The sequence below is a fragment of the Lepidochelys olivacea genome (assembly GCF_965140295.1).
Source record: "Lepidochelys olivacea isolate rLepOli2 genome assembly, chromosome: 3".
In the NCBI taxonomy this organism is placed as follows: Eukaryota; Metazoa; Chordata; order Testudines; family Cheloniidae; genus Lepidochelys; species Lepidochelys olivacea.
In genome coordinates, this window is record NC_140413.1 from 191,782,539 (window position 1) to 191,926,717 (window position 144,179).

General features: G+C 43.4%; 1 protein-coding gene and 1 long non-coding RNA gene across 4 annotated transcripts; both read right to left on the bottom strand.

Moving 5' to 3' along the window:
• Positions 1-715: 715 nt before the first annotated feature.
• On the bottom strand, positions 716-79,241 carry XPO1 (exportin 1). Of its 3 annotated transcripts, XM_084622330.1 has the most exons (26): positions 79,051-79,241; positions 78,492-78,515; positions 73,791-73,922; positions 66,763-66,864; positions 62,811-62,883; positions 50,657-50,718; positions 50,533-50,577; positions 50,208-50,389; positions 49,710-49,758; positions 49,505-49,624; positions 49,225-49,353; positions 35,463-35,621; positions 24,033-24,230; positions 23,181-23,319; positions 17,431-17,612; positions 16,054-16,210; positions 15,700-15,863; positions 13,613-13,747; positions 12,540-12,723; positions 10,820-10,926; positions 10,142-10,336; positions 4,352-4,520; positions 2,527-2,661; positions 2,265-2,424; positions 2,082-2,178; positions 716-1,153 (listed from the first exon to the last, which is right to left on the bottom strand). In XM_084622330.1, the coding sequence occupies exons 3-26, from the start codon at positions 73,914-73,916 to the stop codon at positions 1,007-1,009; spliced, it is 3,216 nt and encodes a 1,071-aa protein (XP_084478456.1). In that variant the 5' UTR covers positions 73,917-73,922; positions 78,492-78,515; positions 79,051-79,241; the 3' UTR covers positions 716-1,006. The 3 variants fall into 3 exon arrangements, with proteins under 3 accessions (XP_084478456.1, XP_084478455.1, XP_084478457.1); XM_084622329.1 differs by having other exon boundaries at positions 78,492-79,241; XM_084622331.1 differs by lacking the exons at positions 73,791-73,922; positions 78,492-78,515; positions 79,051-79,241 and adding an exon at positions 65,499-65,562.
• Positions 79,242-97,420: 18,179 nt separating this feature from the next.
• LOC311518095 lies at positions 97,421-104,667 on the bottom strand. The gene is made up of 3 exons (XR_014710893.1): positions 104,481-104,667; positions 98,337-98,450; positions 97,421-97,593 (listed from the first exon to the last, which is right to left on the bottom strand). It is a non-coding gene; the product is annotated as an uncharacterized lncRNA (long non-coding RNA).
• Between the last annotated feature and the right edge of the window lie 39,512 nt (positions 104,668-144,179).

The window sequence follows — 144,179 nt, forward strand, 5'->3', positions numbered from 1 at the left end:
TATCTAGCCTGATATTCATCTACCTCTTATGTGGTTCTTTTTCTATAGAGTCAAACATTGAAGTGATCACTGCATTTTTATCCAATAAAAGATAAGCCAAAAGAAGGAAAATAAATGTAAACCAATTTTATTTTGCTTTTAAGTAGTGTTCTTAAAGCACTACAGCATGGTAAACAATGTAAATTAGTATAAGTCATCTCAAAAGCCAGAGTTCTCTTTTTATGAGTTGTTAAAAAGATGCAGCCTATTCTAACAGGATAAATATTTTAACCATTTCACTTCGAGTTAATGAAGGCTCACAAATGAGCAACACTCCTCATTGAGGAAAACAAAAAGCTGTTGTCGACAAAGCGACAGCACACACACAAAAACAAAAGAACTGTGTAAAAATAACTAACTGTACTGTGTTCCCATAGTCTTTTGAAGTTGCTTTACAATGGGATGATATGCACATGATCTTGATGCAAACTTGTCATATTACTTGCAAATACATGTAGCCTAGCCTTACCGTTCAGTCCAAAAGCTGCTAACTGTTCAGGTAATGCAGCACTATACTCCTCTGCTTACCATCAACTCAATATGTTTTACTCATTACCTTTTCTTCTAGACTGCAGGGCAGGTTAGAAAGAAAATGATCCCCTCATTAAAAATTGGTACTCTTATAGGAAAAATGTGTAATTTTGCAATAGACTTAACAAGTTATGTTTTGCCTCTCTTTTCCCCTTAGCCACAAAATGGGCATGAAGTATTGGTTTTTTTTTTTTAAAATGCCTTAATTCTCAACTTCATGCAAATCTAAATAAAGATGACCAAAACAAAAGCTTAAACAATGGAAGGATATTTCACAGAAAATTTCTTATACAAAAAACACATAAGAAAAAGGGCCACTAGGTGACATTTTAATTTACAAATTGGCATCATTTTGGTCAATATCCAAGTGCTGTTTTCTTCTACCACAACAAAGCAGCTGTACAGAAAGAAAACTGCATAACTGGTTTTATGCATTTTAATCACACATTTCCTCAGGAATTTCATGTGGATTAAGGATGCCAGGGACAGACATCTGAAGCTTATGTTTCTCCTCCTGAGCCTGTCGAAGGGCTGTTTCTCTTTCTTCCAGGAATAAATCGGATGTGTCTTCACCTGCAAATTCCTACATAAAGAAGCAGTTTAGTTAGTTCAACGTAAGTGTTTTGAAATCCAAGAATAAAAAGTAAGAAGCTTCCAAAATCCAGACATTTTATACATAAATATGAAAAATCAATTTTTCACACTTGACTGTCAGAACCAGAATTTAAAAAAAAGTATTTTCTTATGCAACAGTTGTTGCCACTAAAACCTAAATCAGTATAAGGAATGTAGTAGCATCCTGCATAATATTTGCATTTTCACTAGCTGCTGCAGGTGGGGATACCAGCCTCAAGTTTTGAGTGGTCAGTTTTTTGGGTCCCATTGAAATGTAGGCATTATAACATCAAAATGTTAGAACTTGAATATACATTGTAATTCTATTTAGGATACTTTACTGAGGGACATTCCTTCCTTTAATTACCTCTTGAAGGCCAACTTATTTCTAAAAGGAAATAGAATGAAACCCTGACTCTAGGAGATCCCAACAAAGAAAAGTTTAGGGTTCTGAGGACTGAAATGCTTTTGTCTATCCCAGCTTACTGGGTTAAATATAATAGCCTGTGATACATAGGAGGATCAGCCTAGAAGATCTAATAATAGTCCCTTCTGGCCTTAAACTATGAAACTATTCCAAAACCAGGACTGCAATATGGCCTCTGTTTAAAAATGGGCTTACTACACATCTCCCAGTTTGGAAAGACTCACAGCTTCATAGAAATCCATAAGGTGCATCTATCCAGTCTCTCAGTCTAAGGCAACAGGCATTCCTCTGCACCCATACTGAGGTGGCCAATAGTCAAGACTGTGCCCTACAACTCTGGGACGGTGAAATATAAAAACATGATGACCTGTTTGTTGCATGACTTTTTATAAGTGATGAACCAGGCTCTTTAGTTTTGAATATCACATTCAACGGTCATTTAAAATTTACACTAACATTCCAAACATACCTTAATTTGGACCAGGAAATCCCTAAGGTGTTCCTTGAAGGCAGGAATATCCTGATTTAAACTGAAGAGTCCTGTTACAAATAGCTTAACCTGTGCACTAAGAGTAAAAATACTAATTAGTACATGGGAAACAAAAGAACCACACTCAATTTTTTTTTATTTTAACGGCCACAGCACACTTACTCTTGCAGATGAGGAAATGCAGATTTAAGAAGATTAGCGACATACTCCTGAATAAACATTTGGTTGTTCAATGGATTTCCAGGGTTTAAAGGTGTACTTATTTTTCCTTCTTCTACTAAATTGAACATGTACGCAAGAATTGATGCATGCATTGTCAGACCTGCATATGTAAAGCAGAAATGAAATTACTTGTTACTCAAAATAAATTCCTTTATTGTTTAATGATTGCTGTACTGTTTCCCTCAACCTCAAGCACTCTTACCAGCAGTATGTGAAGTATCTGTCACAACAGAAAAAATATGCTGCAGAATGTCACAGAAATAAGTCTGATAAAAACTCTGAGCAGCAGCCTCTTCTTGCGCAACATTCTGTAATAGAGTATAGAGTATCTGAAGACCTGAAAGAAAGCAAAAGGGTGAAGATGACCAAAATCCTTTACATTACTTTTCCTTTCCAGAAAAAATTGCATATAATCAAGAAGTTCAGATTTGTGCACAGAGAAGTCTGACCTAGACAGAATTATGAGAACCAATACTGAAAGATTTTTCAGGAATTTCTTCAAGCAGCTACCATATTTTTATGGATTTTACATTTCATTATGATTACTAAGTATCAAGACCTCAGGACTGTAAAACTCCTAAAAAAAAAAAAAGTTTGTTGGAATTTGCTGACATCTAAACGTTTTGCAGAAATGGTTAGATTTAGTCAAACTTCCAAAGAAATCCAGATTTCCTTCAGTTTGCCCGCCTGGCTTCTCCACAGTTCATCTGGTGGTCTGCTGAGACCAGGCTTCTAGGGTCCACAACTCTTGGGCAACTGCCAGGCACTTTCCTGGAGCCAGGGACCCCGTGGCTTCTAAGACTTCTGGGGCCAGGTAAATTCCTGACTCTGGGAGTTGAGTCCACAGGAGCCCTGGTTCCCAAGCTCCTCAGCAGACCACCAGGTGGGCTGTGGCCCAGCTGGCACTCTCAGGCTCCCCTTTAGTTCACCATATGGCTTGAAGGAGGGCTGGAAACCTCAGCTCCTGGAACTCTCAGAGCTGGCACTCCCTGGCTCCCTGTCAGTTGGGCTACCAAGATGCATCCAGGCTCCTCACATGGCAGGCTGCAGCAGAGCCTGGAACCTTGGAAGCCATGGCAGCTAAGACTGAAAATGACAGTTCTTGTCAGGTTCACTGCTGCCCTGAAAATTGACCAGATTCCTGTCATTTTCAATCCACAGCAGCTATGATTTTCGGAGTCCCTGGTTCCGCTGCAGCGACCAAGCAGACAGCTGGGGACCTCGGACAGCATATTTCATTTTGGAAACATCACATTTTGCTGTTCCAAAAGAAAACATTATAGGATTTCAGTTCTGCACATTTTTTCCAAGTTTTTGGCTTTTCATTCCGATTTGGGATGATAATAAAATGCCTGAAAATTAAGTAGTTTTTGCAGAACTGAAATTTGGTTTCCCAGTCAGCTCTACAACCAACCAACATCATTAACATTACAAAAATGGCAGACACCAAGCCCCCTCCACCACCACTGTTTGGCAACGATTTAGAGAACAATCTTATAGTTAGATACTTATTTAAAAAACAGACATCCTCATCAGACCTTGCCTCTATCTCTATACAACAGGCTGCATTGCCTACAATGGGAGAGAAGTCTAAGGCCTGTTACTCTGCCAGTGTATTTGAAGGTACTCAGATGGCCTGCTCCAGCATCTCCCCCTTCCTGAGGGACACCCTTCTAGTCCCAATATGGGTGCCTCCTATTGGGGTTTCCTTCTTGTTGAAGGCTGGGGAGATAGTGAGCTACAGGAAAGGAAAGGAAGCTAGAAAGGGGAGCAACAACAACAGGTACCCTCCCTGGCTGTAGGAGACAACTACATTCAAATATTTTAGCTTTATACACCTGGACAGACAGCAGAAGCCTGTGAAAATAATGACTAATGGAAAATATTGATACAATACAGCAATACCACCTCTGCAAATATATATTTCCCTAAGTTGACCTACTTATCACATACGCCCTCAAAATATAAAATTCAGACCAATTAACTATCTGTATTTTTAAACTTGAATATAGCCAAACTCTACTCACCTGTATCTGCAACATTTCTCATTGTGTGTTTGAAAGCCCAAATAATAGAATCCAAAACAAGTTTGAACTGTGCAGGTGGAATGGCCAGGAATGCTGGAAAGCAATGAGAATTTACTGCCTGGAGTAGCAAGAAAAAGTTTGTTCTATGTTCAGGATACTCTTCAAAGTCCTAAAAAGAGAAATACATAATGAAATTCCAAGTTCCTTTAGCAGCTATACGACACACCACCGGCTATCACCATAACAAAAATCTGATCCAGTAGCAGAAAGAGCAGCAGCTTTCCAACCCAGGACAGCCTTTTTCCTTATAAAAAATTATTATAAAAGGAAATATTAACAATTTCAGGCCAGCATGTGGACCCAATGCAATGCTTTTTGACTTAAAGTCTGATAATCTTATGTTCTGATGAGTTCATCAAACTGAATCATCATTCAAGCCGGAGTTCTACTGTAGTTAGCATGTAAGAACTGTGCAAGCCATTCACATACCACTTATATTTAACTGTTGTATAGAAACTTGAGTCAGACACTTCACAGCACAGAAAAGGGGCAGAATGGTTGCAGCAGAAGCGGGAAGGGTAGTTTCACAATATGCTTGCCTTAGAGCACCAGAAGCCCATTAGAGTCCCACCGTACAACCACTACTATTTTGTGAGGTTAGGTGTTTGGTGTAGCTACAAGTCAGTTACTTTACATAGCATGCTCCCTCCAAATCTGGTGGAAGCTACATTGTTCACTAGTACGCATGAAGGCCAGGGGAAGGGTGCAGGAGGAAGCCAATGGTAAATGCCATAGTACAGTAGCAGAGCAGACCCTTTTCCAAGGTGCTCTGGATTCTGCATGGATGGAACCTGATTACACTGATGCGCAGGCTCTACAGGGTTTGGAAACTGTACCCCCCTGCACACACACACTTCCTCCCATAAGATGAAACACAAGTTTCCCTGAATTTTTCTTCTTATTGCCTATCAGGATAGCAAGGGTGGAAAAAAGGGGACAGCCATTTAGACCTAATTGTTAACTCCAAACCACACAATCTTTTCCTGGATGCTTAGAGAAGTATGAAAACCATAAAGGAGACTAAAAGGACTTTGGACCAGTTTCTAAGAAGATGATAAACACAGTTATAATTTAAAAACATTTGGAGAAATGTTCAGGCAATAGTCTAGAAACAGATCTGGGTACAGGTCTGAGGACAGCATGAATCCAAAGTACGTTTCTCCTCTTTAAAAAAAAGCACTCTAATGTTTATAAGCTCCTAAATAAACAAGACACTTAGAAGCAGGTTAACAATTTGTCTCATACAATGAATTGCTGTATTTTCTCACAATGGGGTATCACTTTTCATGAAGATTCAAGGGCTATTCATTACAAAATTATGACTGGAGTCTTGTGCACCTGACAGCTGTAGGAAGAGCTGGGACAAAATTCCAGTTCTTTGAGTCTGAAAACCTTAGTTGCTTTTGGCAAGAAGTTTTCATTAGTAACGTAAGTCTGGTCACAATCCGCAAAGTAGAGGTAGCTTGATGTGTGGCTCAGAAACAGCACTAACTCTGGTGTTAATATTTTGGGAATTATTTCTGGCTATTTCTTCGTATACTACCTTTCTAATAGTACTTCTCACTTTGACACATGTCAAACATTATGAAATTATGTACATATCACTGCAGGTTATACCATAAGGATTTAATCACACAAGGTATTTTACCATATAACTGCTCTAAGGATAACTTAAGTTGTTTTTCTTAGCTTCCAAAAAGGAAGGACTAGTAAGTAGAAGTCTTAATATTCTTCAATTAAGAAGTCTTTGGAAGTTTAATGCAGTGGTTCCCAACTGTAATCTACAGGGACCTAAAAGGTCACAAGGCTGACTCCTACTAGCTTCCTGCTGTACAGACTTAAAAGCTCTTAATTGCAAGTTCCCTTTCAAAAAGCCAGGTCATTAATAAAAAATTTAAGTCTTGAGAGGCTAAAAACAAGACGCATAAATCCACATTAAGGCACCTATGTTCAAAAAAGTAAGCTCATTCAGCACTTAAAAATAAAAATCAATAGTTTCCTAATTTCTTTACTACATAAGCACTTGCTGCAATTGCTACAGGATTGTTACATAATTTCAAAAAGGAGGGGAGGTGGTCCACAAGACACTATTCAGATGTGGATCACTGTGAAAAAAATTGAGAACCCCAAAGTGTTGACATCTGGGGCTGGATTCACGAAAGCACTTACACCCTTAAGGCCCAGAATCAGGCCCCACCGATTCACAAAACCCCGGTTAATGGCCCCTGAACCCTGTAGGCACCTGAAATCATTTGGCACTTGAATTACTGCAGTAAATATTCCCTAGATGTCTATGTTTCTGTCTCTGAGCATGTGTTGTACAGCCCCATGCCAGAAGTCCAGATGCCTAAAGCCCAGAGCAGTGCACAAACTGGGAGAAAATAAGTGTTCCTCCACTTAGCTTGTCTCTGGGACCCGATCCAATAAGCGTGCTCAGACCAAACTTACTACCCTGAATCTTTATAGGCGAGCTTACACAAAAGCAGCCAGTAGTTGGGGAGAGGAGACCCTCCCTCATAACTTTTAGTTCACTGGTTAGGGTACTCACCTGAGATGTGAGAGACCACTGGTTCAAGCCACTCTCTCCCCACTGACAGGGAGAAAGGATTTTGAACAAGAATTGCCGCTTAAGTGAGTGATCTAGCCACTAGGCTGGGGTGGGCAAAATACGGTCCACGGGCTTTGGATCCGGCTCACGGGATTGCCACCCCTGTGGTGCCATGGGTCCCCCGCTGCTCCGGGAAGCGGCCAGCACCACGTCCCTGCAGCTCCTGGGGGAGGGAGGGCAGAGAGCGCCACGCACGGCTCTTGCCTGTGGGTACCTCCCCCAAAGCTCCCATTGGCCGGGAACTGGGAACCACAGCCAATGGGAGCTTCAGAGGAGGTACCCACAGGCAACAGCAGCACATGGAGCTCTCTGCTCCCCACCCCCATGAGCCACGGTTGCCGGCTGCTTCTCAGAGTGGAGCCTCCCTTGGCCCCAGTGGGTGCCGCTGCCACCCCGGAGCCGCTCCAGGTAAGTGGCACTGGGTCGGAGCCCGAACCACTCCTGCACCCCAACCCCCTGCCCTGAGCCTTCTGCGTGCACCAAGCACCCCCCCCTGCACCCCAACCCCCTTCACTGAGCCCCCTCGTACACCCCGCACCCCTCCTCTGCCCCAACCCCTTGCCCTGAGCCCTTCTTGTACTCCGCACCCCCTCCCACACCCCTTCCTGAACCCCAACCCCCTGCCCGAGCCCTACATTCATGGCCCTGCAAGCAATTTCCCCACCCAGATGTAGCCCTCGAGCCAAAAAGTTTGCCCACCCCTGCACTAGGCAATAAGGCATTCCAATATCAGGAGAGACTAAACAAGCCCCTATGACAGTGTTCCACTTGGAGCAGAAAAACTGGATCCTGAGTCTCCCTACACCTCACGAGTACTCCAATCACCAGGCTATAGACACACACATGCTTGCTCTCTCTGGCCCAACTATTCTTTTCTGTATTTACCCACAGTGCAACTGCTTCACCATTGGGCCGAAGAGAGGACAAATACAAGAATGACTCTGTAGACTGGTGCTTAGAACATTCACAGGAGGTAGGAGACTTAGCATCCAGTCCCCCGCTCCACAGGAGAGACTGAGGGAACATTCACATCAGAATATCTTATAGCCGAGTGACTACGGCACATATCTGAAAAGTGGCAGATGCCTGTTCAAATCCCTTCTTCCCCTCAGATGGTGATGGGAGGACTTGAACTGGGGATCTCCCAGATCTCAAGTGAGAAAAGTTGAGGGAGGCCCTCCCCTGCCTTACAAAAATCACATCAGCACCTAACACCAAGAGAGGGTTTGCAGCTGAGAATCCCAAGCAGAGGGAGGTGCCTCACCACAGCCTGGACCCAGGCACCTATCTCCAACAGGGGAGGGGCTAAGTACACATCCCTTAGCTTAACACCTCTCACTGGCTACCTTCGTAGGAAGAGCCTCCTGGCTTTTGTGAACACCATTCTGAAGGGCCTCTCTCTCCCATTCATTGTAAAGGGAGCCGAGGCACTAACTCCGGCTTTGTGAATACCAGTGATTTTCTAGGCACCTAAAAGTGATGTATGAGGACACTCAACATCATGCGTAAGGTAAGTCTATACAGCAGTGTAAGCCCGGGCTTGAACCCAGGCTCAAGTCTAACTCCCTCCTTGCACCCATACATCAATTGTGCTAACCTAGAGCTTGGACCTAGGATCCCAGGACCCCACAAGACTGGAGGGAGGACCTAGGGGCCAAGCCCTATTGCTTTCCTGTGTGCACGTAGCCCTGGCTTGACTTGGCTCCCAGAAGTCCTCTGGATGTGTCCCAGAGTTCCCAGAGACAGAGTAGGAGCACTGAAAGCATTACTGCATGGCTGAGCTTGCTTCCTGTTTCTGCTCTTCTCACAGCGGTGGCAGTTCCTGCTCTGGCTCCTCCTTGCTGCTGCGTGGAGCTTGCCCGGAGCAGGAAGCAAAGGTGACAGGCAGGAAGCAGCTTCTGGCTGCCAGGATGTTGGGGTTTAGCCCTCCCCTGGACGTGCTGAGCCAGCAGCTCTGCTGTCGCCCCTCCCTGCAGGGCAGCCACTTGGTCTGAGTCTGCTCTCTGTCCTTTGCTCCTGGACCTGCGTGTGCAGAGGTGCCCAAGCAGCATGCACTATGAGGGCAGCAAGTGGGAGCCAGACCAGAAAAATCCCCCCAGCCTCCCAGGGATCCCTTATCCCTGCCTCCCAGAATGTGGCAAGGACAGGAATAAGAGATCCCTGAGGGGTGCTGGAGCACACTGCACCCCAATTCCAGGGGATGCATTTCACCGCTCCGCAGCGAGCAACAGCCAGGATGGGGTGCATGAGTGATTTTCCTCTGAAACCTACATTTTATGTCATTTCAAAATAAACCAATCAACCAACTCCTTAATTGAACATACCATTTTAAAAATTAAGAATTACAAAGTTTCATTTTAATAGTTTGACAGTCATGCAGACTGATGTCCTAATTATCGTTTGAACAGGTGCACGTGGGCATTTTCCTGCCAATGTGACTCAACCTAGAGCTGGAGAGCCCAATTTTCAAACTAGATGGTAGTTCAGTATAAAGCCTTCTCAGACTGCAGTCATTCTACTGAGATAGCCACCAAAGGAGCTTATTATGCAGTTTAAGTATTCATGTGCTCCCTATGGGCACCTGATCTCATCAATAGCACCATCACAGCTGGGAAACAGGGTGGGAAGTAGAGTTTGCCCACAATGCACCACATTCCCAGCGCTAGAATTTTGACACAGGGTGGTGGGTGTGCTAGGCACTCTAGGATAGGGTCTGTGTCCTGCAACATGGGCACCAGAGCCCTAGGTTCAAGCACGGGTCAGAAAATTCTGAACGTAGGGTTAAAATGCAGTGTAGATGCTGAAGCCCATGGTTTCCTGACACACGTCAGCTGACGCAAGTCCCACTAACCCTAGGTTTACATTGCTGTATAGACATATCCTAAGTTTCTTTGTGAATATAGTACTTGGCTCCTATATTTGGGAAAATGCTGTAATATCACCCATCATGGTCCTTCTGTATAATCAACAGCAATAGCCAACACCCTAGCGGGCTTTGTGGAATGTTTGATTCTCCTCCCATTTCAGAGGAGAACTCTGCTTGGGATATCTTATTTGGTTGGTTTTATGTGATGTATTATGGAGACTATAGGTATCCAAACACAAAAGATTAATATACTTACCTTATTAATCATATTTAACGTGCATTCAAAAACAGCATCAAATATCTGAGGTATTTCAGCAGTAATGTGTCCCCCCAATTTATTTACAATGATAGCCATTGTACTGAGTACTTCAGGTTCTCTAGCAGCTGGAACGTTTCTCTGGTAATCAATGAGAACTGCATCCAGCAAAGGAGGAACAAAATTTTCAGCTACCTGGTAAAGAAAGCAGAACTTTGTTAGATATCTAAAAGACTGCCTATAATAATTGCATAATTAATGCTTTGTAGCAGAGTATGAGCTATTTTACATACCTACAAATAATTTAGGTCCTAAATGCATTTTTTAAAAGTAGCTTGCCAAATATATACATGCATATTTTTCATGTAAGCAGCAGTGACTTCTTTAGAATTACTTCTAATCATTGTTTTAGATTATTGATCATGTAGATCCAGATCTATTAAATCCTCTTGGCTATAGCTCATAAAATTGTTGCAATATCACTTAAATTATGTAACTCTCACTCGGCCTTGAGTCCTAGAGTATGTATTACGTATGTTTTATGGACCTCCTGAAAATGAGTTGCTATGACAAAAGCAGAGTGTCTTAATTATACTTTTGTTCTGCTGTAAAGATTGTAGATTTCTCCCAGAGTGTCTTATTTATGACTATTGCTTGTTACTTTAAAAATCCACTTACCATCTGCGGATCATTGGACCTGCTCACCCAACCAGAAATTAGTTTTAGAGTTTCCCTTTTTACTGTCCTCATACTTCTAATCAAAGGTTGTTTGGTAACCATTTCACCTGAAAAGTTTTAAATTTTATTACAACTCAGTTAAAAGGGTTTGTTGATACTTGAATATAAAGAAAACTGACTTTTTACACAGAAGTTTTATGTCAAGCTGCTGTCAATTCCACATTTCATTTAGCAGCTCATGCTCTTTGTACATGCCTATCCCATGCACCAAGTAGTCTCTCAATTGGGAAAATACTGCATCAGTTCTAATCTCCCTTCCCTTTCACTCAATGCCCCACATATTTTGGTCTCCTTCCTTTTGCTCTGTCCATGGCATATGATGTCACAAGAGCAAGTCAAAGGCATTACAAACGTGCAATATAACTGCTAATCTGCTACAGTATACTACCACTGGCAGACAGACATGCTCAAAACAGCCTCCAGCTGTGATTTTATTACATTACACATTCCAACCTATAAATACTATGAGACACACTGGCCCGTCATGTACATTCGCTCCTAAACAGTTAGTTGCCCTCTCCCCCTATCATCTGTTCAGAGATTGCAGGACCTCCACACTACCTACAACTGACTGGAGTGGGTCTTACTTTACAATCCTAGAGACACTTTGTCAGAGTCGTGTTAAATCCTGAGAGAGGTGCGATCCAAACTGTGGGATTACCCAGTAGTTGCAAATGCAGCACTGCACCCCTAAACTGCAGACAGAGCTTCAAGAACTACCTAGCAATAACTTCTGAACTTCATAACTACCCATTTCTAGGCATGGACAACTTCTGGCCTTTGGAGCTGCATAGAATCAAAGATATACTCTCTGGTAGGGAAGGCTTCACGTAGGTCAATTGTACAGCAACTCTATAAACATCAAGTACTGCAACTCTACTCTCACTATTCATCTGTGCAAGTTCTACCTGCATTATGTGATGAATATGTACGTTCCCAAAAAACAGCATGTGGGTAGTGCTGACTGGTACAGCAGAGATGGAAAAGCCTTTAATTGCTCCATTAGAACATCCTATGGCACACCAAAGGGAAAGCAAGACCTGTTCCTAAACTACTGCAACCGCCCTCCCCCACCCACCTCCTTTGAGAGAAAACACCTTATATGTAATATTTGTATTTTGTTTGACAAAAATGCTATCCAAGTGTTAATTTCTTTCCAGCAATAACTTTTGATTTATAAAGTCTTGGCCTTGAATTTCAGTACAGATCATTTATTAAGAAGACAAAATGCTCTTAGTTAACATCAAAATACTAGCTTAATATATTAGCACTTTTCAGACAGGATAACTGAAGAAAGAAAAGGGAGTTCTTGGCTCTGATTTAAAGAAACTACAGTAAGACACATTTCCAAGTGTGGGTTGGGGCTTTTATTACAAAATTTAGGATGAGTTTTCACTTCCACAGAAAAATATTTACTGTGTTTTACAACCCCACAATTCTTCTTATTCATAGTTTAACAGTATCATCTATTTTTCCATCAAGAGACAACAGAAGTTTATCTGACTATAAAGGCTAATAAGTCTCTCAATCTGAAAAGTCAATATAAAATTAAGTAAGCTATTTCTTACAATAAGCACTTTGTTATTTACTGATTAAAAGGTGGTAATAACAGTAGATAGTATTATTCCCATTTTGTTAGAAATAACATGGAAATGCTTACCATTAGCCTGAATAGCTGCAGAAATATTTTCACTTAGGCACTTGTACACATTCAGCATATCTAAATAAATTCTTCCAAGCTGAATCACAAAGGGGTGTCCAACTGCTTTACATGCTCTTACATTTGTTTTCAGAATGCTACCCAGCTGTTTAACTGTTTCAGGATCCTTTAGAATATCAACATTCTATTGAAGAATAGTAATTAAGTTAGTTTTGTTCAGTTAATGAGACTGAGCTTCTGGTAATTTTTTTATGAAATAAAAATTCAATCATTTCAAACATTTATCCCATCTATGTGTTAAGACTATCTCAATGCAGGAGACAGCCCCTATACTGTTGTTCTGACTCATGGCACTTAGTGATGCCAAGAGCAACAATGGGATGAAATTGGGATTACTTCAATATTGCTTTTCTGGAGAAGTACCACGTACATGAGCAGCAGTACAAGTATAACCCTAAAAGAAGGAAGAACATAAGGACAGAGGAATGGGAGAAAAGGCACACGAGAGGGCGAAAAAAAAAAAAAAAGTGAGGAGAAATAATGGTCCAATGGCAGTATAAGGTAGAGAACAAAGCTTGTTCTTGTCACAGCAGGGATCTGCAAAGAAAAATAGGTCTCTTACTTTCCTTCATAAAAGGGAGGATTTTTTTTCAGTGCATAGCTATTAGCAGTGGCTGGAGGAGAAGACAACTCTCCTACCTGGAGTAGTATTACAGTAAATGTGTGGGGCATGTGAGCAGGGGAAAAAAGAGTAGATCTCCTCTGAAGACACAAATTAAGCCCACAGACAGGTAAACACCATTTTATATTACTACAAGAAATATGCTGCTAAGTTCTTTAAAAGACTATGAAAAAAAGACACTTCCCTTTTGTTCCCTTCCCCATTTTCGCAATACTTCTACAATCATGCCAATTATCCTACTACCCAATGTTTGGCCAGGTACCGCCAGAATTAGTCCACACAATGCCAGATCAAGCACAAAAGTAAGCCTTATTAAAAATCTAACATTTAGCAGGCTCTCTCTAGCGGAGCATAAAATATTTAGAAGTTAACATTTCCATAGTGCTCTTACTTTTGTTGCCTGCTGAATTATGCTGTCCCACACTTGATTAGGGAGCAGCATGTATTTTTCGATCAAATGCTCCTGTACAGTTTGGTCAGTCTGTGCCCCAATCATGTATCCAACAGCTTCATAGAATGTATGCACCTGATTTGAATGAGAAACAAGTGAGATAGGAAGGAAAGTTTTCAGAGTTAAGACCTAATGTTAAAACAACACTTCTTTATGCAGCCATTCCTGTATCTCTAGTGGTACATGCACAATTTTTAAAAGTTGTTCATAAAGAGTTGAAGCAGAAAGTATGTTTTAACTGAATCTAAAAATATCCCCAATACACACTTCACAAAGATTCCACATTTTTAACCAAACATCAAAACTGACTATTTTTGGATGTTTGCTGGACTCGATTAAAACATTTTCAAACATCAGATTATTTCACAAGGTTTGTTTGCAGGTTCCCAGTTTTGTTTTTTTTTTTGAAAGAGCAAGGTTTATATCAAACTGGGGTATCAGGTGTGCAGCAGGGAGGAAGGACTGTTTTAACAAATCCTATGAGGTCCATCAAAGTAAGGTACCTGTCCTACTGACTTACTAGGCTATACGTTGCTGGGATAATAGTGCAGTGTACTGTAGGGGAAAATGGAGAAGGAATGGGGAAACAAATACTGAAACATTTAAAAACTGTTTAGATAGAATACTCAACATGGGTAAGAGTATTTTATTCAGTCCTTCTCCATGCACCCCATTTATCTCCCTCCTCTCCTTCCACTCCTTTGCACCGCCTTCATCTTCCTTTCACATTCTATCAGTCTGTCTTCCATCCTTATTCTGCACCCCTCACAGAGCCACAAATTGCAAGACGAAGCAGCTCATATTCATGCCAACTAACTCCTTTTTAGTACGTCTCCCTCCAGTTTCTTTTAGGGTACATTTGGAGGGTGATTAAAAAAATCACTTACAATGGGAAGCTAATTATATCTTTCAACTATGGAGTGGCTACCACCACTCCCTAAAGTCAGGGGTTTTGGCCCGAGGGCCACATCTGAGTGGTGAAATTGCATGCAGGGGCATGAATGTAGGGCTAGGGCAGGGGTGCGGGGTGCAGGAAGGGACTCAGGGCAAGGGGTAGGGATAGAGGAGGGGTATGGGGTGAAGCAGGGGGCTCAGGGCAGGGGCTTGAGGGGCAGGGTGCAGGAAGCGTTTGGGGTATGGGCTCTGCAGCAGCTCCAGGGTGGCAGCAGCATGCACTGGGGCCAGGAAAGGCTCCCTGCTTGCCTGTCCTGGCCCCATGCTGCTCCTGGAAGCGGCCAGTGGCATGTCCCTGCGGGAGGGGGGTGAGGGCTCTGCATGCTGCCCTCGCCTGTGGGTACCTCCCCTGAAGCTTCCATTGGCTGCGGTTCCGTGTTCTCCACGTGGAGCATTCTGCTCCCCCCACAGGGACATGGTGCTGGCTGTTTCCGGGAGCGGCACAGGGCCTGCTGCGCCATGGCGTTGGCAATCCCACGGGCTGGGTCCGGCCCGAAGTTTGCCCACCCCAAAATAGATCTTCCCCACATGCTAAGCCATTTTACGCACAGAGAAAATTGCAAGTATTATTGCTACACCATATATAGTAAGTTTGTGTTTGTCTCTAGTTTTATCAAACTATGGTTCCCACTTGGCATAATATGTACTGTTTGTTTTACCTGTATTCTTGAACTTTTCAGTAGTTGCATGTTGTTAGTGGCGATACTACTCTATGCCATGTTAAAACCATTAACTAATAAAAACAATTAGGTGGGGAATCTTAAAATGTTTATCCCAAAAATTATTCAACCAGAACTTAATTCTTGTTAAAGAAATAAATGGGAACCCATTAAACCCACTTAATCTCCTGGAGAGGACGAGGAACAAAGTCTGCTGAAGGGTGTTAACTAAACCCCCACACAATGACATAAGCATTCTTCTAGTGCCACAGGATTATGCCACAGGATTATACTAGCAAGACTAGGAAACTGAATTCAAATCCCCTAGAAAGCACCACCACCATTTCACCATGACTTTTAAATATTAGCCAGAGCCACTACATATCATTACTTAAATTGCTGTATTTAACATACCTGCTGTGGCTGAAGATCACAAATGATTGTATTAATATTGTTCAGGATCTCATCAATGAATGGCATGACTTCTCCCACTTGCACCTGAACAAAGTGTCGGCGGCATTTCTGTGCTATTTTTATGAAGGTATCACAAGCCATATCCTGGACACCATCATGGGTTTCTAAATTAAAATAGAATTGTGCGTGACTTTTATGCTCTTCACAAAAATTCTACACGTGTATATATACACACACACACACACACACACACACTCGATCAGCAGCTCCAACATGAAAGTAATATTTGAAAATTTAGATCCCCAAAAATTTAAGTGTTAGTGAGCAGAAAAGTGATGAAACAAACATATTTACCATGCATGAATTCAAATAGCTTGTTGACTACTGTCTTCAAAAATTTCCAGTGAGCTCTCAAAAACCGTGGATATTGACCTACTATATACATAATATTTGATGCAATAATAGCTTTGTTATCTTTCCCTCGCTTTTGTTCACAGAGTCCCAGAAGATCCTGCAAAGAAAAAACAACCTATACTTGTCTTCCTTTTCAAGTTTAATGTTTATATTTTCTTAGAACTGTGATGGGGCAAAATTTAAAGTACTATAATAACCCATGCTAAAACTGTAGTTTGGCAATACCTGACAAATACCCAAAAGATCACCAAATCAGGCTTCATAGTTGTTTCAATGCATTTGAACAATGTAGATTAAAGTTAGGATATTAGAAATACAGAGATTTACTAAAACTTTTTGGAAGGACAAGAAAGCAGTTTTCTACCCAGAAATTATTTAAATACACCTCATTAAGAGTTTTCAAACTGATTTTTTTTTAAAAGTAGCCTACAGTATAGTTTTGAGTAACATGAGTCAGTCTTCTTGTGAATTATAGGTTGTCTGAAAAACACAGAAAAAACCTCAAGCCAATCAACATGTAACATTAATCTCTGCTATGAATGTACTCATACCTGGTGTCACATGAACTTAAATTCACTTCAGGCATGGATATAAAAGTGTAAGCAATCCTCAGTGTTTTGTACCAAATGAAGGCAAGCACAAATTTCAAGTCTGCGAAATTTATTTAACAAAAACCAAGCAGTCTTAAGTTCTTCCTGTAGCACAAGGGACTGGCTACCTACTAGTCTTATATTGGTGAGTGTAAAATAAATGATAATTGAAAGAAATAATTTAATATGAATTACTGTGTGAATCTTTAAAACATGGTAAGAAATGCCTCTTTTCTAAGGAATCTTGAGTTTTTACCAAGCAGAGCCTCAGTTTTGACAAGTTTTCCACTCTGCCAAACATCTATTGATAAAACTAAACTTCTAATAAATCTAAAATGTATATAGTAAGAATGCTGTTCTCCCCTCACTGACCGTAGTAGAGAAAGGTACAACCTTAAAGGAAAGAGAAATGCATGATAAACTTAACTTCTTCTGAATTAACCCAGTGTAAAACTTATCTGGGCTAATTTCCTTTATAGGCATGATAGCCAAGGCTCCTTTTCACATAGGATATATTAAATTTTCGTAAAATTGACTAGTCAGTTTGCTTTTTTCTACAATGTAGTTCAAAAAAAACAAAAAACAAAAACAAAAAACAAAAAAAAAAACACGTGCATCAAATGTTAATATCTTCAAAGAAATTAAAAGAAATCGCCATTGCACTTTTTGAACCTACCAGCTGTTCTGGCGTGAATGTGAGGAACCCACTAGTTTTATGACATTATACCTTAATTACTGTAACAAGAAATCGTTTTTCATCCTCTTCATGCATTGCTCCACTGATTGACCCAATAGCCCAACACAGAGTATTCAAATTCTTCCACGACCATTCTGTTCCATTCACTTGATTGTGAAGTTTTTCTGTCATTATTCGTTCAGTATCTGCATAATCCAGATGTGTAAGATAAACTAAAAGAAACAATTACATTTTAACATATTACAAATCCACTTTTTAAGTAGCCACAGTACATTATGGAGGTGCTGGTCACAACTCCATTGCAGAGATTGAGTTCTATTTCATACATCTGTAGTTTTCATACAAAACATATGTTTTGTATGAAAACTACAGCATATCCTTCCTAAAGTTACAGTCCAGTGTGAATTTTGCAAGGATTTAAGTAAACGTTAGTTTAGGATTTAAAAATAATTAAAAACAGGGTCCTATAAAAATTTTACATCTATGTCAAGTTTTTTCTTTGTCCTAAACATAATGCAGATAACTATATAGAAAGTGTGAACTAACGTTAATTGAAATCTTGTTCATAAACTGTATGTGGAGAACTTAGACTGCTATTAAGCTAAATTACTAATAATGGTTGTATCTAATTGTTAAGATTATATAGGCTCCGGTAACCCATAAGTGAGGCCAATGTGATGTAAGTGGTAAATCAATCCATCCCCCTAGTTAGTTTGCATGCAATAATTCTATTGGTTGTAATGACTCAGTGCTATAATGGAGATGGAGTTCCCACTGGTAGATTACTTGATGCAACTGTCACTCTTCTTTAAAGAGTCTGTGGATGCATGCTACCTTGGGCCTCCCGATAAAAAGCCCTTCACAGCAGTGCTGCCTGAGCTCCAGTTGCACACAGGCACTTTGGGACTCAGAGACAGCTCTCCCAACCCTCAGTTTTACACAGCAATGCTCTCATTGACTGTCCTCTACATCAGTAAGTCAGTTGCAACTTGAAGGCCAGATTCACCAATATGCTTTGGCTGCTCTGTCCGCTCTAAACCCAGTTTAACTAGCTGGTGCACTCTGGCTACTTTGGTGAACCAGTAAATCTACAGTAAAAATAAAAAGTGACTTAAGGTTGACACATATCTTTACATTGTATTGCAGGGTAGCAATGTTTCTTGTTTAGTGTTCGTGTATGAAATTCTATTCTTTTTTTTTTTTTTTAAATAGAGATGAGGAATTTCCCTGAAACTAACTACATCAAGATGGAGTTAAGGTTGAGCATATGCATCAGTAACAAACGTAAAAAAAATTACAGGGATATGATGGTGGTCTCAAAACTAAGCACTAAGGCACCCAAGCAGCCTTAACTCTGCCTGTAACGTCAGGAGGGGGGAAAAAAAGGAAAAAGTGTTGATTAAACAAACAGACTAAAATAATCTGGGACAACCACCATTAAAATGCCTTACTCATAAATCTGTATTTATTCCACAATGTCGCAGAGTTGGGTGCCTTATGTTTAGATTTCTATTAAGTATATCTTTAACTCTGAATTTCTAGTGTTTATAACACTGTTGTAAGAAAATTACACCAGTGTAATTTTTTTTTTTTAATCCTGAAGTTACTGATGCACACTTTCAACATCAAGTTTTTTTGGTCTAGGAATATATAAGATGAACACAGTACATGGCTAGCGTTCAATGACCAAATTGGAAGGTGAAGAACCATCACTGAACAGATGAAGATACCAAGCAGAAGAATAGATATATCACATACTTAGAACAAAATGCTGAAGACTAGTGTTTCTTAGGTATGTAAAAAACACTGATCAGGTATTCTACAGTGTGTTCAAAATCAAAGGATATGATAATTTTCACAAAAAGAAAAGGAGTACTTGTGGCACCTTAGAGACTAACAAATTTATTAGAGACTAACAAATTTATTTCAGCATAAGCTTTCGTGAGCTACAGCTTACTTCACTATAGCTGTAGCTCACGAAAGCTTATGCTCTAATAAATTTGTTAGTCTCTAATAAATTTGTTAGTCTCTAAGGTGCCACAAGTCCTCCTTTTCGTTTTACGGATACAGACTAACATGGCTGCTACTCTGAAACCGATAATTTTCACAACTCCTACAGATATTTCTCTCAGACGGTCTTAAATATGGTGGTTCACAGTGGTTGCCAGAATTATTCATGACTAATAGATTGTATTCTAATAACCCAAAGTAGGGTTTTTAATTTTTCTGAATTTCCTTTAGTAAACATATTTAATTTTTTTTAAATTATACTGAAGTATTTTGTAAATTTGTTCAGCAAACATCTTGATATTTTCTAGCAGCATTGACTCTTTCATAATGCTTAGTATGAATGATTCTGAATATCTTTCAAAGTTGTGATATAATGGGAAAACCAATTTTATTTCAACTATGCATGATACTGTCAAGATGGTAGCTTGTTGCTGGTTCTTTTTTCAAATGAATAGTTAAGGTTACGAAGAATTACACTGCATTTTTTTTTTTAAACTGACTACACCTTCTGAAAAATTCTCCTCTGGAGCTGGTATGTCATGTCTCAGACAAGGAGATTTGTAAAAAGTTATTCAAGGACAAACCAATTCATTCTGAGCTACTGGAGAGTTAAGCTCTACCTATTTTAGCTTGAAAGTGCTGGGTCTGCTCAAAAATAACACAAATACAACTGAAAATAAAATTTAAAACCAACATGTCATTCTGTAGATCTCCACAAAGTTCCCAGCTAGCTTAGGAAAAAAATGTTTCTGTGAATGCTCAATGAGCATTTACTAAGATTTTGGCAGAGCTGTTTTTCCCCCATGTGACATACACAGATTGGGAAATTGCATATTCTCCTAACCCAGCTCAGGAAGACAAGAACAATGAGCCTCCAAGCACTGCCCCAAAGTGAGTGGAGCTAGCAGTGTCCAGCTTGGCAGGTGAGTTTTTTGGGGAAGATCAGTGGTGCCACAGTTGCTGCCGAGTATAGAGGGATAAGGAGAAAAGTCTAGCCAATAAATTATTAGAATGCAGGTTAAGCAGTAGAGCTGGTTGAAAATTCTGACAGAACAGTATTCTGTCAGAAAATGCAGTTTGATCAAAATCTAAACATTTTGTTTCAACTTAATCACTTAGAATTATTTACTAGAATTAAGGATATGATTTAGTCATGGGTTCAGTGTCTTTACTGGACCTCCATGACTTCAGCGGTCAGTGACAGAGGCAGAGCTGGAGCTATGCACCCTCCTCACAGCTGTGGCAAGAGTGTGGGCTGTGCCCCCGTCCACCACTTGAGCCAGGGCTGTGCACCCCCCCGCCTTCATCCAGGGCCAGAGCTGTACATTTTGGTACAGCATAAAGCAACAAAGATAGGCACCAAGTAATGTATAAAATGAGAACTAATCAGTACTCATGCTGTTCTCTTCCATTCAGACTCCTCTACTGCACCCATCACCACCATGGTACCTGAGCCCCTTCCAGCAATGCATTAAACAGGACTCATGTGTCATGAGTAGTTCCTTCTCAGAGGAAAACAAGAATATGGAATTCTAGAAGAATTATGATGTGCCGTCTGGTTTCATTTGATATCAAAGACAAAACGTGCCTTGTACTGCCAAAGGAAAGTGACAACACTATAGGTGGTTCTTACGTCCTATAGGCTTTCCAGTCTTGGTCCAGCCCTCAAGACTGTTTAGGCCTTGTCTACACCACAGAGTTTTGTCAACAAAAATTATGCCACTTCAATTAAAGGGCTTTAAACAAACTGCAGTTGAATGTGCTGGCAGAGTGCATCCACACCAGCAGCTCTTGCATCGACAGAGAGACCAATGCACTATGGGTAGCTATTCCACTGTGCAACTGGTTGCAGGGTGCTTTGGGAAGGGTTTGCAATGCCTCATGGGGCAAGTACAGTATATGATGCAGGTTTCTCAATCCCACCGTTCCATGGGCATCCTACTAGACTGCCAGCTGCTTTTCAACAGAAGCGAATGTAGTGGAAAGGGGGGGAAGAGTGTGTGACAGGGAGCGTGAGGGGGAGACAGAGACAGTGGGCATGTTAGGGGAGAGTGTGTGGGCATGTTGTCTCCGAGATCAGACAGTGGCCTGAGCAACCAATCCTGGGGGAACAGGACACCCTCCCACATCAACCCCTGGCTCCACACAGCAGTCTCTTCTACTCTCCCCCTCCCCCTAGCAGCAGCCCGCTCTGCCTGCCTGCCGATTCCACATTAATGGTTCTGTGATTCCTCAGCCTCCTCAGCTACCAGGAGCACCATCTTCAGCAGCTCTGTTAGTTCTCCATGCTAGGTTGCCAACTTTCTGATAGCAGAAAACTGAACACCCTTGCCCTGCCCCTTCCCCGAGGCCCCACCCCTTCACTCCATTCCCCTTCCCTTAGTCATTCACTCTCCCCAACCCTTGCTCACTTTCACTAGGCTGGGGCAGGAGGTTGGGGTGCGGGAGGGGGTGAGGGCTCTGGCTGGGGATGCGGGAGGGGGCTCCAGGCTGAGGGGTTTAGAGAGTGGCAGGAGTCTCCAGGCTGGGGCAGAGGGTTGGGGTGTGGGTTCTGGAAGCAAGTTTGGGTGCAGGAGGGGCTCAGGGCTGGGGTAGGGGATTTGGTGTGGGATTCAGGCAGCGCTTACACGAGGCAGTTCCCGGAAACAGCAACATGGCCTCTGACTCCTAGGTTCAGTGGCGGCAAGTGAGGCTCCGCGTGCTGCTCTTGCCCGTAGGCACCATCCTCACAACTCCCATTGGCCATGGTCCTGGCCAATGGGAGCTGCGAATCTAGTGCTTGGGGCAGGAGCAGTGAACAGAGACTCTCTGGCTGCCCCTGCGCTTAGGGGCCCCAGGTACATTCTGGCTGCTTCCAGGAGCCTTAGCCCAGCTGTGCTGCTGACTGGACTTTTAACGGTCCGGTCAGTGGTGCTGACTGGAGTTGCCAGGGTCCCTTTTCGACCATGCATTCCGGTCGAAAACTGAACGCCTGGCAACCGTACTCCATGCTAAGGAATGTCAAACCTTCCTAGAACTTTTGAAAGTGGAAGGGTGAATACCTGCAGGGCACCAGAGTTCAAAACAGCGAGCAGAGCGGTCACAGTGGGCACTGAGGGAAGCCATTAATGTTGATATAATGAACAGCAGCATCTACAGTGACGATTTGTCAGTTTAACTTTGCCACAAAAAGCTTTATGCCTCTCGTTGAGGTGGTTTTATTTTATCAGCAACACAGTGAGAGTTTTGCTGTCAAAAGTAGCTTTGTTTTGTGTACATCTCCACTATTTTGTTTGCAAAAACTGCCTTTTGCTGACAAAACTGTGTAGCATAAACAAGACCTTAGTTTCCTTCAGCAATGAGCTTTAACTGCAGAGCTTGGTCCTACGTCCCAATAATTAAAAACCTTTAAGATAATGCCCTAAGCTACTTTTCCCTCCTAAAGACATTTCTTTTTCCATTAACTTAATTTTTTTTCTGGTGCTACTTATTTAAGATGGTTGCATCTGATCATAATAAAGTGAAAGATAAACTTAAAGACAAAAAACTGACAAGGAAAAAACTCCAAAAATTAAGTCAACTGCTTCTCAGGGAAAAAAGTCTTCCTAGAGTAGCACTCCATTCCCCATTCTTGCATTTCCTCTCCCTCATACCTCCCCCCCCCCACTTATCTCGTTCAGTAGTTATTCTTCCTTGCATTTTCTATCTAAATTAGATTATAAGAGCTAGCATTTAGTCAAAGGATTTCATATTTTGTTGCTGTATATTCATAAGATAAGTCATTAACTTACCCAGCGTCTCCCTCATATTCTTGTACAAGTTTATAGAATCTGTATCCTTCATGAATTCTCGTACGACTTCCCCCTGATCGTTTTCCACAACCAGCACTTCTTCTGGCTTAGCCATACGGCTAACCATTAACAACCGGACCTGTGTTTACCAGAGAATCAACAGTTTTAGATTAAGAAAAATTTAGGGTTGGGCATTTGACCAGTTCAAGAGTAAATGGTCAACTGACCTGTCAAATATGGTCACATATTTCAAAGCACTTATTTGTTAGGAGAGTTTTAAAAAAAAAAAAACTTCATGGTCTACAATAGGTTTAGCCTTAGACAGACACTTATGCCTACTTACAAAAGAAGGTACTAATGGAGTTATTTTAACTCAGAAGAATGCCAAAAACAATGCTCTAAAAGAAAGGCAGCATGACGCAATTAGAAAATAGTGGAAAGAGGAAGCCTCAGTGGAAGAGGCTAAGACAAGGACTACATTTTGGCCTTGAAATGCAGAGCACATACACACTTTAACCAAAATACAAACAGGACTTCAAAATATATGCTTTAAACCAGTAGACAAGGATAATCTTAGATGACCTGACATGCCAACTGGGCACCTCTCACAAACAGACCAAAAAATGCCCTGGGCTGTCTGAACAGTGGCCAGTGTGGCTGGCCCCGGGGCCGCTCTATAAGCGGCTAGCTGCGGAGCTGCCCAAGCGGCAACTGGTGCAGCTGGCCCCAGAGACAGCTGCTTCCACAGCCCTAGGGTCAGCCACACTGGCTACCACAGAAGTCACAGAGTCCATGACTTCCGCGACAAAAACAGAGCCCTACTTATGGTGCATTTAATTAAACAAACATTACCTTTGACAGAACAGGCAGATAAAGCTGTCTCCTGGGAGGAACATCAAAATGTTGACTTCCCGAAAGCAATGGAGAAGCAGATGTTGAAAATGGACTCTCTCTATACAGTTCAGCAGCCAAATGATTCCAGTATTCAAGACAAATCTTAAAAATTTCAGTTTCTTCAACTTCTGACACCAGCAACATATAGTGAAGAGCCTACAGAAATGTGATTTACACAAAAATTGGGTGATTGGTCAATCAGTATTTTTGTGGATAATACCTTGACACTGAAGGTTTATTTATCCAAATATTTCTAGTGAAGGGCTTTTTATATATTTTTGCCATAATCTCTAGAAATAAAAGGAATTAATATGTTATAATTACAATTAGAGGTCAGCATCCCAAGAACTGTTCAACAGCCATGACTATGACTACAGGGAACTTTTCCAACATATGCACCTATACTTTTGAAAAGTTACAATAACCTGACTAAAAGGTGATAATGTCTCAAAATAATTGAATCTCCATGTATAATTCTTGATTGATCAAGATAATCATCTCTTGAGTCTCTGCAAGACACTGTGGTTTTACAGTCTCCTAACCAAGGTGTTTGTCAACAGGACAATACCAATATCTGTCTACTAGAGATTACTACTGCCTTAGTGTTGTGGAGCTCAGCATTTTGAAGAAGTCTTTGTTGAGTGCATCATCTTCTGCTGCTCACAGAAGGTAGATGTCTAGACTGCTGACAGAGAAAAGGCAGACATTCCTCATTTGCACTCAATGAAAATTTCTATCAGGACATATGAAGGGAAATAAAAGTTACTTTTATTTATAACTTCCTTTATCTCCTGTGACAGGGTCGGGCCAGATGGCTACAGGAGAGTAACAGAAGATAGATATACTAGCCCCAGGCTAAGTAGGTCCCTTTTCCCTGGGTAAAGTAACAGGAAAGGTTCCAGAACAATCAGGAACCTTCTGGAGACAATTAAGACAGACAGGCTGATTAGAACACCTGCAGCCAATCAAGAAGCTGCTAGAATCAATTAAGGAAGGCTAATCAGGGCACCTGGGTTTTAAAAAGGAGCTCACTTCAGTTTGTGGTGTGCATGTGAGGAGCTGGGAGCAAGAGGCACTAGGAGCTGAGAGTGAGAAATCATACTGTTGGAGGACTGAGGAGTACAAGCATCGTCAGACACCAGGAGGAAGATCCTATGGTGAGGATAAAGAAGGTGTTGGGAGGAGGCCATGGGGAAGTAGCCCAGGGAGTTGTAGCTGTCGCACAGCGGTTCCAGGAAGCACTCTAGACAGCTGCATTCCACAGGGCCCCGGGCTGGAACCTGGAGTAGAGGGCGGGCCCGGGTTCCCCCCAAAACCTCCCAACTCCTGGTCAGACACAGGAGGAGTTGACCTGGACTGTGGGTTCACGAAAACGGCCAAACTAATGGCTGCCGTGAAGCTCCAAGGTGAGCAAATCTGCCAATAAGCGCAAGACCCGCCAAGGTAAAGGAGGAACTTTGTCACACTCTTTACTGCAATGGTGCTAACCAACATACAGACCACAACTTTAAAAGGAATCTATTTGGTATATTTCTGATATAGAATCATGAGATGGGGCTACACGCTCCAACATTCAATGCTCTCTTAGCTAACCTTTCCCTTCAGCTGATCACGGCATCCCATATCACCAGCCACCTGTGGACAAGATCAGTTGGAGGTGAAATCTCTTTAGATGTAGTCCCCATAGGCTGTGCACACTAGGAGAATCAAGTGATCCACAACTGAACTGATTTAAAACAAGGCAATGTGTTCACAAGAGTTATGTCAAATCAGTTTCAAAATGACATGAACACAGTTCTAAACAGTTTCATTTACAATGCTATGTGAGTAGCACAGAACCCTGCATAGCTCCCACAAGCAGAGAATTGAGAGATTTCAAAAGGTCCTTGATGCAATATGGGGTAGCAGTGGAAGGACTAGTTGAACTACTACTATATGTTTGCCTTCACACTGGCAAAAAACATTTACTAACCTTTCTGTGACTTTTTCTTAGAGATGTGTTACTTATGTCCATTCCATGCTAGGCATGTGCGTGCTACATGCACTATTGCCGGACATTTTCCCCTTAGTGGTATCCATAGGGCTGGCTCACTTGGATATGTGCTGGTATCAGAGGCGCTGCCGGACCCACACCATCTCAGTTCCTTCTTGCTGGTAACTCCAACAGAGAGGTAGGAGGGTGGGTCATAGAATGGTCATGGCAACACATCCCGAAGAACAACAGTTACGAAAGGTTAGTCACCTTTTTTCTTCTTCGAGAGCTTGCTCATGTCCATTCCATGCTAGGTGACTCAGAAGCAGTACCCCAGGAGGTGGGCTCGGAGTTCATGGACATACTGACTGTACCATTGATCTCCCAAAACTGGCATCATCTTGTGCCTGTTGGGTGATGGTGTAGTGGGTTGTGAGGGTATGAACCAACAACCAGGTCATGGCTCTGCAGATTATAGAATATCAGGGTTGAAAGGGACCTCAAGAAGTCATCTAGTCCAACCCCCTGCTCAAAGCAGGGCCAATCCCCAACTAAATCATCCCAGCCAGGGCTGTCAAGCCTGACCTTAAAAACCCCTAAGGAAGGAGATTCCACCACCTCCCTAGGTAACTCATTCCAGTGCTTCACCACCTTCTTAGTGAAAAAGTTTTTCCTAATATCCAACCTAAACCTCCCCCTCTGCAACTTGAGACCATTACTCCTTGTTCTGTCATCTGGTATCACTAAGAACAGTCTAGATCCATCCTCTTTGGAACCCCCTCTTAGGTAGTTGAAAGCAGCTATCAAATCCCCCCTCATTCTTCTCTTCTGCAGACTAAATAATCCCAGTTCCCTCAGCCTCTCCTCATAAGTCATGTGCTCCAGACCCCTAATCATTTTTGTTGCCCTCTGCTGGACGCTTTCCAATTTTTCCACATCCTTCTTGTAGTGTGGGGCCCAAAACTGGACACAGTACTCCAGATGAGGCCTCACCAATGTCACACAGGCAGAATGATCATGTTCCTCGATCTGCTGGCAATGCTCCTACTTATACAGCCCAAAATGCCATTAGCCTTCTTGGCAACAAGGGCACACTGTTGACTCATATCCAGTTTCTTGTCCACTGTAACCCCTAGGTCCTTTTCTGCAGAACTGCTGCCTAGCCGCTCGGTCCCTGGTCTGTAGCGGTGCATGGGATTCTTCTGTCCTAAGTGCAGGACTCTGCACTTGTCCTTGTTGAACCTCATCAGATTTCTTTTGGCCCAATCCTCTAATTTGTCTAGGTCCCTCTGTATCTTATCCCTACCTTCCAGTCAATCTACCACTCCTCCAAGTTTAGTGTCATCTGCAAACTTGCTGAGGGTGCAATCCATGCCATCCTCCTCATCGTTAATGAAGATATTTAACAAAACCGGCCCCAGGACTGACCCTTGGGGTACGCCACTGGATACCGGCTGCCAACTAGACATGGAATCATTGATCACTACCCACTGAGCCCGATGATCTAGCCAGCTTTCTATCCACCTTATAGTCCATTCATCCAAATGTCCTGGACTTTACCTGCACAAGAAATGCTGCTTATGAAGCCTGGGCTCTTGTGGAATAAGCAGTCATGATGGCCGGAGGCAGGATATTCGCCTGCTCATAGCAAGCCCGAATGCACGTGGTGAGTCAGGACGAGATTCTTTGGGATAACACAGGTAGTTCTCTCATCCTTTCCGCTATTGCTACAGAGTTGTTGCGATTTGTGGAAGGGCTTACTCCTTTCAATATAAAAGGCGAGGGCCTGCCTAATGTCCAACATACGAAGTCAATGTTCCTCAGTGGATTTGTTGGGTTTTGGGAAGATAGGTAGAAAAATGATCTGATTATGGATTTGTGACATCACCTTTGATAGGCTGAATTGGGGTGCAGTTGGGCCTTGTTGTTGAAGAACACCATTTAAGGAGGTTGCGACATAGGACTTTGATCTCAGAGACCCTGCTGACCGAGATAACAGCCAGCAGGAAAGTGACCTTTCAGGAGAGAAGCAGTACGGAGCACGATGCTAACAACTTAAAGGGGGGGGGGACCCTGTGAGCCTCAACAGGACGAAGTTTAAGTCCCTTGGTAGGGGAGGGGTCAGTTTGCAACCGTGAGGATAGTGTCTTTCCAACCCCTTGAGAAACTAGACTGTCATCTCGTGGGAGAACACCAATCTGCCATTCACTGCAGGGTGGAAGGCTGAAATGAATGAACCTTAATAGATGAGAGAGCCAGACCTTGCTGCTTTAGGTGGAGCAGATAGTCCAAGACAGACTGCAGAGAAGATCAGAATGGAGAGAGATTCCATTCAGAGGCCCCCAAAAAAGAAATGTTTCTACTTGGTCAAGTAGGTAGCCCTGGTGGAAGGCTATTACTTTGCAAGACCTGTCAAACCTGAACCGAGCAGACCTGTTCCTCAGGGTTCAGCATCCATGCAGTCAGGTGCAGTAAAGCCAGGAGATCAAGTCCGGGTAGACTAGGAGCGTGAGAGGTGCTGCCACCGAGAGGTCCAGAGCTGTGCCAAACCAATGCTAGCATGCTATCAGGATAACCCTTCCCTTGTCTTATTTAATTTTTAGGAGAACACTGTGAACCAAGGGGATTGGAGGAAAGGTCTGTATAGTAGATGGTCTGCGCACAAGAGGAGGAGCCCACACAGCGAGCAGTACTGATGGCATTTCCTGTTCTGCCTAGTGGCAAATAGGTCCAACTGGGGAGGCTCCCACCTCTGGAAGATGACACTGATGACTTCCAGGTGAAGAGACCACTCATGGTGAGAGGAAAAAGCTCTGCTGATGTGATCCGTCAGTACATTTCGGGCTGAAGATCGAGCACCTCCCTGCTTTTTGAAGTAAAACATGCATGTGGTCATGTCTGTCAGGACCTTCACCACTTTGCTTGAGATCTGGGGAAGGAACTCGTGGCAAGCTAAGCCCTGAGTTCCCAGACATTTATGTGTAGGGAGATTTCTTCTTCAGACCAGAGGCCATGGGTCCTGAAGTTGTTGAGGTGGGCTCCCTACCCTAAATCTAACCGAGATTAAGGCTACAAACAGTTGAGGAGCAGCAAAGGGTACCCCCTAACATTACCAATTCTGGGTCTTTCCACCAAGTCAGGAAAGTGAGGACTGGAGGTGGGACAGTGAGTCTAAATGTTGTCTACTCAGGGAGTAGACTTATGTCAGCCACATCTGGAGGGGCTGGAGGTGCACCCTTGCATACTATACCACGTAAGTACATACTGCCATGCATCCCAATAGTTTGAGGCACACCTGGACAGTCATTATTGGATAAACTGTGACATTGGATATCAGATCCGACATAAGTTTGGAATTGGGCCTCCAGAAGGAAGATTCTGGCTTGTGTCGAGTCAAGCACTGCCCCGATTAACTCTATTCTCTGAGCTGGGACCAGAGAGTTGACTTTTGTTAGTTTAATCAGCAGAACCAGTGCCTGGAAGGTGGGCCAGACTGTACTGATGCTGTGCTGTACCTGAGCATGCGACTGACCTTTGATCAGCCAGTCATTGAGGCATGAATAGACTTGGACACATTAGTGCATGAGGAAGGCTGCTGCTGCTATCATACACTTCATGAAGACCTGTGGGGCTGCCAATAGGCTGAAGGGGAGAGCGGTGAATTGATAGTGGCGTTGACCCCCTACAAACCTGAGAAATCTTTGGTGACTGTGGAAGATAGAGATGTGAAAGTAAGCTCCATTAAACTGAGGAAGGCGTAGCAGTCTCCTGGATCTAGGGAGGGTATGATGGAGGCCAGAGAGACCATGAGGAACTTTTAGTTTCTTGAGATATCTGTTGAGGTGATGCAGGTTCAAGATGGGCAGTAGGCCTCCTCTGGCCTTTGGGATTAGGAAATACTGGGAGTAAAAAAAAAAAAACACCAAAAAAACCTCTTCCCTCTCAAGGAACTTCTTTTATGACCCTGTAACGAGGCAGATTGGTCACCTGCAGACCTGGAGGGGAGGGGCTCCTCACTGAACCTTGGTGGGCGGAACCACGCCACACTCCACTTTCCTGCCAGAAGTCAGTAGACGGGACAGGAAGTACAAAAGGCGGGCCGGAGAACTCAGTTGAAGCCCCAGCTGCCAAAGGAGCCAGAAACCTCCTGCGAACTCTAGAGCTGGGTGGCTGCTGCAGATCCTGAGGAAGTGGAGGACTGGCCAGGACCATTTACAGACCTGAACATGGAGGAGATGCAAGCCCTGACAGAGGCCCTCTTCCCCAACGACCAGAACGACCCTCTAGAGAGCCAGGTATGCCCTGAGGGGGGAGTTAGGAAGTGGCCCGGGGTAACCCCCCCGTCTGACTGCAATCCTGACAGCAGGTGAGTCAGTGAGTTGCAGTCATGATCCCTGCTGACCCAGTGGCAGACCACTCTGCCACTGCTAGGACCCTGGGCCGGGATGCAGTGGAGTGGGTGGGCCTGCGTCACCCCCCCACGCCACCCCAACCCGTGGGTGGCAGTCTCCCCCTCTCTTAGGTAAGAAGCCTGCACTCGTTGACCCTCTGCTAGAGCTAGGAGGCCTGACTGTTTTGCTGCTCAGCCTGAGTGCAGGCCTGAGCCCTCAGACTCTACTTCCCCACCCTGATCAAGGGCCTGGGCTAACTGACTGTTTGGCTACCCAGCCAGAGTACAAGCCTGAGCCAGAGACTCTTTGCTGCCCCGCCCTGACCAGGGGCTGGGCTCCATGTTTGTCGTTTGGCCCTGATCACAGACCTGCCCTGCATTTCCCATGCCAGGCAGACTCCCAGAGATGTAGTGAGGCCTATTGGCTTCCCACAGACCCAGAGGGAGAGGGGCTATTCCCCCCCAATGGACTACAGGCCCCCACAAGTAGGAGGGATTGCATCTCCCCAGCGAGGAGTTGCTGGTGAGAAGGGCCCCTGAAGAGGGACTCGGGTGGGGAATGGGAGGGAGGGGTAGATACAAACTGGAGGGTGGAACCAACTGTTACTGTACTGAGTAACTAACAGTCCAACATTATCTATGATTATGCTTGGCTGAAGGGCAACAAGATGGTCCAAAAACCAAGAAAGGCGATGAATCTGGAACTCAGACTGGTGTAATGCCCTCTGATGCACCTTTAAAAAGCCTGCGGATCAGTGACCATTGTGCCAGGATCATGAAAGGCTTGCTCCTAGACAGTGCAGAGGTGGTTGGTCCTGGCATGGAGCTCAGCGCTTCCTGCTCTTTCCTATCCCCGGCTGTCCTGGCTGCCGGAGATCCTTGTGGGGCTGGCAGAATTGGGGGAGACAGGTCCTTCATCACTTGAAATGCCTCTGGCGTTGAAAGAGGTGGTGGACACCTAAGCACCATGGTTGCTTCCAGGAGTCTATGGTGGGTCCCAAACCAGACTAGGCACTCTAAGTGGAGTTGACAGTGCCATCAGTGGCTCGGTGAGGACAAGTGACCTGACATGGGTCTCACTGAGCTGTCCATTTCCTGCACCACAGAGCGCCCTCTCTCTGTGTCCTGTTTCTTATGCTTCTTCCTCAGCACCGGAGACGAGGAACGGTGGCGGAAAGAGCACTGTGCCGAGGGAGTGCTTTGCATGGATATCGAAATGCTCAGCACCGATGTGGAACAGTTTGGTTCCGAGACTGGTCTGAGGGCCACCTCCATGAGTAGGACATTCAGCTGATGGACACTTTTTTCTCGTGCGAGGGCTGCATTTTTGCCAATCTGGCACTTATCTTTAACCTGAGACTCCCCCAGACAGACACTTTAAACAGCTAGAGTACAGGTCACTCACCTTGCATTAGCTTGCTAGTGGCAAGAGGCCCAGAGCTTGAAGCCCAGGGATCAGGACATGCCCAGCCTCTGCGGCAAAAAGTCCCTCGATGACAGAGACAACTATTCACACTAGTATATACGCTAATACTGAGAACTAACTACAATAACTACACTAAGAATAAATGGAGAAAAGTCCAAACCACTTGCCGCAGCAAGAAGGATCGTTCCAGCAACCATCATGGGTAGTAAGAAGGAATCAAGAGGATGCGCCCCTTATCCCAATGCGTCTGTACGCAACTCTAGAGGGCACTAGAGCCGACCCTACAGATTCCACTAAGGGAAAAATCTCCAGAAACAGTGCACACAGCATGCACATACCTACCATGGAAAAGACATGAGCAAGCACTTGAAGAATAAATCAGTTCTTAAAACTCCAAAAGCAGAGTCTTCGCAACCAGTTTTTAAGAACTTTTGTAAAACCAGTTGAAGCAGTTGCATAGGATTTGAAGTGTTTCATAAGCATCCCAGGGACTTAAGCCCACATTTTTAAAAGGTATTCAGGCTTTGCTGGGTCACTGTTGCAACACCTGATTTAAGAGCCTAAAATCTCATTTTCAACAGGGATTGAGGCACTTAGTCTAAATTCCATCAACACTTGGTGACCAAGCAACACCTAAATACCTTTAAAAATCTGGTCCCTGGATTCTCAGAATACTGATTTTTTTCTAAAGAAGAAAACAAATCTATATAATCTTACCAGTTGCACCTGACAGAGCTAGGAAGCCAGAATGAAGAAACTGTGCTATGAAGAACACCTCAAAAAGAGGTCTTGTCATTACTAAAGATGTGAATCTTTTGCAACTAAACTCACTGTACTGAAGCAATTTAACGACAAACAATTCAGCGTATTCATGCTAGCTATGCTGAATCAGTTTAAGATATTTTGCAGTGTCTGTCCTATGTCCTCACTAGCACTGTCCTAAACATTGTCAGCTGCAATATTCTGAACCCTGATCAGAGTAGTTCAGCTTCCAGAAGCAATGTACTGAGGGAGATTTCAAAAGGCCACCACACTACAATGTGGGACAACAGTTGAAGTAGCAGGAGACCCATGTCAGCTAATATGCATCCATAGTGGTGCTTAAACAACAAAGGCAGAAAGTGAATCTAGTTCCACATAAAACTTTTGAAGCAGTTGCACATGAATATGAAAATACTTAGTTGTTTGAAGGGCTGAGCAGGAGAGAGGCAGAAGCAGCAGCAACACAGAACAGCCGACACCCAGCACAACTTTGAATCGCAACACATGACTAAAGAGACCTATCCTACGACTCAAATCCTAGAATCATCTTTTAGGTTCTTGTGGGCCATGGGCCAAAACAGATTGAGAACCACTGTTTTAATACTTCTGATGGTGCAGAGCAGTTTTCTGCAAAATATTCACAAGTACCTTGCCCAGTTCAGTTTTAAATGATTGAAAAAATGGGGCTTCTTACACTTCCATTGCAAGATTATTCCCCAGTCTAAGGGCCTGTCTAGATTACAAACAGACTCCGGGGACTCCACTGTAACTGTTCTATACTTGCTGCTTAGATAGATTGCCCTTTAAGTGTTTGATAAAATCTTCCAGGGTTTCAGTTTCACACCCTTTTCAACTACAACTGAAATTTTCTTTTATTCTATTTCACTGCATTGCTCTTAGTTATATTTCATGACTGAGAGGAAAAAGGAATGCAGCAGCAACTAGGAAAAGAAGGGAGCAAGCAGAACTATAGTAATACTGTAAGCTTTGACTACTACAACATATGTACAGCATTTAGCACAATGAGGCCTTAATCTCTAACTGCAACCTCTAGGGATATGTCTACATGGCAATTAAACACCCATGGCTGGCCTGTGCCAGCTGACTCAGGCTGGGGCTTGTGGGGCTGTTTAATTGCAGTGTAGATGTTCAGCCTGGGCTCTAGGACTCTGCAAGGTGGAATGATCTTAGAGCTCAGGCTGCTGCCCCAGCCCAAACATCTACACTGCAATTAAGCGATCCCTTAGTCCGAGCCAGCAGGCATGGATCAGCCACAAGTGTGTAAATGCAGTGTAGACATACCCTAGGTGCTGCTGCAATGCAAATATGGTCACCAAGAGTACATGGTAAATAGGGCTTAGAGTTCCGCTGTTGGATCATATTAAAGAAGTTCTGTATTAAAATCACAAATGAGTTTGATTCCCCATAGTTTAAATTCCAGGGTATTAAGAGGTCTCATGGTTTTTGGTACTGTTTCTCTCTCTCTCTGTGTGAAACTTGCAAGCTGCTAATTGTGTTAGTACATTCTAAGACAGAGTCTGTTCTCAAAGCAATAGTCTTTAACTACAGAAGCAACACCCAGAGACTCCCCACCCTTTTGTTGTATTCATCTCGCTTTGTTAATAATTGTGATTAAAATAGAGATAGAGGATGTATGTGGATGGATGCTTGGTGTGGATAATAACTGAATGATCAGGGAGCTGCCAGCCTAAGAATCCAGTGTCCATCGGCTGAAGAAGGCATCAAGTGGAAATAACCAGAGGACCCCCAGAGGGCAGACTGGAATCCACCCAACAGCCTCAAGAATGGGAGAACCAAAGAACAAGATAACATCTGGCAGCATGGTGCCATCAGGAATGAAGCAGCAATTCCCATAGACTGGCATAGGAAGAAATTCCTATAAAAATGGACTCTAGAAAGGGAGAACTTTGGGGTCTGATTCTGCAAACCAACTTCCAGCAGCATCAGATGAGCATCTGACAAGGCCCTGCTCCCTCCTCATGTCCAGGCCACCTGGCCAGTGGCTTGGCATGAGCAACTCTAAGGCTGGTACCTATGATAACAACCTTACAGAATGTGTGTGTGTGAGTGTGTGTGAATAAATATGAAATTGAATGGAATGTTATAGCTATAACTAACTGCTTACTATGATTCTTTCTGTATTCACAATAAATGTGGCATTTTGTCTTTTCCCCTTTAATAAGATCCTGCTGGTTTTTATTGGTATAACACCGCCACTATTAACCTGTAAAGATTACCCCAATGGCATGTATTACTGCAATGTATATCTCTGTTATTACATAATGATGGGATACTTCCCTCAACTAGGTTGCTTAGTTTAATACTGAAAGTTTGAAACGGCTCACTTTACGGAGGTTATGATAAATACAGAGAAGACACTAGGATAGTTTAAGTCGAAAGCTAAATGTTATATTACACATACATACACCCCTCCCTCACACAGCTTTCAAGTTTTCCCATGTAGTTCTTTAGTAGCAGGAACTGTATCTGCCTATACATTTGTACATATAGCACAAAGGGGCCCTGATCATGACTGCAGTCTTTGGGCATCGTGATATAAATAATGTAAGGTCACTGCATATAGAAGTGCAATTAGCAGGTGTTACCAAGTGCAATATCTTTAATGTGTCTCAATCAGGGGTTTAAGTATTTGTTAGTTATGGGAAGGAAACTCAAGTACTTACTTCTCTAACTGCATTTCTTTTGTGGTGAGTGCTACAGATTTAGTTCAAGTAACTGCACTAGGGACACATCATTTGAGGTACTCATCCAGCACAAGGACATACAAAGTACATTAACTGCCACTAGAGAACTTACCTCCATTAACGTTTCCCTCAGATTTAATCTCTTTTCTATAAGTTGACCATGTTCCTTGAGAAACGTGCAAAGAAACAAGCTGAGATTCTGAATGAAGTTTTGTTCATCATCTTTTCCATTGGAGTATGCGAGTCGAATATTGGTGTTTAAAGGAAGCATCTAAAAAAACAGGAATGAAGTTTCTAGATCAGCAGTTTTTAAACTTTTGTATAGTACGGATCACACCAAATAGGTATCTCAAACAATATCTCCTCCTGTTTGCAATTGTGCAATATTACCTGAAGACGACAGGGAACATTTGGGTGTTTTTAAACAACAAATGACTTGTCCCTTTTAGGAAAAAACATTTCTGCTAATCACTGCATTCCCCTCCTTACAACCACTCTGCAAATGCTTCTCCCCTCCACCCCACCAAAAGCACACAGATATATCTGTATGGAAAGGTTCCAAGAAATGGGAACAAATTCCATTAATCTTTAATATACTATACCGTGCCTGTATAATAGGGCCTTGGCTTTCAAGGGCTACCCACAATATAAATAAAAATAATCTCAATGCCTTACGTTTGATGACTGCCTTAAAACAACAGTATTGACATTAAATTAAGTGTTTCAGAGGACCTAAATCTTTAATTATCTGCCAAGATTATATTTTAGTGTTAAATTAGTTTGGTTCTAATATAGTTTATCTTTATAAAACAAACTAATTCAGTCAAATGAAGTCTTAGAGTAAGAAGAAGGAATTCAAATGGAAGTCTCTGGGCCAAATTCAGCAATGGTATAATGTGGTACTAAAATGGGTTTACCCAATTTGTGGTATATTAAAATACTTATTCAATTGGTACATAAACTGAATAAAAACTCAATAAGCCAGGCAAATTTAAGTAGAAAGAAGTAAAAGCACGTAACAGGAGCATGGAAGAACAGAACACCAGCTGCCAAATTAAACAAAGAGTAATACTCAGAACTCTGACATGTCTGAATTTAGCCCAAAAGGGTATAATCCCCATTTTCTTCAATGGGAGCCACATTAGGATTGCAAAAAATCCTGTTTAAAACACTAGCCATATGTTTCCAGATGCTTTAAAACTTGCACGTCCACTAGATGCTGCAAGTGAACAAACAGAGGAAAATTAAAAGAAAAACTCATGTAGTCATTTATGTCATTTATGAAAGATGACTTAAAAAGGACTACAAGCATCCACACTAGGAAGATCTGTTCATAAAAATATACAGTATTCAAGTTGCTGAAAATGCCATCCAAGGATGCAGAATAAAATATGACAAGGATATTGATCAGAAAATGAGAGGTGAACTTTACGTACAATCAAACTTAGGTACAACCATATCTGGGTGCATAGCATGCTATTTGAGTTTGAGAAAGTAATAAACTTGATCAGCCTAATGCATATTGTGGAAATAAATTCTTAGGCAACCAGCAACTGCTTGGTGAATGACTGGTTGAAAGAACCGGTGCCCCAGATTTTCACTGACACACCAAGAAACTCAGGAAGACTGCTACTACATTTGAATCCAACTACCATGTTAGATTTCACACTGAGCATGAGGACTACACTTCTATCCCGATAAAACATGAATTCAGACATAACGTCGTAAACCAGCGCTCTGGGGGGCAGGGCTACACGCTCCAGCGGATCAGTGCATCAGGCTCCGACACACTCCTCTGAGTGGCGTTTTAAGGGTGCCTGGCCGGGCCGAGGGGATGGATAAGGGGCAGAGGGTCTCAGGGGATGGTCAGGGGACAGGAAGCGGGGGGGTTGGATGGTTTGGAGGTTCTGGGTGTGTGGTGGTCAGGGGATGGGGAACGGGGGTATTGGCTAGGGAGTGGAAGTCCCGGGGGGCCTGTCAGGGGGTGGAGGTGTGGATAGGGGTCGTGGCAGTCAGGGGACAGGGAGCTGGGGGGTTGGGTAGGGGGTGATTAGGGACCGGGGGTATGGGGAGGATCTTCTCTGGAGGGGGCGGTCAGGGGACAAGAAGCGGGGGGGGTGGGGGGGTGGGTGGACAGGCTGGGGGTTCTGAGGGGACAGTCAGGAGGTGGGAAGTGACTATTAACGGAAATGCTCGAGGCCAAAGGAAGTTCGATACAATGTGGTAAGATTTTTTGGCTCCCCAGGACTGTGTTATATCAGGGTAGAAGTGTAGTGTACTTTGATTAAAATAGCAGCATTCATATTACACAAGGAATGCTTCTCATCAGAGAGCCACTGAACTTAAACCTTTTCCAGTTGCTTTGAGAGACTTGTCAGATTACAGGCTGACACTACTGTCACATCCTCAGTGGAAATCTGTCTTGCTCCAAGAACTATCACTATCAAAAAACCCCCAACCAATCAAAACAACAAAAAAAACCCATACAAACCAAGAACTGAATCAAACCTAAGGAACCTTTTCCATTACTTAGCCAACATGATTGTCTCAAACACAAGGCCATCCGTTGAGTCTATACAAGAGGAAATAAATTGACTACTGAGGACATAATTTAGTTCATTTCTTGTCTTCCAATAGTTAAAATTGAAGATCCAAAATTCAAACCAATAGCCTATACTTGTGAAAGAGGTTGAGCATAATTTGCTGCATGAGGATGATTGTTAATTGTGGAAATAAAGTCATGGAAGACAGAACCACTGAAAACAAAGTGTTGTATTTAGAATTGATTTCTGCACTTCAGTCCAGCAAACTTGGCATCAGAAATGCTCTCAGCTCATTTGGATAAATTTGGCTCAAGCTTTGTAGTAGTTTAGATGCTGAAAAAGCAAGTACATTGGTAGAAGTGTTTTGATATATTAGAGCAAATACACTTATGTTTCACAGAATAGTTTTCCATTTTGGATAAAGTTTATGTCTGTGTTTGAGGAATAACTGTAATTAAACACATAACATGGGATGTATTTTATTTCAAACCATTTTTCTCCCTGCCCCCCCAAGATTGGGTAAACCACAACCCTGAGTTCCATCCCTTTTTATCCAAGCCAGATTTTATCCTAACAAAATCCAAGTCAGCTATTCATTTAAATACCCACTGAATGCCAAACCAGAAGAAGATACAGTACTACTTTGTTCAAAAATGCATTTTAGTAGTACAATCTACGGCAAGGTTGAAACTTAAATTGTTATCACCACCACCAAAGCTGGTTTAAGGTCACTACGAGACCTTTATTCATCAAGAGTTGACCTATAACATGAACAGATTGCTAGAAAATGCAAACTTTGATCTCAAAGATTTTTGTTGGTATGAATGCTATATTCCACACACACCTCAACTGCTTCACTGTCTCAAAACAAATTTGCACACCACACCGCAAAATCCTAGATCCATTACTGTCCCCATGTCAGTGGGAGAAAACCCACGAGATGGTTTGGGGCCAGAGAGGAACAAGCTGTTTAGTCCAAACAGCTTGCAAGCTCAGCCAGAGCAATTTTTATGCATAAACTTCAGGAAATTTCCTGTCAAAAAAGCATTAAGCTACAGTGAATGCTGTAAATTTGTGTTACCTGAAAGAAAAACCCTTGAACATTGTGATCTTCATAGAAAGTCACAGTCAGCACTAAAGGTCACCAACCAACTTAAGTTTGTCATGAATCACCTAAGTAATGCTGGGTCAGACCAATGGGTCATCAAGCCCAGCATCCTGTCTGTGACAGTGGCCAGTGCCAGAAGCTTCAGAGGGAATTAACAGAACCCTGTTGCCCAGTCCCAGCTTCTGGCAATCAGAGATTTAGGGACATCCAGAGGATGGGGTTGTGTCCCTGACCATCTTGGCTAATAGCCATTGAGGGACCTATCCTCCATGAACTTATTTAATTCTTTTTTGAACCTCATTGTGCTTTTGGCCTTCAAAACATACCCGGTTGACTGTATGCTGTGTGAAGTACTACTTTCGTATGTTTGTTTTAAGCCTGCTGCCAATTAATCTCATAACTATTGTGTTATGTGACAGGATAAATAACATTTCCCTATTCACTTTCTCCATACCATTTGTGATTTTATGGATCTCTATCATATCCCCTACTAGGGGTCTTTTTTTTTTTTTTCTTTAATAAGCTGATCAGTCCCAGTCTTTTTAACCTGTCCCTGTATGGAAGTTGTTCCATACCACTTATTTTTGTTGCCCTTCTTGGTACCTCTTCCAATTCTAAAATATCTTTTTTGAGATGTGGAAAACAGAAGTGCACACAGTATTCAAGGTGCGGCCATACCATGGATTTATATTTTGGCATTCTGATCCCTTTCCTAATGGTCTCTAACAAAGTTAGCTTTTTTGAATGCCACTACACATTGAGCAGATGTTTTCAGACAATTATGCACGATGACTGATGTTTTTCTTGAATAGTAACAGCCACTTTAGCCCCTGTCATTTTGTCTATATAGTTGGGATTGTTTTTTCCAACGTGCATTAGTTTGCACTAATCAACACTGAATATCATCTGCTATTTTGCTGCCCGGACACCCAGCTCTGATAGATCCATTTCTCAGTCAGCTTTTGACTTAGCTACTTTGAGTAGTTTAGTGTCTCTGCAAACTTCGCCACCTCACTGTTCACCTTTTTTTCAAGATCATTTATGAGTATGTTGAACAGCACAGGTCCCAGTACAGATCCTTAGGGGACCCCACTATTTACCTCTCCACTGTGAAAACTGATTTTATACCTATCCATTGTTTCTTATCTTATAATCAGTTATTGATCCATGAAAGGACCTTCCCCCATATTCCATACTGCTTAATTTGCTTATGAGCCTTTGGTGAGAAACCCTGTCAGACCCTTCTGAAAGTCCAACTACACTGTATCAACTGGATCACCCTTGTCCACATGCTTGCTGATACCCTCAAAGATTTTTCATGGATTGGTGAGCCATGATTTCCCTTTACAAAAACCATGTTGATTCTTCCCCAACATATTGTGTTTATAGGTCAAATCATTCTGTTCTTTACTATAGTTTCAACCAATTTACCTGGTACTGAAGTTAGGTTTACTTGACTGTAATTGTCAGGATCACCCCTGGAACCACCCCCCTCCCTTTTTTTTTAAAATTGGCATACATTAGCTATCCTCTAGTCATCTGGTGTAGAAGCGGATTTATGCGATAGGTTACAAATCACAGTTACGAGTTCTTTAATTTCATATTTGAGTTCCTTCAGAACTCTTGGGTGAATACCATCTGGTCCTGGTGACTTATTACACAGTTTAATTTATCAATTTGTTCCTAAACCATCTGACACCTCAATCTGGGGGCAGTTCCTCAGATTTGTCACAGAAAAAGAATGGCTAGGTTGTAGGCACCTCCCTCACATCCTCTGCAGTGAAAACAGATACGCGTATTCATTTAGTTTTTCTGCAATGACTTTGTGTCTTTCTTGAGTGATCCTTTAGCACCTTTATTGTACAGAGGCCCCACTGACTCCTTGTCAGGCTTCCTGCTCCTGATGTACTTAATTTTTTTGCTGTTCATTTCTGTGTCTTTTGCTAGATGTCCTTCAAATTCTCTTTTGGTCTGCCTAATTATACTTTTACACTTGACTTGCCAGAATTTATGCTCCTTTCTGTTTTACTCACTAGTACTGGACTTCCAATTTTTAAAGGATGTCTTCTTGTCTCTAATCACTTTTACTTGGTTGTTTAGCCATAATTTGACAATTTTGATTGATTGATCTTCTTAATCATTGTGATTAATTTTTTTAAAAATCACTTGATAACCCTACTTACATTTAATTACCAAGCAGTTCAGCTATGTTTACCTCTTGAACAGATAAAATGGTTACTAACTTTACATAACTGTTGTTCTTTGGAATGTGTTGCTCATGTCTATTCCATGTTAGAAGTGTGGGCGCCACGTGCACCATTGCAGGATATTTTCCCCTCAGTGGTATCTGTCGGGCTGGCTCTAGTACCCTCTGGAGCCATGCACTCATGCACTGGTATAAGGGTGCCATCTGCCACTCACCCTTTCAGTTCTCTATTGCTGGTCAGCTCCAACAGAGGGGTATCAGAGCAGGTCGTGGGCTTAGGAGGTGGGCCTGGAGTTCATGGACATGCTACTGCAACACTGTTTTTCCGAACCGGTCATCTCGAGCTTGTTGAGTGATGGCATAGTGGGATGCAAAGGTATGCATCGATGACCAAGTTTCTGCCCTACAGATGTCTTGGATTGGGACTTGTGCAAGGAATGCCACTGAAGAGGCTTGAGCTCTCGTGGAGTGAGCTGTTAGGATGGCTGGAGGCGTAACACTGGCCTGCTCGTCACAAGCCCAAATACATGCGGTTATCCAGACTGACATCCTCTGGGGCTGATACCGGAAGCCCTTTCATCCTTTCTACTACTGCTACAAAGAATTGCATGAATCTTCGAAAGGATGTAGTTCTCTCAATATAGAGGACAAGGGCATGTCTAACATCCAATGAGTGAATCCGCTGATCCTCAGACTTCTTGTGAGGCTTCGGGAAGAAGACTGGCAGGAAAAATAGCCTGGATAGTATGGAATTGTGAAACCACCTTTGGTAGGAAAGCCAGGTGGGGGCACAGTTGGACCTTGTCCCCAAAGAACACTCTGTATGGTGGTTCTGATGTAAGGACCCTGATTTCAGAGACCCTTCTGGCTGAGGTCACCTTCCAAGAGAGAAGTAGTAGAGGGCACAAAACTAGTGGCTCAAAAGGAGGGCCCATGAGCCTTGACAGAATCAGGTTTAAGTCCCAAGGAGGGATCAATTTGCAGACGTGAGGGTAAAGTCTCTCCAGTCCCTTGAGAAACCAGACAGTCATCTCACTGGAGAACACTGACCTGCCGTTCATTGGCAGGCAGAAGGCTGAGATTGCTGCTAAGTGCACCTTGATAGATGCCAGGGCCAGACTTTGCTGCTTCAAATGGATTACGTAGTCCAAGATAGACTGAAGGGAAGAATAAACCAGAGACCTCGTTGAGATGCCCACAATGAGAAGCGCTTCCATGTGTCTGTGACGTTAAGTGTGATACTTTCTTACTGAAAGGTGACACTGGTCCAGAAAGAGTTAATTAACTCACAGACTGACATGACCCATGGCTGAACTTTAAAGACTTGTTAGGAAGATATGTAAATAATAGAGCTTTGAATGCAAGCCTGCATTGTTAGGGATAGAAGAGTAGCTGTTTGCTCAGGTCTTGTGTTGTAAGCAAAGAAGTCGTGTCTATTACTATGGCTTTGATTCAAAGATCAAAAAAGGAGTATTAACATTTAGGAAGACACTTGAGTGAAACAGTATTATTGTCTATAGGTCTCTTTGAAGGTTGTGGTAACCTGTATCTGAACTGTATAATGGATAAATTACCCCCTCTGCTAATTGCCATGATGTTTGAGAGACGGAAAGTTAAGCCTATTGTTTTCTCAGGCCAAGAGGCTGCTGGAAATATATAAAAATCCTGGGACATGACCCTTCTTCATCTCAGATCTGCTTTGGGTTTCAAGAAGGGGAAACCTTAAGCCATAAGAATTGAGATCCCCAGTCACTGACTAGAGTCACCCTGAATAGAGACATTGAACTATAACCTATGGACTATTTCTAAAAGAATTTTTGGCAACGACACTCACCATCTCTGCTATGTATCTGGACCTCAAGAAATTGAACTCAAGTCTGTATGTATATCATTCTTCTTTTTAAATAAATTTTAGTTTAGTTAATAAAAATTGGCTATAAGCGTGTATTTGGGGTAAGATCTAAGTTATCATTTGACCTGGGTCTGGGGCTTGGTCCTTTGATATCAGAACCTTTTTTCTTTTACTGGGGTATTGGTTTTCATAACTGGTCATCCCCATAAGGAGAGCAGTGCTGGTGGCAATACTGGGAAACTGGAGCACCTAAAGGAATTTCTTGTGTGACTTATGGTTAGCCAACGGGGTAAAACCAAAGTACTCTCTGGCTGGCTGGTTTGGCATGCCCTAATAATAAAAGAACACCCAGTTTTGAGCTGTAACTGCCCTGCTCTAAGCAATTTGTCCTGAATTGATACTCCCAGTTGTGTCCTACCAAAGGCCGCATCGTTACAGTGTCCAGGCAGGTAGCCCCAGTGCAAAGCTTCCTACTACCTAGCAAGACCTGTTGAACTTGCTCTGAACAGGCCTGCTCCTCTGGGTTCAGCCATGTAACATCCATGCAGTTAGGTTAAGGAATGCAAGGTTCGGGTGGAGCAACCAGCCATGGTCTTGTGAGATCAGGTCTGGGTGGAGTGGATGCAAAAGAGGAGATGCTACTGATAGGTCCAGCAGCATGCCAAACCAGTGTTGACATGGCCACGCTGGAGCTATGAGAATAACTCTTGCTTTGTTACTCTTGATTCTCAGGAGGACTTTGTGAATCAGAGGGAACAGGGGAAAAGCATGGAGCAGAAGCCCTGTCCATGGGAGCAGAAACGCATCAGAGAGGGGGCCTAGACTGCGCCCAGGCAGCAAGCAAAACTGATGGTACTTCCTGTTCTGCTTGGTCCCCTGGGGAGACTCCCACCTCTGGAAGATGAGCCTGGCGATCTCTGGGTGAAGAGACTATTTGCGGTGAAAAGAGAAGGATCTGCCGAGGCGATCTGCCAGTGCATTCCAGGCTCCCGAAAGGTCTGATGCCTCTAGGCGGATGGAATGCTTCACACAGAAGTCCCATAAGCGGATGGCCTCCTGACACAGGGCAGAGGATCAAACTCCTCCCTGTTTGTTGATATAGAACATGGCCATGGTCTGTCAGAACTTGCACCACCTTGCCTAAGATCTGGGGGAGGAATACCTGACAGGCTAAACGTACAGCCCTGAGTTCCCTGCTGCTTATGTGCAGGGTGAGTTCTTCCTGGGACCACAGGCCCTGAGTCCTTAGGTTGGGAAGCCTTACTTCCACAACCTCGGTCTGACATGTCCAAAACTAGGGAACCAATGGCTATGGGGCTCGAGAGAGTACCCCCATCAACACTAATCTTGGATCTTTCCATCTGACCAGAGAGGTGAGGACCAGGGGTGGAACAGTGACCACAAAGTCCAGGTAGTGTCTGTTCAGGGAGTAAACTGATACCAGCCACATCTGTAGAGACTTGAGAAGCAGCCTTCCATGCTGAACCATGTAAGTGCATGGAATGCCATGTGCCCCAGCAGCTTGAGGCAAACTCAGGCTGTTGTAATTGGGTGGACTATGACTTTGGATATCAGATCCAACTGTCTGGAATCAGGCCTCTGGAAGAAAGGCTCTGGTCTGGGTTCAGTGAAGCACTGCCCTAATAACCTCTATTCTCTGAACTGGAATAAAAGTTGACTTTTATTCATTTAAAAACAGGTCCAGTGTTCGGAAGGTGGCTTGGCCTATGCTGATGCTGTTCCATATATGAGCCACTGACCGACCCTTGATAAGCCAGTCAACAATGTATGGGTAGACCTGGATGCCTCACCACCTGAGGAAGGCCACTACTAGTGTCATATACTTTGTGAAATCCCGTGGGGCTGTAGACAGGCCAAAGGGGAGAACGATGAAGTGGTACTGGCATTGGTTCACAAGAAATCAAAGAAATCTTTTGTGGCCACAGAAAATAGAAATGAGAAAGTATGTGTCCTTTAAGTTGAGGATAGTGTACCAGCCCCTTGGATCTAGGGAGGGTATAATGAAGGAGAGGAAACCATGCAGAACCTCAATTTCTTGAGATGACTATTGAGGTGATGTAGGTCGAAAACAGACTGGAGGCCCCCTTGGGATTAGGAAATATCAGGAGTAAAACCCCTTCCCTTTCAAGTCTTCAGCTATTTCCTCCACAGCCCCCAGTTCCAGAAGAGACTACATCTCACGGGCAAGGAGTTGCTCGAGAGAAGGGTCTCTGAAGAGGGATGGGGGTGGATGAAAACTGAGGGTATAGCCAATTGTCACTGTGTTCAGCACCCAGTGGTCCAATGTTATGCAGGACTATGCTGGAGCGAAGTGGGACAGATGGTCCAAAAATAATGGGGAGGCAGGATCTGAAGCAGGAACTGGTATAGTGCCCTCGGACACACCCTCAAAAGGCCTACTTAGGCCCACCGGAGCATCTATGAGACCCCACCTGGGAAGTTGAAGTGGACAGGAGAGGCGGACGCTGCTTGTAACCGCTCCCTTTCTTTTTACAGGGTTCCTGTCTCAGAGGTGGTGCCGAGAAACGAGGTGGTTGTTGGGGCCTGAAGAGCTTCCTGAAACAGATGGCGCGTAGAGGCCCAAGGACAGGAGGGTGTCCCTTGAGTCCTTCGGGCCATGAAGCCTCGTGTCCGATGCTCCAAGAACAGTAAGGAGCTTTCAAAAGGGAGGTCCTGGATAGACTGCTGGACCTCATAAGGAAGTCCCGAGTACTGGAGTCACGTGCAACGCTTCATGGCGACAGCTGAGGTCATTGTCCTGGCTCCTGTGTTGGCTGTGTCCAGAGCCACCTGGAGAGAGGTCACGTCACATTCTTACCCTCTTCCAAGAGGTCACTGAATTCCTGCCTTGAATCTAGAGGCAGAGAGAGTTTTAAAATTTGGCCAGGGAGTCCTACGGATTTTTGTCCTTCTTCCTTGGCACCTTACTGGTTAGAGATACACAGTTGAAGGCTACCTGTTGAATAAATCTCTCCCCCAAAACAGGCAGGGCGCAAAAAACCTGGACCTATCCCCTCTTGTTGGCTGCCGACACAACCAGATCCCCACAGTGGGGTGTGTGAGCAAGGATAGGTACTTGAACCCACATGCTGGCACATATTTCTTCTCTGACCTCTGAGGTGGGAGGGGGGCAGAGGGGGCGCAGAGAAGGAGTTTGCCAGAGAGCCTTGACTGGACCCAGTAAAGCCTCGTTAATGAGTAAAACCACTTTGGAGGGAGCTGCCACAGCCAGAATGTCAATAAGGCTGTGGGATGTTTCCTTAAGCTTCTCAATTTCCATCCCCATGTTAGCTGCTATCCACTTCAAAAGGTCTTGATGGACCTTGAAGTCATCCTGCAGGAGCAAGCTACTGGGCCCTGAGATGACCTTGTTTGAGGGGGGAGAAGGCGGCAGCGGCAGCTTCCTCAATAACATCCATGGGAGCCACATCCTGTTAGTATCGGGGTTGCGATAAGTGAGAAGGGGTGGTAGCCCACCTCTTCAAGACCACAGAGTGTCATCGACGGGAGGGAGAATCCAGTACTGGGGGAAAACCCCAAGGGTTCCAGTTTGGCCACTGACCCGTTGGCCAGGTGCTGGTGGGGGGAATCTGCTGGGTACCAGTGGTGGTTCTTAGGTTTCCCCTTTGGACTCTGATGAAGGGTCCTCCCTTGGTGACTACAGTGGAGTGGTATACCTCTCTGCCTCCATACAGTGCAGAGAGTCCCGGGACCGGTGGCAGACCGTAAGTTGTGACGACAGGATCAGGGTTGATTTGCCCTTAGAGGGTGCCGGGGGCCCGGTGCCCAGAAGGAGCTCAACGCTCCCTGCTCCCAGTCATCAAAGCCAGCAACTGTCCCATCGGAGTCGGGGGGGTGGGCGGGGGAGGGAGAAGAAGACGGACACAACAGGGGACCGGGAGTGATAGTAAATCCGACTGCTGCAAAGGCTTCTGGCGCTGCGGTGGTTTCTGGGTCTCAGCGGAGGGTCCCGCACCAGACTCAGTGCTCTGGGCGGAGTTGACGGTGCCACCAAGGGACTGAGGGTGGAGTGGCAGTCCAGCACGAGTTGCACTGCGCAGTCTTCCCCATTCTTGTCCTTTTTCTGCACCGGTGAGTGCCCCTCTGTCGGTGCACTGTTTTTTGTCCTCCTTCCTTGGCACCAGAGATGATGAACAAAGCACTCCTCTGGCACCATACCAAAGCCAAAATGCTCACTGCAGAATGGTAGCAACTTGGCTCTGAGGCTGGTCTGAGTGGCTTCCATTAGGATAGCCTTCAGTCTTTTTTCTCTGTCATTTTTGGTGCAGGGTCTAAAGTCCTGACAAATCTGGCACTGGTCCCTTACATGAGTTCTCCTAAGCACTTCAAGCAGATGCAGTGCGGGTCGCTTACGGGCATACGTTTGCTAAAGGAGGCACAAGGTTTGAAGCTCGGGGATTGGGGCATACCCAGCCTCTGAGACGAAGGGAGTCCCTCGATGATAAGCACTAACACTAACTACAAAATCTGTGTACACAAAAAACTATGTTTAAACAACAAACTAAAAATTAGAATCCAGAAGCCGTTGGGAAGAAGCCTTGCCGAAGTAAGCAGGGTCGTTCCAGCAACAGTAAGAAGGAACTGAGTGAATGTGTGGCTGGCAGCACCCCTTACACTGGTACATGAGCATACGCGGCTCCAGAGGGTACTAGAGCCAGCCCAACAGATACCATTGAGGGAAAAATCTCCAGCAATAAGGCACACAGTGTGCACCCTCCCCACCCCCCATATGGAATGGACATGAGCAAACACTTGAACAAGAACCTATGCTCCACTTAGGACTAAATCAAGAAGAGTCTCTCCTCTTGTAGGTTCCAGGACAAGCTGCTCCAAGAAGCAATCATTAACCATGTCTAGAAATTTTACCTCTGCATCCCATCCTGGAGTGACATACACCCAGTCAGTCAATATGGGTATAGCTGAAATCCCCCACTATTATTGGCTTTTGTTTTTATAGCCTCTAATCTCCCTGAGCATCTCACTATTACCATCATCATCCTGGCAGGTGGTCGGTAATATATTCCTACTGCTATACTATCATCAAACACCAAATCTTTTTTTTCTAATATACAGACCAACCACAAAACTAAAACCCAGAAGACAATTCTGTACTGAAACAATGCACATCAATATACCAGTAACTGAAAACTTAAAAGTAATCTAAATTCACTTATTGATAGACTGACTGAACCAGGGTGCAGCATGTTCTTACAGAGAGGCCATCCTTTAAGGTCAATCAGCTGGAAAAAAAGTCACACTGCTTTTATATAATTTAAATAAACACAAACACTTCCAAGGGTATCATACAGGATAATCTCCAGGGCGATTCCTGGTTTCAGCTGAAGAAATGCACCCTTCTGAATGACTTAGTGAATGAAGTGAGCTGTAGCTCACGTAAGCTTATGCTCAAATAAATCTGTTAGTCTCTAAAGCGCCACAAGTCCTCCTTTTCTTTTTGCGGATACAGACTAACATGGCTGCTACTCTGAAACCTTAGTTTAGACATGTAACTACCATACCTGAGGCTACAAATTTAATGGACAGGTAAAATATTATGTAACGTACACACTCAAGATACACTGATTTAGTGAATTTACTACACAACAGCCTGCAGCGTTTTCTGAAGTCCTTATGAACGCTTCCATCAAACGCATTAACTTTTTTTTTTTTTTTTTTTTAGAACACAAGCTAGATGAACTTGCAAGGTCAAGTCAATGAGGGCAGGACAAAAACAATGGCGGTTTAGATAATCTCAACTATGCATTTTCATGTTTTCTGATGTTTTTGTTTTGTTTGTCTTAACCTGATCTTCAACTCTTGAATATAATAGTAGCCTGAAAAGACACTCTTCAAGTAACCAATAGATACTTACAATCTTAACTTCAGTTTAAGAACTATTTTGCTTGTGAACCTTTAAGATTTATTCAAAAGTTGTTAGTTACATCTTTAAAAATAAACTTACAGTATAACATTCTGCTGCAAAAAGATAGCTAGCTTTCTATAATGAATGTGTATTGGCAAATATAAGCTAAGCTTCCTCTATTAAATTGATTTTGCTAAATAAAAGGCAGTCAAAATTTAAATCAGGAAAGTTTATTTTGTATTAAGTCCAAAAAAAGTTACCTGTTTCAACTGCATCATGGTCAGCGTAAAGAGGGTTACAAACTGTTCCTCGTACTGGCTTACACTGACACCTGCAATCTCTGTGAGGCACTTCAAAGAGACGTTTCGAAACATGGGAACATTTAAAAACTATAAGAAAGATTTCAGAAAGAAGATTATAGATAGTACAAAAAAGAAAATTACATATTAAGCATTTTATTTCAGCTAACCAAAGCTTCCATCTTATTTGCTAGTAGACATCAATAAAAGAAAACAAAAACCAAACCAAACCCCCGATTACCTTGTATATTAATGTGCTGATTAACTTGGTCTCAAAAATGTATCCCAGTGGAATCCAGTTAAGGAATCGTAGCAAAGTTTCCAAAGTTGCATGAACAAGAGGAGCGTTTTGGGAATTTTCCTGTAATGGAACAATACATAAACTAGTTTACCCTCTTCCTACGAAATTCCACTCTATTTTAAAAAGTTATTGAAATTAAACTTACCATCACAAACTGACACAGTTGAAATATCTGAGAGAATTCGTTGCACATACTAAAAAAATTAAAATAGTAAGATGTTAAACATTCAGCATCGCCACATTTAGTGAACTACACTACACATTTCAATAATGGTGCTTTTGCAGTAAGAGAGAAAAGTTTCTGTGAAAATTATACAAATAACTCTCCACATGCAAATTTTGGTTTGCAATCACAGGCACAGAACACGAAACACCATACCTGCTCACAATTAAGAGGGCAGAACTACAATACCTATGAATGTACAAGCTGATAAAGCAGAAGTGTACACAGCTGCTAAATGAGTCTGGTAAGGTTTAACAGTGTCACTAAGAAAAAGGGAATCATCAAAATAGTCAAATCTCAAATTTAAAAAGCTACTATGGTAGCTAGCCAAAAACCTTCGATGAGAGCGATTCTCGAGCAGCAACTGCAAATGTGATGTACATTAGGAGTATGTGAAATATTACAGAATATTTTACTTGCCTGTCTTTCAAATGCTTGGCTTTCACTTGAGTTATCTGCCCACTAGAGAAGTCAAAAACTTCTTCACTTAACAGTTTAAGGATCACCATATTGTTCTGGCAAAGACTCTCACTTGTCCGGCTTGCCCCTACGATATCACTTATGAATGTTGGCCAGTGTTTGGGCCATTCCTGTTTCAGTATCTGAAAGTCATAGAACATCCATGTGGTTGGTACAGCTTTCTTTCTAAACATTCCATATGCAAAACCAGTTCTTCTTGTTAGATTTGTTAAGTGTGTAATTTTCTTAATGCAAGATTAAAAATGCACTAGGAGCTAGCGTTTACCTGAACAAGAATCATATTCAGTTTTCCAATATACACTTTTTCTTTCTAGAGTAGAGAAAAAGAGAGTTAAGTTATCAGTAATGCTTCCCTCCCATTCCACTTCCCCTAAAGAGAATTCACTTACTTCTACACATGTTGGATCAGATGAGGTCTTGATAATTAAGCCGACAACATACTTTTTTATTCCTACGAAGAGAGTTAAAAATTAAATTTTCAACCTGATCTGTTACTATGGATAAATCACCTACACATGGAAAACCTGACTCCAGAAGCATTAAACAGTTTCTCAGCAGCGTGCACATGTACAACCTCAAGCTAGTTTTAATTACACATGCACATCAACTGGAGGATACAACCCAAAAACATCTCCAAAGAAGATCAAAGAACCAAAAACATCTCCAAAGAATATCAGTTAGTGTCTTCCAATCATACGCATATTTTAGTTGCATGAACTGCATCAGATGGAATTCTTGCTGTTAAAACAAAGGAAGCTGCAGAATGACTAAGGATTAAAATGTTAAATTTTCATATTTTAAATTTAAATAGACTGCGTGCTCTAATCCAAATGAATCTATGTGCTTTACTGCCCATAGAAGTTCTGCCAGGTTTCTCGGGCTTCACAAATACGGAGGCTGCTGCAAAATCTGAAAGAAAAGACACCCCCCGGTACCACCTGTGGAAAGCCTATTAGGCTACTTTTCCCCAGGAACTGAGTCTCACGCTAACCAGTCAAAAATGTCAAATATAGCCAATGGAAGAAAAGTTCTGTGTAGCTCGAAAGCTTGCCTCTTTCACCAGCAGAAATTGGTCCAATAAAGGATATTTCCTCACCCACCCTGTGTATCTAATATTCTCGGACCAACACAGCTACAATATTGTGAACTTAAGCAATTGGCAGCTAAGGCAATGCTGCAAGAGAATTCACCGAGTACAGTGTATTCCCATCCCCTATCACTTTTAGGGGTTGTCTACACACTGGAAATCTTAACAACAAAAACAAAACAAAAACACACATGCGTTTAGCTAGATTGGTGTTAAAATGGTGGGAAATATATAATGCAGACATGACCTACAGCCAGACCTGTTTTAACCAACGCTTTAAACATTTTTCAGTTGGTTTAACAAAAATGGCGGTAAAAACAGGCCCAGCCTTCTCTACATTATGTTTCTGACCATTTTTAATATCATTTCAACTCATCTAGTGGGAATGTTTTTGTAAATTTCCCTCTGTACAGGCACGGACACAGAGATATTATTGTGTTTAATCTTACCCATTTTAAATCATTTGGAAAAATGTAACACATTTTAAAAAGTTTCAGTCATATTTTTTACAACATCAGATGCCATGTGTGAGTCTATCAAAATTATGCTTCCCTACAGTCTCATTAACTTTTTCCATCATCATCATGACACGAGTCACTAACACATCAGTTCACGTCCACAGATTGGGCCTGGACTGATATATATTTGTAATAGTTTTACAAGGTTGCCACAGATTGAACTCACTTTGCTTTTTTGATTTTAAAGCAAATATAGTACTTATTCATTAACAGTCCCACTTCTATTTGACTTTGACACAGCAATTAGAGAATCTGTCACATACTAGACAACTGAAAAGAAACTTTCCTAGAAATATTTTTTTCTGTTGAATAATAGTTTAAATACACTATTTTCAGAAACAAGATATTATAGCCACTTAACGCCATGTACCATTTGGATCCATTGCCTGCTGTGAAGTGATCTGAGCAGTGGTTCCCAAACTGAGAGTCATAAGGAGTTGAAAATCTATGCAAAAGCTGATGGGCCAAACCTGAGCAGGCCCATGTGGTGCTGGAAGTCATGTACATGTCATGCACAGTGTGTACCACTTTGTTAACCAGGCTCAGGGTGAGGCACAAATACTCCTTGTGGTTGTATTGGTGAGATCCTCTGGCAGTGGGAACCTGTGCAAGGGCCAATGTGTCTGTCCAGTGCCTGAACACACAGGTGCTGCGCGACCACTGCCAGGAATGGAAAGCTAGGCAAAGACCACCAGCAGTGTGGTGTAGTGGGGATGATGTGTGGGCACTCGGCACCTTCTACCCCAGCAGCCACTGATACCTGGGGCTGCACAAGTGCATCCAGAGCTGGGACAAACTTAGCAGCTGCCCACAGCAGGAATAAATATCCTCCATCCACTTCGGTGCTCCCTGCACATGGTATTGGTGCCTCTCCACAAACCTGGCTGATCCAAGCAACTATCTCCTCACCTCCACCAGACCTTCCTTCCATCCCACCTCCAGTCAGCCCCCTTCATACCCATCTCCTCTCCTCCCACCCCAACAAGTCTCTTCCTGTGCTCTCCTAGACACACACAACTCCTCTTTCAGCCAACCCCATCCAAGTATCTCTCTCTCGGGACACAAGGAAGCACTCCCCCTCTTCCAGCCCAGGGGTTGCGTTAACAGAGCTAAGCCCAAAAGGGGACATGGCATGAAAAAGTTTATGAGCCACTAGATTAGAGGCTCTCAACCTTTCCAGACTACCATACCCCTTTCAGGAGTGACTTGTCTTGTGCACCCCCAAGTTTCACCTCATTTAAAAACTACTTGCTTACAAAATCAGATATAAAAATACAAAAGCATCACCACACTCTATTACTGAAAAACTGCTTACTTCCTCATTTTCTCTGAATGAAACTTTAGTGTGTCCTGACTTTGCTACTGCTTTTCATGTAACCTGTTGTAAAAACTAGGCAAATATCTAAATGAGCTGATGTACCCCCAGGAGTACATGCACCCTGGTTGAGAACCACTGCTGTAGACAACAATGGACTAGGAACTAAAAGCTCTTTGCATATAAATGGTCACATGACCAACATAAATGACTGTTTATAGATTTCACCTAGTTACTGAGAAGTAACATATTCTTTACCCCAGGGGTGGGAACCTTTTTTCTGTCACAGGCCATTGACCCACAGGAAAAAAAAACGAAACAAACACACACAATCACAGGCCCACTCACCCATTCAGGAGGGCATGGAGGCTTGGGGCTTCTCCCCACAGCGAGGTGAGCTGGCACTCGCAGATCCAGCCCGGGGGGGTCAGGGGGCAAATGAAATTAACCAATGGGATAGATTCGGCCCGTGGGCCATAGGTTCCCCACCACTGCCTTAACCCATTAAGGAGCCTAAACTACCTAGTTCCCATTGCTTTTTGGGGGCTGAGATTATGCATTTCTACTATAACTATATATTACTTACAGGGAGTATTATGCAATACTACTCCAGATTCTTTTAACAGACCAAGTCAAAGATCATATTTCTAAATAGGAGTAAAAAATATTTTAACTTTAACCCTTTGATAAAGTTTACAATAATGTTTCATTTTTGAGAGCAACTCAACAGAACTGTTGTCACAGGATAAGTTTAAACAAGCTTAAACAGTGAGTCAAGCACATGAATAACTTGTTTCATAAACTGCATTCTCCATGACTTCTTCTGTTTAATATCTATTAACAAAGCTTCTTAACACTCTGGAAGCACACTGAAAGCTTCATAGAAGTTTATTTTGCGGTCTTCCCCCATATTGTAGAAAAGAATGGAGTGTTCATAAACCACAAATGAACAAGAGCAGAATGTCTCTTTCTCAACCAAGACACCAGTTAGAGCCATCTTAGAAGATTACAGGACTGACTGTAACGATACACCTACATAGCAATTAGGCCAGCCGCAGGTGTTTGAGTCAGTCAACTCTGGCTCAGGGGGACTGTAAAGTTGCTATGCAAGACATTCAAGCTCGAGCTGGAGCCCAAGATCTGAGACCCTCCAAGAGGGGAGGATTCCAGAACCCAAGTTCCAGCCTGAGCCCAAACACCCACACAGAATTTTTAGCCTTGCAGCCAGAGTTAGCAGACGCAGGACAGCTACAAGTCTTTTATTCCAGTGTAGACATATCCTAAAGATCTTTCAGAAGGCACTCCGCTGTGGAGGAGCAAGTCTGTACTGGGAAGTTGGAAGCCATGCTGGAAGGAAAGGGTTTCAGGGGAGACCCTGGCTAAACAATGGGTTGAATGAACAGCTGGACAACAGCGGCGGATACAATACCTAAGTTTAATAAATACTGTAATAAACTTAACTAAACTGAGAAATGGGAAATGCCTCCCACACTTTGGCATGTTTGCTGCTTTTTTAAAAAAAACACACACACGTTAGGTTGTAATCCCTTGTCTGTATCTGAACAGACCCACGTTCAACAGGGCCTCAGTCCTGACTAAACTATAACATCTGTTCCTATCCTCTATTACATGACAATGTGCACCCTTAACTGGATTATACAAGTGCATGCAGATCCTCAGATAGGAGGAAGGTACTACATAAGTGACAAGTATGTCACAAAACTATCATGTGAACGTAAAACCTTTATGCATAATACTGAATTTTAAAACAGATATATAGCAGTGAAATCCCATCTATCTAAAAGCAAGTTTAATATTTTTATAGTCAAAGTACTGTTAAAAATAAACTAACCATCTGTGAGACAGACAAATAAATACCCCCACTTTATACAGAAAGGGAAACAAAAGCAAAACTAAAGTGAATGGCCAAAAAAATTAATCATAATTAGGACTAGAATTCAAGACTTCTGGACTCCCAATCCCATACTCATACCTCCAAGATCACAGATCGAGATCCATGACTCTTGTGATAATTGGTCAAGGTACATGAACAAGTTTTGAAATACTGTCGTCTTACTCTTTAGAAAGCTATAATACTTTCCCCACTATCTTAAATTACTTTTTACACCTTAGAGTTGAGATTGGTTTGCAAATGAAAAAAGGTTGAAAACCACTAGACTAGATAATCACAATGATCTTTCTGGCTTTGGAAATTATGAATAATAAAAAAGAGTGGCATTTAGTACATCTTATTTTCTTGTTCTCATAAAAAAGTAGGGAAAAAACAGATCTTTTTTTCCCTTCCTGTCTATGTCCTCTCCCTGAAAATCTTATGCAGACACTTATTCCCCCAACTAAAGTATATCAGTATGTGCCCTCTCCTCATCAATGAAGTAAGCCAACTAGGGCTGTCAAACAATTAAAAAAATTGATCGCGATTAACTGCACTGTTAAACAATAGAATACCATTTATTTAAATATTTTTGGATGTTTTCTACATTTTCAAATATATTGATTTCAATGACAACACAGAACAAAGTGTACAGTGCTCACTTTATGTTTAGATTACAAGTGTTTGCACTGTAAAAAAATAGTATTTTTCAATTCATCTAATACAAGTACTGTAGTGCAATCTCTTTATTATGAAAGTTGCTTACAAACGTAGAATTATGTACAAAAAAACTGCTTTCAAAAATAAAACAATGTAAAATTTTAGAGCCTGCAAGTCCACTCAGTCCTACTTCTTGTTCAGCCAATCATTCAGACAAGCAAGTTTGTTTACATTTGCAGGAGAGAATACTTCTTGTTTACAGTGTCACCTGAAAGTGAGAAAAGGTGTTCTCATAGCACTGTTGCAGCCAGTGTCACAAGGTATTTATGTGCCAGATGCGCTAAAGATTCATATGTCCCTTTGTGCTTCAACCACCATTCCAGGGGACATGCATCCATTGTGATGAGTTCTGCTCAATAACAATCCAAAGCAGACTGACGCATGATCATTATCTGAGTTAGATGCCACCAGCAAAAGTTTGATTTTGGGTTCTGTAGTTTCTGCATCAGAGTGTTGCTCTTTTAAAACTTCTGAAAGCATGCTCCACACCTCATCCCTCTCAGATTTTGGAAGGCTTGGGTCTAGTGCTATAGCTATCTTTAGAAACCTCACATTGGTACCTTCTTTGCATTTTGTGAAATCTGCAGAGAAAGTGTTCTTAAAATGAACATGTGCTGGTTCATCGTCCAAGACAGCTATAACATGAAATATATGGCAGAATGTGGGTAAAACAGAGCAGGGGACATTAAACTCCTTGGGGGACTATTGTGTCACAAATTTAATTGACACCTTTTTTTAACAAGTGTCATCAGCATGGAAGCATGTCCTCTGGAATGATGGCCAAAGCATGAAAGGGCATACGAATGTTTAGCATATCTGGCACATAAATACTTTGCAATGTTGGCTACAAAAATGCCATGCAAATGCCTGTTCTCACTTTCTGGTAACACTTTTAAGTAAGAAGAGGGCAGCATTAGCTCCTGAAAATGTAAACAAACTTATTTGTCTTAGCAATTGGCTGAACAAGAAGTCGGACTGAGTGGACTTATAGGCTCCTAAGTTTTGTAGTGTTTTGTTTTAGAGTGCAGTTATGTAGCAAAACCAAAAACAAAACCTACATTTGTAAGTTGCACTTTCACAACAAAGAGATTGCACTACAGTGCTTGTATGAGGTGAACTGAAAAATACTCTCTCTTTTGTTTATCATTCACAGTTCAAATATTTGTAATAAAAATACACACTGATTATAAATTACAAAACAGAATACAATATGAAAACAGAAAAATATCCAAAATATTTAATAAATTTCTATTAGTATTCTGTTTAGCAGTGCAATTAAAACTGTGATTAATTGGAGTTAATCGCAATTAAATAGACAGCCCTAATGCCAACCTAATTCCATAACCCACTAGAGCTGTAAAATGGAGGGGGGAGGGGAGGAGAAGAGTCCCTCATCACACCCCAGGAATAAGCTGCTTCTACAGTTCCCTGCCTTTGCTAGTTCTAAACTAAGCCCCTTGCTCTGAGCCAATGCGTTATACTGTCACTGAACATGTTCACTGTTAAATGATGCTAGAGAAAAATGCTCACATTTCATAACAGACTGATTAAACAAGTGTCCACACTAACTCAGTGAAAGATAAGCTACCTTCAACACAAAAGTAGAATTTCATTTCACATTACGAAGTCAATTATCTCTATTATTGGACCATAAGCACAAAAAACCAAGGCATCTTTCTGGGCAAGCTTTCCATATTTTGTAGCAGAAAACCAACCTAGTTCTCAAGTTCCCATTATCATGGGACACTCCCTATGTGTGTGCTCTCATTAGTTTAGAGTAATGTAATAGTGGACTACAAAATTCCTAATACTAATCAGCCCAATACAAAAACCACTTATAAAAATTTTTAAAATTTAAATAAGCATCAAAAGACTGCATAAGCAATCACTAGTGAACATGTAGTATTCTTTCCTTGATTTTATTAATTCAAGTGCTTACATTCAAGACTGTGTGCCATTTTACTGCTCATATACTCAAAAGACACTAGAGGGGATTGACTGTCCCAAGTTCAATGTATGGACGGAACCAACACATCCTTCTTCCCACTCTACCCCTCAGAGGCCTTAATATATTTTCTTCCAGAGCTTGCAAAGTCACTGTGTACACTGGGAATTGACAAAAGCAATGCACTCTCACAGGGGCTGAGCACCCTAACAGCAAGTCTAGCTCATCCCTATTGTGACCCATATCTTGACACCTCAATATGGCAGAGACCAAGTTGCCAACAGTACACTGGTGCAGACACTTGGTCTTTATACTATTTTTTTTAAATCTGAACATCTTCCCAAGAGTTATGTATTCCAAGAATCCAGGTTTGTCCAGACAGCTTTAATTTGACAGGCATTTAAAAACATTAAATTTGTAAAGTAGTTTAGACCACTGACTTTATCTTTGTTCCTGATCTGGAATCAAATCATGAAGGATACAGTTAAAATCTGCACAAAAATGACCAACACATTGATCAATTTTAAAAACTAAACTACAATACTTGAGAAAACCAAACGCAGCTGTGCCCAACTTCAAACGCAACAGTCCCAGAACATCTCAAAATGCCAATCTCCAGTAGGGCTGTACAGTGTTGAGAAATTCAAGGCAAAATGAGAGTAGAAATCCAAGTCCAAAGGACACGTCTTCAGAAGATAGCTTCCTGTATTTGGAATTTTGGACTGAAGGCAAAAAAATAATCCCAATGAATGGAAATTCCACTGGTCCAAGACCTACTACTACTTAAGCCCACATCGGTAACAACAAATGTGGCCATTCTGAGGAACCAATAATAATTTTTAAACAGTTTAATTAGTTTTTCTCTCACAAATAAGACTAGAAACAAATGCTGTACCCCGAAGGAAAAATTAAGAGGTTCAGCTTTCCAATGGTACATGGCATTGGTTTATCTCCCCACAGACTTATCTCCCCAAATCTTTAAGTCAGGTCATTCCAATAACATTGTTTTCTTCCATTCACACTTCAATCCAGACCTGATTTTAACAGCCATGATACTGAGAAGTGCTGTAGCTACCAGTAGAAACCAATGTTTTTTCCATCTGAAAATAGCGGGCAACCCCAGCTTTCACGATTATAAGTCATTATGTCTTTAACTACGTTTCAGTAAAAATTACTGCGAAAATCCAGCCAGAAGACGGTAAGCGTTGTGAAAATAAGATTGTAATTAAAATTACCTGATTCATAGGATCATAGAATATAAGGGTTGGAAGGGACCTCAGGAGGTCATCTAGCCCAACCCCCTACTCAAAGCAGGACCAATCCTCAACTAAATCATCCCAGCCAGGGCTTTGTCAAGCCTGACCTTAGAAACTTCTAAGGAAGGAGATTCCACCACCTCCCAAGGTAACGCATTCCAGTGTTTCACCACCCTCCTAGTGAAAAAGTTTTTCCTAATATCCAACCTAAACCTCCCCCTCTGCATCTTGAGACCATTACTCCTTGTTCTGTCATCTGCTACCACTGAGAACAGTCTAGAGCCATCCTCTTTGGAACCCCCCTTTCAGGTACTTGAAAGCAGCTATCAAATCCCCCCTCCTCATTCTTCTCTTCCGCAGACTAAACAATCCCAGTTCCCTCAGCCTCTCCTCATAAGTCATGTGTTCCAGCCCCCTAATCATTTTTGTTGCCCTCCGCTGGACTCTTTTCAATTTTTCCACATCCTTCTTGTAGTGTGCGGCCCAAAACTGGACACAGTACTCCAGATGAGGCCTCACCAATGTCGAATAGAGGGGAACGATCACGTCCCTCGATCTGCTGGCAATGCCCCTACTTATACATCCCAAAATGCCATTGGCCTTCTTGGCAACAACGGCCCACTGTTGACTCATATCCAGCTTCTCGTTCCGAAGTATTGGGTGTCATATTGCTTATTTTGTTACTGAAGGGCAAACTCCTAAAAAGTCAGTCTTAAATCTGGCCCTGTATTTTACTTCTACCCACTAGAGAGAGTCTTGCCCTTCAACTGGATGACTGGGTCAAACTGAGCAGGCCTCAGTATGTTCAGCTTGCTGGGCAATTAGATAGCCAGATGAAGGTTGGAAAAGTGCAGTTCCCTGCTATCAGGTCCCAGCCATTAGTTTAGAAGGCAAAATAGATGAAAAAACGGCAGAGCTGAAATACCCATTCAGCAGGCTCTACCCCTCCTCTATCTGACGCTGCTAAAGCCAAAAAGATGGAGCCACAGAGCCATACCACAACTCCGCATATCCGGCCCCTCTCCCGTTCCCGGAACAGTTCCCAGGATGTAGGGCAGAAAACAGAGGAAAAAACAGAAGTAGATTGTTTAGTTTTAGAACTAGGGTTATATTTTAGTTTTTTTAGCCACTAGTCCAACTATGATCATTATTATAGCAGTAGCTGAAAGTAAAATACAATCCCAGCCCTAATATTGGACTGATAGTCCCAATCTGCCACAAGACAAATGAAATTAAAGAGTACAGTGTAGACGAGTGTGATTTTCAATAGAGTGATTATCATCTACTGTTACAAGTAACATCTAAGACAGTTTGGTCTAAACGGCAATCTACACGCTCTCTCCCCCCATACCTCTCACACAACTGGTTTTATCTGGCCTGTGAACTCATTAATCCAATGCATGTTTAAGTAATTTACTCATGAAAATGTGTTATATTTGGTCAACCAGTTCACTCCTGCACCAGATATCCCGAGCTTTTACCACATCTTGTGATGTTGGGACTGTTGCCACCTACTGTTTTACCCCTGCCTCTCTCCACTAGGGGCCACAAGCGGTGCTGAGTTAGTAACTACTCTATCCTCAGCATCAATTGCTGACCCCCCAGCTTTCCCTCACCTTCCAGCTCCAATTGTAAGGAAGTCTGAATAAGCATCAAATATCTCAATCAAGCTGCCAACTGTTTTGCAAGTGAACACAGAGTGGGTGAAGGAGAGCAACTATGGTAAGCACTGTATAGAGAAGTGGGGCAAGAGGAGAGGAACAGAGAGCTTATTTTACTTGGGGACCCTATCTGATATTGTGGGCATCTTAGTTTTTATCCAACAATCTTTCCCACAACAATCCTATTCAAAATTTCAACTTCCTTATTCTCTGCCTTCTGTGTTTGTCTTCTTGAATCAAATAAGCATGTTTACAGCCAATTTCTTCCCCCCAATTTAAAATAAATCTACATAGTAAATTATGCCCGGCCAATGGTTCCATCCTCTACCATCTGAACATCTATTAAACGTGTTCATCTGACTAAACTTCATATATAGCCTGTACCAATTCTCTATTCTCAGTGACCCATTTTGCTTGTCTTACACACAGCAAGAAGTTTTGTTGTTTTTTGGTTTTTTGTTTTTTGTTTTTTTTTTTAGAAAAAAGCAAACAAAATTAAACAAGCATAGTACCCAAACCTACTGTTAAAATTTACTAGATTTCAAGTTGAAGATGTCCCTTTAGAGCCCTGAAAATTTCTCTAAAGTTTTACAGAGATTAGTGTTTTTATCTTGGCTTTGACGCCACTTCCTGAGAGATTGTGTGACTTCCCTCTACTGATGTCACAAACAAACTCCACTTCCACATCTATTGTTGGAGCGAGAATCTTAAAAATGGACAAAAATATCACATGGGATGGGAAACAATGATTTTTTTCATTAGTCTTCATCAGATAGTACTCTTCATCAAGAATAGGTCCTCTTTAAAACCTGGAAACTGCAGTGCTTAGCAGAAGAGAAGCAGCAGCACAAGTCCATGTGGCATCACAAAACTTCACTGTGAAAAATCACAGCAGAAATTATACTTTTAAGTCTCCTGGAACTTCACAAATGTTTTACAAAAACCACTACCAGTAACAAAAGAGTATAAGAAGTTTAGAACGATTACAACCATTGTCAAGAGTTTTTTTACATAGCTAACACTACCTGGAAATTAGTTTAAGGTCCAAATTTCCTGACTTGCCTGAGCTAGAAACATCTTGATGGACCAACTATTCCTTCTCACTGGCAAAGGACAACATCTCATCAGTTATAATAACCACTGCAATTTTTAAAGTCATAGAATATCAGGGTTGGAAGGGACCTCAGGAGGCATCTCGTCCAACTCCCTGCTCAAAGCAGGACCAATCCCCAATTTTTGCCCCAGAACCCTAAATGGCCCCCTCAAGGATTGAACTCACAACCCTGGGTTTAGCAGGCCAATGCTCAAACCACTGAGCTATCCCTCCCCCCCAACTTGTGCTGTAGACCAGTGGTTTTCAATCTGAAGTCCAGAGCTCCCTGGAGGGCTATGAGCTGGTTTTAGGGGGTCCGTCAAGCAGGCCAGCATCAGACTCATTGGGGTCCAGGTCAGAAAGCCAAAGCCCCACTGTATGGGGCTGAAGCCAGAGGCCCCGAGTGCCATCATCTGGGGCTGAAGCCTGAGCAGCTTAGCTTCACGGGGCTCCCTGTGGCCTAGGGCCCCAAGCAATTGCCCTGTTTGCTACCCACTGATGCCGACCCTGGCTTTTACATGCAGAAAATCAGTTGTTGTGACACAGGTGGATGGTGGAGGTTTTATAGCATGCTGGGAGGGGATCTCAGAAAGAAAGAGGTTGAGAACCCCTGCTGTAGACTAGTGAGAGAAAGGAGAATAGATCCAAGAATCAAGACTGAGTCATGAGTTCAAAATTTCTTTAAGAGCAAAAAAGCAATGTTATTTTGAATAAAATTGCCAAAACAACTTACACATCTCTTTTTTTAAACTACCTAAGGAGCTCTATAATGGTCAGCAGACACATCTATGGCCTGATTATCAGAGTGCTAAGCACTCTCTACAACATCATTACAATTCATGGAAGCTGCAGGTGCTCAGCATCTCTGCTAATCAGCCCTGTAACGAATAGAAAACTTTTCCTGCTAGGCTCACAAATGTTACAGTATGGATCCCTCATCTACTAAATCCAAAAGACAAACTAACTATATTTGAAATTGAAAGTTATTTAGATGTCAACAAACATAGTTAACTATCAAATTCAAAATCATCATACAAAATGTAGTGTATTTTCCTACCTTCACACTGGTTCCTTGGAAGAATTTTCCATCTTGTTTTTATCACATTTTCCAAAATTTGAAGTCCATAATACTGAAAATTGGAGAAGAGCATTATGTGAGTATGTTATTGTAGGACTAACAATAACTTTTAGGATTCTCATTCAAGCAAACATTCACACTTAACATCTAAGACTTCAAAAATATTAAACTAACAAATTTAGTTAAAAATAAAGTCTATTCACCCATTTACTGAGTTGTTCATGCATTTTTCTTGTTTTTATTGTTTGCTACTCTAAATAAGTCCTGCTGTTTGATCATGCTCACACCAGGAGGAGAAATAAAAAAAGCCATTTGGCAGCCAAAGGGGCTATCTGTAGAAGAGAAAGTAGCAGCCAGATATGAATTCATAACATAAATGACTGCTCATATGTTCAAGTATTAAAACCACCAGGCTCCTAAAAAATTTAGCAGCTTGGATGGATGGTTTCCTCTACTATCCCTCTGAGATGAAAAATCTTGGCTTAGCATTATATGTATTGTCACTGGCACTTTCTAAAGAAAGTGGTTCCCAAACTTTACTGGTGTGTTACTTAAGGAACAGCAAGACAACCCACAGGTTTACTTAATTTCAATCCCCACCCCTACGGAAGCTATTTCTACAATTTAAAGATGATCTTTTTTGCTCAGTCAAAAGTAATTAAAATTTTAACATGCACTCTGAAATCCTTTTACCTTTCAGGTATTGCTTCCTGAGCTCTGACCCAAAAATTTGGAAAGAGTTTATTGGGGCAGGGGGGAGGCCACTTCATTCAATCCATTTTGTCCTTACTGCCTACTCACCATAAGTAGTAAAGAGAATTCTGGCATGACCAGCAACTTAATAGGTCATGCACTTTAAAAGTGAACAGACAGAAAGGAAAAAAGGGAAAAGGAATTTTTTGTTTCTTTAGTCAGTGGTTGCTTAGGGAGGAAGACAGTACCAATGCCTGAAAGGTAAACTTATTCATGTCTTTCTAGTAGTATGACTAGAGTTTGGCTGAGAATAAGAGTTCATCTTTAAAATGGTTAGTTGTTATACAAAGTAGAATTCATTAGCATTTCAACCACAGGGATCATGTAAACTGCACACTTTAACAGCACAATATAGACTGTCCCAAACTACATTGTACCCAAAAACATTAACGTTTTTGCTGTTCTCATCTTGACAGTGTTTACTTCTATATGCCTTCCTGCTCGCTACCCATTTTTGCCTGTTTCACTCAATAATTCCACATTGCAGAATATTCCTTAGACTTCAAAAACATTGTACATAGTTATTCTGCAATTACAGAAAACAAATGCCAATTTTTTTTCATAATCAGTAGTAAATGTTTATCTTCTGGATTTTGTTTTTAAATTTGTACAACTAACACTAGCTGAAGTGAAGCCAAGGAAACATTTGTATAGGAGAATGATTCACAAGCATACAGTTTCTTTAAAACAGCATGCTCTACTTTATAGCAAGCAACCTCAGCAACTAAAATAGTTTTATAGGTATAGCCTCTGTTTCTGTTACAGGTAAACAGAAGCTAACAAAAACAAAAAAAGTATAAAAGCTGGTGATAAAAGTCAACCTAAACTCAATGGTTGAACACTGATATCAGGCAGTATTAACATTCCCAAAGCAGCTCTGAACCACTTTAAAGTTCCCAAATTGTATGGCTGCAGTCACATTAATAATACACTTAAAGCTAATGGCTAACCAAAACTGTATCTTTACTTCCTTAACAACTCCCGAGAGCTGTATTTTCAACAAATCAAATCAATTTGCTTTGAAAGGGGGATGGAAACTTTTTGTTAGATCCCCCACCCCTGCCCACACACACACAAAAAGTGACCCGAGACTTCCAGACAAACTTAATTCATAACTTTTTAATGATACAGGCAAATGTCTAACCATTATCCTGTTTTTCATTTATTTCCTTTTCTAGATTCCTTGTCTTTTACCCTTTCTGTCCACTAATTTTTTACGCATTTACTTCTCCCAGTTTACGTATAAGAAAGAAGCAAAGCGAACCTTGCCAGCTTCAACTTTGCTGTACCACTTGCACATGAACTGAAACAGAGAAGGCAAATGCCTCAACATCATTACTGTGTCCAATCCACCCTCCTGGCATACCATGCTAGAAGACTATGTAAGCCACCTTGTGGAATAGATGCTGATGGCTCCCAGTCCCTATCCTGGACGATATAGTCTTTTTAAGCCTTGTTTTATTTTATCGTCAGTCATTTCTGGCACTGTGTTTCAAGTACCTGCCCTGCTCCAATAGGTGGAATTCTTTTCAGCCCAGAATTGCAAATACTGTCTAATTCTAAACATCTTGGATTTTATTCCAGTAATGTATAGATGTCTATAAAAAGTACAAGCACATTTATGTAGCACTCAAAATTCAGGTAATGTTTTTCTAGTAGTTATTTAGTCTCTGGTTTTATCTTATGCTAAATATCAGAAGCATTGCACAAATCGACTGCTGAGTTATGAAGGTGAGGGACAGAACAGCAAAGACTAAATGAAAAAATGCATGAAATGATCCCTATGGCAGAAATTTCTATGGTACCCTTATTAATTACTTATTCTATGCATTGAATCCCCTTTCCCTCCCACCTCCCAAGAAACAAAAACAATTGATGAACAGAATTCAGTTAAAGGGAATCAAAAGGGTAGACCTTGTGGAGGCCTGCCGTCAAAGCCTAGCTGTGTCAGTTGCACAGGAAGACACCCCTTTTCTTCCTATTACAAGCAATCAACATAATGGAACATTATGATTAATATCAGATAGTGTTAACAGCTTTAAAGATAAAATATGATTGCATAAAAGCCAAATGTCATAGTGCATAAATTTAGCACCAAATCATTTGCAATTTATGTAAATTGAAGAATTCTTTACCTGTTGCTTTCTTTCTGTTCCTCTAATCATCTCATTTTTCACAAGACAAATTTGAGTTTTTAAAAATACTGTTGATAAATCAACTTAAACATTAGTAATGTCTGTCAGTATAAAAAGCAAAGTTTACCAGGCAAGCAAACAGGCAAACACTGTTACTTAAAGGTTAGCACTTTGAGGAAGTTCTTAAACTGTTTTCCCCTAAAATTTACAGAATAAATTTTAAAAAGTTAGGACTGTTTCATGAATACTATCTGAATTCAGAAACATACCTGAACATGGCTATTTTCTGTTCGAACACAAAGTATATTAAAGTAACGTGTATCAAGCAGAAAACCATGCATAAAAATTACTTTAAAATTAAAGAGAAGTGTGAGTCAAACTTAAGACAGTCAAAACACATTTTGATCAACTCTTCTGTTCAAATTGCTTAGAAGTCTTAGAGTAAAACATGTAGAATTGCAAATAAAAACTGAGTTCTGTCCCCTTAATCAGTCACTATAATGGTGGCAGGTTTAAAAAGTTGTACAACTTAGTGTGCTCTGCAAGCCAATACAGATTATAGCCAACACTACAAAGTGTTTGGGGTGCCTTGCTTGTATGGATTAGACTGCCCCAAATAATCCCAATCTGATCATTGTGTGTTCTGCTCTACCTTCAAAATACTTAGGAACAAATTCTGCCCTCAGTTATGTGCACATGGCTCCCAATAATGACAGCAAACATTTATTCAAGGACAAAATTTGGCCCTAGCAAATTTTATATTACTCAGATCTGTACATATACCAAACTCATATGAATTCTGCATGTGCCTTGAAATACTTTATTTCTAATTTATCTCTTCCTTAAGAAAACTGTGTCAATGTAAAGGGAAACTTAAATGCTAGGCCTATTTATGGTAGAGTTAAATTTAAGGCAATTTTAGGAATAAAACAATAAAAAATGTGGTTTGAAGCAACAAAAGCTAATGCTAAAAATGAGATACCTTCCTCAAAGTTTATGAATGGAAGAAAGGGAGAAAAGTCAATTAAAGACCAGGTGCTTACTTTGGTGTTCATATTCTGAGAGAACTCCAAAATAGTATCAACTCTGGTCCATGCATCAGGATGTTCTTTTAAGTGAGTCAAGACTTCCTGTGCCATCCTTTGCTAAAGAAGGATAACAAAACACAATTAAATGCATTTTAGAAGCTATTTACAGTAATAAAATAAAATTTAAAAAAGGTTAAAACAAAAATGTTTTTTGAACAGTTTAAACACTTACCACATTAAAACCAAAAGCGGTTTGAATTACGCCAGGAGCAACAGATCACATCAAATGTTTTCTGACTCTTTGGGTCAGCAAGTTTTGTTAACTAACACTTTGGCATTCTCTCAAACCAGAATGGAATGGAATTAGTCCATAAAGAGAAAATGTTCAGAATAAGTTCTACTTAATACTCTAAATTTACAAGCTTTCATATATTCATAGAACTTGAGGCCTGAAGGGACCAATAGATCACCTAGTCTGACCTCCTGTATCTCACAGGCTTTAGTGCAAGTACTTACATTACTCTACTTGCATTAGAACCCACTGCATCCTGAAATAGAAGGCACTTAAGTTCTTCAGGTAAAGAATTGAGCAAATATGAAATAGTATTATTGTACTCGAGTGACTTTAAAGCAATATCAAGGGGCTCCACATTTATGGTCTTGATTTCTGTTGCCTTACAAGTAAAAAGAGGTATTTCTAAAGACAACACTGCATTCTTTCCTTCTCCCTCATTACAACCATTAATAACTAGGGCTATCAAATGATTTAAAAAATTAGTTGCAATTAATTGAGAGATAAAAAATAATCACAATCGCAGTTTTAACAGCACTGTTAAACAAGAATAGAATACCATTTATTTAAATATTTATGAATGTTCCCTACATTTTCAAATATATGGATTTCAATTACAACAACACACAATGCGTTGCTCACTTCATGTTTCTGAGTACAAATATTTGCACTGAAAAAAGGAAAAAAATGGTGCTTTTCAATTCATCTCATAGAATACCGGAGTGCAATCTCTTTTTCTTAAAAGTGCAAATTTTTTTTTTTTAAACCTAACCGCACTCAAACAAAATTATGTAAAACTTTGGAGCCTACAAGTCCACTCAGTCCTACTTCTTGTTCAGCCAATTGCTTAGACATACAAGTTTGTTTACATTTATGAGAGATAATGCTGCCCGCTTCTTATTTACAATGTCACCTGAAAGTTAAAACAGGAGTTCACATGGCACTGATGTAGCTGGCATTGCAAGGTATTTATGTGCCAGATATGCTAAACATTTGTATGCCCTTTCATGCTTCAGCTTCCAGAGGATATGCTTCCATGCTGATGATTGGTTCAATCCAAAGCAATGTTGACTGACACACGTTCATTTTCATTATCCAAGTCAGATGCCACCAACAGAAGGCTGATTTTCTTTTTTGGTGGTTGGGGTTCTGTAGTTTCTGGATTGGAGTGTTGCTCTTTTAAAACTTCTGACAACATGTTCCACACCTTGTCCCTTTCAGATTTTGGAAGGCACTTTAGATTCTTAAATCTTGGGTTTAGTGCTGTAGCTACCTTTAGAAATCTCACATTGGTGCCTTCTTTGCATTTTGTCATATCTACAGTGACAGTGTTCTTAAAAATTGAACAACGTGCTGGTTTGTCATCCAAGACTGCCATAACATAAAATATATGGCAGGATGCAGGTAAAAAAAAAAAATCAGAACAGGAGACATACAAAGGAGTTCAGTCACAAATTTAATTAATGCATTTTTTTTAATCAACATCATAGGTATGGAAATCTAAGGGGATTGTGGACCCCTTACTGAAACTTAGTGGGGTTTTTTGGTTGGCCATCTCCCAGTACCAAAAGGAAGTGGAAGGGCCAATGAGAAATCAGGACCCTGAGACTGACAGTACCAGGTCCAATGGGGAGAGGCCAAAGCTCCAGGTCAGCCTCATTGACAGGACAGACAGGCCAATGATGGACTCAGAAGCCTGGGGGTCCCATCCTCTGTGAGAGCTGGAGCCGACAATGGCCAGTGTGGGCTGAGCTAAGGACAGAGCAGGAGCCCAAGCTGAGCTGGGGAGCAGAGCCATGCCAGCCAGAAGGGCAAGTGGAGCAGCCCAGGGAGCTGAGCTGGAGGCAGAACAGCAACAGTGCTGAGTCAGAGCGAAGCTGGGGCTGGAGCAGTCCAGAGCCAAGCATAGTGAGCAGCAGAGCAGAGCAAAGCAAGGAGGAGACGCCACCAGCCAAGAGGTCTTGCAGGCCTGGGGCAGGTGGGGGCTGGCTGGCACTGGGAAGAAAGGTCCTACCATCTAAAGCAGAGGTGGACAAACCTGAGCTCCTGGCCCCCGGCCCCTCCCCTGCTGTCCCCCCTCCCCCTCAGCGCGCTGTGTCACCAGCGCTTTGGCCCACCGCTCCTGCTGGGCAGTGCGGTGGCATGGCTGTGAGTTCCTGCCACTCTGAGCGGCATGGTGCGGGGAATGGGTGCATAAGGGGCAGAGGGTCCGGGGGGGTGGGGGGGGCAGTCAGGGGACAGGGAGCGGTTGGCTGGGACAGAGGTTCGGGAGGGGGGCAGAAAGGGGACGGGGGTGTGGATAGGGGTCAGGGCAGTCAGGGGACTGGGAGCACAGAAGTTAGATAGGGAGTGGGGTCCTTGGAGGGGGCGGTCAGGGGACAAGGAGCGGGGGGGGGGGGGGGTTTGGATGGGTTGGGGGTTCTGAGGGGGGCAGTCGGGGGAAGGAAGTGGGAGGGGGCGGGGTCCAGGCTGTTTGGGGAGGCACAGCCTTCCCTATCCGACCCTCCATAAAGTTTTGCAACCCCAATATGGCCCTCAGGCCAAAAAGTTTGCCCACCCCGATCTAGAGCCTGAGGGTATGCGGCCACTGCCACAGCAAGTGTCTGACCTGTTGCATGCCTGCGGCACAGCCAGGGCCCGGCACGTGCGAGGAACAGACTGAATTTCCCTTATCCTCCAGAGACAGATGTTTTTGTTTCCCCCGTGCTCACAGAGTGTGGTTATGTGTTTTCCTTTAACCTTTCCAATTTTTTTTTTTTAAATTGGTTGCTGTTTAATAATTGTATTTGCTTTGAACTATATGTAACATCAGTGGGGTCAGGGAAGCATTCAATGCGAAAAGAAAATCCTGGACAGGGGACACCTTAGCCCCTGTCTTAAGTGACCACAACAAGATTGGGGGTCAAGCCCTGCAGGAATTCTGGACCCAGTCTTGTTAGGGTTACAAGAACTCTGCTACACAGGAGAGGGGAAGGGGAGTCCTTGAGGTCAGGCAGGCCTCTGGGTAAGGGGAGTAGGAGCAAGGACTCAGATTCTTTTGCTAGCCAATTTCACCAGAGTAGTGTGTAAGCCAGAAAAGTTCCCCACAATAGCGGGGCCATTCCCCCACTTACATAGTTATGTCCTCTGGATTGGTGGCTGAAGCATGAAGGGGCATATGAATGTTTAGCATAACTGGCATGTAAAAACCTTGCAACACTGGCTACAAAAGAGCCATTCAAACGCCTATTCTCACTTTCAGGTGACACTGTAAATAAGAAGCAGGCAGCATTATCTCCCATAAATGTAAACAAACTTGTTTATCTTAGTGATTGGCTGAAAAAGAAGTAGGACTGAGTGGACTTGTAGGCTCCAAAGTTTTACATTGTTTTGTTTTTGAGAGCAGTTATGTAACAACAAAATTCTACATGTGTAAGTTGCATTTTCATGATAAAGAGATTACAGTACTTGTAGGAGGTAAATTGAAAAATACAATTTTTTACCTTTACAGTGCAAATATTTGTAATCAAGAATATAAAGTGAGCAATGACCACTTTATGTTGTAACTGAAATCAATATATTTGAAAATGTAGAAAACCGATATTTAATAATAGAATACCAATTGGAATTTATTATGTTTAACTGTGCGATTAAAACTGTGATTAATAGTGATTATTTTTTTTAAATCGAGTTAATTTGTTTTGAGTTAATCGCTTGAGTTAACTGCAATTAATTGACAGCCCTATTAATAAGGATTATACAGGCCAAAGTAGACCCTCGGTGACCTGTCCATCCATCCTGTCTTCAGTGGGTGTGCAAAATAACTATATGAAATTTAGATTAGTTTATATATTTGAGTGCTTAAGATCAGACTCCTAGATCCACACTTAGAAAGCCAAGTAACTGGGCACTTCTGGAAAAAACGCAATTACCAACAAATCCACTGCAATCAATGGAAACCTGGTGTTTGGCACCTGATTTTATGAGAAGGCAGGTTTGAAATTTTTGCCATACTAAACAATGGCGCATAAAAGGCCTAATAGAATCTACCTCACTCTCCCAAGTATAACACAGTTAAAGCTTACTTTTTGTCACTCAAATTAGCAAATAGGCCTGACTGAACATAAGGAGCAGATCTGTTGAATAAGTATGTGCATTTTTACAGTTACTTTTCAGAATACAGTTGCACTAAGACATTTGTATTCTTAAGTCACTGGAAATAAGCATATTATGTACCTTACATACATTATGTACACACATATAAGAAAGACAGTCCCCTGGCCCAGAGGGCTCAAAATCTACATGTCCAACAGATGGCAAACAAGATGGACAAAATAAATATGGTGGGGCTGAGTTAAGACACCTGTATAGAATTTTATATATTTTACATTCAGATCAAAATACAGAACTCAATAATCATAACTTTAAAAGATCTAACTTGGGGAAAGGCAGGAATGATGAAGTTAGTAAGAATAACGTAAACAGGAAAAGAAAGGAGGGGGAAGATGGGCATTCATAGTTTCTCACTTGCGTACCTGATAAGCAGGCTGAGGGTTTTGTAATCACTATGGCAAAAGTGAGCCTTAAGGACAGAGACATTTTTTCCACATGTAAGTGGTTTCAGGGGAGGAAGCACGGAAGTCTTTAATGTTTAAGAGAAGAAATTTTAAATAACTTCATCTCAGCTAACTTTGCATTCCTATTGCTTGAGCCAGTTTTGAAGCTGTGCTCTGTGCCAAGTCTGTCTTTTAGAGGCAGTGCTTCTGCTGGTACTAGTGCTTGTTGTGGAAATATACATACGAGAGTCAGTAATATGAAGATACTCACTGAAAAATGAAAAGGAGTACTTGTGGCACCTTAGAAACTAACCAATTTATTTGAGCACAAGCTTTCGTGATGCATCCAATGAAGTGAGCTGTAGCTCACGAAAGCCTGTGCTCAAATAAATTGGTTAGTCTCTAAGGTGCCACAAGTACTCCTTTTCTTTTTGCTAATACAGACTAACATGGCTGTTACTCTGAAACCTGTCACTGGAAAATGTGTGCTTCCACAGGAATACACACTTTTTAATACACTACATACTGAGACTTTTCATAAAGAAGCCATGTATTTATGCTCTGATGCAAACTGTTTAAGCATATAATTGTTTTTGACAATTTTAGTTCATTTTCCTTTTTCAATTCTTTTGCCATTAGCTTATCTAAGTGTCAAAAGCTTAAAAGACCCACAAATCCAATGAAATTGTACCCATTTGATTTATAAATGGAACCACTCAATCTCTTTCATTGACAGAGCAATGGCATTTTTTTCAACAAAATTGTTTAGTATTCTTTTGTTGAATTGGTATTAGATGTTAGGAGGAATTACAACTGGAATATATCCTCAATGCTGAATACTAAACAGAAAGCAGATATCTTAAGAGCTCCTTTAAGACTTGCTGCATATACTATTTAAATAGCAAATATTTAGGAGTCCATACTATGTTACTTTGCATAAGAAATTTCAGAGCTTCAGAGTATATGAGAAATTGTCATATTATGAACGTAAACTTGTGACAGCTTAAGTTTGGAAAGGAGCTCACACATTGTACACATCCCAGAAGATGTACACAAGGTCAAACAATGGATTTTAGCATCTATAAGAATCTACACTAAGAAAACTGGCATAGCAGACTGCCCTTTATGGGGGTACCAATATACAAAGTGGGTATATGTGTGGTTGGTTTTATTTATTTTAGTAAGGGGGATCTGGGAAAGGGGACAGAAGAAGTGTTAGGTTACAAATATTTAGCCTCTTTATGATACTGTCACATTCTTCAAGTCTTGTTCAATGTTTGATACTTTAGGGTGGGATACTAGCTACAAGCCATTACTTGCCACAAAATCTGTGACACTGTACAAGTATTATAAAACAACAAAAGTATGCCAGAAAAACAGACGTGTTAGTATTGTTTGAGCAATACTTATCTTTAAAAATGAAAGACCTAGCTTTTATATAGTGCTTACATAAACTGATTTTAAAAGGCCATAAAAGGTTCACTCTTAGACAGGTAGCATAAAGCAACTTTAAAATACAGTGAGTACGAAGTGCCAAAAGTCTCAATCCACTGGATGTACATGGAAAGAGTGGCAAAAGAAGGAGTATAAAGGAAAGAAGAGTCCAGACATCACATGCATTTTTATAATGTCTTTTGTTATGTACAATAACCAGAGTTATTTTAAACAAAAGGTTTCTCCCTTAAATATGATCCTGGAGTGAAGTCAATGGTGAATTTGTGACATCACAACTATTTTCATGCTAACAGAATGTCAAATATGGCATGATTATGACTTCCCTGCAGGAATAAAGTATAGAAGTTGGGCTGTGATGGATACCGCTCTTATCAAAGCACACTTTTCTATACCTTCAACAACAGAAGAACGACTGGGTAAGCAGATCCTTTTAGATATAAATGTTCTCTTCATGTTTGTCTTATCTTAAAGCCTCCTTTAAACACTGGGACACAAATCAACATCAGGTAGTCTGCCAAATTTGTAAGGTACCTTGTCACCAATACTACCAAATAGTCTTTCCATGAGAATTCTAGTCATATCAGAATGAAATTCCCTCTGGTTTCACTCCTTGCTTAAATTTGTTGGGTGAACTTGAAATGAATTGAACTATTTGACTTAGCTTTCCTCTAAGGATTTATAGACTAATGTAAAGTTTTAATAAGGCCAACTTTATAATACTCTTGAATTAAGACTTCCATATTTTTGGACATATATTTTACCTGGGCTCCTTCTCCATGGTACAGACAATTCACCACGTTGTCCAAGAGATTGATATCCAATTTCTGGTTGAAATCCAGCAGCTGACGAGCTGCATGGTCTGCTAACATTGTCATAATTGCTGGCATAGATTACTGCAAAATAAAATGAATCAGATCAAATTAGAGAAGTTAATCATAGTTTCTTACAAACTTGCTGGAAACTATTTCTACAGCTGCTTATAAGCGACCTGTTCAATATACCCATCTCACTTCAAAACTGGAAAGAAAACTTTTAACTGTGTAGTTTTTCTTAGACCTCGCAGATAAAATTATATGTCAATGTCACCGCATGTTGAATTATGAAAGTGCAATACTGTAAATATTAGAAAAGCTTCAATATTGACTATGTCTATCTGAAAACTTACAAATTATAATGCCAAACAGGTTGGCAGTAGATTTTACACTGAGAGACTTAATACGTGTGAATAAACTTAAGTTTAGCTGGCCTTAGTTTCCATTCCAATTCAAGGTAAGACTGTAGATATGAGAATCAGAATTCAACATGTTACAGCATTAGCAAGCCACACTAAAAGCCAAGCTAGGTTAATAACAAAATTTGCAAATATCTGTTTAAAATTTAACTAATTTGTTTCAACTGGAGGTAATTTTTTGTTTGTTAATTTTTTGCAAATACTCTAGCAAATAAGTTTATTGACAGGAATATTTGCCAAAAAAAATTAAATTTAAACTAATATTAAAGAATATTCAGACAGACTTTTGAATTTCCATATCAAATATGCACGCTTGAAGTCTAGTTTTATGATTTTTGTGGAACTGAACTGTCACCTATGTATCCAATCAACAGCAGCCCAGACTAATCTTCAAATATTTGCAATGAACTGCTCACAATTGAGAAATAATTCTTGGTGCATCTCTCACACAAGTAAATTGGAGAAGTTAGTGCTAGGCTTAGGAGCAATTTTTCAAACAGAAGAACACAAAATGTATTCATTAAGTTTTCAGCATAACTTACTTGCCCACTTCTAATTAAAAAGAAATCTGACTAAAAGGGGACAGTGAAGATCTCCCACACTAAAGGAATAAACGTACCAACAACATATTTTCCACCCAAACATACATATGTATTAAAATACAGTGCAGTAAAATCCAGAGTTCGAAAAATTTACAGGACTTTTACAAGCCAAAAAGTGATAAAAGATTGGAGGGGCATCCACAGCAGTGAAGGCAAGACGCTCAGCTCAGATTAAGGTATTATTTGGAAGGGAATTATCATCCTGGAGTGTGGCTGGGGGCTCTTTGCATATCAACCTTTGATTTGTAGGTATCTGATCAGCTTCATGATTCACTTTGTCTGCTGGGAGAAAGGGCTTTCACTCTCACTCACACACACTCCCTCTGCCATTAAGGGAGTTTTCTATGGCTTTACCATTCCTCAGCCTCTTGCTCATAACTTCCCCATACAGCTACAGAGTGAAATTAAGCATGACCATCCATTTCAGTTATACCCATAACATTGGCTAGCAGCAGCAAAACCCCTGAACAGCAGCAGAAGCACTGGAGATATCTGGGAGGCTGAACATAGAACTTCTAATAGTCCTTGTGGCTATTTCAAAACAAGCTTAATACTACAAACATTGTTGGATTAGGTCCCCCTGATTCACCAGCAAAACTACTGGAAGTAATCTGTATCTTCTTTCCCAAATAATTCCTAGTGTATATTAAAAAGTTACCATTTCTTGTTTAAAAAGAAACCAGGTATAACTTATGCCATCCAAGTTGAATTGTTTAGCTTAGAAAGGAAGACAGAGGCTGTATCCCAAGTCTGTCCAACTAATTACTACACAAAATGCGAGAGAGACTAGTGCATCGAAGCGCTCATTCAGAAAATTTCTTTCATTGGGATTTATATAACCAAACATGCTAAATAAGTGTTCCAATACCAGAGGGGCACATCTTTATTTTGAACTCAGACAATTCACTCCAGGATTAGTGCACTGGCAAAAAGTAAATATTAGAGCAGTGGTTCTCAAACTGTGGGTCATGACCCCAAAGTGGGTCCCAACTCTGCTTTTATGGGGTCTCAAGAGCTGGGCTAGACTTGCTGGGGCCCAAGGCCAAAGCTGGAGCCCGAGGGCTTCAGCCCTGGGTAATGTGGCTGAGGTTGCAGGCCCCCTGCCTGGGGCTGAAGCCCTTGGGCTTCAGCTTTGGCCCCCCGACCTCCACCCAGAGCAGAGGAGCTCGACTTTGGCCCCCCACCCAGGGCAGCAGGGCTTGGGGGGGGGGGGTTCAGGCTTCGGTCCCCCCCCCATGCCATGTGGTAATTTTTATTGTCAGAAAAGGGCCATGGTGCAAAGAAGTTAAATAATCCACCACGGCTGTCAAATTTTTCTTCATTCCAAATACAAATTCCATACCCCACTATGGTTATACAAATGGCAGATTCAAAAATGATTTCTTTCTGCTTCTTCAGATTTGAAATGTGAGATTCTTCTTTTTAACCCTGAACCCCTCCTTCCTTGGACAAAGTGCCAACTGGTAAAAAGGCAGTAAAACTATTCAATTCATATAATCTTCGAGTTACATTTAACTCCCCCCTCCTCTGCATACACTTTCAGACACGCCCCCTTCCGTTCGCATCTGCTGCACATGGCTAAACAGTGAAGTAGGAAAGCTGCTTTTAAATCTAAACAACGTTTAAATTGACATTCAATTTAGGTGTAAGCTGCCTCCAATTGCTTTAAAACGGTCTTAAGAGCGCTCTTCAGCCTCCACGTGACTAGAAGTTATTAGTTATTAGTCATGGAAGCAGAAAGGAAACATTTCTAATAGAGCACTTTGCCACTCCCAGTATTATCTTCAAAATGACCTACCTACTGGTGAACTGAAATACAAAAATGGCGGCTTTGTGGTCAATGCCAACTGCGATTAACTTGATTCCCTACTCCCAATAATGTGCCTACATCAAGCCTACAGTATTGTATGCAATCTGCTAGACTCCCACCCCCATCCATAGATCAGCCTGCACCTAAAAACGCTTCTAGAGGGCAAAATATATTAATACAACAGTGCTAATAAAACTGGAGTGAAAACAAACCAAATACTATGAAAATTAATAAACACGGGAAGAATCTGACACTTGCCGAAGCCCGGAAGAACGGAAACGTAATGCTTATATAGCTACCCGATGTCTCAGTGGCCTTGTGCAATCAAGTGCAAGAATACTTAGACCAAGTGTACCGATTACCGTTTCATAAAGAGATTAGAATAGCAATTTAAAAATGATTTGGGCTGGGTGAAGAAGAACATACACGCAAAAACCAAGTAAAAATCTGCTTAAAACACGGGAGTTAAACTCTAGGTCAAATACAACTCTCTACAAAGAGAGACGGCTACGCTACTTCGGGCTGCGCGGGGGCAGCAGCACGCTTCATTTAAGTACAGAAGTAGGAGAAACATACAGTTACCCCGCCCCACTCAGCGAGCAAACAGCTCCACTTCTAACTACAATGAAAGTCAAATCAGCATCCCACCACACTCTTCCACACTAACTGTGATTATTTATAGCACGCAATTAAAAGTTCAGTTTCTTCTAACTGTTCAGCCTATGCACAATTAGACATGCACAGCACACCACACATGCATTATACACCAATATAGACACATACACAAATATAGCGCATTTACTTTAAAGTTAATACCGCAGTTCCAGACGCTACTGAACGAGCTTGTTTCCCTCCCCCGAATACGTGTGTGTATAGCAATAACGGGTAGCAGAATTTTGGTTAAATTTCCTTGCAAAGCTGCAGACACATCACATTACCCAACATTTATCCAATTCAATGTAAATTCATTGGAATTATTATCAGCAAGATATTTGATGTGCACGAATACAGCACACACACACACACGTGAACACACAGACGCACACCCACCCAATGTAAAGGCCGTTGCTGACTTCCCTTGCAAAGCAGCAGGAATACCGCAGTACATGGGAACATTTATACCATTAAAACACACAACTACACGCCAATCGGTTTTCCTAGCAAGTAGTTAATACTAAAGTATCTACCGGACGGGGGGGTGGGGGCGGGTGGTGTAGGGTAGTTAGGAATAGGAGGCTGTTTGGTGGGTTTCTTTGCAGAGAGCAGCAGGGACACTGCAGCCCCTCCCTCCTCTCGGTCCCTGCGTTGTATACAGGGCCACCCCACGTGATCCAGGCGGACGTTTCAATACTGCTGCACAGACACACAAAAATATTTCTGGAAACTTCCACTCCTAATAATTTACAGATTATGTCCCTAGTTTCCCGAGTTCTCAACGCCAGCCCCAGCCCCAGCCTTCACCTATATGAAGGGCACAAAATGACCATAATCTACCCCCACGAGCCCTCACAGCAGCCTCCCAACAACATCTGCTCACGCGCTCCTGCTTTCCCCACATCCATGGCATCAGTGGTGGAAGCTGTACTCTCGAGTCAATTGCACAGCCGACACGTCTCACGGTGGTACCCCAAGGAGCCCCATGCTCCCGCCCCGCGTCTTACACCCCACTGTGCCTCTCCTACCCCACAGACTTTCTGCCCTCCGCACACATCCCCCCTTCTGCTTCTGGCCCCTTTCTGGCCTCCCATTTTGTCCCCCAATACGTCTGACCCCGCACCCCATGATTTCCACCCCCCCCCCAGTATTAAGAGTTACTTACCTAAATAGTTATTACAGCCTCTGCCTTTAAAAAAAAAAATACGGGCGGGAGGGTGAAGTTTCCAACCACACAAAAAAAAAAATAGGAGAAATCACACACACGCGCGCCCTCTCCCCTACTGAGCGTTTATTGGTGTCAACCTTCTTCCCCCACCGCCTCCAAGACAAGCGTGCACGGGGCTGGTTGTATGACACACGCTCAGCGCTGCTGCCCCTTGGCCAGGCTCACTTACTCCCTGCTGCCCCTGGCTCGCCCTACAAGGACTCGGCCCCCAACTCCCCGCTCCAGGGCCAAGGCCGCCCAGCGCAGGGGATGGAGCCCCTCCCTTCCCGGCTGCTCAGCTCTGGCTCCCCAAGCCCCGGCTCGTTGCTTTCCTGGAGCTCCTTGATTCCCTAGTTCCCCAGGCCCCGCTTAGTCGCTGCGTTGGTGGGCCCCGGGTCTCTCGCTCCCCAGGCCCCGGGCTCCTCTGGCTGAGTCTCTGCCTGCCCGGGCCCCCGCTGCTCCCCCTGATCTGGCCGGTGCTCAGTTCACCCCCATCTCCCCCCCTCTCGCACTAAACTTTGCCCCCGTGGATGTGTCGGCGGCTCCCCCTGCGGGCTCCCCTGTGAGCAGGTCACACACACAGCGGCGGAGGCAGCGGCGGCGGCGGCAGGGAGTGAGCGCAGCGTTTCTCCCCCTCCTAGTGCCACAGACTCGGAACCGGCTCAAACCGGTTCAGACTGGGAGATTCCATCTCGGTTTAGTTTTCAGCCCATGGCGCCGCGAAGCGTTTGGAAACCTCGGGCCTCCGCCCAGCTGCTGCGCCCATTGGTTCCGAACACGGTCGCTGCGCAGGCGGCCTCGCCTCTCATTGGACAACGGGCCTGTCCGTCTACTGCGCTGCCCTGACAAGGAGGAGCGGGAGGCCCCGCCTCCTCTCCAGCAGCGATTTGCCCGCAGAGGGGGGAGGTGGCGGAGCCGCAACCCTCGCTGATTGGTCACGCAGAGCTGTCGCTCAAGGGCGGTGCCCGCCCACAGCTCCCGACCCGCGGGCGCAGTTTTTACCTGCTGCCGATTGGTTGGGCGCTTGGAATGACGTAGGGGTTCGATTGAAGCTTTTTAGGACCGTGCATGTAGAAGGGCGCGCGGTTGAGTAGAACGGGCAGTGAGGCGCCGAGAAAGCGCGGGGAGAGATCGCGGGATCGCTGGGCGCGCGTGTAGGGCCCTCCCGCGGGATTGTTCCTAGTAGGAGCAGCAGGGGCTTGTGTCTCGGCGCTCGCTGGGAGGGGGCAGGGGCGAGTGGGTGCGGCTGTCGCTGGTTCGTAGGGGCAGCGGGAGAAGGGCTCATAGAAAGTACCGGGGAGGGGCTGCTGTGTGTGTCAACGGGAGCCCCCGCGGTTATCTTCCCTCAGGTACTTGTGTGGGAACCCATCACCGTAGCGCCTCGCGGCCGTTAGAGTCTTTGTCCTCACAGCACCCCTGTGAGGCAGGGCGGGGCAGCCCCGTGTTGCAGCAGGGTAGCAGGCACGGAGGGTAAGTGGCTCGCCCAGGGCCCACAGGGCAGAAAGTCCCTGGCCGAACCGGGAATGCCCTGGCCTGTTAGCACTTTATACTGAGTGGGGGCGTTGGGACAGCGCTATCCTGCTCTCTGGTGGCTAAAACTGGCCAAGCGGTGACTGTAACTCTCTTCAAGAAGCAATTCACTGACCAGGGATGTGACCTGGGAGGGTGGGAGGAGGCTCTTAATAACCACTCTTTGATGGGGACATGATAGTGTAATTATAGGGTGACCCGTTTTGGCTGGACAGTCCCTTGTTTAAGCCGTGTCCTGCCCTTTTTTTTTTTTTTTTTTTTTTTTTGGCAAAACTCTGTTCGCTCTTGCCAAGTCAGCATCAGTTGGCAAGAGCAAACTGGACAAATGAACAGTTTCCCCAAAAAGTGGGATGTGACCCCTAGAAGGGCACGGAGGAATGTGTGGGGTGTGGGAGGGGACAGGGGCAGTTGGGGCTGGGCCAGCCTTGCCCTGCCCCACGTGAGCAGGTGGCAGGGGGTCTTGGGCTGGCCCTGTGCACAGCAGGTAGAGGGGAGCTTTGGACTGCGGGGGGGGGGGGCTGGGGCCACTCCCACCTGCAGGAGAGAGAGGGGGGCCCCAGGGTGGCCCTTGGGCCCGCCCCAAGTGGTGTCATGTTTTCCCTTTGGGAAAACGTGGTAACCCTATCTAATTATAAAAACAATGAGGCATTCTTGTGGCACCTTAGAGACTAACATTTATTTGGGCATAAGTAGGTTATAGTCCACGAAAGGTTATGTCCAAATTAAATTTGTTAGTTTCTAAAGTGCCACAAGGACTCCTTGTTGTTTTTGCTGATACAGACTAACATGGCTACCCCTTTGAAACCTATCTAATTATGAAGACTAGAGCACATTCCTGATTTGCTTTCTTTTTGCAATAGCATTGTTATATGTGAATGTGTTTAATTACACTCATTTTCAATAAGTATTGGCATAACAAGGTATACGGTTCCCAGAATTAGTATGCTAAGTAGTAAGGTCTGTTCAAATACTACTTGGGAAATACTGTAGGTAGGAGTTTGTGTTGTAAAATATAACCAATTTTTAATTGGAGAAAAGAAGTTTGAATCTTCTAATGCATTTTTCAAATATTTAACCCTCCTTCCTATAAAAAAAAAAAAAAGTATAGACTTTTACCACATATATTCTTAAACAGTTTTGTTTTTCAAGTGGTATATGAATCAACAACACCATGATTTGAGCACCAAATCCCTAGCACAAGGAGTTTCCTTGGCACCATAAAAGTGATGCCTTTCAGTTGTAACATGCTTTGTTATTTTGGTGTTTTTTCAAAGGAAAATACATAGTTTGTAATGCTAAATACTGAATAAAGTTAGACTTAAAGACAGATTATATGCTTTGTTTCACAGGAGTTGAAGATGCTGCTTAAAAACTATATAGCCAAATAGGAGGAAACACCTATACAACTTGTGTTCAGACACTTTTGTGTAAATTTTCCCAAGTAACTATTCATGATGGGATGGCTAACTTGAAACCCTCTAAAAGACATCTCACTGCTTGCCCTCAAAATCAAGTTCCTTTAAGGTGTGTTTAAACTGATATCCCAAAACTAAGACTCCTAAAAATCACTAACTGCCTTAGAAAATTTAGGTCAATTACAATTAGTCTTTTAACTTACAAACAGCCATGCCACATAATACTTCTGGTGCCATGCATGGGATGAGAAGAACTCAACCAGTGCTTCTTGATGTTCAGTGCTTTTTATTCTACTTTTGTTCTTTGTTTTACTGTACAGCAAAATGTTTGTTGTACTCTTGCTAGATGCTTTAGTGCAGTGGTTCCCAAACTTTTCGGCATCATGCCCCCTTTTTAATTTTCGAGAAACCCTCACACCCCCACCTCTCCTTTACCATCATCCAACCCTCCCTGCTCCTTGTCCCCTGACCACCCCCTCCTGGGACTCCACCCCTTTCCAACCCCCACTGCTCTCTGTCTCCTGACTGCCCCAACCCCGTCCATACCCCCACCCCCTGACAGGCCCCCCCGGGACTCCCACACCTATCCAACCTCCCCGCTGCTGTCTCCTGACTGCCCCCCCAGAACCTCCACCCTATCCAACTGCTCACTATCCCGTGGCTGCCCCCCCAGGACCTCCTGCCCCTTATCTAACCCCCTGCTCACCGCCCCCTTACCAGGCTGCTCAGAGCGGCAGGACTGGCTTATTGGAAAGCCTGGGAGGTGGGCGAGCACAAGCAGCGCTCCCTGTGCGGTGGTGTAGCTGCGGTGGAGGGGGCCGGTTTTGTTCAATATCTTCATTAATGATGTGGAGGATGGTGTGGATTGCACCCTCAACAAGTTTGCAGATGACACTAAACTGGGAGGAGTGGTAGATACACTGGAGGGTAGGGATAGGATACAGAGGGACCTAGACAAATTGGAGGATTGGGCCAAAAGAAATCTGATGAGGTTCAACAAGGACAAGTGCAGAGTCCTGCACTTAGGACGGAAGAATCCAATGCACCGCTACAGACTAGGGACCGAATGGCTCGGCAGCAGTTCTGCAGAAAAGGACCTAGGGGTTACAGTGGACAAGAAGTTGGTTATGAGTCAACAGTGTGCCCTTGTTGCCAAGAAGGCCAATGGCATTTTGGGATGTATAAGTAGGGGCATTGCCAGCAAATCGAGGGACGTGATCGTTCCCTTCTGTTCAATATTGGTGAGGCCTCATCTGGAGTACTGTGTCCAGTTTTGGGCCCCACACTACAAGAAGGATGTGGAAAAATTGGAAAGAGTCCAGCGGAGGGCAACAAAAATAATTAGGGGACTGGAACATATGACTTATGAGGAGAGGCTGAGGGAACTGGGGATGTCTTCAGAAGAGTCTTCAGAAGACAAGAATGAGGGGGGATTTGATAGCTGCTTTTAAGTACCTGAAAGGGGGTTCCAAAGATGATGGCTCTAGACTGTTCTCAGTGGTAGCAGATGACAGAACAAGGAGTAATGGTCTCAAGTTGCAGTGGGGGAGATTTAGGTTGGATGTTAGGAAAAACTTTTTCACTAGGAGGGTGGTGAAACACTGGAATGCGTTACCTAGGGCGGGGGTGGAATCTCCTTCCCTAGAAGTTTTTAAGGTCAGGCTTGACAAAGCCCTGGCTGGGATGATTTAGTCGGGGATCGGTCCTGCTTTGAGCAGGGGGTTGGACTAGATGACCTCCTGAGGTCCCTTCCAACCCTGATATTCTATGAGGGGAGGGGCGGGGCCGGGCGCCAGCCTCCCCGGCTGCATGCTCAAGGGCTGGGCAGCCTTGCGCCCCCCTTGGAATTTCTTCACGCCCCGCAGTTTGGGAACCGATGCATTAGTGCTTACCTAATCAGGATTCCTCACTTTATATGGGAAGTACTTAACCAGTAGTCCCATTAAAGGCTGCAGATGAAACAAAGATTGGTACTTAAGACTATAACTGGCCATATATGGTATCATGAGTAAGCCTTCATCACGTTATGGTGGTGGATATTTTTAAATAAAAACAAAACATGACAGTCCAGGGAAGAAAAATTATAAAAAGCAGCCTAAGAACATCAACAAAACCTGCTTTTGTAGGAAGTGGTTGGTCCCTTTTGTATTTCCAAAGTGGAAAATACTACACCCAGATCTCTTGATTGTATCACTGAAGGTAAAAGAGATAGTAAAAGAAGGGGTTCGTGTAGCACCTGACACAACTGAGTAGTGAATTCTCTGAGATTATGTATTATTGGCCAAAGTGTATCTAGAAGGAGATTTAATTTTGACTGCCAACATAGGTTTGTCAAGCTTTGCTTGCTTGCTTGCTTCCGTGATGTAACTTAAGGAGAAAAGTCACTGAACTACTGTTTTTAAAAAAAACCTCTTAAATTCCTGGCTTTCTATTGTTTAAGGTAAAACTTTTAAAAATAAACTGGAAGTATGGGAATGTAGTAAAGATGCCCCCATCCTCTTCCATCAACATATGCACTGTCCACGTCAGATGTTTCTGAAAGTACTAGAGTCATAACTACTTGATATCTCTGTGTACAATGTCATTTGACCATGTACTCTATCACTTAGTCTAGGCTATGGAATATAAACACCTCAATTGCTGGGGGGGTTTTCCAGTTTGTCTGAAGACGTTAAAAAGTCACTAGTTGTAGACCCTGTAAAATAATACCAGCATGGTTTAAAGAGGAAAATGTATATAAATGAACTGTGAGTTGGGAGGTATATGGGGAAATCTTCCCCCACCCCTAAAATCAAATACTGAAGCACTATGCACTAGAACCTGAAAGTGATAGTAAAATAGGATAGAGACAAAAATGAAATTGACTTGTCTGTTTTCATTGGCCAAGTTGAATACAACAGCAAATATAAGTTAGTGGTGATAAATATTTTTTAAAAATACCTACGGTTTTAATCACTTGTTAGGGTCAAAAATAATTTTTAAGGCGTATGATGTAAAAGTTACGCTATTTAGTTTAAGTAATTGTGAGAAAACTTGAGCGATCTTCACAGTGTGTTGCACTGTAAAGAAAATACTCATAGAAGTGGGAGATTGTATTTTACCTACTTTACACAGACTGGACTTGGAAATGTGAAATACTCTATATTTTGCCTTTGAGTTACTTTCTTCCATATATCTCCTGCTTTCTCTATGCAATTTATAACACCTTTGCCTCTGCTGTATCTGATAAAGGTTAATAAGAAAAAACGGTTATAAGTTAGGTTTCTAGTTCTGAATAAAATACTATAGTCCATCTTTTTGCCAAGTTATGGACCATATTACACCAGTAGTTCGTAAGCAGAAATCTGTTATATCATTGGTGATTTCTGCTTAATAACTGATGACATGGTCCTGCCCTATGTTTGTATGAATATGTGTCTATTATGAAAGGCAGATTAGAAGATTGCAGATAGCTTTCCATTATAAAATGGATTTTGGTACCCCACCTCTTAACTTTGTCAAAACTAAGACAGTAAACACCCAATTGTTTGTTTGGTCCTTTGCCAGAGAAAAATTGTTGAATCAAATTTAAGATATGATAGGAAGTATGAGAGTTTTCACTTTAAGACTGCATTTTTTGGAATGGCATCTCAAAAGCAGTTTGAGCTAGAAAATCAGAATTTGTTTAATTCACCTGTCCTTAGGAACCTTTTTGGAAAAGTATCATGCTTACGCTGAGTTATTAGGAGCTCCAGTAGTTCCACTGCAAACCTTTTTAATGTTCACAGACTCTAAAATATCATAATCATCTTGCATTGTGGAACTAATGGCTTTTCATTGCGCTATTCATGTCAGCTGAGCAATGAGATGATAGACTTTATTCTTTGGTGGAAAAAGCCTGAAGAAAGAAAAACTATCTACACATTTCTTTACATGGACTCTGCAGAACTAAGGCCATGTCTACACTACAAATGTTGATTGATGCAAGTTATGTCAACTTAAAGCTGTTAGTATGGACACATGCGTACTTGCATCAGTGTTGTGCATATTCCCCAAGAGTGCTTATGCTGATGTGCATTGCTCCATGGGTAGGTATATCAGTGTGCAGTTTGCCACCATCTGACTCACTGTCTTGGGAAATCATGGCAATGTCTGGTGGGGCAGAAACAAGTTCTGCAGGGGTGACTGGGAGCAATGGGTCAAGTCCCTGTCATGCAATTTTCTTCATCCTATAGTGCTATCCATGTCCCATAATTTCCAGGACCTTTTCTAAACATCCCACCAAACTACACAGCTCTTTTCACTGTCTGCCATCTGTGGCAGAAGGATGGAGCCTGCACAGCTCCATAACGGTTGTTATGAATATTGTAAACATAGGACAAACAATCCTGGTATTTGCAGAGCCACAGGAAGAACTGCAGCAACAAGGGACATGGTGATTTCATGGAGGACAGATAGCTGTGAGACATAGCAAAAGCCGATTCAAGGATGCTGGTGGTGTTCTCAGAGCCACTGCAGACAGTGGAGCGCTGCGTATAAGCTCAAGAAATGAACACTGACGGATGGATTGCATCATAAAGCACGTTTGGGATGATATGCAGTGGCTACAGAACTTGCACCTGTGCAAGGCCACATTCCTGATGTGTGTGCTGAGTTCCCGCCAGCCCTCCGGTGCAGGGACACCAGAATGAGTGCTGCACTGACATTTGAGAAGCAGGTGGTGATAGCTCTATTGAAGCTTGTGATGCCAGATTGCTACTGGACAGTAGGAAATCATTTTGGAGTTGGGAAAATCCGCAGTGGGGCCTTTTGCCACGCAGGTGTTCAGGTCCATTCATTTTTTCCTGCTAAACAGGACTGTTACTTTTGCTAATGTGCAAGACATAGTCCACAGGTGGCCAACCTGAGCCTGAGAAGGAGCCAGAATTTACCAATGTGCATTGCCAGAGAGCCACTGTAACACATCAGCAGCCCCCCGTCAGCTTCCCCTGCCCCCCGTGTCTCCCACCTGCCAGCAGCACCACTGATCAGCACCTAACCCTCCATCCCTGCGCCTCCCGCCAGCCGCAATCAGCTGTTTTGTGGTGTGCTGGGGGTGGAGGGGTGGGAGGAGGAGGAGCAAGCGTGCAGCAGACTCGGGAAGGGGCAGGGGCCTTAGGGGAAGGAGTGGAGTGGAGTAGGGCTGAGGCCTGGGTCAGTGCCAGGGGTTGAGCAGTGAGCACCCTGTAACACATTAGAAAGTTGGCACCTGTAGCTCCAGCCGCGGAGTTGGCGCCTATGTAAGGAGCCGCATATTAACCTCTGAAAAGCCGCATGTGGCTCGGAGCAACAGCTTGGCCACCCCTGACATAGTTGATAGAATGGAAGTAGCAGGGCTTCCAAGATGCAGTGGGTTAATAGATATTGTGCATATCCCTGTTATGGCACCAGCCCACCTTGCTACAGAAAGGGCTACCTTTCTAGGATTTTGCAAGCACTGGTGGATTGCCAGAGACACTTCAGTGATATCAGTGTTGGCTGGTCAGGGAAGGTGTATGATGCTTGCATCTTTAAGAACACAAGACCGTTCAGAAATCTGCAAGCAGGGATGTTCTTTCCCAACCACTGCATTGCTATTGGCAATATAAATGCCAATAGTGACTGTGGGGAGATGCATGCTATCCCTTGGTCCCCTGGCTCTTGAAGCCATGTGTTGGCCACCTCAACAGCAACAAGAAAAGATCTAATTACCTGCTCAGCAGGTGCAGAATGATAGTTGAATGTGCTTTTGGTAGACTGAAAGGATACTGGTGCCGTGTACTCACGGGATTGGATCTCAGTGAGAAAAATATCCCAGTGGTTATAGCTGCCTGTTGTGTCCCGCATAATATCTGAATGGCAAAGAGGGAAAAGTTGCCACCGCAGTGGAGGACAGAGATGGGTGTCTCGTTATCTGAGGGCTAGTCTACATTAGAATTGCTACAGCAGTGCAGCTGGACCAATGTAATTGAGCCGCTGTAGTGCGGCTAGTGCGGATGCTCTATGCTGATGGGAGAGAGCTTTCTCAATAGAAGAATTTTTCCACCTCCCCAAGCAGCAGTAGCTATGTCGGTGTGAGAGTTTCTCCTGCTGAGATAGTGCTGCCCATTAGGTCGGTGTAACTTACATTGCTAAGGGGGATGGCTTTTTCACACCCCCAAGTGACTTAAATTATACTAAAGTAAGGGCTAGTATGTCCAAGTCCTATGTTTGAACAGCCAGACGCAGGGGTTATTAAAAGAGCTCAGTGCGGAGCTATGAGGCTGAGGGAGGCCTTGAAAGAGCACTTTAACAGTCAGTCATAGTAATGTGGTATTGTGGACTGTGCTTCACCGGGCCCTGAAGTTTTGGGGGCTATTAGGAATTGTGGGGTACTTGATGTACACTTATGAATATAACTGTCTTAATGTGCCTGTTAAGTTTGTGGTGCTTGCTGTACATTTATAATTATTACATTGTTTGTCACTGATCCTATGAGTTCTGTTATTGTACAGTGTGACAAGTAGTGGATGCTTTTACTAGAACTAGTAATAAAGGATGAATTATTTACCAACAAATAGATTGTTACCAAAACAAGATGCAATTAAAAACAAATACAATAAAAACTTCTGAAATGAATAGACCTTAAAGGGGAGAGAACATTCATGTCCATTTTGCTACCCATACAACAAAGCATGGCTTCTAGTTCAGTGTATTTGGAGCTGTGATTGTCCTTACTGTCTCCCGGCATGGCATGGTAGGGCTAAAGATATTGCCTCTGATGCCATGTGGAATGTTGGAGGTGCAGGGAGATGCTAAAATGGAGTTCTTCGTTAACTGCAAAGGGAAGTGAGCCCATGATTGTTGAATCTGTAGGTCAAACAAGAGTCTCCAGCATTTTTATTTACTACTAGAGAAGCCACATTAAATTCTGGAGCAGCTCCCTCTCTGACTCCTGGCCCTTTCTCATGTCTGCTCTTTCCTTCTCCATATTGTCTGCAGTATTCACCCTCAAGGCCTTCTGTTCACGATCTAATGGAACACTGGCTTGCAGGATCTCACTGAACACATTCTCCCATATCCTCTTCTTTGTCCGCCTCATCATGGTCAGGCATTTTATGGGTGTGGAGGGGGGAAACCTCAAGGCTCTAACAGGCAGCAGCTACAGATAAAACAGATATAATTATATGTATAGTCACAGGGGAAAGCGAAAGTTAAGTTTCAGAACTCCATCCCCTTGCTCCCCTAAAGTTTTAAACACAATGTGCCTATTGACATTTCAGCCTTGGGGTGCCTGTGCACAGCACTGCTCTCCAGGCTGAGCCATGGCCCAGCAGGGGTCTGGAGGGTGGGGAGGGGGAATGAAGAGGGAATTTTTCAATTGCATGAAACATCTTTCAGCCCCTATTTCCATGGGTATGGATGGAAGGCAATGGCACTGAGAACTGGCACTATTCTCCATACCCAGTGGTGATTTTTGGCTGATACCTCGCTCTTTAGGGTAACAAAGGCACAGAAAGTACAGCTGCTGCTGGCTTATTAAAGCCCCCTCGGCCCATATGCCGCTAGCCCATCTACTGCAATGATGCCTGCTGAAGTCATCGCACACCAGCATGGGAAGTGTCCTACTGTAGAGGAAGAAATTAGGCTGCCGGCCCTAGAAACTTTTGGGAGAGGATTGCAGAGTACCTACATGAAAGTTTCATTGAGTTCTCTCAGGAGAGATTCAAGGGACATCCCTGGGTATGTAAATTGCTCTGTATGCTCCCCCCAAGCTAACTCTACAGGGGAATGAAAAGTAGATAAACTACTTTGTCTGTTTGTTGTACCACTGCTGCTTCTAATATGAGTAAATTAATGAAAAGTCAATACCTGTGTCTGGCTACATTGGGGAGGGGTGCCATCAGTATATTGCAACACTATAATGAGAAATGCATTCACATGCTTAGGTTCCTTCTCCTGCATTGGTTTTGGCCATGCTTTGCTGCCAGGACAGATTAGACTGCAGTGGTGTTTCAAGCAGATCCGGGCTCACAGCATAGCTGGAACCCCCACCCTTGGTTACATGTCCCCCATCTTCTACACTGTACAACGGGTCTGTCTCGTGATCCACAATGTGCGGCAAAGATGCCACCAGTGCCCACAAAATATGGCATGAAGCTCATAAAAGTGGTAGGTATGTGGCTTGTCCCCAAGATCTATTATTGGCTTTCTGGCATGCCTGCCAAAGTTCCTTTGCTTTCCCCTGGCACTGCTGCTGATCCCTGTTGAATCTCTTCACTTGAATCCCCCATGCATGTAGTAGATGTCCATGTTTGTACGACTGCTCTGCAGCTGTGCCTGCAAAGCTGCTTCTCCCCGCAGTCCTAGGAAATCCAGTACCCGTCTACTCCAGACAGGAGTTCATCTGGAACTTGGAACCAGCATGGTCAATTGGGAAGTTGCACACAATGCAGAGCTGCTAGATGTGCTCACCAAGCTGGGCAATCAGGAAAAGGCATTTCAAAAACACATGAAGGTTTTAAAAGGCAGCGGGGGTTAGCTTTCAGTCTCTGACCTCTGGGCATGGGAGTTCAACAACTGTGACTAGAGCAATCAGTGTCAGGCATTGTGGGACAGCTGCTGGAGAAGTGTTAAGGTAGACATAGGTCACATATTGTCTACACTTAAACGGTGCTGACCACAGTCAGTCAACCAGGGCTCAGGGAGGTGGTGTTACTGCATCACCATAATGGGCACTTACATCAGTGGGGGACAAATTTGAGTGCAGAAACATGCACAACTAAGTAGATGCAAGGTGACCTATACTGATCTATCTTTGTAGTTTAGACCAGATCTCAGACTGGTTCACAGACTTTAGGGGAATGTGCAGATAGTCTCCTCAGACCTACTCAAGCCTGCCAACTCTTTACAATCTTTAGAACAGGCTAGTTTGAATGACTTTAAGAGGTCCTCAGACAGAGCTTTAAAGAAACTTTGTTGCAGAAGACAAAGATGCTAATTTACACAGTTATCATCAATAACGCAATCAAATGTACATACTTTATAGAGGATAAATAGTTCTACAACAGGTTTTATATGGTTTGATGACACTTTCAAAAACACCTACATCAGGGATTTGCAACCTTTGGCACACAGCCCATCAGGAAAATCCACTGGCAGGCCGGGATGGTTTGTTTACCTTCAGCATCCGCAGGTTCAGCTGATCACAGCTCCCACTGGCCGCGGTTCACCGCGGCCAGTGGGAGCTGCGATCAGTTGAACCTGCAGTTGCTGCAGGTAAACAAACCGTCCCGGCCCGCCAGTGGATTTCCCTGGTGGGCTGGGGGCCAAAGATTGCCGATGCCTGACCTATATAAAGTTCAAAGTAAATAAACGTTATAAGTGGAATTAAGGGTGTAAATTTCTATTCATTTAAGGAGAAAAAATATTTGAATTTTTTATGAAAACAGCAAGATAGAAAATTTCTAAGTTGAGGTATAACTTAAAATTTGGACAATATGAAAATGCAGAAGTCAGGTAATCCAAACAACTTAAGTACCTTATTTTAGCTAGTCCATTTTTAATTTAATGTTAACATTCATACTTAGTTAAAAGAAGTGCTAAAAATAATAATGTTTTCAAGAAAGGATAGTATACCGTATGGTGAGCTCTTGCCTCTGTATGATGACCACGACTGTTATTCTGTGCATGCTATCAACGCAGGTTTCCCTAACCTAACCCACCCAAACCTGAGTTCATCTACATATATCCTCCTATTTCAGCATGGTGGATCTATTTTACAGAGAGTCTACAACCAGACTGTTAACTCTTGGCCCTGTTGAAGTCAATGGCAATAAGGGCAGATTTTCATCTGCTGTTTTCACCTTTCCCAGGATGCTATTACATCCTGTTATGTATGTTATGACTGGCTGATCCTTTATTTACCCTTCAAATAGGATGTGACATGAATAGATGGCTCATTCCATTTCTCAGTGGACAACTATCCACAAAAGCCAGTTGTCACTAACTGGCGTTCTTGTGAGCAATCCTGAAAGAGGGGCCAATTAAGTCCATGGTAGTTTTGGGTCCTCAAGGAATGTAGGCTGTATCCTGCACAGGCTTTTTTGAGGAACAATGAGTTTACTGATTTGTTTGAGCAGCATTTCCCCTGCTGTCACCAGCACAGATTAGGTCTGTAGGATAGCTTGCATACATTTAACAGGAGACAATGCAAAATGAACAGGAATGACTTCAGACTTGTGGCCTAATTCTAATACTTTGAGTTACTGATTACAAGGTTATAATGAACAGAAATGATCTGGGATGGTATGACAGGGCGCCTGAGATGACCCATTCCTGCTGATAGTCTGGGGGAGGGGGGAAGACAGAATGAGGGCAGCTGGCTTCAGCAGCGTTACTGGGCAGGCTCAGTCCATGTGAGCATGCTCAATATAAGCCAAGCAACAAATCATGGGAGGGCATGTGATGCCACATGCCCCCTACAGATGTCACCTCTGCAGGGAGCTCTACTTAGCACCAGGGGCACCTACTTGTGGCCACATCTGGGGATTAGCTCCTCTCAGGTCTTAGGCCCCCTTTCTTCTGTGAGCTGCACGCTCTGCCATCTCTCTCTTGCTCCCTGCGATTCAGAGTACTCCATCTTCGTGGCTTGGCCCTCCTCTATTCACGTGATTAGATCTTCCAGGGAATCAAAGTATTTCCATACCAACAGTCTCAGGCAGTCTTCTCATGCACTGCCCTGATGGTTCCACTTGCTCAGTGGCCGGAGGGGAACCCGGACCTGCCCACTACTCTGGGTTTCAGTCTAAGAACTCTATACCTGGCAGCTGTGGTCTGCTTTCCCTTCAGAGCCTGTGCTCTTTCCTTGGACTCCTTCTTACAACTTCTGTCTCCCCGCTCCTCGGGGTGTACCAGCCTAAACTCCCTCCTTCCAGGGAGTAACTGCAGACAATTGACCCCCGTAGCCTCACATACACCTCCCTCTTTACAGGGAGTGAGTGCAGACCACTGCCTGCTCATCCCCAAACCCCCTTTCTGTTGCTAGCTTCCTGCCTTTATAAACCTGGCACAGCTTCTCCCCTCAGCTGGATGACATCAGCAAATTAGACTTTAGCATATCCTGCCTTTTCTCCTGGTTCAGCCTACAGGTTAATTAACCTAATTTAATCCTTCAGGCCTTGTATGGGATGGGCAGCCCATCACAGATGGTATCCACTTTCTTTAGAGCAGTTGTGTTCTTTTGGGTAGCTAAATTTTTTTGGCTTTTTCAGGCATTGTAATGCCATGCCCATTAATCTACTTTTGCTTGTGCCGGAGCAGGAAGAATCGTTAGCATTTTTCAGCCCCTTATGTGTCTCCTTGTGGAAATTAAAGAGCCATTAAGAATAGGGTTTTGCCCCAGTGTCCATAGCCCTGGGTCTCCCACACCCAAATGTTGTGTACTGATTGGCTGCTTCTCTGCCTATTGGAAGAGACTTTTGTTGGTTCGGTGTCTGTAGTTTGAATCCTTTGGCCAAAGGATTCCCTTTTAACTTTCTCTGAGAAAAAAACAAAAAAAACTATTTTATCCAAAAGGTCATAGAAAATTAAATGCACTTGTCCTCTGAACAGAAATTGTGATAAACTTAAAAACTAAATTTAGTCACTGGACTGTGAAAGAGAGAGTTAATACTGAATTAAGAGAAAAGTTCAATGCAAGCTTCACTATAGAATCTCTACAAATGCTTCCATAATACGTGCATGTGCCTAGTCTTGCAAACCTCTATTCACATGATTAGATCTTTCATTACTCCCACTGGCTTCAGTAGGACAACTCAGATAAGTAAGAGTTGGTGAGTTCAAGCCCATAGTTTGTAAAGCTTATTGGGAATCTTAGAGGTTAAAGGAACTTTTGAAATTCTTTGGGGGTGAATTGATGCAAGACATTATCTATTATTTTTAGTTACTATATACAGTTGCCATGACAAATTTTACTCCTGATTTTAAATCAAGTTTGTTTTCAGTGCTCACAAACTATACTATAAATTGTCTAGAAAGACTTTGTGGAACATGAAGTCTTTTTGAATTATTCTAAGGATAGAATTGGCTTACAAAGTCTGAGGTTGTTCTGTAATATTTTATGCAAAACATAAATAATGTTGTTAAGCAGTCCCTGATAGCACTGAATGTAGTTTAATCACTAATGTAACGTAATGATTTTCTGCATTTGTGGCATATTGTTCAAATAAAGGCTAATCATTTTGGTAATAAAACAAATATTGCTCAGTGATGTTATAGGACAAGGGTGACATAATGGTAGGGGTCTACTGTAGACCACCTAACCAGGAGGAAGAGGTGGATGAGGCGGCTTTTCTTAAACAAAATTATCCAAAGCACAGGACTTGGTGGTGATGGGGGGCTTCAACTACCCAGACATCTGTTGGGAAAATAATACAGCAGAGCACTGGGTTATCCAATAAGTTCTTGGAATATATTGGAGACAACTTTTCACTACAGAAGGTGAAGAAAGTGACTAGGGGAGAGGCTATTCTAGATTTTATTCTGACAAATAGGGAGGAACTGGTTGAGAATTTGAAGATGGAAGTTAGCTTGGGTGAAAGTTATTAATTCTAAGGAATGGTTGGAGGCAAAACAGCAGAATAAAAACAGTGGACTTCAAGAAGGCAGACTTTAGCAAACTCAGAAACTGGTAGGTAATATTCTCTAGGAACAAAATGTAAGAGAAAAAAGTTTGGGAGTGTTGGCAATTTTTTTTAAGAGACATTACTAAAGACACAAGAGCAAACTATCCAAATGCATAGAAAAGACATATGGTAAGAGACCTTCCTGGCTTAACCAGGAGATCTTCTATGATCTGAAACTCAAAAAAAAAAAAAGAGTCATACAAAAAGTGGAAACTAGGTCAAGTTAGAAAGGATGTATATATGAAATGTACAGCTCATCGGGCTTAACGGGTAGTGATCAATGGCTCCATGTCTAGTTGGCAGCCAGTATCAAGCGGAGTGCCCCAAGGGTCAGTCCTGGGGCTGGTTTTGTTCAATATCTTCATTAATGATGTGGAGGATGGCGTGGATTGCACCCTCAGCAAGTTTGCAGATGACACTAAACTGGGAGGAGAGATAGATACGCTGGAGGGTAGGGATAGGATACAGAGGGACCTAGACAAATTAGAGGATTGGGCCAAAAGAAATCTGATGAGGTTCAACAAGGAAAAGTGCAAAGTCCTGCACTTAGGACGGAAGAATCCCATGCACTGCTACGGACTAGGGACCGAGCGGCTAGGCAGCAGTTCTGCAGAAAAGGACCTAGGGGTTACAGTGGACAAGAAGCTGGATATGAGTCAACAGTGTGCCCTTGTTCCCAAGAAGGCCAATGGCATTTTGGGATGTATAAGTAGGAGCATTGCCAGCGGATTGAGGGACGTGATCATTCCCCTCTATTCGGCATTGGTGAGGCCTCATCTGGAGTACTGTGTCTAGTTTTGGGCCCCACACTGTAAGAAGGATGTGAAAAACTGGAAAGAGTCCAGCGGAGGGCAACAAAAATGATGAGGAGAGGCTGAGGGAACTGGGATTGTTTAGTCTGCAGAAGAGATGAGGGGGGATTTGATAGCTGCTTTCAACTACCTGAAAGGGGGTTCCAAAGAGGATGGCTCTAGACTGTTCTCAGTGGTAGCAGATGACAGAAACAAGGAGTAATGGTCTCAAGTTGCAGTGGGGGAGGTTTAGATTGGATATTAGGAAAAACTTTTTCACTAGGAGGGTGGTGAAGCACTGGAATGAGTTACCTAGGGAGGTGGTGGAATCTCCTTCCTTTGAAGATTTTAAGGTCAGGCTTGACAAAGCCCTGGCTAGGATGATTTAGTTGAGGATTGGTCCTGCTTTGAGCAGGGGATTGGACTAGATGACCTCCGGAGGTCTCTTCCAACCCTGATATTCTATCACACACACACACACACACACACACACAGAGAGAGCTCACGCCCAGGCACAAAATGAGATTAAACATTTTACAAATACATCAGTAGCAAGAGGAAGACCAAGGACAGAGTAGGCTCATTAGTCAATGGGGAGGAAAAGACAACAGAAAACACTGCAATTGCCAAAGTGTTACATGCTTTTTTTGTTTCAGTTTTCACCAAAAAGGTTACCAGTGATTGGGTGAATATCAGTGTAATGGGGTAGGATCTGAGACTAAAACAGGGAAAGATTGTTTCTTGACTTTAGCAAAGCTTTTGACACGGTCTCCCACAGTATTCTTGTCAGCAAGTTAAGGAAGTATGGGCTGGATGAATGCACTACAAGGTGGGTAGAAAGCTGGCTAGATTGTCGGGCTCAACGGGTAGTGATCAATGGCTCCATGTCTAGTTGGCAGCCGGTATCAAGTGGAGTACCCCAAGGGTCGGTCCTGGGGCCAGTTTTGTTCAATATCTTCATAAATGATCTGGAGGATGGTGTGGATTGCACTCTCAGCAAATTTGCGGATGATACTAAACTGGGAGGAGTGGTAGATACGCTGGAGGGGAGGGATAGGATACAGAAAGACCTAGACAAATTGGAGGATTGGGCCAAAAGAAATCTGATGAGGTTCAATAAGGATAAGTGCAGGGTCCTGCACTTAGGACGGAAGAACCCAATGCACAGCTACAGACTAGGGACCGAATGGCTAGGCAGCAGTTCTGCGGAAAAGGACCTAGGGGTGACAGTGGACGAGAAGCTGGATATGAGTCAGCAGTGTTCCCTTGTTGCCAAGAAGGCCAATGGCATTTTGGGATGTATAAGTAGGGGCATAGCGAGCAGATCGAGGGACGTGATCATTCCCCTCTATTCGACATTGGTGAGGCCTCATCTGGAGTACTGTGTCCAGTTTTGGGCCCCACACTTCAAGAAGGATGTGGATAAATTGGAGAGAGTCCAGCAAAGGGCAACAAAAATGATTAGGGGACTGGAACACATGAGTTATGAGGAGAGGCTGAGGGAGCTGGGATTGTTTAGCCTGCAGAAGAGAAGAATGAGGGGGGATTTAATAGCTGCTTTCAACTACCTGAAAGGGGGTTCCAAAGAGGATGGCTCTAGACTGTTCTCAATGGTAGCAGATGACAAAACGAGGAGTAATGGTCTCAAGTTGCAGTGGGGGAGGTTTAGATTGGATATTAGGAAAAACTTTTTCACTAAGAGGGTGGTGAAACACTGGAATGTGTTACCTAGGGAGGTGGTAGAATCTCCTTCCTTAGAGGTTTTTAAGGTCAGGCTTGACAAAGCCCTGGCTGGGATGATTTAACTGGGAATTGGTCCTGCTTTGAGCAGGGGGTTGGACTAGATGACCTTCTGGGGTCCCTTCCAACCCTGATATTCTATGATTCTATGAGATCAAATTAAGAATTACTTATGCCATGTCTACAGTACAAAAATAAAGTCTACCTAACTTAGTTCAGCATACAGCTGCTGCAGTAATTACATCATTTGTGTGTGTCTTCCCTTTGCTCCTTGTGTCAGCTGTGCACATAGTGTAATCGACCTAAGCACTATTGGGTCGACTGTACTGTCAGAGTGGGGCATTGTGGGATGGCTCCTGAAAGCCACTACCAGTTTATGTAAGCTACACATTGTCTACGCTGAGGGCATGTCTACAGTACAAAATTATGGTGACCAAAGTTACATCAGCATACAGCCTCTGCCGTAATTAAATAGCTTTTGTGTGTCTACACTACACTCCTTGTGTCAACAGTGCATGTCCTCATTAGGTACGCATGCATCAATGCAGAGAGTAATGTACCATGGATAACTATCCCACCATACAACTCACCACCATATATCGCAGGGAGTTTTGGAAAGGTTTTGCAATGCCTCCTGAGGCTTAAACAAATCATGAAGATGTGACTGGGAACATGATTTCAAGGTCCCATAATGCAATGGTCTCCATCCCATAGTTTCATCTTGCATCCTCTAAGGTTTCATTCCTCTTTTCAAAATCCCCACAAACCCATACGTCCCTCCTTGCTGTCCACCACCTGTGTCAGAAGTATGGATCCTGCACAGCTCTGCACTATTGTGATGAGCATGGTAAGCACGGGGTGCCTAATCCCACAGTATTTGCAGAACTGCCAGAGGAGCCACTGGGAACATGCCGATTCCTTGCTGTGGGATGCAGAAAAAAAAATTAGAAGATGTTGGTGGCATTCACAGAGCAGCTGCAGATGGTGAAGTGCTGGTTCTGGGCTCGAGAAATGAGCAGTGACTGGCGGGATTGCATTGTCATGCAGGTTTGGGATGATGAGCAATTGGTGCAGAACTTTTGAATGCGCAAGACCACATTCCTGGATCTATGTGCAGAGCTTGACCCAGCCCTTCAGCACAGCCATATCAAAATGAGATATGCACTGACAGTGGAGAAGCAAATGGCAATCGCTCTGTGGAAACTTGCGACTCCCAATTGCTACTCACCAGGCGGGCTGTTGTGATGCAAGTGGGCAGGGCCATTAATTGCATTCTGTTACAAATGACTTTGGGCAATGTGCAGGACATAGTGGATGGTTTTGCAGCAATGGGGTTCCTAATCTGCGGTGGGGGGATAGATGGCACACATATCTTGGTTTTGGCCCCAGACCACTTTGCGACAGAGTACAGAAAGGGATACTTTTGTATGAAGCAAGCACTGGTGGATCACCAGGGATGCTTTATTGACATCCATGTGGGCTGGTCAGGGAAGGGGCATGACATGTGCATCTTTAAGAACATAGAACTGTTCAGAATGCTGCAAACAGAAACTTTCTTTCCAGACTGGCGGATTACCACTGGGGACGGTGAAATGCCAATAGTGAACCTGGGAGACCTAGCCTACCCTTTACTCTCATGGCTCGTGAAGCTGTAACACCGCTCACCTTGACAACGCCAAGAAGCCCTTCAACTATAGGCTCAGCAGATGCAGAATGACAGTTGAATGTGCCTTTGGTCATCTGAAGGGTCACTGGCGCTGTCTACTCACAAGATAGGGCCTTAGTGAGAAAAAAAATCTAGTTATAGCTGCCTGCTGTATTCTGCATAATATCTGTGAAGCAAAAGTGGAAAAGTTTCTGCCGAAGTGGAGGTGTTTTAAGCACCTGGATACCAGGGCTATACCAGCTCAACACAGAGCTATTCAGCTTAGGGAGGTTTTTGAAAGCCCATTTCAATAATGAGCCACAGTAATGTGTGTTGCTGTAGTGTGCTCTGCCTGGCATTGTTTTTTTGCACCCCACTATGAACCTTGTAATAAGTGCTGTGTATGGTAATATAACATTGCATATGCACCTATTACTATTTTTTGTGAATGATATCAGCCCCAGCCAGCATACACTGTGAACTATTAAAGAGTAATTAGGTTTCCATAAATAGATTTTTATCCCATACCCATGCAAACAGATAAATTAGTAACTGAATAAAACTCAATAAATAAAGGGAAAAGAACAGTCATTTCCATTTCAGAAACATGGACACCAACCATGTCTTTCACAGGTCAGTGTATGTGCCACTGTGATTGCCTGTATTCTCCCCCAGAGTGGAGTAGCAGGGGTAGTGCAACTGAGAAGGCCTCCTCTGGTGTACTCTCTCTAGTTCTTGGCACCACACTTTGGGAAAGATATGGACAAATTGGAAAAAGTCCAGAGGAGAGCAACAAAAGTGATTAAAGGTCTAGAAAACTTGACTGTAATGGGGCAGGAGTCACCACCATGGCGCCTCCTGCTGGCAGTCCTGGGAATTACCTCTCAGCCCTTCCAGTCCGCCTTCAGCTAGTGATGTCATACTTGCCGACACTGCTGTCTCCACTCTTTAGACCCACGTCGCTCCCCAGACCACATTGTCCTCTTCTGGGCACAGCTCTCTGGCTATGCCCCCATTGTGCTTTCTCCCCCACTTTCTTGGGGGACTGACAGTCCTTAGTCTCACCACTTGCCTCAGCAGCCAACTGCAGTCCAAGGTCCAGCCCCTCACCTCAGGGGCAAACTGCAGTCTGGATACTGGCCATTCTCCTCATTGGCAAGTGCAGTGCAGAAGGGGAGGGGGGAACCCAGGCCTGCATGCTACTCTGGGTTCTGACCCGGGGATCCTATAGCCAGCCACTATCTACTGCCCTCCTCCAACCTGCTGCCTATTTTCCCTGGGCTACTTCCCTCATAGCCCCAGTACCCTCTCAGCCCTTGTTGCAAGACCCCAGCCTGGCAGTGGCCGGCCGGCAGCTCACCCTCGCCCTCCACACAGGCAGGCTCCTCCCTTGCCTTCCAGGGAGAGATTGCCCTCTGCTTTACTGAGCAGCCTTTTATACATGGCCCTCGCCTGCCCTGATTGGCTGCTACAGCAAGCCTTCCTCCTACCGGTGGGCTCAATAACCCTTTTCCTGATTCATGGGTTCTGCACAGCTTCCCTGGTGCTACTTTTAACCCCCTTCTTCTCTCAGTGTGGGGCAGTTGCCCTGCCACAATGACCTACAAGAAAATTTTGAAAAAAATGTGTTTGTTTAGTCTGGAGAAGAGAAGACTGAGAGGGGACATGATAAATCGTCAAATACGTAAAAATTGTTATAAAGAAGAGGATGATAAATTCTTCTCTGTATCCACTGAGGACAGGACAAGAAGTAATGGGCTTAAATTGTGGCAAGGGAGCTTTGGACATTAGGAAGAACTTCCTAACTGTAAGGGGAGTTTAGAACTGGAACAAATTATCTAGGAAAGTTGTGGAATCTCCATCATTGGTGGTTCTTAAGAACAGGTTAGAGAAACATCTGTCAGTGATGGTCAAATAATTAGTCCTGCTTCAGTGCAGGGGACTGAACTAGATGACCTTTGAGGTCCAATCCTATATTGCTAGGACAAGAGAAAAGATTAATAAAAAAAATAACTAAAAGTAGGGTTGAAGAACTAATAACAGAAGTGCCCTCAAGAGTATCCTAACCACATACTTCATGATCAAGAAATCATACTGTAGGAGCACTTATACATTTACATATGCTGTTCTTCCACAAAGATGTTTACCCTAATTTCTGTGCTGTTTAATTTGAAAGACTTTCTGCTCACTGACATTGCCTGAGTTTTTGACCATTCTGAGTTGAGGGTTCTCACCTTCCCGTGCATGTGCATAAATGACTTCAACACAGTTTTCAGGCTGAAGCAGGAGTGCAGAACAAGTGATAGTCATATGGAATTTCAGAGTTGGCAGTTAGTGACACCCAGATCCACAAACATACCTAGGTGCCTAAACCCCAGATTCAGGCACCAAACTCCTAGTTTTGGCTCCACTGAGATCCATAAAACTCCTGCCAAACCAGTAGGCACCTAAACTCCCTCAGTGCCCAAGTTTTCAGGGTAAAAGTTCACTAGTGGCCTGTGTTTTGCCTCTGAGCATGCACACTACTGCCTCACTCTCAACATCTGGATGCCTATCTCCTGCCTAAGTCCCCGATTCACAAACCGGGGAAGGTTTCAGAGTAACAGCCGTGTTAGTCTGTATTCGCAAAAAGAAAAGGAGTACTTGTGGCACCTTAGAGACTAACCAATTTATTTGAGCAGAGATGTTCTGACATGGACTTCCTCAGTCTTTCCTTTTGAAGCTCTTCCACTGTGGCTAAATAATGAAAGATTGATTAGAGCAGGGGGACTGAACCCAGGTCTCCCACCTCCCATGTGAGTGCTCTAACCACTGGATTACAGAGTCATTCCCATTCTCTCTCTCTGGACCAATGACTATTTAAGTATTTATCCACTGGAATAGTTACTGGCCTAGACAGAGAGAGGAGGTGAGAATGATGCTGTGGTCCAGTAATTAGGGCACCCTCCTGTGAGGTAGGTAGGATTTGAACAGGCATTTCCTTTCTCCTCAGGCAGAGGAGGGAATTGAACCTTGCACATCCCCCTTGGCAGTGAAGCAGACAAAGGCCCCAGCTGGAGAACAAAGGGAAAAGGTGTCAGGTGGCTGGGTTAAGAGCTGGTCTTTGGAGAGACTCACTAGGAATGAAGGAGAAAGAGACAGAGACAATGAGAGAGAGTGAAGATGGCTTTGATGGCAGCATGGCTCAAGGGTGCCTTAGTCTAGTGTTTGCCAGGCTGAACTCTATCTTTACTAACAAAGGACTTTCAGAATCTGTATGCCCGGTGACTAATAATATTGTTACCTTGTTTTGGAAAGGCTGCCTAGTGTCACTGTAAATACTCACTGAGACCATTGCATCTTGAAGAGGTACAGTACAAGCCTTCAACAGGAGCCTGACTGGCCTGGATTTGCTGCAGGGAGCCACAGAGACAGGGATTGCTGGGCTTGATGGGATTGCTCCTGTGGAACTGTGTGGGTTTTTAGGGCCCAGTATACTAAAGAGGTCACTCCCATGGGACTGGTCAAGGCCTGTGGCTTAGACCAGACCATGTGTATCTATGACAGCTAGTGGGATTTCAGGCTTTGGCTGGATCCTTCCTGCAGTTTCTTTCCCCACAGCCTCATGGATTGCGGGAGGGAGATGCTACCTGGGTCCTAGTGCCCCAAAGGGGTCTCCGCTACACAGTTCTGAGTATGGAGGTTTTGGAAGGGAGTGTCTCAACTGGGGTGTGGGCAGTCTGACCTAGTGGTTAGAGTAGGACTCAGGGATCAGGGCAGGTCCAATACCAGAAGGTCACAGTCCAAAACAGGCCAAAGGGCAAACTGAGAGTCAGGCAGGGTCAGGTTACCAGGAGATCAGAGTCCAAACCAGGACTCAGGTGTCAGGCAGGGTCAGGAGATCAGGAGCAGGTATCACAGGGGAAGCAGTCCAAAGCAGGGAGAACCCAGTTGCATGGACAACTTCCTGTTTCTGTGCTGGATTTATATAGAAGTTGTGACCCAATCAGGACCCCAACATTCTGCCAGTCAGATTCCATAACTGGAGTCCTCCGTCAGAATTCACTCCTATTCTGAGGACAATAAGCAGGTCACTGATGGCAGGTTGGAGCTTACTAGCTCCAAAGAGCCCTGTGGACCATAGTCCCTGACAGAGTATCTTATATGGAGTTGATTGGTCCCTGTTTTACCCCTACCACCTTGTGTAGTAGTCCCTGCTTAAAATGCTTTCTGCAGTTTTGATTGGATGAGACCTGAATGTTTGTGTTTGGTTAATGAAAGCCATAAGTGAAAGCTGTTCCATCCTTTGACCCACAGGAGTCTTTAACCTAGCTTATTTCAGGGATCAGAAGCTGTAAGGCCAGCCCTGTCTGTCCTTTTGCATTTAACATCTGATTTTTTTAATGATTGTATGAGTTACACTTGCCGCTTTAGATCGAGATTCTACTATAGCTATTTAACTCCTCAAAGATTTTTAGTTGACTTTTTCACTTTATTTTCCAAATTTGTTTATCTGATTCTATGTTTAACTGATCATCTTGTACAGAAGGAAACAACTGGTGTGTCCAGCTAAATGTTCCAAATTAATAAGCAGCAGATTCAAAACAAACAAAAGGAAGTATTTGTGAAGCCAAGACTATAACAGGGCTCAAAAAAGTACTAGATAAGTTCATGGAGGATAGGTCAATCAATTAGCCAGGATTGGCAGGGATGGTGTCCCTAGCCTCTGTTTGCCAGAAGCTGGGAATGGGCAACAGGGATGGATCACTTGATAATTATCTGTTCTGTTCTTTCCCTCTGGGGCACCTGGCACTGGCCACTGTTGGAAGACAGGATACTGGGCTAGCTGGACCTTTGGTCTGATTCAGTATGGCCATTCTTATGTTCTTAATGAGCCAGAGGAGGGTGTCAACAGAATGTTAATAAAATTTGCAGTTGATACTGTGACACCCTGGCACCCTAATATTCACCACTGTCATGTAATTAGGATATGTTTTGTATAAAGTATGCCTTGTGAAGTATCATTCTAAAAGTCTTGATCTGCTAGACATTAATATCTCATTGAACAGTATGTGCTATCATTGTATGTGACGTTATGAAGTTTGGCTAAGTATGTGTTACCAAAACATGTTGTGAGGTTGAAAAACTTACACTGTACCGATCTCTGTGCACTGCAAGATGGTATAATTTTGGGTTTATACTCCAGAGGGGGGTTGCACACCTTAGGAATTGGGAGAACCTGTGTGTATGTAATGTTGCCCTGGATTTAAGGGGTGTGTATACCCCAGAATATGATTAAGTTAATTGCAACCATATTATATGCAGTCAGCCACTCTAAATTCATAAAATAGAACACCACATAGTTAAGGTTTAATTTGGAGACAGGCTTTTAGAAACAAGGTCATATCTAGCTGGCAGTTTCTGCTAACCAGAATGGGAAAAGGGGACAAATAGGTAAAGAATTAAGATTAAAAACCTTGTTGGTTAAAAACCTTAAATCTCTAGACAGCTCTAATATTAAACGTTTATGAAAAATGTAAAAAGTAATAATATTGTAGGGATCATTATAACTTATGTGTTTTATAAAAGTTAGTTATAAAAAATTATCAGATAAAGTGTATGTCAAGGTTCCTTCCCCACTCTGAACTCTAGGGTACAGATGTGGGGACCTGCATGAAAACCCCCCTAAGCTTATTTTTACCAGCTTAGGTTAAAACTTCCCCAAGGTACAAACTATTTTACCTTTTGCCTTTGTACTTTATCACTGCCACCACCAAATGTCTAACACCGGTTACTGGGAAAGAGTCCGTTTGGAAACGTCTTTCCCCCCAAAATCCTCCCAAATCTTACACCTCCTTTCCTGGGAAAGGCTTGATAAAAATTCTCACCAATTTGCATTGGTGAACACAGACCCAAACCCTTGGATCTTAAGGACAATGAAAAAGCAATCAGGTTCTTAAAAGAAGAATTTTAATTGAAGAAAAAGTAAAAGAATCACCTCTGTAAAATCAGAATGGTAAATACTTTACAGGGTAATCAGATTCAAAACATAGAGAATCCCTCTAGGCAAAACCTTAAGTTACAAAAAGACACAAAAACAGGAATCTACATTCCATTCAGCACAGCTTATTTTCTCAGCCATTTAAAGAATCAGAATCTAACGCATATCTAGCTAGATTACTTACTAAGTTCTAAGACTCCATTCCTGTTCTGTCCCTGGCAAAAGCATCACACAGACAGAGAGAGAGAGACTTTGTTTCTCCCTCCCCCCAGCTTTTGAAAGTATCTTGTCTCCTCATTGGTCATTTTGGTCAGGTGCCAGCGAGGTTATCCTAGCTTCTTAACCCTTTACAGGTGAAAGGGTTTTTCCTCTGGCCAGGAGGGATTTTAAAGGTGTTTACCCTTCCCTTTATATTTATGACAGTGTACTTTAAAGTAAATAAAGTGTACTTTTGAGAGACATTTTTCCTAACAACCTTTCTCCCCAGTGGGTGAGCAACTGGCTACTGCAAACCTGCTGTTAATTATTCAGTACCGTTCTAGATGTTAGGTAAATATCTGGGATGTTCTAAATCTATTGCTTATGTTTGTGTGTGCTTAAATCTAATAAACTGCAGTTTTAAATAAAGCATATTTCTTACATGAATCTTATCAGATGAAATTGCTGTGTTCCTATTAATTTATTTCTAACACTGCCTAAAGTGAAATAGTTAAGTTGTCCCTGTCGGAGGTTCTGAAAACCCTGGGTAACAGATTTTGGCGCATCAGCCAGGAGCTGGTATAGAGGAAGGGAACAATTGATGCAAGTGGTTTGTATGTTTGTTTGTTGCAATAGGTGAAAGGGACAGTGGAACAGGGTAACCTGTAATTCTCCATGCCGTAGTCTGTGAGTTAATTTATGGTCACATTCCGTTATTGATTTATGGGCTTAGGCTCAAAAGCCTGGTCAAGTAAAAAGATATGTCAGAAGGACAGGGAACACCTGGAAAGAAAGAAAAGCTAGAAGTAAATTTGGATAAGAACTTGGCAAATTTAATGTAGGTGCATAATAATGGTTTTTGGAAGCCTGAGAGCTTTACCAATCCCAGAGCATTCTGCAGCTCTGTTAGTATATGGTAACGATGCTAGCAGATAAGCAAATAAAGAAGTTAAAGACAGAAATAAAGAAAGTTAAGACAAAGAAATATCCAGACTAAGGGCAGCTCAAATATTGGCACTGAAGAAGCAGGATTGTGACAGTGAGAGAGAGAGATTAACAGGTTGGAGCAGGAAGTGTCTGGATTGAAACAACAGAAAACTGAGTGAATCTGTTGTTACAGCCTTACCAAAGGAATCCCAGGATAAGAGCCAGGCAGATTTCAGGGAACGTAAAAGTCAAAGTTATGCACTCAGCTCCATGTGGGGAGAGCAAAAGGGAACAGTGGTTACAATTCATGGGAATCGTAGCCTTAGATGCGGGGGGCAGTCAGATGAGGATATCGACTCGTATTCTCATTATAATGATATGAGGTGTAATCCCCATGAGCTTCCTTTTCCCTTGGACTCTTCTAGGCAGTCTCCGTAGGGTCCCTGGCTTGAAACACTGGAAGAGCTGAAATTGCTCACAGCCCCCATTGAAAGTGAGATTGGTCCCCAAGGGGGTAACCCAAGACGGGAAGAATGGGTAGAGGTCAAGCTCTTCACCCTTAACCAGGCTAGAGCCACATGAAAACTGGTTGACCCGTTAACCCAGAGCACAGCCTTGAAATGACAGGCAAAGATAGCTGGCACCCACGATTTCTGGCAGATGTGGCAGCAACTCCCACTCTCCTCTCGGAGCCAGGATAGGGGCTAGGGGTCCAGATGCTTTGGTCTGAGGAACCCTACTTGTAGATTTGTTGTTGCTGTCTGTACTTTCCTCAGCTTAGGTTTTCCTTTCTCCCTAAGTTGTTCTTTTTTCACTCCCCATCTCCACTTCTTCTCCCTCTCTCTCTCTGCTTTTCTTGTCTCCACCTGTTCTTTGCTTTTTCTCTTTCTGTTTCCCCCTTCCGCCCACCTCACTGAAAGTATTTACTGTCTTTGAAAATATGGTTGCCAGGAGAAGGATCGGGCCCAAAGATTGAAAAGTTTGTGTCCACAGGAAGCAATCTTGTTTAAAGCCATGGCTCCTCCTAAATACAATTTTAAAGGAGGGCACATAAAAAGGGGGGGAAGTAAATGAAGATAGCACCTTCAAGGGTTGAGTCAAAGCTCTTAATCCCTGGTGGGTGGAAATTTGAAGACAGCTTTTAAGGCTTGTTCACCCTGGAATTTTTGTTAAGGCTGGCTGAGCATGTAGGGAAAATCCAGAGGGCATTGCTACCACTGCCAGTTGCCTCCCTGTAGGAGGCCTGGGCCCCTCAACTTCCTCAGCAGTGACACATTTGGACACCAGTGGGTGGGGGAGATTCATGGTTTATGTGGAGTTTGAAGGAGGGGCGTTCAGACAGAATTTGTTGTTAGATACAGGTGCCACTTACTCCTCAATAAGTATCCAGAATAAGAATTTCTTTGGCCCTCTGGCTGGAGTTAAGACCTTACAGGGATTTAATGAAACAAAGAGTGTTGTTCCCTTTGCAAAAATATTTTGTATTAAATATAAAAAAATAAAATAAAAAGAAATTTGGCTTAATCAATTTTTTTAAATTAATATTTTTTAAAAATTAAGAGTATCAGCTAATTTTGCTAACAGGATTCTACGAAAAATGCCTCCTGGCATATCCTGGGAACCAGTGAAGATTTTAGCAAGTTATCAGATAGCAGCCCTTAAGGCATCTAAAGCATTGAAGTTGCCCATGTGGAATCCAGAAATTTTGGCAATTTGTGGACCAAAAATAAAATAGAATGTGGTAAAATTGAGGCAGAAATCCTAGTTACAGACCCTGATCCCCCACCCCAGAAGCAGTACAGGTATCCAAAGGAGGCAGAAGTCAGCCTGAAAGAAACAATTTATGGGCTTTAAAACCAAGAGGTTTTAGTCAAGACCCAATAATGCTGCTCTCTGACTGGTCCTTAAAAGTGATGGCAAGACCTGGGGCTAGTAATTAATTTTTGCCCCTTGATCGGGTGACACCACTGATAGCTCCCACAGTGGCTAAGTATCAGGAGGTGATGACCTCCATTGTGTGTGGGGCGGGCGGGCGGGGAGGGGGAGCAGGGGGGCGGGAGCACAGTGGTTCTCAGTTTTGGATTTGGCCAATGCTTTCTTTGCTATCCCTTTACCTTGGGACCACTATTACAAATTTGCTTTACCTTTCAAGTGAAGCAGTTGCGTTTTGCCAGGGTCCCTCTGTAATTAAAACCTGGGATGGGATGCCTGAGAAAGACAGTGTGATTTTTTAATGTAAATAACATCCTGCTCTGTATTTAGACCAAAAAATTTTTTTTTGAAAGTGCTGAATAAGGTGTTACAAAAGATTCAGAAAACTAGGTTTAAAGCAGTGGTGGGCAACCTGCGGCCCGCATATGGCCCATTAGGATAATCTGATTGCAGGTGCAAGATATTTTGCTGATGTTGACTGTCCACAGGCACAGCCCCCCGCAGCTCCCAGTGGCTGCGGTTCAGGTTTACGCCCTGTGAAAAAGGAGGTTTTGGCAGTAGTTTGGGTTTTGCATTACTGGGAATATCTGGTGGGATTATCCCCTGTTTTATTGAAAACTGCCCACTCCCCAGTGAAATATGTGCTTGCTGGCAAAATTAATAATGGTTATGTCTTCAGCCCATTCGAGCCCTAAGCAAATTAGAGATGATAAATTTGCTGAGCCCCAAGTGGGTGCTCAAAGCACAATTAAGAGTTAAAAAGCCCCTCCCAAAGGAAAAAGGTGGAGGGGGAAAGGACTTAGGCCCAAATGGGTCTAAGTACAGACTAATAAGTTAGTCAAATGTTTAAGTTATGTTTAAATGTATACTTCCCTCTATATAGGGAGGGCAGACGTTTTGTTTTGCTTTGTGTTTTAAATGATTAATTATGTGAATGCTGGAAGATGTTGGAAATGATGCATTCCTGAGTGCTGTTTTGGTTGGCATTTGGATTGCAGGCCTCCTCCTCTGATGGTCTGAATTCGGAACTTGGTGTGCCCGCAGCATGGGAAAACTTCCTGCGGATGACAGTGGCGTGCAAAGTAAATAACACAGTAAAAATTAATGTAGATCTTGGTGACCAGAAACGTCTCCAGCAGTGCTGCCAATACCTCTTGGACACGGTCAAATGTCAATTGGACAGAAGTGACCCCACCCACAACTCACCTCCAGAAGCCACAACAAAGCATCTACTTTGGTGGAAAGAAAAAGCAACAGCAATATGGAACTTTGGGACTGCAATTTGGTGACAATTTTAGTTTAAATTTTAATTCTTTTTCCACCTGTAAACCCCTCTGAGTTCATTTATGAATGGACATTCCCAAGTGGACAGCACCAGGAAAAAAGACAATTTATGTTAGGCTGAAATACTCCCTTTTATACTCAAACATTGGGCAGGAAAGTTTGGAGGCAAAACTACAAATAAAAACACCTTAAAGGGAATAAAAGGCTCTTTTGCCTTGCATTTAAAAGGCCCGAGGTCCTCAAAAAAATTATAAAAAACCAAAAAAATATTTAAATAATAAAATAATTAAATGGTGCTTCAATAAAATAGTCAAAAATATAAAAATATAAATTTTAAAACCACCTGTAATTAATTGAATTAAAGCATATATATTTCACCCCAATGTAAATAAGCATATACAAATAAAAAGTAAATTAACAGTCACTTATGTAAATGTACGGTAAAAACAAGAAAATAATATCAATAAAAATAATTATAAATAAAATAAATGCAACGGGTCAACACCTAAAAAATTTAGCAGTGCCCCAAGGATATTTTTAAATCAGGTAAGCTGCATACAGGATGGGGTGGCACAAGTTTTACAAAAATAAAAGCAATCCCCAAAGAAGAACTATCTCTACCTTTTGCAGGCTGTTGGTGCCCTCCAGGGTAATGTTTCCTTAGCCCTGGCATGCATGCAAATGCAAATTATTAATATAGTAAAAACATAATTTAAAATAATAAAAGTAAAATACTCCCATTAAAAATTTAAAGCCTACTTAAAAATTTAAAATATAAAAATCACAAATACCTTGCAGCCACAAAATATATATTTAAAAATAACAAAAAAGCCTGTATTTATTAAAATAAACTTAATTATTATAAAAATGTTATTTAAGCATTCCTATTTAAAAATTATTTGTAAGTTGCTAGGCAAAAGGCACCCAAAGTCATAATTACCATCCACCATGCTTCTAATTAAATTAAATAAGTAATTAAAAGGGTTAGCAAAAATTCAGAACAAAATTAATAAAAGACATTATTAAAATGGTCCCCCACAGCATTGGGGATTTAATTTGACCTTACATTTAATTGTGGTAATTCTAATGTTTCAGGTGGTGTTGGTTGTTGTGCTTCTTGTACTGATATGCTGAATTCAGAGGAAGAGTGATTGGTTGCAAAGTCAGCTGTTTTATAGACCATGAGTACTCCCCAAAAATAAGTGCATAGAGTTTGGTCCTTAACAAGGGAAGGTGAGGGGTGAAACCAGAAAGTGCCAGCGAGAAGATTTTTGCTTAGTCTTGGTCGAAAGCCTTGAGCCTAATGCTAAAAACCTTCAAAAGTAACTCACTAAACTCGTTATATACAGTATATGTAAAGGCCTTAATATTAAAAAATATATGGCCTTTAAGGAGGGGAATGTTGCCCTGGATTTAAGGGGTGTGCACCTCCAGCCAGAACCTGCACCCCTTCCCGCACCCCTGCCCCAGCCCTGATCCCCCTCCTGCCCTCCAAACCCCTTGGTCCCAGCCCAGAGCACCCTCCTAACCCCCAACTCCTCATCCACAGCCCCACCCCAGAGCCCGCACCCCCAACCAGAGCCCTCACCCCCTCCCACATCCCAACCCCAATTTTGTGAGCATTCATGGCCCACCATACAATTTCTATTCCCAGATGTGGCCCTCATGCCAAAAAGTTTGCCCACCCCTGACCTAGTCTGATATCATGCCTTTCATCATGACCTATACTGTGCCTCCAAGAAAGACATACAAACAATGTAACTAAGACCTGGTCTACATTAGAAAATTAGTTCAGTTTAACTACGTGTCAGGGATATGAAAAATCCACACCCCTGGGTGGCATCGTTAAGGCGACCTTAATCCCCATGTAGACAGCTCTAGGTCAACAGACAAATTCTTCCATCCACTGAGCTTCTCCTTCTTGGGACGATGGATTACTTACACTGATGGAAGAACCCCTCCCATCGGTGTAGGTAGTATCTACACTGAAGTGCTACAGCAAGGCAGCTGCAATGGCGTTGCTGTAGCATTTTAAGTGTAGACAAGCCCTAATTTGTGTAGAATCTTATATTTTGTGGGACTATTTTCTCAGCCCAAGAGGGTGATCAACTAACTCCCTTTATTATATAGTTAGAATCTTGCCATCACCTTTCCCAACTGCATATAGCTAATCATGAAATTATCTAGTCTTCTCAAAACCCAAACACACTATTAGGCTGTGTCTACACTATCACTTTCAGCACTAAAACTTTTGTCATTCAGGGGTGTGAAAAAACACCCCCCTGAGTGACAAAAGTTTTAGCGCTGAAAAGCGCCAGTATAGAGAGAGTTTATCGCCGGGAGCCTGGCTCCCGGCAATAACACTACTACTGCTCATTTGGGTGGGGTTTTTTTTTTATCGCCGGGAGAGCTCTTCCCTGGCGATAAAGCATGTCTACACCGTCCACGTCACAGCGCTGCTGCGGCCGCGCTGTAACTTGAGTAGTGTAGACATACCCTTAGTCATGGTGACTTCCTGTGGCACAAATTAGAATGGAGCATCGGATTGCTTTTTTGCTATACTCTCAGTACACTTACACACCTTCTTTCAAGTCTCTTCTTCACATCCTCAGGCTAATCCCAGTTTTCTCTCTAGTTTCACTTCATAAACAAACATCACACTGTTCTAATCCATCTTCATCACCCCTTTATGACCTTTTTGAGATGAGGTGACAAGTTGAATTTTGTAAACCAAAGAGCTGCATTCTTTGCATGCCTTAAGCTCCTGTGGACTCCAATGGGATTTTTGGACACACAAGGAATGAGAATTTGGCCCCAGGCAAGGACATAACTTTAGAGTATCATTTTTCAATCTTTTCTCTTAACGCTGCCAATTATTCTATATTATTTTTTCCCTTCTGCTGTACATAGACCAGATATCCTCACTGGACAATCGTCTGACACTCCTGGGACTTTTTCCTTAAATATCCTATGATTAGGGAGTCAATCAGCATATGAGAAATTTAGAGATGTATTAATGGTATTAATTCTTACATTTATTCAAGTTACATTAATCTACCCTCATGACAGGAGTAGTGGAGCACTTCCATTTTGTTTAGATCCATCTGGAGCTTGTCATAATCATGGGTTTTTGCTTGTCTGAATTTTGTCCCGGAAAAATTTCACTCATTCACTGTCACCTTTCCTCTCCAAATTGTGGTTTAAAAAGGTTATTTGCCATTGTGGTTAATCATCATTCCTTCTAACCACAGAGGATTTATTTAAGGCAAAATAAGGTGTGATCTGCAAAGTTGCTCCATAACAGGCAATGTACTAGTCCAGATACTGAATGAAGTCAGTGGGTTGCGTATTAATAATGCTATAGTAGAAACAGACACGCATACCTGTTGTAAGGGAGCCAGCTATACCTACAAAGGTGATGTCAATGCCAATTTAAATGTCAACATTTCTAACTATGTATCTGCGAATCAAAACATGTAAGAAAGGAAACGAAGAATCATGTCTGCATTTCCCAAAGTGTGGGGTGCATGAAGGACTAGCAGGTGAGAAGTAAAAGAAAGATGTGTAGGTCTTTAATAATATATAGCAGAACTGCAGGGTGGGAATGGCTCAATCAGATTAATTTCCCTGAAGGAAGCTCAGGATTAAAATTTTAGAAACACTGGTCTGAGGGATTGCCTGCCCAGAGAAATTGGGAATTTGTGTTGTATTCTCATCTAAACCACGGCTGCACCAACAATGTTCCAGGAAATTGGTCCCGATCAGAGTTAAAACCTAATTTAACAACAGTTTGTGACAGTGTTGTGTGGATGCAAACCCTGTTCTATGGTTGTTGCCATCAGGGATCTATGGCAGCATGATTTCCCTGACCAATGTGATTGTGGATTTAGTCTGAGAATTGTGTTATAAAGTAAAACCACACTATTGGCATTTACTACCATATCTACAAGAAAAAGCTATAACATTATTTGGATAGCACAATTCTCTGCTAGATGGCTCCTAGTAACAAGTACCTTTAAATATGATTGAACCTTGCATGTTTCAGATTATAGTGGGGATAGTTCCTTGGATTTCTAAGCACTCTTTTAGAAGTTACAAGAAGTTTACAAGAAGTTTTAAAATTACATGTCAGTGTAAGAGCCACAAGACTGAAGAGATCCTCATACTTTGTACTTGGAATAAAATTACTGTTTTCCTTAGACTCACAAATTTACTTTGTATTTAAAATTATTGGGTTAAGAGTTACAAGAAGTAGGGAGGCGGGAGATTATTTCTAATCAACTGACTTAGCCTTCCAGCTTTATGAGTTTTAGTATCTTTATGGCAGAGAAGAGTGAAGAATTTGGACATTTAACTTTGGGCCAGCAATATATGTAAAGGAAAAAGTACTTGACAGTTTGATACAAATATTAAAATAAACCTATTGTGTAATTAAAATATAAATTATTAGACATCTCTTCCATGAGAAACTCATACTCATATTAATTTTGTTTCTCTTATGGAAAACATCATTGGTCTATAACATACTGAAAATATTACCATACTTTAATATTATTTTTAGCACTTAAATTCCTGAAGTTATACTGCAGGGTAACCAACAAAAATACATGTGTTCAGTAGGTCATCCAAGTATAATCAATACCCCATTAGAAGGAATCTGGCACTTTGGCACTTTGACAGTTACCACTATCTAATTTTATCTGCTTTTTAACTGTAAATGTAGTACAAAGAAATGATACAGATGGTTGAATTAACATACATCAGCATTGTATCATAAAAACAGTTTCAAAAACAAATACATTCACTAGCAGCCAAACATAAAACAAGCTTGTTACTAACCTGGAAATATACTAGGTCTTGCAACTCTGTCTGTCTATTCTCTGTGGTTTGGGGAGTAAAGGAGAGTAGGAGCCTCCAGTAAATTAAATAAAGACATTCTTTAGCATCCCAGCCATGAATGCAGTGAAATTCCTTTACAGCTATGCAATATGCTTAAAAGAGCTTCAGCTGTGTAGTGTTCTGCATGTAGTAGCAAATAGCTAGTGGAAAGGGGCTAAACAGAAGTATTTAAGATTCAAAATGTTTTATCTATAAACAACCCTGAGAAAATATAAAACTGACATTTGTTTCTTTATCAGGTAATATGGTGATGTAATGACTAAAAAGATGTTCTCTTTATGATCAGGGCTGGCCTTACCATGAGAGGAACTGAGGCAGCCGCCTCAGGTGCCAGACTGTGGGGGGGCACCACTAGGACCCAGGGTGTAGAAAATTGTGTCTGCTGCTGGTGCATATGTATTCTCTCTGCTCTAGATGCACAGAGATGGTGGAGTGCTGTGCTGGAGGAAGGAGGGCACAAGAGACATAACAGACAGGCAGGAGAAAAGGTGAGAGGGAATAACAGAAAACAACAGGCGCTTCAGGGAGAGAGAGGAGGAGGAGGAGGAGCCTCTTATGTACCTCTCTAGCACCCCCAGGAGCCTGGACTGATTAGCACCAGCTTCTCAGGGAGCTTCCTGGTTCCTGCTGCTTCCCTGAACCCACTTGAGGAGAACAGGCAGTCAACTGAAGTAGTAGGAGCCAGTTAGGCCCTTAAGACGCTGATATCTTCCCTCACTCTGCTACCAGCCTGCTTATTTGTCCCCGTCAATTGAGTGTTGAGAGCCACTATAGCTGGCACAGAACAGCAGTCATGAATGAAAGAAGAAAACGCCCCTCTGGGGCAGCATTCAGAAAAAGAAAGAAATCAAAGGAAGCATTTCTATCTAAGCAGGAAGGAGCTCTCCTGAGATACATAGACACAAATGTTCACGGTGAGCCTTCCACCCCAGTGTGGATGTGAGTGGTGAGGAGATGCCTGATCTTCCAGTTAGTCAGAGTGCAGGTGACCTGGCAGCTACTGCAGCATCCATCTCAAATGGATGTAACCATGCACATTACTGAAGAAAAGTGTAGATCGGAGAAGAGTGTGGTGGAGGCACAAGAAACAGCTGCTGCTGAGTTTAGTTCCTTACGTCTAGGTGTTCCAGGACTGTGGACCCACTTGAGCACTAGCCTGAGGGACTTCCTTGTACTGCATGGGCCACAGCAAGTGAAAAACTTCATGTTCCCCAAAGACAATGAAAATAGAAGTTTCCATCCAACACATTATTGGCATGAAATCCCCAATGGCGCCAAAGTGGAGGGGCCATGGCTTATGTACTCAAGAACCCAGAATGCTGCATACTGTTTTTGTTGCAACCTCTTCCAGTTTAATGTTCCAGCCACATTGGGTTCTACAGGAACCCAGGACTAGAAAAATCTGGCTAGAAATCTGGCATGCCATGAGAAGGCAGCAAATCACCAGAGAGCATTCCATAGGTGGAAAGAGCGTGAGATGAGACTAAGGTTAAAGGCCACCATAGATGATAAGCATCAAGAGAAGATTGCATCAGAGTCTCTTTACTAGCAAAATGTTCTGAAAAGGTTCATTGCCATTGTGAGAGTGCTTGCTACCCAAAACCTAGCACTGTGTGGCACTTCAGATCAGCTGTATGTGCCAAACAATGGAAACTTCCTTAAAATTGTGGAGCTGATGGCTGAGTTTGATGCTGTACTCCAGGAGCATCTAAGAAGAGTTACCACTCAAGAAATGTACACACACCACTACCTTGGAAAAACAATTCAAAATGAGATCATACAGTTACTGGCAATGAAAGTCAAATAGAAGATTGTGGCAGATCTGAAGTCAGCAAGATATTACTCTGTTATTCTGGACTGCACACCTGACATCAGCCGTACGGAACAAATGACTTTAAAGGTGCATTTTGTAACAACAACAACAGAACCTAGTGAAAATGTCCCTGCAATGGGGACTGTCAGAGAGCATTTTTTAGAATTTATTGATGTTGATGATACTACAGGAGCTGGTAAGACAAATGTGCTTCTTAAAAAGCTGGAAGATACGGGAATTGCGATAGCTGACATGAGAGATCAGGGCTACGATAATGGTGCCAACATGAGAGGAAAGAACAGAGGAGTGCAGACACTGATCCGAGAGTTAAACCCTTGAGCTTTTTTTGTCCCATGCAGTTCTCATTCATTGAACTTGGTGGTCAGTGATGCAGCATCAGCTGCTAGTGAGGCTGCTGAATTTTTTAATGTAATTCAAAGCATCTATGTATTTTTCTCTGCATCAACTCATCAATGGCAAATTTTGAAGCAACATCTGGAACATCCTCTCTGACACTGAAACCACTGAGAGCCACAGGATCGAAAAGTTGAGTGGAGGCAATAAAGCCTATCAAACACCAAATTGGGAAGATAGATGATGCCATAGTTGCCATTATGGAGGATGATGCTATAACAGGAACTGTTCGTGGGAGATCAGTGGCAGAGGGAAATGGAATCACCAGAAACATACATAACTTCAAATTTCTGTGTGGCTTAGTGTTGTGGCATGACATACTGCAGCGGATCCCCGGACGCTTTAAATCACTGAGGAGCCCTGGGGGCTCCTGGCTGCCACTGCTACCCCGGAGCTCTGGACTCTGGCAGAGCTTTAAAGGGCCTAGGGCTTCGCTATGGTAGCAGCTGCTGGAGCCCCGAGCCCTTTAAATCCCCACCTGAGCACTGCTGCCCGAGCCCCGGGGGTAGCAGTGGCCGGGCTCCATCGGGGATTTAAAGGGCCCCGGGGCTCCAGCTGTCGCTTCCACCCCGGCCCTTTAAATGCCTGCCGGAGCCCACCACCACTACCCCAGGGCTTTGGCAGCAGGGCTCCGGCGGGGATTTAAAGAGCCCCGGGAGGGTAGCAGGGGCTGGAGCTCTGGGGTCTTTTAAATCCCGGCCTGAGCCCTGCTGCCCGAGCCCTGGGGTAGTGGCAGCGGGGCTCTGGAGGGAATTTAAAGGGCTCCGGAGCTCCAGCCGCTGCTACTGCCCTGGGGCCCTTTAAATTCTGGCCTGAGCCCTGCTGTCCGAGCCCTGGGGTAGTGGCGATGGGGCTGTGGCGGGGATTTAAAGGGCCCCGGGGCAGTAGCAGCGGCTGGAGCTCCGGGGTCCTTTAAATCCCCACCAGAGCCCCGCCACCGCTACCCCAGGGCTCAGGCAGCAGGGCTCAGGCCGGGATTTAAAGGGCCCCGAGGGCGGGCAGTAGCAGCGGCTGGAGCTCCAGGGCCTTTTCAATCCCCACTGCAGCCCCGCCGCTGCTACACCAGGGCTTTAAATTGCCCTCTCTGAAAGCCGGTCCTGGTACAGTGCACCGGCTCTTACCGGTACGCCGTACTGGGGCGTACCGGCTTACTTTCACCTCTGTTTGAAATAAATGTAAGCAAGAGACACGAAGGTGTTGACCTTGATATATCTGGAGCAATGGAACAACTGGACAAAGCAAAGTCACACCTACAGTCTTACCGATCAGATGGGGGATTTCAAAACGTTCTGAAGAGTGCACAGAAGTTGGCAGAGGAACTTCACACTGAAGCTATTTTCCCACCCATTCAAGAATACAAGAGTCACTGAAGAAGAAGACATTTTGATTACGAGGCATGGAATAATCCCACAAGAGACCCCAAACAACAATTCAAAGTTGAATTCTTTAACCAGGTGCTAGACTGTGCAATACAGTCAGTTGAAGAATGTTTCATGCAGCTCAAGGAACACAGCAGTATATTTGGGATGTTGTATGATATTCCAAAACTCCTCACTATACCTGAAGAAGGCCTACACCAGCAATGCAGGGCACTAGAGACAGTGATGACATGCATGATATTGATGCAAGTGATTTAGGTGATGAACTGAAAGCCCTTTCAAGATACATTTCAGCAGGATCAACTCCAAAGGCTGTTCTGGAATACATGTGCACAAATAAGATGACCACCCTCTTTCCAAATGCTTTTGTTGCTCTGCGCATACTTCTAACACTTCCTGTAACCGTTGCCAGTGGAGAACGCAGCTTCTCCAAGCTGAAGTTAAATAAAAACACATCTATGCTCCACAATGACACAGGAGAGGCTGGTCGGCCTTGCAACATTCTCAATAGAGCATGAGCTGGCCCAAACTGTGGACCTTCAGGAAGCAGTTCAGATCTTTGCAACCAAGAAGGCACGGAAAGCACCACTTTGATTATTCAAACAGATAAAAATGCCAGTGTTTACTATGCAGACAAGAAAAGTTACATTTTGCTGTTCAGGTATTTGAAAGTTAAGTGTTACTTAAAATTTTTGAACAAGGCATTTTAAGTTGTTAGTTCTCCTTTATTGGGGTAGGTAGCAGAGCAGTACCATGACAGGAGTAGAACAGGAAGAAGGCAGAATTGAGACCTTTCAAAGTTTTGGCCCAAGCGAGGGAGCATGGGGGTGTCATTTGAGCTCCCCACCTCAGGTGCCAAAATGTTGTGGGCCAGCCCTGCTTATGATAGTATTAAGTTTGTCAAGCAGTCATTTCGTTTATCATTAGGGGGAATGACTTTTGGTAAGGCCAAATTCAGCTTGCCTTTCATAAGCTGTCCCATTGCCTCCTTGTGCATTCACACAGTAGAAGTAGGGATTTCCTATAGCCTATTCCTGTATTTGACACATTTAAAATCTTTGTTTAAAAGAAAGTTTCTAGCTCTTCTAAATTGAGAAAAATAACCTTGAAAACATAAACCAACAGAGAGAAGAAACATGGATTTTAAACATCATATTCCCTCCTACAGTATTCATATCAGAAGTTTACAGTAACCAAATTCTGCATGAGGCTGTCTTCCGAACATATATATTAAAAATAATTAAAACAGTCTGAACAGTGAAATAAATCCATTAATATAGTCTGGAGAATCAGCAAAATACCAGTAAAATCTTGGAATTTCAGAACTTGCAAACTGAATTTGTTTCATTCACTGTAAATTAGTGTCATTACTTATCTTTCTGACAGTAAGCAGTGGAAGGTCACTGCTCAGATTCAAACAGAACAGTTTAAATAGTTAGTGCCTCAGAATTAAAAAGCAGGCAACATAAACACTGTCAAAAAGAGAGAGTTCAGTCTCTGCTAGTTATATCCACTGCTTCTTGAGGTGCTGGTAAGAGCTTTACGTGGTCCTATGTAGTAATCCAGGAGCAGTGCTGTCATCTTCAAAATGCATTGTCTTCATGTATATGATTTGTTGTGGAAAGGCTATCAAAAGCAAAGCCAACAAATGTATTTCAGCTAAAATTAGCCAGTGTTTCTGTACTTGGAATCTCAAATTCCTATCAGAGTTTTCAATATCAGGCAACCAAAGTGTATAGTGAACAAATTTTTAAATTGAAAAAACAGGACGCTTGTTGAGGTGGGCACACAAAGTATGTTGGGTTTAGTGTGTGGGTGCTGGGTGGTATTGGTGGCCTGTCATATACAGGAGTCAGACTAGATAATCTAATAGGCCCTTGGGGCTTAAACTTTAGGGGCATGTCCACGCTAACCTCCTTCTGTCAGTGATGCACTGACTGAAAAGGGGAAGTGTGCGGGGAGAGGGGCTGGGGGGGGGCCTGAGAGCCAGGGCTCGCAGCTCCCACTGGGAGCCCAGCTGCCTACCTGGGCATCTCGCCTCCCTACTCTCAGCGGCCCGGGCTTCTCTCCCCCTCACTGGGAGCAGGGGACAGCTGGCCTGGGTTTCTCAGCTCCCTGAGCGGGGAGCCAGAATGGGGGGGCAGCCGGACTCTAGCAGGAGCCCACCAGCAGCCTGGGCTTTCTTGTCAAATTTACGGCTCCAGAACGGAGCCATGAACTTGACAAGAATGACAGCCAACAGCCAATGTAGATAACACAGTATCTGCATGGACACTGCTTCACCCTAACTACACTGATATAAGCCTGCCTCTCTCGTGGAGGTGGAGTTATGATGTTGGTGTAGTAGAGCACTTACATCGGTGGGACCAGGCTGTAGTGTAGACACTATTATTAGGCCAACATAAGCTGCCTTAGTTGACCTAACACTGTAGAGCAGACCAAGCCGAGGATACTAGGAGTATGCTTGTAGTGGGGTGTCAGGGAGGTGTGCACAGGAGGGTTTTGGCAGTGGAGTAAGCAGAGAAAGAAAGGCTTCCTGCTTCTGTCTCTTCCCCGCCAAGCCCAGCAGCACTCCTGAATTTGCCTTCTCTGACACCCTGTGGAATGGACTGTGTGTGCAGGGAACATCTGGGTAGAGGAATTGTGAAGAAGATGGTTGTTGGGCAGGCTCATGGGGCCTGCAGCTGTTTACAAAATCACTGCTTTGTAAAATGACAGGATGGTGGGACATTTGTGTTTTATTCAGGGACACATCAGCCTAAAAGTGCTGATCCTGTAGTTCCTGTTCCCCACTCTGGTATGCTGGATGTATTGGAGATACCACAAAAGTGAGAAGCAATAGCGCTAAACCTAATAACGACTCTAGGGCCCGGATCCATGGAGGGAATTACTCAGCATCACAAGGCTAACTTTCAGGCATTTAGAAAATCACAGGAACAACAATGCACTCCATAAAGCCCACATTAGGCACCTACATGTCCTATATGATGCATGGGGAGAGATAGAATGGGATCCACAAAAGCCAGCACACCAGATGGGAAGATGCCTAAGCTAGCCCGTGGGAGATGCTAACCTGAGGGGTATGTCCTAAGTCCTGTCCCTCTCAGAGTTTGGAACCTAAGTCCAGGCTGGAGGGAGGCCCCTATCTCTGCTTGTGATCCACAACTGCGATCCTCTCTCCTGCAGCCAGGCAGCTTAGGCACCTAAGCTGTTTCTTGTGGAGGATGAGTTAGGCCTGCCTCACTGCACATAAAATGTGGGGGAGAGGAAGGTGGTAGTTCCTGCCACCTGCCTTATAAGCTTTTGCCCAGTGCTTAGAGCACTCCCCTGGAATGTGGGACACCCAAGTTTAATTCCCCTCTCTGCCTGCTAGGGAGAAAAGAGGTAAAGATGCCTGTTCAAATCCTAAGGGGGTATTCTAATCACTAGTGATGGCATATTCTCATGTGGGCGGTGGAGGGAAATTCTCAATCTCTCCTGTTGAAGCTGTTAAGAGACATAGGAGCAGGGGGACTGGACCATGAGTCTTATCTCCCCATGGGTACCCTAACCACAGGATTATACAGTCATTCTATTCTCTCTGGCCAAGTGACTCTAAATATTTATACACAGTGGAACAGCTTCAACAAACAGGAGAGACTCAGGGAGCCACACATCAGAATATGGTCTAGGCACCTAAGCACCTTTGTGGATCTCGGCTTAGGTGAAAACATGAGTCTCTCAAGTTTCCCAGTCTTGCATAGGTGCTGGAACTGGCTCAAAGTGGTTTCCATTATATACAGGATTTACAGTTTGGTTCAATAGCTCTCAGCTCCCACTACAAAAATTGTTCCAGCATCCCTGCAGTCTTGATCTTCCATGCTGCAGTATAAGTCACAGAAGCATGTCTTCCTTCCATTATGCTGTTGGTGATTGGATACAATCCACTGATGAATGAGAAGTCAAAAAATACAAGGTGGGGGGCGGGGGGGGGGGGGGAAGACAGTTAAATGTATCCTTCTTGCAGAGAAACTTTTCACCCTTTGGCCACTGGGGCTATTGCTTTTCACTTTCTCTGGACTCTGAACCCTTCCTTCAGGTGATCTCAGAGGGTATGTCTACATAGTAAAGCAAAACCCATGGCTGGCCTGTACCAGCTGACTCAGGCTCAAAGGACTCAGGCTTAGGGGCTGTTTCATTGCTGTGTAGACTTCCTGGTTTGCGCTGGAGCCCAAGCTGTGAGACCCTCCCACCCCACAGGGTCCTAGAGCCTGCGCTCCATGCTGTGTCCAGAAGTTTTAGCCTATACAGCAATGAAACAGCCCCTCAGCCTTAGCCTGAGTTGGCTGGTATGGGTCAGCCACAGATGTCTAATTGCTGTGCAGACATACCCAGAGATAGCTGCTTTACCCAGGGCTTCTATTCAGTAGTTCTGAAAAAAATTACTTCTGCTGTGCAGAAGTATCTAGTGGAGATGGGACTGCAGCTATATCTACATCTTACTAATCAGTTAGGAGTATTGCTTTTCCCTCCCTTCTTCATACCTGGCTTTATGCCTGTGAGTGGAGAGCAAGTTAGACCTAGTTTACAATGCAATATGGCGGCAAAAAAACAACCCCCCTCCCCCCCAAAACCAGTGCAATTTTAAGTGCATACACAAAGGCATCATGTCATGGAGCAGAAAGCATTACAGTCACTATGGTTTGATATCTTAGCTGAAATCCTGACCCTGCTGAAGTCAAAGGTCAAATTTCCTTTGACTTCAACTGGGTCAGGGTTTCACCCTTGGAATATTATATTCTGTTCTAGGCAACCATTACTAAAATTATTTTTGCAAACAAAAACAATTCAGATGAAGGGAACAAAAATGAGCTGCGGCCTGGAGGGAAGATATGAGCAAAGATTAAAATAGCAAAGATCAAATATAGCTTGTCTGACTGTTAGTTACAATTATTTGATGGGAAAGGAAAGTAGAGAGTAATTATTCTGCGCAGTTTACAGAGGTAGAGTTAGCAGATTGGGATGAAAGAAAGAAAAATATTAGGAAACACTTTGTGATAGTGATACATATTAGGATGTAAAACTGTCTCTCAAGGGAAGTGGTAGAAAGCCCATCACTTAAAACATTTAAAATAAGATAGGCCAATACACTAAAAGTGACTGTAGGGAGCAATCCTACACTGGCAGGGTGATGGACTGGATGATCAAATCCGTCTTCCCCCTCTCTAACTTCTGTGGTGATTCTAACTTCTTGCTAGCTCCAGCATTTGTTGAAGTTAGAGTGCAAATTAGAGTGCAAACTGGTCCTTCAAACATTCCTCCTCCAGCTGAGATAAGAGCAGCTACTGCAGTGAAGAAGGCTTCCATTGTTATACCACTGCCCAAGGGCAGGTTTGCAGCTGCAACTCAGGCATCTTCTGATAAGGTCAGTTTAAAACTTTGAGGAGTCTTACTACAAATGCCACCACTGAGGGAACAGAGTTGGGCAGAATCTTACTTTTCTCGTCCTCTGGGACAACTCCTGCTTCTCCTAATCATCATAATGTGAAAGGCACAGACATGTCTGACTTGAGGGGCATCGCAGAGGAAGCCCCTGACTCCTCTCAGTACTTCCTTATGGAAGAACTGCCTTTTCTGTGCACTAAAATCACTAAAATCCTTCCGATTAAGTATAGTGCCCACCTTTGTTATCATCTCAGGGGAGCTTCTCCTTATTATAATAGAAGACAGATCACATAGTACCAGTCAGCATTCTCATTAACAGCATCTGGGCATCCCTTAATATGAAGTTTATCCTTCCCAATAATTCAGCTTAATTCTACAAGCTTCCCACAGAAGAAATTGAACTGTGGTTCCCAGTTCCCAAGATGTAGCCACAAATATTAAGAGTTTTATGTTAGCACCTAGAAACCCCAATCAACAATAATGCCCTGTTGCTCTAGGCAGTATACACATACTTAGTGAGAGAGAGTCCCTGGCCTGAAGAGATTACTGCACAAATGGACAAGAATTGGGAAAAGGATACAAGCAGAAGATTAGGAATTAGAGAAATAGACTAAGAGACTTGCCCAGGTCACACAAGAAATTTGTGGCAGAGCTGAGTTGAAGCCAGATCTCCTGAGTTCCCGTTCCATTGTCTTAACTACAAGACTGATGTGAAGCAACAGGCTGGAAAGGAATGGGTTAAGAAATGTGTATCAAATGGGTAAGTGGGGTATATAAGGAATAGGAAGGTGGGGCCAGAGGTCAACAGGACTAGGATGTCTCCTGTTTTTCCCCTGAGTGGTAGAGGCAGGGGAAAACCTCTGGGGAACGTAGCCTGCATTTGTCAATTGAGTTGTTTTATTTTGTATTGTTTGTCCTTTGCTTTTAAACAATAAATCACACTGAGAAGTAAGGCCCATTAAGAACATAAGAACGGCCATACTGGGTCAGACCAAAGGTCCATCTAGTCCAGTATCCAGTCTTCTGAGAACAGCCAATACCAGGTGCCCCAGAAGGAATGAACAGAACAGGCAATCACCAAGTGATTCATCCCCTGCCGCTCACACCTAGGTTCTGGAAAACAGAGACTAGGGACACGATTCCTGCCCATCCTGGCTAATAGCCATTGATGGACCTATCCTCCATGAACTTATCGAGTTCTTTTTTTAACCCTGTTATAGTCTTGGCTTCACAACATCCTCTGGAAGACTTCCACAGGTTGACTGTGTTGTGTGAAGAAATACTTCCTTTTGTTTTAAACCTGCTGCCTATTAATTTCATTTGGTGACTCCTAGTTCTTGTGTTATGAAAAGGAGTAAATAACACTTCCTTATTTACTTTCTCTACACCAGTCATGATTTTATAGACCTCTATCATGTCCCTTAGTCATCTCTTTTCCAAGCTGAAAAGTCCCAGTCTTATTAATCTCTCCTCATACGGAAGCTGTTCCATACCCCTAATCATTTTTGTGCCCTTTGCTGTACCTTTTCCAATTCCAATATATCTTTTTTGAGATGGGGCAACCACATCTGCACTTAGTATTCAAGATGTGGGCATACCATGGATTTATATAGAGGCAATATGATATTTTCTGTCTTATTATGTATCCCTTTCTTAATGATTCCCAACATTCTGTTCACTTTTTTGACTGCTGCTGCACATTGAGTGGATGTTTTCAGAGAACTATCCACAATGACTCCAAGATCTCTTTCATGAGTGGTAACAGTTAATTTAGACCCCCATCATTTTATAAGTATAGTTGGGATGATGTTTTCCGATGTGCATTACTTTGCATTTATCAACATTGAATTTCATCTGCCATTTTGCTGCCCAGTCACCCAGTTTTGTGTGATCCCTTTGTAACTTTTCACAGTCTGCTTTGGACTTAACTATCTTGAGCAGTTTTGTATCATCTGCAAATTTTGCCACCTCACTGTTTACCCCTTATTCCAGATAATTTATGAATATGTTGAATAGTACTGGTTCCAGTACAGACCCATAGGGGACACCACTATTAACGTCCCTCCATTCTGAAAACAGACCATTTATTTCTACCCTTTGTTTCTTATCTTTTAACCAGTTACCAATCCATGAGGGAACTGTCCCTGTTATCCCATGATAGCTTACTTTGCTTAAGAGCCTTTGGCGAGGGGCCTTGTCAAAGGCTTTCTGAAAAGCTAAGTACACTATATCCACTTAGATCATCCTTGTCCATATGCTTGTTGACTCCCTTAAAGAATTCTAGTAGATTGGTGAGTCATGATTTCCCTTTACAAAAACCACATTGACTCTTCCCCAACAAATCATGTTCCATCTACGTGTCTGATAATTCTGTTCTTTACTGTAGTTTTAACCAGTTTGCCTGGTACTGAAGTTAGGCTTACCGACCTGTAATTTCTGAGATCACATCTGGAGCCTTTTAAAAAAAATTGGAGTCACAATAGCTTCTGTACCAAACGACTGGAGGATAGCTGATTTAAATGATAGGTTACAAACTACAGTCAGTGGTTCAGCAATTTCACATTTTAGTTACTTCAGAACTCTTGGGTGAATACCATATGGTCCTGGTGTTTCATTATTGTTTAGTTTTTCAATTTGTTCCAAAAACCGCCTCTAATGACATCTCAATCTGGGCCAGTTCATCAGATTTGTCACCTAAAAAGAATGGCTCAGGTTTGGGAATCTCCTCACATTGTCAACCGTGAAGACTGATAGAAAAAATTAATTTAGTTTCTCCACAATGGCCTTATCCTTGAGTGCTCCTTTAGCATCTTGATCGTCCAGTGGCCCCACTGGTTGTTTACCAGCCTTTCTGCTTCTGACATATTTAAAAAAGTTTTTGCTGTTACTTTTTGAGTCTTTGGCTAGCTGTTCTTCAAATTCTTTTTTGGTCTTCCTAATTATATATTTACACTTCACTTGCCAGAGTTTATGCTGCTTTCTATTTTCCTCAATAGGATTTAACTTCCACTTTTTAAAGCAGGGGCGGGCAAACTTTTTGGCCTGAGGGCTGCATCGGGTTTCTGAAATTGTATGGAGGGCCGGTTAGGGGAGGCTGTGCCTCCCCAAACAGCCAGGCATGGATGGCCCCCGCCCCTTATCTGACCCCCCCCTGCTTCTTGCCCCCTGATAGCCCCCCAGGGACCCCTGCCCCATCCACCCCCCGCTCTCTGTCCCCTGACCGCCCCCAGGACTCCCCACCCCTAACTGTCCCCCCCATCCCATCCAACTCCCCTCTCCTTCCTGACTTCCCCCCTGGGATCCCTGCCCCATCCAACCACCCCTTCTCCTTGACTGCCCCTGGAACCCCTGCCCTGACTGCCCCCCACCGCCCCATCCAACCCCCCTCCTTCCTTACTGCCCCCCCAAGGACCCCTGCCCCTATTAAACCACACTGTTCCCCACCCTCTGACTGCCCTGACCCCCATCCACACCCCCGCTCCCTGACCACCACCCCGAACTCCCCTGCCCTCTATCCAACCCCCTCCGCCCTGACTCCCTGCCTCCTTACTGCACTGCCTAGAGCACCGGTGGCTGGCAGCGCGGCTGCACCAGAACAGGCAGCCGCGCCACAGAGCACTGAGCACTGGGTCAGGCTGTAGGGAGAGTGGTCACTTTGGATGAGCTATTACCAGCAGGAGAGTGAGTTTGTGTGTGTGTATGGGGGTGGGGGCGTGAGAAAGCCTGGATTTGTGCTGGACATGGCCCACCTTGATTACCATGCACATTGTAGGGAGAGTGGTCACTTTGGATGAGCTATTACCAGCAGGAGAGTGAGTTTGTATGTGTGTATGGGGGTGGGGGGGTGAGAAAGCCTGGATTTGTGCTGGACATGGCCCACCTTGATGATCACTTTAGATAAGCTATTACCAGCAGGACAGTGGGGTGGGAGGAGGTATTGTTTCATATTTTCTGTGTGTATATAAAGTCTGCTGCAGTTTCCATGGTATGCATCCGATGAAGTGAGCTGTAGCTCACGAAAGCTCATGCTCAAATAAATTGGTTAGTCTCTAAGGTGCCACAAGTACTCCTTTTCTTTCATTTGACTGTTTCTCATCAGATCCTATCCATATTTCCATTCTCTCCTCCTTACTAGGACATAGAGAACCTCCATTAATAGAGCCTCCCCTAAGGGATGTCTCTGTCTGAACCATGTGCTCCTCCACATCTGTCGGCTTTCCCACAGCCATTGGGTTTAAAAACTGCTCTACAACCCCTTTTAAATTTTAAGTGCCAGCAATCTGGTTCCATTTTGGTTTAAGTGGAGCCCATCCTTCCTGTATAGGCTTCCGCTTTCCCAAAAGGCTCCTGTCGTCTGATAAGGGGAGTGGTGCCTCCCCCTCTGGGTCTTTGGGTGGCCAATCCACCCCACTATGTCTCTGGCAGGTCACCTGACATGGGGAATCAGCGGGACGATGGGCAATGTGAGCTTGGGTCTCTGATCAGGCCCAAACAACAAACACAATTATGGAGTCCCAGCCCCTGGTGGGGGCAGGGCAGCAAAGAGTTTCTGGCTGAGGCCTGTACTCAGGCTGAGCAGCAAGCAGTCGGGCCTTCTAGCTCTGGCAGAGGGCCGACAAGCGCAGGCTTCTTGCCTAAGAGAGGGGGAGGCTGCCACTCACGGATTGCGGTGGTGGGGGTGGATGTAGGCTCACCCACTCCACTGCATCCCAGACCAGGGCCCTAGCAATGGCAGAGTGGTCTGCCACTGGGTCAGCGGGGATCCTGACTGCAACACACTGACTCACTCGCTGTCAGCGTTGCAGCCAGACAGGGGTTGGCTACCTCTGGGCCACTTCCTAACTCCCCCTCCGGGTGTACCTGGCTCTGTAGAGGGTCGTCCTGGTCATTGGGGAAGAAGGCCTCTGTCAGTGCTTGCAGCTCCTCCGTGCTCGGGTCTGTAAATGGCCCTAGCCAGTCCTTGGCTCCCTCGGGGTCTGCAGCAGCCTCTCAGCTCGGGAGCTCACAGGAGGTGCCTGGTACCTCCGGCGGTTGCCTCCCAACTGAATTCTCCAGCCCACCTTTTGTACTTCCAGTCCCACCCACTAACTTCCAGCGGGAGGGCTGAGCGAGGCGTGGCTCCACCCACCAGGGTTCAATGAGGGGCTCCTCCCCCTCCGAGTCTGTGGGCGGCCAGTCCGCCCCACTACAGACACCAACCCTCAACTCCAGCTCCCAGTCTTCAGGGCTAGTCTCTTGATTCCGCCCTAAGTGGGAGAAGAAATCAGCATTGGCGTTCTCCTTACCTGCCTGGTGCTTGACAGTAAAGGTGTATTGCTGGAGGTTAAGGTAGCAGTGCATCAGCCTGGCGTTAAAGGTTCCTCATGGTGTTTAGCCACTTCAGGGGTGCATGGTCGGTGATCAGGACGAAGGGGGCCCCCCAGAAGATAGTATCTGAGCACGTTGATTGCCCTCTTGATGGCGAAGGCCTCCTTCTCGATGACCGAGTATTTACACTTGCGGGGAAAAAGCTTGCGGCTAAGGTAGAGGATGGGATGTTCTTTTCCATCCATCTGGTGGGAGAGGACAGCCCTGAGCCCCGGCTCCAAGGCATCTGTTTGAACCAAAAACTCCCAGTTGAAGTTGGGGCTGAATAAGATGGGTTCCTGACATAGACTTCCCTTAAGATCCTGGAAGGCGTCTTCGCATTCAATCGACCAGCGTACCCAGCGGGAGCTTTCCTTAGTGAGGAGGGCCATGAGGGGGGCTGCGATTGATGCAAATTGGGGCACAAAGCACCAGTAGTATCCAGTTAGGCTTAAGAACTGTTGTACCTGGCGCTTTGTTGTTGGGGCTGGGTACTCTTGCAGCGCCTGGACCTTTCTTATGAGGGGGCGGATGAGGCCCCGGCCAAGGGTATATCCCAGGTACGTAGTCTTCTGCCAGTAGATTCAACATTTTGGGGGTTTGGCCGTGAGCCCGGCCCCTCACAGGGTTTGGAGGACGCTGGCCACCTGATTTAAATGCTCATCCTACTGACGACTGTAGACCACGACATCATCCAAGTAGGCCACGGCATACTCTGTGTGGGAATCCAGGAGGCAGTCCATCAGGCGCTGGAAGGTTGCCGGGGCTCCATGGAGGCCGAAGGGCATCCGGGTCAAGTGATAGAACCTGCTCAGCGTAGCAAACATGGTCTTCTCTTTGGAGTTAGGGTCCAAGCAGATCTGCCAGTAGCCCTTCATGAGGTCAAGGGTCGTGATGTATCTGGCAGTCCCCAGATGATCAAAGACTTCATTGATCCTGGGCATTGGGTACGCATCGAACTTTGATATCGCATTCACCCTTCAGAAATCTATGCAGAATCAGAGGGTCCCATCAGGCTTCGGAACCAACACGATGGGACTGCACAACTCGCTCTGTGATCATTCCACGACTCAAAGCTCAATCATCGTTTGGACTTCCCTTTCAACAATTTCCCGTGTCTGTCGCAGGAGCGGGCGAGTGGTTTCCCGAACCACCTCCCTGGGGTTCATCTTAATGGTGTGCTGGACAATGCTAGTCTGGCCTGGATGGGTGGTAAAAGTTGTATGAAAAGCATCCAGCAGGCACCAAGCCTTTTTCTATTGTCCCGGGGAGAGGGTGTCCCCCAGTTGAGGCTCCTCGGTCTTGGCCATATCAAGGACCTGGGGACGTAAGTCCGGCTTGGGAGGGCGAGGGGTAACTAGCAGTCCACCCTGTGCATACCAAGGCTTCAGAAGGTTTATGTGATAAATCTGCTTCTTTCTTCTTCAGTCTGGTTGGTGGACTTCGTAAGTGACCAGCCCCACTCACCAGACCACGTCATAAGGGCCCTGCCATCGGGCAAGCAGTTTTAACTCCTCAGAGGGGAGAAGGAGGAGTACTCAGTCATCAGGATTGAAAGTTCAGTCTCAGGCCCCCTGGTTTTAAACACTGCCCTGGGTCCCTTGTGCCTCCTGGGGATTCTCCTGTACAAGGGCCCCTGCCCGAGTGAGTCAGTCCTGCAATTGCAGCACATATTGGAGAAGTCCATGTGAAGCTGAATCAGTGTGCTTCCAGGTGTCTCTCATCAGATCCAGTATTCCGCAGTGTTGTTGTCTGTACAGGAGTTTGAAGGGGGAGAACTTGGTGGATGACTGGGGTACTTTGTGGATGGCTAGCAGCAACGGCAGGAGCAATTGGTCCCACTGCTGCAATTCTTGTGGAGGGAACTTCCTCAACATACCCTTCAAAGTCCTGTTGAAGTGCTCGATGAGCCCATCTGTCTGCGGATAATACACTGATGTCTGCAGCTTCTTCATGCCCAACAGGGTACACATCTAACAGAGCTCCCCAGTTTGGGAACCAATGCTCTAAGGGAACACCTACCACAGGCAAGGGGACCAAGGTCACTTTCGGCACCCCTGGGCCAGTGGCCAACTGGCATTCAGGCATGAGCAGCAATAGTCTCTTATCTCCTGATGGTCTCCTGGCCAGTAGAAATGGGATAGGGCTCAGGCCAGGATCTTTTCTTGCCCCAAATGGCCGGCCACAGGGATGTCATGTGTGAGCTTCAAAAAGCCTTTCTGATGACACTGGGGAACAACCAGCTGGGTCCGAACCGCCTGTGTTTGTGGGTCCCGCTCCACCCAATAGAGGCAATCTGCTACGAGTTCAAATTGGGGCCATCGCACTGCTCTTTGGGTGTCCGTCATGGCCCCATTAATGCTGGCCACCTGGTCATAGGCATCACTGAGTGTAGGGTCATTCTGCTGGTATTGAGGGAAGTTGCGTAGGGGGGTTATCGAGGGGCCTTCCCCTGGGGGATCTGGAGGCAGAGTCAGGATCCCAGACTCATCAGGGTCCTCTCCTTCCAACCTCCCCTCCGCATTTTCAAGGGTGTCCCCCATCTTCGGCGTTGGTGTCCCCATCTCCAATGGAATCTCCCTCTAGGTCTGGCTGGGTAGGAGGTATCCCAAGGCTGTCCTCCTCCAGGAGGTCATTAAAGCCCAGCCAGTCTCAGGCGAGGATGACAGATAGGCGAGAGTGGGGGCCAACCCCACTGTCATTTCCTCTGTCACACCATTTATCGTCAGGAGTTCCCTGATGCGGGGTATGCTCGCACATCCACATGGATACACTGGAGTCTGCTCTCCCCCTCCATCACTCTAGGGTTGGGGACAACTCCTTGACGGATGAAGGTCTGCCCACACTCCAAGTCCAGGAGGGCCACGACTCATCTCAGCCCCACCACCATGGGCATCATCAGCTTTGGGGTGGACTACTTGTAGGCACAGGACTCTCCGGTACAGACCTGGCCGAAGCTGCAGTCCATCTCAGGACATTCCCGTTGTAAATGCCCAAAATGGCTTCAGGAGAAGCAGGGTCCCACTTCTGGACGTCCTACTCACGGTGGCGTCTCTGGGGGAGAGCTTCAGTGAGAGTCCCAGACCGCCTTGCTGGGTTGCTCTGGGTGTCCGCAATACACGGGTCCAGATTGCCGAGGGATGTCCTGGGGCTGGCCGTCGGGGCTGCGGACCCTCAGTTGGCATTCAGTCTTGGGTTTGGGTCTCCAGATCGGTGCGGGGCCCATCAGCACGGGTTTCTGGACTGATGTGGGTCTCTGTGGCCAAGAAGTCTTCCATCAAGGTGACTGCTGCACTCTAGGTCGTTAGGTGGTGGTGGGGTACCCAAGCCCTACTATGGAGTTTGAGCACCTGGATGAACTGCTCTAGGGCTCGCCGAGTGTCACTCTGGGAGAAGCCATTGCCAGCAAAGGTCTTTAATTGCCTGGGCTACGATGTGGTGCCGGCCACCCAGCGGGTAGGTCATCGTCCAGAACCACCAATGGAAGGTCTCTGGCGTGATGTGGAGGGCATCTAAGATGGCCTACTTCACCTGCCCATAGTCTCCTCCAGAGGAAGCCCCCAGTAGGCGGTCTGCGCCATCCCAGTCAAGTAGGGGGCCAGGAGATTGGCCCACTGTTCCTGGAGCCACCCTGCCACTACGGCGATCCACTCAAAGGTGACAGGGAAGGCTTCCAGGTCATCCTCGGGTCCCGTCTTGGAGAGCCTTAAGGGCACTGAGGGAGCAGTCGGATTCCCTGGGGCCGGACTAGGTCTGGGAAGCAGGGTTGAGAGCTGCTGGAGGCGCCATTGCTCTTGGTGCTGGGCTCCCAACTCCAAGAGTATTAACTGCTGCTGCTGTGCCCCCAGCAGCTGCACTGCTGCTGGCTCTCAGCTCTCAGCCAGATATTTGATGAGCTTCTTAAGCTCCATTTTTCTCTCTTTTTTTTTAGGGTTCCCAACGGCGAACTGCTGCAGTGGGGCCCCTTACTGCAGGGGTCGGGCCGATGCCCACATTCTCTCCCAAGGGTAGTCCGTTGGAGGGACTGGCTCTTCCCCCACCGGATCCGGGTCTAATCCACCCCACTACATGTCCAAGGGTCACCTGACGTGGGGAATCAGCGGGGCAATGGGGACGTGAGTTCGGGTCTGTAATCAGGGGCGAACAACAAACACAGTTACGGAGCCCTAGCCCCTGGTGGGGGCAGGGCAGCAAAGAGTTTCTGGCTGAAGCCTGCATTCAGGCTGAGCAGCAAGCAGTCCGGCCTCTTAGCTCTGGCGGAGGGCCGAAAAGTGCAGGTTTCTTGCCTCAGAGAGGGGGAGACTGCTACCCATGGATTGTGGTGGCGGTGGGGGGGATGCAAGCCCACCCATTCCACTGCATCCCAGACCAGGGCCCTAGCAATGGCAGAGCAGGATCCTGACCGCAACACGCTGATTCACTTGCTGTCAGCGTTGTAGTCAGAGTGGTCGGCTACGCCTGGGCCACTTCCTAACTCCCCCTCAGGGTGTACCCGGCTCTGTAGAGGGTCGTCCTAGTCATCAGGAAAGAAGGCCTCTGTCAGTGCTTGCAGCTCCTCCGTGCTCGGGTCTGTAAATGGCCCTGGCCCGTCCTTGGCTCCCTCAGGGTCTGCAGCAGCCTCTCAGCTCGGGAGCTCACAGGAGGCATCTGGCTCCTCTGGCGGCTGCCTCCCAACTGAATTCTCTGGCCTGCCTTTTGTACTTCCTGTCCCACCCACTAACTTCTGGCGGGAGGGCTGAGCGAGGTGTGGCTCCACCCACCATGGTTCAATGAGGGGCTCCACCCACTCTGGGTCTGTGGGCGGCCAATCTGCCCCTCTACAGTTACCCAGTTCCTAATCAATCTAAACCCCTCTTCCCTACACCATCATCTCTTCTAAGCATTGAGACCCTGAAGTTTTGCCTGTCTACCTGGCCCTGCGTGTGGAACTGGGCGCATTTCAGAAAATGCTACCATGGAGGTCCTGGACTTCAATCTCTAACTTAGCAGCCTAAATTTGGCCTCAAGGACATCTCTCCTATCCTTTCCTATGTCATTGGTACCTACATGTACCACAAACTCTGTTTCCTCTCCAGCACTACACATAAGTCTATCTAGATGCCTTGAGAGATCCACAACCTTTGCATCTGGCAGGCAAATCACCATGCGGTTCTCCCAGTCATCGCAAACCTAGCTATTTAAGTTTTTAATGATCGAATTGCCCATTACTAATACCAGTCTCTTCCTAATAACTGGAGTTCCCTCCCACAGAGAGGTATCCTCAGTGCAAGAGGATACTACAACATCATCTGGAAGGAGGGTCCCAACTATGGGATCATTTCCTTCTGCTGCAGTTGATGCTCTACTTCCCTGTGACTTCCATCCTCCTCCCCTGAGGCTGTCAGACCAGGGGTGGTACCGTTCTACTTTTTCCCAGTACATTAAGGTACTTGGTTTGGCATTTGCCTCCCTTCCATGGCTAGGGAAACAACCCAACAGTTTACCACATTTTTCACAATAGTCTCCTGCTCTAGCAAAATTGCCTTTCCACAGAAGGAAACGCCATACCTATGGTGCCTTTAGAAAATAAAGTAGATGGGGCCCTTAGAAAACCTTGTGAGTTTGCTGTTGCTCAAATTGTAATTTCAATCCACTCCCTATTTATATGGTTACACAGCGTTGGGGTAGGGAATTGCTAGCACCTTCCAAGAGACCCACATCTATGTAGCCCATGGAATCTCTATCCTCTGTGATTTTCTTGCTTCCTTTATTCATGAGGCAGTTTATGCTCCCTGCTTTAATATAGCTATTTTCATTGTAACCACTAACCTCTATAGATTACATTCCTGGACTAGAAGGCAACTTTCCACAAAATGTAAATATATAGCTGTGATACTCTGTACCTCAAAGTGGCACCCTGGAACCCCCATATTCACCACTGCAATATGATTATATGTTTTATACAAAGTATGCCTTGTGAGGTGTCATTTTAAAAGTCTTGATCTGTTGAAAATTAATATCCTGTTGGATTGTATGTGCTATCATTGTATGTGAAGTTACAAAGTTTTGCTATAAATGTTATTGAAATATGTTGTGAGATTCCCACAGCCAGATTTTCAGTAAGGCCAAAGGCGCACCCATCACTGTCCAGACGGGCATTGATGGCCCATTAAAAAAAAACAATCCACTATCCCAGAGGCTCCTTAGAGAAGGCATGTACAGAATGGAGACTGCTTGATCAATGGGGACTGACTGGTCCCCTTTGTCACAGCAAAGATCTTTCTAGCAGCTGGAAGAAGGTATAAAAAGAGAGACAGTGACATCATCACTTGTCCTCTCTCTCTCCCCCTCCCCTCCCATTTCAACACCTAAAAAATCATCTGGAAGACAAAGACTTTGAACTGGAGAAGATTGGTCCTAGACTCGAAGTAGGTCCAGTCTGTGTTTTGAGGAACTGTAAGCTGCTTGTACCATCTGTTAGGGTGAGACTGATCCAAATCTTGCTTAGTCTGTTTAAGTTAAAAATAAATTTGCAGTCTAAATTCTATTCCTTAGGTAACTAACTCTGATCTCTACACCTGCTATTTATAATCACTTAAAATCTATCTTCCTACAGTTAATACATCTGTTTTATATTTTACCTAAAACAGAGCATTTTTGGTTAAAGTGCTTGGGAAATCTCAGCTCAGATTACAAAGGCTGGTGTATGTCCATTCCAGTGGCGAACTATTTAATGAACTTGCACTGCCCAAGGGAGCCTTGAGCAGTTTAAGCCAGTACAGTTTAGGCGTGTAAGGCTGGGAGCTGGGGGGAATTGGCTGAAGCCTACTGATGGTTCATGAATGGCTGGGAGATTATTCATGTAACTCAGTTGGGTGTATCCCTTCCTGTGGATGGCTATGTAAGTGCAGTGCCTGTCAGAGGCTTGTAGCTTGACATTAGCTCACAGTGTGAGGGACAGCCCAGTTTGGTGGGCTCAGTGATCCCACCATCCAGGTAGGACACCACACATCAAAATAGCATTTTTGTACTCTGGAGGGAACCCTTCACAAGACTTATAAGGATTTTGCAATATTATATTAGTATTAGTATTATACTGGCCAGCAGGGAGAAACCTGAATCTGCTTCAGCTTCTCAAACCTATCACAGATATGAATCTAATTTTCATTATTCCTCTTTTTATCAGAGACTACTCTGTGGTTTAAGGTTCAGCACCACTACATTGTCAGAGAGAGAGATTGCACCTGCTGAGTCTCCTACTACTTGGTGCTGACACTATCTACTTGGCTCGCTTCTGGACCAGAATTTAACAATTTGTCTTCTCTAGAGACCAGCTTTGAACAAATCCATTCCCGTTTCCTCTCCTGTTGGTTTGTAGAGATTCTTCTGCAGAAAGGCCCCCTATTACAACCCTGCTACTGAAGGATGGAAAATTGTCCTTTTCTCTGGAGAAGATTCCCCAGCAGCATTAGCACTCAGGGCTGTGAGGTAGATAACTGTTAGAATTCAGGACTCCTGTGAACTAGGAGTAATCAGCACAGTGTAAGCTTAGTCAGGATAGACAATTCAGCAGGGGTTCCCACACCCACAGAGTTCATCTTTGGAAAAAGTTGAGAAAAGAATCTCCTTCTCAGGACGCATTGTCCCCCAGGAAAATCCAGTGACCTGGAAATGGTCTGAGAAACAGTGTGGTACTAGTGGAATTGGACCTCCTTTCCTTGGTGTTCCAGGCCTGGGGTGAAATCTTGGTCCCACTGAAGTCAGTGGCAAGATTTTCATTGACTTCAGTGGGGCAAGGATTTTACCCTGGTGTCTTAACCAGGAGAGGGAAGTCTCTCTTTAAACCTGTTGATTCCCTTTTTGAATGTCATCCTTCCCTAATTTTGCAGCCACTTCTTTGGGTGTACTAGGAGGAAGAGAGGGGCCAATTCTGATGGATAAGTTTAGTCAAATGGTGGGATTTTTTTCATAAATGTAATACCAAAACATTTAAAAATCATTTTTAAAAATAAAATGAAAAACAAAAACTTCACAGAAAATTTTGAAAATGTAGTATTGGAAACTAACAGAACAAAGATTTCAAATATTCAGGATTTTCACCAGTTTATTTTGATGTTTTCCCAACCCCTCTAGAAATAATTAACCACAAATCAAACACTGCAACACTTCAGACAGTTGTCTTTTCCCATTCCAGTCCTCACTTCTTCCCTCTTTTTTGTGATCATCTTTGCTTTTCTCCTCCCATTGCTATCTCTCAAATCTGTTCTTCCAGCCCTCTTCTCTCCTTGATTGCTGTGCCTCTGAGTCAGACTCCCTCTTTATGCTCACATCATGGTCTCTGTTCTGTTCTCTCATACCAGCCCCCTTCCTTTTCTACTTTTCCTTACTTACATACAGGCTCCTTTTGCATTCTGTACAGTGTGGATGGAGAGGCAGTATGGCCTAGATCTTCAAAGGTATTTAGGCACCTAAACTCTATGGGAGTTAGGCACCTGAAAACCTTTGAGGATCTGGACCCATATCCTTAGGTTTTCCTCGAGCAGCACCCACTCCTGCCCCCTCTGTGCAGAAGCAAGAAGAGAGGTCCCAGAGAAAACTGATTGAAATGTCCAATAACTGTTTTGTTGGCAATTCAATTTTTGATGAAAATCCACACAAAAATAAGCAGATAATTACCCTATGATTCCATAGCCTTTAACATGTGCTTCCATGGTGAACACTTGCTATAAAACTAAGAGTTGTGTGAGCCCTGTGAAATGAAGTGAAGCCATAATATTTCTATGGAAACATATTTCATGAAGTCATATAAATACATAACTATAGTTTAACTTTGCAGCAATGAGAAAATGGTATTTTAGTGAACTACTTTTATTTCTTAGAGGTTCTGAAAATTCTCCATCAAAATATTACCAGTACAAATTCCATGCTTTATAGAATATAAAACCCTTATTCCCAGTTATGCCAACATTCTTCACTCCATTTGTTCTTCTCTTTCCTCCCTAAGAAGTAAAGCTTTCCAACATATATTTATAACACCAAAGCATATAGATGATAATTGTTCGGGAATCTATGTCCCTTAGCATACATCCTGTGTTTATTTCAGAATTATTAGGATTTTCCATCAGAAAAATTGTATGCTGAAGCCTACATGACTGTATTTATGCAGTGAATGATTCATACAGAAGCATCATCAGAAATGAGAGTACAGATGACTAATCCCAAGAACTCCATCTTCACTAGAGAATTTTGGCATTTAAGGCCAATCCAAAGTCAATAGAAGGGCTTCTACTGACTCTTATGGATTATGGATCAGACCCTTACAGCATTTGTTCAAGCACTTGGAATGTTTGTAAATTGTTTCACCCAAATATTCAATCTTGGATGTCAAAATATGTATCCTGTTGATTTCAGTATGATTAGGTGTAGTTAGGCACTTACCCATGTCAGTAAGGGTGGTAGAATCAGGTCTTGTATAAGCAAATTATCACAGAACAATTTACTACTGTGTTATTCCTGTTGTGTTTGTGCCTCATCCTGACAGATAACTTCAGAGACTTGTGAGTGCTCAGCACATTTAAGGGTCAGATACTAGCAGTCATAATGCACTGCAACAAAAGCACACAACAAATGCAAGTCTTGCAGCTTGTGGGGGCCACAGTTAAAAAGGCCAGGTTTGGTCAAGGACCATAACTTTGACCAGTCTTTGTCTATGAAATGATGTTAATTTCAAAGTGATTAGATTTTTGCTGTTACATCTGATGTAGGGCTCTGGTGGATTTCACTTGTCAAATATTGGTATACATTGTTTTCATAAGACCTGCTTGTTATGTGTTTATTTTTAAAACTTTAGCAGCCTCTTACATATATTGTAATGCTCTCCCCACTTTTCTATATAATCTGAAATCTTGCCACCTGAGCCTTGTAAATTTCCACTCTCTTATCTAACCCCCAGAGGCATTTTAGCAACTATTATAGCTGATTCCAGACATTCCTGCTGTAATTTGTCAAATTACAGGAAATCTAATTGGTCTTAATGATAGGTTTGTCATCAGAAGTTGACTTGACCAACAAAAGTTGCACACCCATACATATTTTTTTTGAAGATTTCCTTTACACAGGAACACACCCACATTCCTAGCTCTGTCCACTTTACCTTCATTTTTGCAAGGTGCTGAACTAGTTGTAAGGTGCTGTACATGCAGATGAGCACCCTTTACAAATATATCAATATGCATCAAGTGGGATGTAGTATGGTGGGTCGGTCCACTGACTTGGGGACTAGACAGTCACACCCAACTCTGTTTTAGCCTTCTGCTCAAGTTCCTTTATTTTTCTGCCACATAAACACAAGAAATATAGAAAAGTAACAAAAGTGATAGTCCTGATCTGAAGGAGTACTGCAGGGTCCTCTACCCCCTAGTAGCTCAAAGGTCACAGCCTTCCCTTAACCTAAAGGGGAACCACAGTGTCAGCCAGCCAGCCAGCCAGCCCCCCCCCAAGGAAAATGTTTCTTTCTCCTAGCCTTTCTTTTCTTTTAGGCAGCTAGGTCTTCACTTATATCTTTTGGCTGGGAATCGGAGCCAATCGTTAGCTGCTGCTTAGCTGGATCAACTGATTATCAACAGCTGCCTATTGGACTGCTCCTTAGGCCAGGACTTGCAGCTCCCTAGCTCCCCAGGCATTGAAAAGGACAGAACACGCTGCTACATGGGGGGAGGGTTATTTTTTCATGCCTGGCTGTTTAGTGTTGTCATATGTTACAGGACTGTGTTTATTTTTATATGTATTGAATCATTTACCCAGTGTGTTCAGACAGGCACCTCTTGTTATTTAAAAACACTAAATAAGTAAATAAATGAAATTCCTTATTCAACCTCTTCAGGGCAGATTTGGGTGCACATCTTTTAATATCTAGCCTCCTGAGTTTATAGCAAAAGTAGAAATTAGCTAGTTTGAATATCAAATAGGCAGTATCAGCTATCGGACCAATTTGAATGTTTTAGGAGTGACAGTCATTAGGATAAAAACTAGGGATGTGTAACAACACTATCTTGAAGATAGTACAGTAAATATTTCACCATATTTGGTACAGTAAATGGTTTATGCCATCTACTGGTCCAGTTAGGATGTGCATTTTCAGCCTAAAGAAAAACTGAGAATGAATTTTATTGTAGTGCATTCTGTAGTGCAAAATAGTAATTCAACCTGCTCACCACAACCCTCTAATAAGGTTTAACACCATTAAACATATCTACAATAGGTGCTTCAGTATGTGATATTTAAAATGTGTTAATTAAAATGTTAGCTAACTTTTTTTTGTTTAAAACACCTTTCCCCCTAGTCTAGAATAGGCTTGCCATCTGTCCATGTTTTCTGAGGATCAGTCTGTGACGGTACCCCCCATAAGGCTTTATGGAAATATGCTTATGAATAAATATGACATAACTGGAATATGTTCTATACTACATATGTCATGTAACATATCTATGTAAAGGTTATGATCTACTGAATCTATTAATCCTATTTGTATGCATGTATCATTTTTGTATTTGAAGTTATGAATATTGGCCGTGTACTGGCTTGATTTCTAAGTAACCTTAATAGAACATTTGGTCAGTTCCTGGAGAAAGGAATTTGCAAGGTTAAGTGCCTAATCAAGAATCACTTAAGGAACAATGACAGGTTTCAGAGTAGCAGCCGTGTTAGTCTGTATTTGCAAAAAGAAAAGGAGGACTTGTGGCACCTTAGAGACTAACCAATTTATTTGAGCATGAGCTTTCGTGAGCTACACGATGAAGTGAGCTGTAGCTCACGAAAGCTCATGCTCAAATAAATTGGTTAGTCTCTAAGGTGCCACAAGTCCTCCTTTTCTTTTTAAGGAACAATGCATCTTGGAATGCTCCAATCCACATAAGAAGTCTTCCTGAGACATTCAAGATACCATGTGGGCAATGGCTTCTGCCTGTAAAAACCGTGAGTCATGCATGGACATGTGACTTGCCCAGATGACTCCTGAACTCCATCTTGGAGCTGGACTTTGCATAGGAAAGAAGAGGGGGGTCTCCACCCACAAGAGAAAATCTATTTAAGCTCGTGGGAGACCCCTCCATTTTGTCTTGAGCTGGCTAAGGAGATAGCCTCTTCACCCTCAAGGATACCTGAAAGAAACTGGAACAAAAGACAGTAACTACAGGGGATGAGAGTGATTGCTGGACCCGGACTAGAAGGAGATTAGTCTGTAAAAGGAAACTTACTGGAAATGGTGAGGTGTTGCCTGTATTCAGTTTTATTAGACATAGACTCACGGGTTTTATTTTATTTTGCTTGGTAATTCACTTTGTTCTGTCTGTTATTACTTGGAACCACTTAAATCCTACTTTCTGTATTTAATAAAAATCACTTTTTACTTATTAATTAACCCAGAGTGTGTATTAATACTTGGGGGGGGGGAACAGTTGTGCATCTCTCTATCAGTGTTATAGAGGGTGAATAATTTATGAGTTTACCCTATATAAGCTTTATACAGGGTAAAGACCCCATTGGGAGTTGGGCATCTGAGTGTTAAAGACAGGCACACTTCTGTAAGCTGCTTTCAGTTACGCCTACAGCTGTTAGGGGACATGGTTCAGACCTGGGTCTGGGTTTGCAACTGGCTAGCGGGTCTGGCTCAAACCAGGCAGGGCACTGAAGTCCTAAGCTGACAGGGCAGGAAAGCAGGGGCAGAAGTAGTCATGCTACATCAGGTGGCAGCTCTGAGGGGGTGTCTGTGATCCAGCCCGTCACACAATCCTTTTCTGAGATAGCTCTCCCAGGAAATCTGTAAGGGTGCACTACCAGCTGGCTAGTTTTATGGGTTTAGCATCATCCCAGGTATCCTGGATTTTTGTACCTGAGAGGTGGCAACCTTAGTCTAGACAGGGGCTAGAAGCATTTCTCCTGGTGAGTTTGATCCCATTTACACAGATTTCTTAACTGAACTTAACAGCCATAGCTGAACATGGTTTCATCTGTGGCCAAACTGGGTTCTAATAAGGTTTGGCTGGCCACTGTGGGTGCAGTCAAACTATGTTACAATGTCTTAGAAATACAAAAGATCCCATATCACCTCAAGTTAAAACAGGGTAAAGTACATTCCCCTTCCCCCATAGTGGTTTGATGTTTACATAAATGTTAAAGGTGTAATAAAAGAGATGCTGGTAGAGGATGAACTGCAGCTTGATTAACTCCAGTTTTATGTAACTCCCATTTATCTGAAATGCTTTGGTATCCCGCAACCTAATAGTAGGCTATTGTATTTTTCCCTGTTTTTATGAAACCCTGACTCATCAAAAGTCTTGGATGTCCACTCAGACTTTTGTGAAATTGAGATTTATTTGCATTTTGAAATTATACCAGGCATTAATTTGGCATTAAAGATTCAGTATTCAGGTATTTGCTCTGAATATCCGTACTACTGCTTCAGTATACAATACAGTTTTAGTATTTGTTCTTAATATTATTGTTACCAGACTCCCATAAGGTCTTTCAGCCTTTTGCATTTTCATAGTTTTTTATTTCCACATGTGGCAAACACATAACCAGTGGATTCACAAACTGTAATTTCACTGCCTGAAAAATTGTTACATATGTGGGAACAGCAACCTTGAAGTAGCATTACTGGAGCAGATGCCCACTACCTAGTACAGCATGGGGATGAGGATTCTGTACATCAACACCACCTGCAGCTGGTTAAATGCTCAGTCTGGTTACTTTGGCTGTGGGGGTTCTGCAAGGACCTAACCCTAGATGAAGCGGCAGTGTGGTCGAGTAGAGAGAAAACAGGACTCAGGAGATGGGGGTTCTATTCCTAGCTCTGGCACTAGGTTTCTGGGTGACATTAAGCAAGTCACTTCATCAGTCTGTGCCTCAGTTTCCCAATCTGTAAAAAATAGTGATAATGGTACTGACCTCCTTTGTAAAGCACTTAGATCTACCGATGAAAAGTGCTATATAAGAGTTATTAGGTGGATATTTTGTGCATATCTACATTTGAGGCCCAGTCAGATGCCATGTGGAGTGCCTCCTGCAAGGTGTGAATAGCCTCAAATTCCTTAGGTTTTGGCTGTTAATTTGGATTGTGTTTGGCCTACTGAGGCTTCCTGGTGACATCTATGGTACCAGAAGTTTACCATCCCTCGCAGAGGGTGGCACATATAATTTGTTTATTTTTTGAGAGTTATCGAACTCTCCATTTACTATGACATCAGGTCAAAAATTAGTAGAGTGAATACATGGGGTACTGGGTTGTATTTTGAAGGCAAAATCCTAGACCTATTGAAAATCAATGGTAAAACTCCCCTTAACTCCAGTGAGGTAAGATTTAATGCTGAGTCCCAAAAGGGATTCAATATACTGATGGCAAAAATCACCATTAAAATACTCAGCTTTTCAATTTTCTTTCTCCTGCAATAGCAGGAGATACACAAGATGTCCTTATTTGCTGTTCCATGATTGATTTCTATAATTATGTGTAAATAAATTACAGTAAGTGCACAGAATGCAACTGCATGAACAAATAGCTAATTATGGTCAGATTATAGTAATTATGATCATAGCAATTGCTCATGCAAATTAAGTGCATAATTGCACATCTAACTTGTTTTAAAATATCAGGCTACAATTCTCCATCTCAATAGCATTTCTTTCTGCGCCTATTATTTCCCAGTGAGTTTTCTTTACGTTTTATTTTATTTTGTTTCCTTTGGGAGACTGACAGATAATACCACTGAAAGAATTTCCAGCTGTTACTCCTAGATCTGAAAAAGAGAATGTTATCAAGCTCCTTTAAAGATAGTTTGTTTGTTTCTTATTAATGACCATTAGCGTTACGACTTCAGCTAGGTAGGAATATGCATACAGAATGGATTATCCCTGGCACAAGTACTCACCAAGGGGAAGGGAAGATGGGTTTGACAGTCTTTATTTACTACCTCCCCGCTTCCAAAATAAAATTGCTTGTTAGACGTTACAGTGGCTGTTTCTCGATAAGTTACAGAACTCAGTATGGCTTGGCTAACAGGCAGCAGGCAATGTGCCCCACTGAATACAGTGCTGTGCTGGGCACAGCATGGGGACCAAGCAAACCCTACCCTGGAGTTGCTGTAGGGCAAGTCTGGGCTCAGGAACATTCTGGTTCTGCCTACATCTCTTCCCACCTCAATCCACTCACTGAGCCAAGGGATCCTTGGGGAGGAGCATATAGAACCAGCAGAGCTAACTCTGAACCTGCCACCCAGGCTCACTGAACCAGCAGCATTTTGCAAGTACCGATGCTTCCTTATGCTTGTTTTGCAGCCCCCTTGCACCAGCATAACCTGTTCCATGGAGCCACTGGGTACCAATGAATTTGTCTAAAAAAACCTACCTCCTCATAATCTATTTTGAATTAAAGAAGTTCTGGTTTAACTTGGATTTAAACTTGGAGAGTGGTCAGTTTGGATGAGCTATTACCAGCAGGAGAGTGAGTTTGTGTGTGTGTATGGGGGTGGGGGGATGTGAGAAAACCTGGATTTGTGCAGGAAATGGCCCACCTTGATTGTCATGCACATTGTGTAAAGAGTTGTCACTTTGGATGGGCTATCACCAGCAGGATAGTGAGTTTGTGTGTGTGGTTTTTGGGAGGGGGGTGAGGGGGTGAGAGAACCTGGATTTGTGCAGGAAATGGCCTGGGATTGTGTAAAGAGTTGTCACTTTGGATGGGCTATCACCAGCAGGAGAGTGAATTTGTGTGGGGGGGCGGAGGGTGAGAAAACCTGGATTTGTGCTGGAAATGGCCCAACCTGATGATCACTTTAGATAAGCTATTACCAGCAGGACAGTGGGGTGGGAGGAGGTATTGTTTCATATTCTCTGTGTATATATAAAGTCTGCTGCAGTTTCCACGGTATGCATCCGATGAAGTGAGCTGTAGCTCACGAAAGCTCATGCTCAAATAAATTGGTTAGTCTCTAAGGTGCCACAAGTACTCCTTTTCTTTTTGCGAATACAGACTAACACGGCTGTTACTCTGAAACCTGACACAAATATATATTTACACATACACACTATACCTGAGCTCAGTGCTGCTGACATCAATGGTAGCTGGGTTGAATCAATACGGAGAAATAAGAAATATTTGAGTTTTAGAAGGGAAAAAAGCTTAGTGTGAAATTCCTACAGACCCACAATGAAATGTAATGGCAACTAGATGATTGATTAAACAATGAGTCTGAGTGAATGATGGGGGTCACCTCTTGTGGCTGCACAGGTG

What these genes read in the sequence shown, in the direction of transcription:
- XPO1 (XM_084622330.1), bottom strand. Translation starts at nt 73,916, where the DNA reads ATGCCAGCAATTATGACAATGTTAGCAGACCATGCAGCTCGTCAGCTG. An exon ending in TCCAAGGAACCAGTGTGAAG is followed by an intron (nt 50,719 to 62,810) that starts GTAGGAAAATAC and finishes CTCTCTTCGTAG; the next exon opens with GAATAAAAAAGTATGTTGTC. An exon ending in ATCTGCCTGTTCTGTCAAAG is followed by an intron (nt 23,320 to 24,032) that starts GTAATGTTTGTT and finishes TGGTAAACACAG; the next exon opens with GTCCGGTTGTTAATGGTTAG.